The sequence below is a fragment of the Panicum hallii genome, chromosome 6, assembly GCF_002211085.1.
Source record: "Panicum hallii strain FIL2 chromosome 6, PHallii_v3.1, whole genome shotgun sequence".
Lineage (NCBI taxonomy): Eukaryota > Viridiplantae > Streptophyta > Magnoliopsida > Poales > Poaceae > Panicum > Panicum hallii.
Window position 1 is genome coordinate 21,104,002 of NC_038047.1, and position 144,179 is coordinate 21,248,180.

Sequence of the window (144,179 nt, forward strand, 5' to 3'; positions counted from 1 at the left end):
CGAGAGTTAATTGGGGCAGAGGATGTCTGCTGGTGGCTGCCCACGGAGACGCCGTGTGTTGCCGGAGCAAGAGACGAAGGCGGCAGTGGGAAGTGGATCGGGGGCTCGAGAATTGACAGAGGTTCTGGAGGAAAGGAACGTAGAGGTTAAGGCGATGCTGTTGCGCGCGAGAGACAGAAGATTTAAGCACCGTGCTGGGCCTTCTCGGCATCAATGCGGTGGCGGCCGGTGAGCACTCGGAGGAAGCCGTGGCGCGCACAAAAGGGGACAGCGAGGAGGAGCTACGGCGGCGGCCAGGAGTAGGGTGATGCGTGGGGAAGAGAGCAGGCCAGAGATGATCAGCGGCGAGGGTAGGGCAGGCAGCGGCTAGGGGAGCGGCACTGACGGCGGAGCAGAGAGGATAGGGGCGAAGCAGAGCAGAGCAGGCACTCGGGGAAGAAGAAGAGAGGGAAGGGGTCCAGGGACCTGTTTGCAAAACTCAAAAATTACAGGGACTCTATGGTAATCTAATTTCTCCCACTGATCTAGGGGTTTTCTGAGAAAAAGCCTAACATGAAAGTTGTAGAGTTTTTCAAGCTCTAAGCTTTAAGGCTCAAATCCAAAAACTCAAAGTTGGCAGTATAATTTGTTGAATTTTGAACAAGGTAAAATTTAAATTACCTTTGTCCTTACCAAACGAGATTTTAAACAAATTTTTGATACATTTACAAATATCCACGAAATGTCATGATGACAAATACCTTTACAAATAGGCCCTTAGGTAAAAATGAAAGTTACTTTTATCCCCTAGTTATTTGCATAAAAGACCCTATAGCTTAGGTTTATTTACAGATAGGCCCCTATCCTTACTTAAGGGCTTATTTTTTTCTTATGATCACACCAATTTAACACTTAACATTATATTTCCCCCTAGGTTCCAAAGCTACCTTCCAAATCACACACCTTGCACTTAAAGACCTAGATGTCATAGAAATTTACAAATACACCCCTAGCCCTTATTGCAACCCTTAACAACCATGTCTATTTTACACTAAAGTTTAGTTTTTATATCCCTTATTACCTGGATGTCACAGCTTGATCCCTAATGATACCGCCAAACGAAGCCCATGAAGCAAGGCTTCATACTCGGCTTCATTGTTGGAAACTGCCCACAGGATCTGAATGACATATTTCAATTGTTCACCTCGTGGAGAAATAAGCAGAACACCAGCGCCACCGCCGTTGAGCTTGAGGGACCCATCAAAGTACATGGTCCAGTGCTCTGGCTTGTCTACTAGAGTTGGGACTTGATTCTCCCTCCATTCAGCCATGAAGTCGACTAGAGCCTGTGACTTGATTGTTGTGCGTGGCTTGAAGTCGATTGATAGAGCCCCCAGTTCCACTGCCCACTTGGATATGCGCCCCGTGGCATCTTGATTATGAAGGATATCCGCCAGCAGAAAATCCGTGATCACAGTGATCTTGTATTCGTCGAAGTAATGGTGTAGCTTTCTTGATGTGATTAAGATTGCATATAAAAGCTTTTGAACAGCTAGATACCGTACCTTGGATTCGGAGAGAACCTCGCTGATGAAGTAGATAGGCCTCTGCACTCCAGACGGATGGCCTTCCTCGCCTCACTCGACTACGATAGCACTGCTGACAACATGAGTTGTTGCCGCGATGTAGAGTAGTAGATCCTCCCCTGGCAACGGTGCTGTAAGGATCGGAGGTGACTGAAGATGATGTTTCAGATCCTGCAGGGCCTGCTCGGCCTCCTCCGTCCATTGGAACTTATCTTGTCGTTTCAGGAGCTTGAAGAAGGGTAGTCCTCTCTCCCCGAGTCGGGAGATGAACCTGTTCAGGGCCGCCATACAACCTGTTAACTTCTGCACATCCTTGATTGTGGTCAGAGCCTCCATATCAGTGATGGCCGTGATCTTTACAGGGTTGGCTTCGATGCCCCGGTTGCTAACGATGAACCCGAGCAATTTTCCTGAAGGTACATCAAAAACGCACTTGGTAGGATTGAGTTTCCACCGAAATCTGCGTAGACTGCTAAATGTTTCCTCCAAATCTGCAATCAAGTCACTGGACTCCCTGGTCTTGATGACCACGTCGTCTACATAAGCTTCAACATTCCGGTGCAGCTGATCCGCGAAACACATCTGGATCGCACGCTGATAGGTTGCTCCTGCATTCTTCAGCCCGAAGGACATGGTTTTGTAGGCATAAGTCCCGTACGGGGTGATGAATGCAGTCTTGATTTGGTCCTCCTCCTTGAGCGCGATCTGATGATAACCTGAGTAACAATCAAGAAAACAGAGAAGGACACAACCAGCCATCGAATCGACAACTTGGTCAATGCGCGGCAGCCCAAAATGGTCCTTTGGGCAGTGCTTGTTGAGATCAGTGTAGTCGACACACATTCTCCGTTCATTGTTCTTTTTCTTTACAAGAACGGGATTCGCTACCCACTCTGGATGGATTACTTCTTTAATGAATCCAGCCGTGAGAAGTTTAGTGATCTCCCATTTAATGGCCTCATGCTTATCGTGGGCAAACCTTCGCGGGCGTTGCTTTTTAGGCATAGCCTTCGGGTGTACATTCAAAGCATGCTTGATCAACTCCCTGGGCACCCCTGGCATATCCGCTGGTTTCCACGCGAATATGTCTCGGTTAGCCCGAAGGAAGCTGACGAGCGTGAGTTCCTATTTGTCACCTAAGCCCGCGCCGATGACAGCGATCTTAGATGAATCTCCCTCGTGAAGCTGGATCGTCTTGAGGGCCACGTCATCAGTTAACTGGATGCTCGACTTGCTGGCCTTCTTGGAGGGAATCTCCAGCCCGGACTGGGAAAGCTGCTGCGCGGCCGCGAGTACTTCTCCCAAAGCATCTGACATGCGAGTAGTCGAAGCATACTGGATCGCCTCCTGATTGCAGTCGTATGACTTCTTCAAGTCGCCACGGAGGGTGAGTACTCCACTGAGTCCCGATGTCTTAAGAAGCAGATAAACGTAATGCGGCACTGCCATGAACTTGGCGAGTGCCGGACGACCCAATATTGCATGGTAAAAAGATTCGAAGTTAGCCACTTCGAATTTGATGAGCTCGGTACGATAGTTCTCCCGCGTGCCGAAGGTGACTGGGAGGACCACCGTACCAAGCGGGTGTGCCGCGTTACCTGGGATGATGCCGTAAAAGGGGGACTTGCTGGGAACCAGCATGTCCTTGAAATCCAGGCCCATTTTCTTCAGAGTGCTGATGAAGATGAGATTGAGCCCGTTCCCGTCATCGATGAGGACCTTGGTGAGCCTGACCTCCACCACCAGAGGATCCAGGACCAAGGGAAACTTAACAGGCTCCGAAAAGCTCATCCACTGGTCATCGTGAGAGAACGAGATGGGGACCTCCGACCAACGGAGTGGTCGTGGTACCGCCGGCTCGACGGACAAAATCTCCCGGAGAAGCAGCTTCTGGTCTCGCCGGGAACCAAAATCCTCATCTCCCCCGAAGATGACGTTGACGATCTTCGAGGCGTCTTGAAACTTCAGGTTACGCCCGTGGTCCTCTTGATCATCGTCCTCGGGTTCTTTATCCGCAGGCTTCTTGTTCTTCTTTCCACCACCGGCGTTGCTGAACGTTCTCCGGAGGTGGTAGCAGTCAATGGCGGCATGATTGGCACCTGGGTGCCACAGGCACTTCTTCTGCAGGAGCTTCTCAAACTCCTCCTGCATCATCGAATTCTTGCCCCGCGAAGGACAATAGATAGCCGCGATGATATCGTCTGGCTTTCATTTTCGGGGTGGACCCGAAAAGTCCCGCTGGCCTTTGTCATTGCAATTGTCGTTTGGGCGCCTCAGATTGCTATCTTGACACCGTGGGAACCGCTCCCACATCTTCTCCTCCTGTTCGGACCAATCGTGCATCATATCACGAAGGCCCGCAACAGTCTTCGGCCTGTTCCACCCGAAATCCCTGTAGATGCCCGGGTCGGTGATGCCGTTGTAGAAACAATCGATGATGTCATCCTCCGAGATGTTCGCGATGGTGGCGCGGACGTCGAAGAAGCGACGTGTGTAGGACCGCAGTAGCTCGTTATGTTCCTGCTTACACTGAGCAAGATCATGACGAGTACCTGCACGAGCAATTGCTCCCTGGAAGTTGTCGATGAAGACCTTCTTGAGACGCTCCCAGGAGTCGATCGAGTTGTTGCTGAGGCTCTCCAACCAAGTGAGAGGCGCAGGGTCCAAAGCCATCGGGAAGTAGACGACTTTGGTGATATTCGACCCCCCCTGCGACCTCAATGGCCGTGGAGTAGCAACGGAGCCACTGCTGAGGGGCTTGCTTGCCGTCGTACTTGGTGATGCCGATTGGTTTGAAGCCCTCCGGGTACTTGTAGCTGCTGAAACGTGCAGAAAAAGCAGGGAATCGGTCGCTACAGTCAGTACCTTCAGTTTTGACTTCTTCGTGGATGTTACGCCTGGAGGAGATCACGGTCCGCTCGTCGCGGCCTTCATTGATGTGCTGACGCAGGTCCTCTGGAGGAAGTCAATGATTGGCCTGTCGCGGATGACCCCCTTGCGGCGGCTGCTGCCTCCCGCCAGGGACCTGGCTCCCACGAGCATTGTCGTTGCTGAGCTGATGTCGAGGACGACCGCCAGCCGTTCGGCTGTGAGCCTGGCTCCGACTCTCACCCACGCGCTCCTCCTTGATGGTGGACGCTGGGTTATGCTGATCCAACTGGATCCAAGCCTTCTGCCCGTAAAGGAGTGCTTGACGCATGTTCGGATCATGGCTGCGCTCGAGGATGGCTGTCACCTTGGCGATGTTGGCCACCAGAGTCCTGAAACCCCGTTTGCTTACAGCGGCGAACTCAGGGTCAAGCTCGCGATGCATAGATTGCCTACGCTCGTTGGCCCTCCTCGTCGTCGGCGTTGGCCGTGATCTCATCTTCGGAGATCGCTTCAAAGTTGACGATAGGAAGATCCCCATTGTCCTCGCCTTCTTCCGCCATTAGCACCTGGCGGGAGGAAAGCTCATGAGAGCTTGCGTCGACTAGTTCAGTCGACCCCTCCGCCGCGGTAGCCAACGGCTTGCCCTCTTGAAAGGGCAAGGGCTTGAGGTGAGCCACAAGTCGACCCTCTGCCTCGGGTAGATCGGAGAGCACCATGCCCTTCCAATGCACGATGTGCCCCTCCGGCAAGAAGGTGATCACCAGATCACTGGCGCCAGAACAACCCGAAGCCCCCCGACACGCGGTGGCTTCAGGCTTTCCATCCTGGAGCAGAAAGTCCAGGTCCTTCTCTAACATGGAGAGGGACCTAGAGACGTTGGCCTCCTGAAGATCAGTGGCTGGTTTGCATGAACCGAGTTGGGATCGGCTATGCAGATCCCTAGATTGGAACGAGTCCAACTCAGGGGAGGTTGCCGCAACACTGGATGAAGTCGAGCCTGGAGCAGCTTCCGCCTCGATCTTTGTTGCGGAGGCATGGAGCAGCAAGTTTCAATCCCGTCGACAAACTTGTCGAGGTCGCTGCGAGGATCCGCAGCGAAGGTCTTTGGCCTCATGCCGACGAGAAATTGCCGAAAATTTCCCACACCATCCGCGATGCAGACCCACGAGCCAAAAACGAATGTCGTACCCTGGGAGGGAACTGACCTGATGAATTTGAAAGATGCCATCGAGCTCGCTGGCGGATCTTCGACGCGCTCCCCTACCTGGCGCGCCAGCTGTCGGTGTTTAACCGGCTGCCCACCGAGGGATATACCCAAGGTGGTAAGTTTTGGGTGAGGAGACGCCGAGATCAGGAACTCGAAGGTGCAAGGAACACAAAGCTTAGATAGGTTCGGGCCACAAGATGCGTAACACCCTATATCCTGTATGGTGGTTTGTATTGCCTTTGGTGTAGAATGACCTAGAGATCGTGTTTTGAGAGGGGTCCTTGACCTCCCTTATATATCCGAAAGGCCAGGGTTACAAAGATACTAACCAACACCAGCTGAGGAATCGTACCAGAACATATCTCGGGTAGATTCCCTCTGTATCGGTTAGCTCTATCTCCTATTTAAACGGGATAAATAAGAGATAAACGAGGTAAATAAGAGATAAGACGGACTTCATCTCTTAAACATCCTTAAACTACGTCATGTACCCAGTCCCGTGGCCCCGGGTCTGACACCAGTAGATATAGGAGAACATTAAGGATGAAAACCGACTACACAGCCGACCCACCAATCGGCTGAATACGCTAAGACATAGACCGTATGGATACATAGTTCGACTAGTCTACCAATGCACCATCGACTAGTTACTCGCACTAATGAACTAGCTATGCCGATACATCACTCGACTAGTTCTGTGACATTCAGGTAATAAGGGATATAGACTCTAAACTCTAGTGTGGAGTAGGCATGTTTGTTATGGGTAGTACTAAGGGCTAAGGGTATGTTTGTAATTTCTATATAATATAGGCCCTTAAGTGTATGATGGGAGGTTTGGCAAGTAGCCTTGAAATCTAGGATAAATATGATGTTAGGTGCAAAAAATTTATGCTATCACAAAGAGAATAAGCCCCTAAGTAAGTGTAAGGACCTATCTGTAAATAAACATAAGCTATAGGGTCTTTTATGCAAATAACTAGGGGATAAAAGCAACTTTCATGTTTACCTGAGGGCCTATTTGGAAAAGTATTTGTCATCATGACATTTCGTGGATATTTGCAAATGTATCAAAAATTTGATTAAAATCTCGTTTGGTAAGGACAAGGGTAATTTAGATTTTACCTTGTTCAAAATTCAACGAGTAATACTGCCAACTTTGAGTTTTTGGATTTGAGCCTTAAAGCTAAAATGTAGAGCTTGAAAAACTCTACAACTTTCATGTTGGGCTTTTTCTCAGAAAACCCCTAGACCAGTGGGAAGAATTAGATTACCGAAGAGTCCCTGTAATTCTTGAGTTTTGCAAACAGGTCCCTGGACCCCCTCCCCTCTCTTCTTCTTCCCCGAGCACCTGCTCTGCTCTGCTTCTCCCCTATCTTCTCTGCTCCGCCGTCAGTGCCGCTCCCCTGGCCACTGCCCTGCCCTCGCCGCCGTTTAGCTTCTGCCCACTTTCTCTCCACGCGTCCCCCCTACTCCTGCCGCCGCTGTAGCCCTTCCCCGGTGTCCTCCCGCGCGCACGCCACGGTGCTCCTGAGCGCTCGTTGGCCGCCACCTCGCCGTCGCCATTCTAGGCACAGCCGTGCCTATTCCTTCCCACTTTCTTTTCCTTCGCTTCTGTAGGCAAACGTAGTCACAAACCCGACCACACTCCCTCTCCCTCTCGCTGCATTGCCATATCGTCTTCCTCACGACATCGAGTCGCCGCCGTTGCTTCTCACCAGAATACTCCCCACTCGCGCCACCCCGCTCAAATTCACTTGACCAGTTGCTCCTCCACCTTCTTCCCCAGCTCCTCGACTTGATCTAGCCCAGTCCCCACCCTTCCTCCGCCGGATTTGCCTTCACCCCGAGCCGCCGCTCACCGGAGCCGCCCGAGCTCGACTCCGTCGTCGACAGCTCCCTCCACGGGGTCTCCAGCCCACTCAGGTATACAGATCGACTCCCCGTAGCACACCGATGCTCGTGCACGTGTTTGACTTCCGTGTTCACCGGCCCTTCTTTGGGAACGGCGATGCGCCGCCACGGCCGCCGCACCCTCTCATCGACGGCCAAGTTCCACTGCCACCCTTCAAGTGTACCCCTTTCCTGTGTACTCACCGAGTCCCGTAGGTCGTGCTTAGCCCATCCTCCTCGCCGGAAAGCTCGCCGCCGGCGAGAACCCTACCAAAGCCGACCGGCCGGCCGTCGCCAAGGTCGGGCAGGGACCCATCTGCAATTAAAGTTCTCATCGCAGGGACCCCAGTGCAAAGATACCGAAGACCCCCCCCCCTAGTGGTTTGTTATTTCATGTGATGCTGCTGCTGTCTTGTAAAATTCAGAACAAACTGTAGAAAACTCCAAAAATTACAAAACTAGTCTTACTAGAAACTAGACTTTAAATCCTACAACTTGTGTTAAATGAGTTTGGTTTGAATCTGAATATTTTTAAATCTATTTTAAATCTAAGACAAGGAAGTATAATGTCGATAGCTTCTACATGTTGACTTTGTTGATTGTGATTTTTGATATGCAATTTCTATAAATGATGTATGAATTGATGTAGAATTTCAAACCTAAATTTGTTTTATAACTTAAATTCTTTTAAGTTGATCAATTCAATCTGTTTTGAAATAGAATTAGCTAAGCATACCCTTTAAAACTTAACTAATTAGGTCTCTTGGTCATAATCTATTAGGTATGCAAGTGATTTATGATTAGATGTTCAAAACTTTATAACTCTATTTACCCAAAGTTTAAATTCAAATTTAAATTTGAATTTAAACTTAAAATATATTTTAATGCTTGTTTTTAGTTAATCCAATGATGTAGTCCTAAGTTAAACATAAATTATAAGTTTAGGCTAAAATTTCCTTTGTTTTGGCAGTTCTTGAGTGTTAACCTTTTAAAGTACAATTTTGATGTGAAATAAATGAAAGAGTGTACATTTCTTAATTTTATATTTTTGCATATCATGTAGAACCGTTTACCCTCGCCGACGGTGACTACGAGCTAATCTCGGATCAAGCCGTAGAAGTTTCCGAAGACCCCAGGGACACCGTCGAAGGTCTAACTGAAGCTCCGAACCAAGGTTCGGAAAACCTTGATCCTACTGCCCCCAACCCTACACAAGAAGGCAAGCCCCGGACATAACCCACTATTTTATTTACATTGCAATCTCTATCTATTTATCTCTATCTATCCATTACAAACCTTCATAAGTCTAGATACATGGCTAAGTATACCATGACCGGGTAAGCCTTGCTGAGTATTAGAATACTCAGCCTTGCCTTGTAACTTTTGTTCAGGTGATCCTCCGGACGACTCAGCTCTGCTTGTACCGTGGCCCTATCCTCTGCCCGATGGTTGGTCCGTGGAGTGGGACCCGTCCCCGGCCAACGCAGACTCTTCCGAGTGATGTTGTGCAAGGGCGAGCATGACATCTACACTAACGACGTGTACAATGCCGTACTTTAAATTCCGCTGCTTAACTTAAAACTTATGTTTGATCTGTAATAATTTCCCCGGTTGGAAAGGTTATGTTACTTTTAAACCCTCATGTAATATATCTGCCTGTGATGTAAAATGTGATGGCATTTTGTATCTCTGGACTCGCCTTCATGCGGGGTACCTTGTTTGATCCTGCTTTCGGTGGTTTATCGGGATGTTACCCGACAGGCCAAGGTATTATACCGTTTGAAGCACGCCGGAGCCTGCAGAAGTGGACTCGCGTACTTGAGCCGGTGTAATTCGAGTTGGTTCTGCCACAGCTGGTATCAGATCTAACAAGTGTACACTAGAGATGTGAAGTGTCATAAAAATACTTTCGGTATAAAATTGGGCCAACAAAGTATGTTGTAAAAATACGTTGGATTCGTTAAGGCTGTACTTAGTGCGTAAAGTCTTAGGGTAATGTTTAAGGGAAAATAGAGGTGGCTGTACTATATATATAATTCTAACTCCCAGCATTACTTTTTTGTTAAAACTTAAATTCGTGCACAACCTAATGTTACTTTTTGTAACGACATCTTCGATGGTAAGGTAAGAAGGTAAGGATCCTCAGTCAACTGAGGGAGCTTGGCCTTCCCGTCGGTGATGCGAACCGAACGCTGTTTCTCAAGCAGTGGCCTACTTGAGATGCTGCCAATGTACCAACTTCGGTTGACTACATTGGGAGTATATGGTTCGGCGCAGGGTATGGCGATCGCTGTTCATACCCCCGCATTTTTGCGGTACCCCCCGTGAATACATTGTTTCGACGACGTATGTTAACGTTATCTGTACGGCGGTAATGGTACAGATGCTGTTTCTATAGTGAACAGTAATGATTGGGGACGCTTTCATGACATGCTGGCATGAAAGGTTCATTGGATATATATATTGTGATCTTTTGCAGGTATACTAACCATGATTAAGAGGTTAGGATGAATAGGATCTATCGACTAGTTATTAAGGAGAGACGTATGTGTTATGCCACCAAAACTAATTGCGTAAGTCCGAAGATATTCGGCAGTTGTTTTTGGTTGAGAGGACGAATAGTACGTGCATGCATAATTCCTTGACAAACAAAAGAATATAATGTATGTTAAAGTTTGATAAGGATGAGTAGTATGTTGATTATCCTTAATATGGGTTAATGGGTTCATGTGGTAAGTTGGTCAAGAATCTTAAGTTCTTCATCTAGGCTCTGAATCTTGTTGTTGTCAATATCAGTCGTCTTGTTCCATTTGCCTTGTGATTTTCTAGCAAGGTAAACACATCTCCCCATTTGCATTCTTGGTGCAGATGGCAGCTCCTCCTAATGTCTTTTGGGATCCGGAAGGGCATCTCCATACCAATGCCCTTTATTGGGAAGGTTTCCCTCGTTTACTCTGGGAATCCTTAAAGTCTTTCCACTATACGGAACCTCCCCAATATGATGCTGTTGATTATTTGGAAGAAGGAATTCACAGAGCTCAAGTCAGGATGACCAATCCACAGCATCCTTTCCGCTCGCAATGGCAACCCATTGAAATCAACATGATGGGCTACTGAATAGTGGATACTATTGAAGGAGCAGCATTAGAAGCAATCTATCGTTTTTGCAATCAACATCCAAAAGAAGTTGCAGGAAAGCCCATCGGGTTATTTTCAACGACAAGTCCCGATGAGCCAGAATGGAATCTCAGAATTGTCCCTGAGAGTCATAGATTGGATGGTCCACCGGAAGAAGCGCTTCAAGGAATGATACGGTTTATGAATGTACAGTACCACTACCAACTGCTTCTACATCGTGAAATGGGTCGGGTGATCCATGTCGCGCGAAGTCACTACAGAGAGGCTGATAGACAAAATACTCAAGTGGATCAGCTTCGAGCTTTAGTGACTCAGAAGGATGAGATTATCGCAGCACGGGATGAAACCATCCATCACCGTGAAGATCAGATCAACGAGAGTGATCATATAATCACCCAGCGCAACACCATTATTGAGTTCCTTCAGGAACAAATCCATGATCTGATCCTTGCGGCTGATGATGCTCAGGCTCAACTTGAAGAACTGCAGCAGCCACCGATACCTCCTGTCGCACCTGCAGTACCTGAAGCTGAAGAACAAGATCCCGAGGAGATTGAGGGAGTCTCAGACAGAACTTGATTCTGAGCATGGTGACCCTGTTCTTAGCCCCCACCATTCTTCTTCTGGTAGTCAGTCTTCTGTAGGCAACTTCGACGATTTCTAGTTGTTAAATCGTCGACTTCCTTCTAGATGTAATCTGTGAGGAGTGAGGTGCTTTAGTTAATGTGTAGTTTGCTTAGACCTTGTGCCATTTGATGTAACATAGATGGCCGGTGTATGGAGCCTATGGTTGTGTAATGTGAAAAACCATCAACATCCCCGTTGTAATATAAGCTTCATGTTTTATCTCCTTGATCTTTATCTTGATGTTTTGAAATGAGATAATTGAATGGAACGTATGCAGGGTGTATACGAATGTTGTATTTTCTGAAATTGGGGAGTAAGGTTATATGTTTAATAACGGACATCTCCTTGATTTCAGATGGTGGGAGCCACGCGTGGAACCCCGGAAGGTTTCTGGGTAGAACAAGCCAGTGGTTCTCAACAACAGCCCTCGCCACCTCCTAACCTAGCTGAGGTGATGGCACGGCAAACGGAGCTTCTTAATCTACTGGTGCAAGCACAACAGAACCAGCAACGTCAACAATTCCGAGGAGGTCGTGACGACCTTCCCCCTCCAGTGGCCAGCTATCAGGACTTCCTTAGCACTCAACCCCCGTTCTTCAGTAAGGCTGAAGAACCTTTGGACGCTGATGCCTGGCTTCATATTATTGAGTCAAAGTTCACCCTCTTGACTATACCTTGTGCGGACTCAAGTAAGGCTTCTTTTGCTGCCCAGCAACTTCGTGGTGTTGCTCGTATCTGGTGGGATAATTTCTACGCCATGCAGTCCGCGGGACATATCATCTCCTGGGATGAGTTCTGGACTGCCTTCAGGGCACATTATATTCCTGAAGGATTACTGGAATGGAAGTTGAGTGAATTCTTGGCACTTACTTAGGGTTCCAATACGGTATTGCAGTATGCACAGACCTTTAGTCATCTGTGCCAATATGTTGGTTATCATGCAGACAATGATGCCAAGAAACAAGATCGTTTTCATCGTGGCCTTAATACCAAGCTCAAGGAGTGCCTAAATCTTGTTAGGGCTAATAATTTTAGCGAGCTGGTTAACATGGCCTTAACCCAGGAGGATTGTATCATGGCACATCATGCTGACAAGAAAAGAAAGACTCCTACGGGACCTTCGAATGCTTAATCACCACGGTATCGGGTTGTTCCCAACACTCAGATCAGAGCACCACAGAGGAATGCCCCGTTGGGCAGATTGGTTTTTAGGCCGCCCCAACAATAAGGAAGATATAGACCTCCCATACCTTTCCAGCAACTACAGCAGTTCGGCCCAAGGCCAAATGTGCGACAAGCTCCACCAAAAGGCAGCAATTATCGCTGTTTCAATTGCGGGAGTGCAAATCATTTCATCAGGGATTGTCCACGGCCTAAGAAACCTAACCAAGGGCAAAGTTCTAATAAAGGTAATCAGAACAAGGGTAAAAGGCCGCTGATGCAAGTCCGGCAGGGGCAAATTAACTTCACCACCCTTGTGGAACTCCCGGACGGAGCCCCTATCATGTCGGGTACGTTCTCTATCCATCACCAGCCAGTTGTTACATTATTTGATTCTGGAGCAACTCATAGTTTTATTAGTAACAACTGCGGTACCCGAATAAGATTTGATCCTTATCCCACCCAAGGATCATACATGATTTCCACCCCTGGAGGCAAGATTACCTCTAATCAAATGGTTAAAAGTGTGCCAATTCGACTAGGCAGCCCAGTGATTAAAACTGATTTGGTATTGCTAAACTTTGAGGGTATTGACGTTATACTCGGGACGAATTGGATGACTGAACATAGAGTACTGCTGGACATTTCTTCCCGAGTGTTATCGCCATATTTTGGACGGGCCAAAAGTGGGCCGAGGAGCAAGGTGGGCCTAGGAGATAATTACGGTAAGCTTGCGGATCGGATCCTGTACGGGTGTTTGGGGCCAGTAAGGCCGTGTAAACTCAGATTTAGGTAGTTAGGATTCGTGTTATGTTTGGTTAGGGTTAGTTAAAGAGAACAAGTCTACGAACTATAAATATGTACCATGAATAAACAAGAAAGAGAGAGCATTCATCAACAACTCACGGCGCATCGCCTCCCCTGTCACAGGGTTTTTCATCAGGTAAGTGCCATGCGGCCCCGATCACGCTCTGCGTGATCAGGGGCGTATTGCCCTTGCTTGTTTGTTTCATATGTTGCTCGTTCTGAAGCCTTGTAGATGGCGAGTAGCATTAGTTATCATGGCACGCATAGAGTAATGTTATTTTATTTGTATCGTGATTATGCTCTGTTCATTATTCTTGCGCGCTCCGCGATCATTGTGTCTGATCATGGATGCAATGGCCGGGCCTTGCTTTGTTTATATTGATAGATCTGATCTGTTATGGCTGGTTTCTATTTGTTAGGGACTTAGTTCAATATGTGCACGATTAGGCCTTGCAAACGGGTTGAAAGTTCCGGCAGTATGTTAGTATCGGATCTTAGCCTGAGTAGAGGTTTCCTTAGGAATCGGCTATTTAGCTGCTTTTAGGATCTCTGTTTAGGTTGTTTTTTTCGATGCTTTGCGTATTTGTTAGGCTCAATCACGTGTAGGATGTTCCGATCGTGTAGTGAGGGCTTAGCTATCGTAGATTGGATTAGATTGATATCTATAGAGCAAGTTTTATCTCATTATTATATACGTACGTTATCTGTCCCGAAGATCCGATCCGGTATTGATGCAATCGGCTCTTTATAGCCGATACCGGGGAGGAGCGATGAGCCGATCACGGCTCGGATTAATCTTTGCAAGTGTCTGTGCTTACAGGAATCTTACAAATCACACCTTCCTGATCGGGTGCAGGATCAGGTGGCACGCCTAGCAACTCCAAGCCAGGGTGTGCGCCAGATCGCTGGGCCGTTGACCGAGGGACCGGAGCCCACCAGCCGTCCCGGAAGCCTCCCGGCTCCTCGTGTTGCCTATCGTCGCTCGCCGGTGGGTTTCGATCGACAACACATTCTGGCACGCCCGGTGGGACCTTCTTCATCGACTTCGTCATCGGCGTTTACATCATCTTCATCGACTTCGTCATCTTCGTCGACTCTGTCAGTGGTGGTCAGCAGGATGTCAAGGGACGATCCGATCACTTATGAGGAACTTTCTGCTGAACATAAGCAGAGGTACGATGAAATCAAGACTCAGTTTGAAGCCAATCTCATCGGCTCTTTCGAAAGGACTCGCAGCCATGGTGTCAGGTGGAAGGGATTTTCACCTGAAGGTGCTCTTGATGGGGTAGATTTATCTATTCCATCTGAAGATCGTACTAGAGCGCTGCGTCAGGAAGTGAATTATGCAGTGGCTCATTCATTGCACCGACATTCGGAAAGTTTGGTTAATGCTTTCGAGCGTGTGGCTCTGCGTGTGGTCCAGGAGATTATGAAGCATCAACATTCCCCAACTGGACCTACCTTGGGGAGCTATAGAGGAGAATTGCCGTTCCAAACCAGACCACCGTTACCTTATACACTTGCAGCTGCAGAATCTCATGGTGCTCCAGCTTACGTAGTTTACAAAGAGGGTGGGGATCCCATGGATCACCAGTTTTTCAGTGAGCCACCCAAGGAGATCCCACATGGTTATGTGTGTGCATACATACCGGACAGCAACAACCCGGTACATTCTGTACAGAAAGCAATTGGAGGGGTTTCTGGAGCTGATGCGGACAAACAAGCATGGCTAGCAACTTATGCTACCGGGCCGAGCCATGACAGTATGCACTCGGCCCCTAGGTCACGAACAGCGGAGCAAATCAGCACTATCCTAAGGGATCAGTTCGGCATATTACCAAAGAGGAGAGCGATCGGCTATACTAAGCTGTATCCAGGTGATTATGATTTAATCCCATTACCACCCAAGTATCGGCTCCCCGAGTTTACCAAATTCAGTGGGGCAGAAGGTTCTAGCTCTATCGAGCATGTGAGCCGATATTTAGCACAGTTGGGTATAATTTCTGTATCAGATCCATTGCGAGTAAGGTTCTTCTCGCAGTCGCTTACAGGACCGGCCTTTGGATGGTATACGTCATTAGGTCCTGACTCCATCTGTACCTGGAAGCAGCTGGAAGAGCAATTCCATATTCAGTATCATTCAGAGGCTGCGGAAGCAGGAATTGCCGATCTAGCGCAGCTCCGACAGAAGCGTGGAGAGACCGTAGCAGAGTTTATTCGACGCTTCAGAGAAATGAAGAATAGGTGCTATTCAACATGGATTTCTGAAAAAGAAGCTGTCGAATTAGCATCAGTAGGATTATTAAAGCCGATCAGAGATCTGGCTTTTCAACTGGAATTCACCTCTTTGGCGCATCTGGTCCAGAAACTGTCAACATATGAGCAGCGTCATCCCGAGTTATACCAAGATAACTTTAAGCGTCAAGTAGCGGTAGCCGACACGGAAGAAGCCGATAACTCGGAAGAGGAATTAGAGGTATCGGTTGCTGAGTTGGCTCGTGGCGCAAATCCTATGCCTTGTAAATGGCTGAAGCAAACTGGTCCTGCAAAAGGGTTCGACTTTGATGTGAGTAAGGTCGAACAAATTTTCGACTTATTACTAAAAGAAAAGCAGTTGAAGTTTCCAGAGGGACATAAACTTCCCACGGCACAGGAGTTAAAAGGAAGATCGTATTGTAAATGGCATGACTCCTTTACTCACGGCACGAGTGATTGCAAGGAGCTCCGTCGGCAAATCCAATCGGCTATTGAACAGGGCCGATTGATCCTGGGCCAGACCGCCATGAAGATAGACACTCAGCCTTTTCCTGGTGTAAACATGGTGGAACATCATGACCGGTCTGCAAGGTGACAGTTGGACTTCGCGCTCGGCATTAACATGGCAGGGATGGCATCGCGACACCAGGCCAATAATAAAGAGGCTGATCCTAGCAATCGGCCCCAAAAGGAGAAAAAAGAATATATCACAGAAGAGCGAGTAAGGTATGTAAGGAATCAACGTCCAACTTCTTCTGACCTTCTCAGGAAATATGAGTATCAGTACCAGCAGCGCCTCCGGCGGGAATCTGAAGATGAGGAATATGAGCATCGCACCGGGAAGCGTCTGAGGAAGCATGAAGATACTCGTGATCATTGGCACTGCCCATTCTTCAGGTACTGTTGGGATTCCGGTATGAACCGACTGCCTACTGTCAGGGACTGCCCAGAAAGTGGATCTATGAAGACAGAGGCAAGGGAATCGGTTTTCGGGCGGTTAGGACCTGCGCCAACTCAGCAAGAGCGGGTTCGATCACCATGAAGGGAAGATGAAGAGGAGGATAGGTATCATCGCCCACGTTGGTGCCCGGATGGACTAAACCGTTCACAAAAGCGTAGGGTTCAGAGGCTACGGAGTTTGGAGGAAGCTGAGGCCAGATACCCGAGACATTGAAGAAAGCGCGACCGGATCTGGCAGAACAAGTTCATTATGAGCAGGAAAAGAAGCCGCACGCTTCAAGGAAAGAATGGCGGCCCAAGTCAACAAAAGCCGATAAGAAGGTATCGGCTGATACACACATGGTTTTCGTGCTTCCTGCAGAATTCCATGCTCGGACCTATGAAGAGCCATCGGTAGCCCAGCTTGATTTGGGACCACGGCCAGTGATATTCGAGAAGCCGCAAGCCAAGAATTACAAGCACTTGAAGGCATTGTGTCTTAAAGGGTATATCAATGGTCAGCCCGTTAATAAAATGCTGGTGGATACGGGAGCGGCAGTCAACATTATGCCATATTCAATTCTGCGCCGATTGAGGCGATCCACCGGAGACTTGATCAAGACTAATGTCACGTTAAGTGACTTTAACGGGCAGACTTCAGAAGCTCAGGGTGTCCTCAGTGTGGATCTCACCATTGGAAACAAGACTATCCCGACGTCGTTCTTCGTCATCAACAGTAAAAGCACCTACAATGTTTTACTTGGCAGAGACTGGATTCACACCAATTGTTGCATTCCCTCCACGATGCATCAATGTTTAATCCAGTGGGATGGAGATGAGGTGGAAGTGGTCCAGGCAGACGATTCGATCAAAATTTCGCATGCTGCCATGAGCATTTGGGATGCAGAGGATCAAGAGCCAATTTCGGGGATGAGTTTGGAAGGGTGTGATCGCATCGAGGCTACAAAAAACGGAGTAAGGCTGGTTTTATCCACTGGCCTTACAGAATAGAAAAGTTGCGTGAAGAAAGTCATAATAATGTACCTATTGAGGCCGATTCACGCAATCGGCCCCAAAAAAATGAATTTTTAGTAACAGGTGTTTTACATAGTTGTTATGGGATGGCCAGCGCTGATAGCCGGCCTGATTCTTTTCATAAAAACTTGGAAAGTAATGAAGTATGTGGATCGGCCGATACTAACGATCGGCTGGAAATCGTTTTGTTATCTTCTTTTCCTGTTAGCAGCATTGATCTAACGGAGGATGAGAAGTTAGGATACGGTTTCACATCGGCTGATGAACTTGAGGAAATAGATATTGGTCCTGGGGATAAGCCGCGGCCAACGTTCATTAGTAAGAAATTGCATCCGTCTTTGCGAGAGCCGATGATAACTCTATTAAAGGAATATGCCGATTGCTTTGCCTGAGATTATACAGAGATGCCTGGGCTCGATAGAAGCATAGTGGAGCATCGGCTCCCTCTCAAAAGTGGATTCCGACCGTTCCAACAGCGGATACGTCAGATGAAAGCCGATGTATTGGTCGAAGTAAAAAAGGAAATAGAGAAAATGATAGAAGCCGGGTTTATCAGGGCTTGCAGATATGCCGAATGGATTTCAAGTGTCGTACCCGTACAAAAAAAAGATGGCCGGTGGCGGGTCTGCGTGGATTTCAGAGATCTTAATAGGGCCACTCCGAAGGACGAATATCCAATGCCTGTTGCAGAAATATTAATCAATGCGGCTGCAGGCCACAAGATTTTGAGTTTCATGGATGGTAATGCTGGGTACAATCAGATTTTCATGGCCCCCGAAGATATACACAAAACGGCGTTCAGAGTACCCGGAGCGGTGGGACTGTTCGAGTACGTGGTTATGACCTTCGGATTGAAAAATGCCGATGCAACATATCAGCGTGCCATGAAACACATCTTCCATGACCTAATCGGCAGTCTGGTAGAAATCTACATCGATGATGTCGTGGTAAAGTCAGCATCGGTCGAAGGGCACCTGGATGATCTACGGCAAGTCCTGGAACGAACTAGAAAGTTCGGGCTCAGGATGAATCCGAAAAAATGCACCTTTGGTGTAACAGCTGGACAGTTTTTGGGTTTCCTGGTTCATGAAAGAGGGATAGAGATTGGCCTGAAAAGTCAGGAAGCCGTGCGTACTATGGTGCCGCCCACTACCAAGAGGGAACTCCAGCAACTTATTGGCAAGATTAACTTCGTCAGGAGGTTTATTTCTAACCTGTCTGGGCGGATCGAACCCTTTATGGAATTAGTGAAAATCAAAACCAATGAAGAGTTCCGCTGGGGGGCAGAACAACAACGGGCGTTCGAAGAAATCAAAGAATATTTGTCGAGGCCACCTGTGTTGATGCCGCCACAGCAAGACAGGCCATTTTACATATACCTATCGGTCGGTGATACCTCCATTGCTTCGATGGTAGTGCAATTATACGATGGCAAGGAGAGGGTGGTGTTTTATCTCAGCAGAAGGATGTTGGATGCCGAAACAAGGTACTCTGACATGGAAAAACTTTGCCTCTGTTTATTTTTCACGTGCACCAAGCTTCGCCATATCCTGCTATCGGCTGAGATAATCATCATCTGTAAATCGGATGTTATAAAGTATATGCTATCGGCTCCTGTGTTGAAAGGCCGATTGGAAAAATGGATGTTTGCGTTATCCGAGTTCGACATCCGATATCAACCCGCGAAGGCAGTTAAAGGGCAAGCATTGGCAGATCTCATTGCTGAGAGGGTTAATACCAATATAGCAGCACTTTCCGTGCGAGCCTGGGCTATGTACTTCGATGGATCTGTCTGTGGAGATTGATGTGGAATCGGCATCTTGCTGGTATCGCCTCGGGGGGCAACGTACTCTTTCTCGATCAGGTTACCTGCTACTTGTACCAATAACCTTGCAGAGTATGAGGCGGTGCGTAAAGGCATGGAATTGCTTCTGGAGGCCGGAGCGGAAGCTGTGGAGGTCTTCGGAGACTCAAAATTGGTAATCTCCCAACTCACAGAGGACTACAGGTGCGAAAGTGAGCTATTATTTCCGTTGTGGGTGCAATGCCAGGAACTGATGGCCCAGTTCAGGTATATAAATTTTTATTGGCTACCTAGAGCTCGGAATGCAGAGGCCAATGATCTCGCGCAGCTGGCTTCAGGATACAAAGCCGATGGGTCAGGACATCAGGTGTACTTCCTGGACCAGGGAGATTGGAGAGCCGATATCTTCAATTATTTGAAGGATTCGGCTCGGGGGGCACCCAGGAAGATACGATATAAAGCCATGAGTTACGTCCTGATAGGAGATGATATGTTTTACAGGACCTTGGAAGGGTTGTTGCTCAAATGTCTAGGGCCAACCGAGTCCAATCGGCTCCTGCATGAAGTGCACGAAGGAACGTGCGGGACCCATCAGTCAGCTCACAAGATGAAGTGGCTAATCAGGCGGTCAGGATACTACTGGCCCACTATGCTTGAAGATTGTTTTATGTATTATAAAGGATGTCAAGCATGCCAGAGGTTCGGAAAAATCCAGATGGTACCAGCGTCTGTAATGAACCCCATTATTAAACCATGGCCATTCAGAGGCTGGGGCATGGATATGATCGGCAAAATCAATCCTCCGTCTAGCAAGGGTCATCAGTTCATTTTAGCTATTACAGATTATTTCACCAAGTGGGTAGAGGCAATCCTGATGAAATCAGTAGCATCCAAAGATGTGATTCAGTTCGTCAAGGAACATGTCATTCACAGATTTGGGATCCCGCAGACTATAACGACAGATGGTGGCTCGGTTTTTATTTCAGAAGAATTCAAGAAGTTTATCGCCGATATGGGGATAGCTGATCAGGTCGTCTCCTTATTACGCCTAGGCGAATGGGCAAGCTGAAGCATCCAATCAGAGCCTTATCAAGTTGATTAAGAGGAAGATCGACGAATACCCCAGATGCTGGCACGAAGTCTTGTCAGAAGCATTATGGGCATACCGTTTATCTTGTCATGGGGTGACAAAAACTTCCCCTTATCATTTGGTCTACGGGCAGGAAGCCGTGTTACCGTGGGAAGTTACAGCCAGGTCCAGGCGCATAGAATTCCAGAATGACCTATCCGCTGAAGAATATGCTACTCTGATGAGTGATAATGTGGAGGATCTCACGGAACTCAGGCTATGGTCACTAGAGAAGATTAAGGAGAATAAGGCTAAAGTAGCCCGCGCATATAATAAAAAGGTTAAGCCAAAGGAATTTCAAGTAGGAGACTTGGTTTGGGAAGCAGTATTACCGTTGGGAGCCAAAGACGCAGCATATGGCAAGTGGTCCCCAAACTGGCACGGGCCGTACAGGGTTGACCAGGTCCTACCCGGGAACGCATACATGCTTGAAGAATTGGACGGCGTCAAATTTCCAGTAGCAGTCAACGGCCAACACCTTAAGAAATATTTCCCAAGTATGTGGGCTAACGAACAGTGAAGCCGATGGCACCCATCAGGCAAGAAGCCGATGCAACCAGCAAGCTAAGAAGGGGGGCAAAGGCTGAATCAACGATGTTGGCGTTGGCATGACAGGAAACGGGAAAAGGGCCGATGAGCGTTGATCGGCCCGTACGTTAATAGAAAGGATTAGAACAGCCGATGCGGTGCCATTGACTTTAGAAGTTTTGCTTATGGCAATCAAGCATCACAAATTAGCAAACAGCCGATGTGTCACCATCGACTCTAGGTTCACTACATGAAAACACAATAGGTTCACTACATAAAGATACAAAGTTTATCTTAGACAGGACTACTGAAGGAAAGCGTCAATAGCAGCGATAGCATCAAGGCGGATACGGTCAACCTCAGCAAGTACCGCTTCATCTTCTTCGTCCGCCCCTGGCACCACTTGTTTGCTCAAGCTGCTCAGCTCGGCCAAGTCCGTCTTTAGCTCGGCAGTCAAAGCTTCCACCTCCTGCTTGGAACCCGCAATGAGATCCTTCTCCTCCTGGATGCGCCGCTTGGTGACCCGGACTTTGGCTTCAAGATCTTCCAGTTCTTTCTCCAAGAGGCGAAGCCGATGGGCAGAAGCAGATGTGTCGACCTTTGCGTCGAGTGCGGCCTTCTTCTTGTTGATCGACTGACACATCTCAGCGATGATGGTCCTTAGGAGCGATTGGGAATGCCAAGTCTCGATCCTGCGGCGAGCTTCTGCCACTCTCGCTTGGAAGAAAGAAAGGTACCCGGCCGGCAAGAGCTTGGCCTGGAGGCTCACAGGGAGCTGGGAACTAACCTCGTCAAGAATCCATTTAACTGCACTGGAATCCTGAATCAGGGTGGAGATCGGACCCGATAGAAGATCCTTCACGCGGAGGAGCTGATCGGCAGTACTGGTCGGGCCCGAGGGAGAGTCATCAGCTTCCAATATGGTCGACCCAATCGTGGCAGGATCAAACGCAAGGAGCTCTGAAAGATCCAGGTTCTGGAGGAAAAGAGGGTAAGCAAGGCATCGCGGGAGAAGACCAAAGTAATTACGAAGAAAAAGCCATACCTATCCTGAAGAGGAAGTAGCGATGGCCAACGAAGGGACGATCGGCTCCCGGGGGTGCATCCTTTCCGAAGGATGAGCGATGGCGGCAGAGGCCGTATGAACCGCACCTCCGGAAGAAGAGACGACAGCCGACGGGGCAACAGTCGGCTCTGCGAGAATAACAGCCGATGAGATGGCGGTCGGCTCCGCGGGACGTGCCTCTCGTGCAGGGGAATCGGCAGTGGCTGAGGCGGTAGAGGGTTCTTCCAAACAGGGGCCAACAGGGGATGAAGTCACGACCGGCGCCTGCGGGCCTGGCGAAGCAGCTGGGACAACGGCTGATGCGGAAGGATCCTCCAAGATCGTTGCACCAGGATCACGGAGAGTAATCAAGGCCCTGATGGGCGCATCCACGTCCTCTGGCACCTCCGAAGATGAGCCCTTCTGGCATGGGGGCTCCTCCCCGCTGGAGACTTCTACAATGGCAGGCTACGAGAGAAGAGAACATCGTTAAAGGAGACGTGAACAAAAGTCCGATTGCAAAGCGGGAGGAGGGGCCAAACCTGGTTGGTGACTGGAGATGATGGAATAGGAGAAGACGGCGTAGCTTCCTTCCGGACCTTTCTGACAAGAATCTTCCTCGTCTTAGCGCGAGCCCGGGGGGCAACAGCTTCTGAAAGTCGTTTTCGCTTGGGGGTCAACTTAACGGTGCTCGGCTGAATCTGCATTATGCTTTTTGAAGGAGGAGGCGCATTCTTGCCGAAGAGGACCACAGGAGCAACCGCCAGGAAACAAAAGGGCGATCCATCATCGTTCACCGGCTCTGGGCCGTCTTCTTGCTGCAGAAACAAAAAATGGATTCAGGAGGGGTCTAGCAAAAGAGGAAAAGAAGAAACGTCAATCAAAAGGCGGTACCTCTCCTGCGGGAATGTCATACTCAGGATGGATCTGCTGCAGCATCGGGCCCAGAGCTCTTCGGAAAACGTGAGTTTTCCACATCGACCACCATCCCTCAAAGTCGACAGCCGAAGAAGTAAAGGAAAGATTGGCAGGAATAGATAAGGGAAGGTCTATAAACAGGCTGTAGCACCTTTGGGTGGTCAAGGCATCAGGGAGGTCTACCCTGTTCGATGTCAACAAGTGGAGAAGGAAGTGGGGAGGCACCTGCGTAAGACCAAATTGCCGGACTGCTACAACCGGCTGGTAAAACTCATAACCAGGTTTGAGGATACGATTAGAAGTACTCATGCCAACTGGGAGGAGGCAGGGCCGAACCATAATGGAGTAAAGGTGTCTAGTGTCGGCATCATAGGCAATATCGGCCAAACGAAAGGTAGCCGGGTTCTCGAAGAGTTCGGAATCGGCATAAGGAAGAAAGTTTGGATTGTCAAGGCCTTTATAGAAAACCTTGAACCAACGGGAAGCATCTTGAGGATTCAATTTCCCGCCAGGGAGACTGTACAAGGCCTGCCCAAAACTAGTGCACCTAATCTGTCTCCCACTCAGATCAGGGAAGGAATTGCCGACTAAGGAAGGGAAATTAGGGTCAGAACTTTGGAAATAAAGACGAGCCCACAACTGGATGAACCACCATGGGCCACCAGTCCTGATTTTCTTCTGAGAAAGAAGGCTAGAAGTCATCAGATGGAGATATCTGTAAAGTTCCCCAAGAAATAGTCTACCAAGGCCAACAAGTTTACCCCTGGCCAGCTCATAAGCCAAGGAGAGATAGTTCTTGGTCGGGGCGAGGGAAGGGCCACAGAAGAGGAAATGTTCGAGCCATAGGTTTAGAAAGGCCGTGTGCTCCTTCTCCGATACAGGGCCCTTGCTTTTCTGGTGTTGGCTCAGGTATGTGCTCCAGTTAGTGCATTCAGTTTTGGAAGACAGTTTGTAAGGGACTACAGAGAGGCTGTAAGCGGAAGGGTAGGTTGATGATATGTCTAAGCCGGTGATCATCACAACATCCAGCAGTGTTGGTGCTAACGGACTGTGCCCGAAGAGAAGACAATTCAAGGCGTCAGACCAGAAATAGCCGATGGTCTTCAGAAGGTTCTCATCTTTTTCAAGGGGGGAGAGGGACAGAGACAGAGCATCGGCTATCCTGATGGATTCCCATAAGGGTTGGTAGGCGTTCGCTACTCTGTTGTACCAGACTGTCCAGCCTTCAGGGGGATTTGGCCAAGCGCGGAGGCTATCCGACCAAGACTCTAAGTCTATATCCTGACTCACAAAGGGGATTCGATTGGTTTCACAAGAAATCAGATCTATGGGTTTCTCATAGGAACGAGGCCCGAGGCAAAAAGAATTGGGGGAAGAAGGGTGCGGCAAGAAGATATCGGAAGCCTGAAAAAACCCCAAGAAAAACAAGATTGCCGAGGGAAGAATTAATTAACCACGCAGTAAAATTTGCGGATGCCGTGTTAAATTAATGGGGGTCGGAGTTTACCTTCAGACCAAAGACGGCGGCGGCGGTGCGCGAAGACTCCGCCATCGGGAATCCTAAATCGAGACTCTGAAGAGCGGATCTAGGTTTGGCGGCTCAAGATCGGATGTATGTCTCAAGGACCCGGGAGGATCTTGCGGCTAGGGTTTGTGAGCAAAAGGGGATCGGAGTTGATCTGGATTCCAGAATCTTCAGAGGTTTGCGTTGGACTGAAAGGCCGGCGGAAGGGTAAAGTAAATAGAAGGGTTATTTCAGATCCGGATTAGTATATTCTAAGGCCGATGCGTTGCCATCGGCTCTTAAACCGATTATTGTGCACAAGAAGAGTTGCTGATACAAAAGCAGATTCTATTCACAGCGAGGTAGTAAATACAAAAGAGTAGCAAAATACTCCCAAAGGTGGCCTAGTGGGGATACTACGGTCTACCACAGTATACGCCAGAGGTCTTGCGGCGCTTGGACGGCGGAGCAATGCTAGTACCACTGCTACTACTATCGCTGCTGCCATCGTCATCGTCCCCGCTGCTGCCGCTGGTGAAGCTGTCATCGTCTTCGGCTCCTTCACTGCCGTCGGAAGTGTCGTCCGATGACCTGCCAAAAAGGAAGGTACCTGCCATCGGATCTTCTTCGGAAGAGATGGAATCGGCTCTTTCCCCCGAGGAAGAAAGGTTTTCTCCCCAGGATGCGTCGTCTTCGTCTTCCTCCAGCTCGGCCCCGAGGAGGAGTGCGAGATCCTCGCCGTCAGTCAGGGATTCATCATCCTCTGACTGGTAACGGAAGTCCCACTCCTCTGCGTCCCAATGCAGGGGGGCACGGACCTCGTAAGCGGCGATTGGATCATATTCCGGGGTTGGCTCTCGAGAGGATTCGGATTCATAAGAAATGGTGGAAGAAGCAGAAGAAGAAGAAGCCATGGTGAAAGAAGAAGAGGAGGAGTGTAATTGATAATGGTCGTGAGAAGAAGATGACTGGGGAAGTTGCCGTGGGTAAGTTTATAAAGGAAAATCAATGGGAAAGGTGAATCGGCATCGTGACAGTTCCCGAGGAGGCTAGTACAGGGCGGTCATATCGGTTGGAAGTCGAAAAGGCATATACGGATCGGAAGCCGAAGGGTCGAGGAGGCTTCAAAGTAAATGATTTCGGAATTACCATTACCGAAACCAGGGGGGCATGTGTTATCACCATATTTTGGACGGGCCAAAAGTGGGCCGAGGAGCAAGGTGGGCCTAGGAGATAATTACGGTAAGCTTGCGGATCGGATCCTGTACGGGTGTTTGGGGCCAGTAAGGCCGTGTAAACTCAGATTTAGGTAGTTAGGATTCGTGTTATGTTTGGTTAGGGTTAGTTAAAGAGAACAAGTCTACGGACTATAAATATGTACCATGAATAAACAAGAAAGAGAGAGCATTCATCAACAACTCACGGCGCATCGCCTCCCCTGTCACAGGGTTTTTCATCAGGTAAGTGCCATGCGGCCCCGATCACGCTCTGCGTGATCAGGGGCGTATTGCCCTTACTTGTTTGTTTCATATGTTGCTCGTTCTGAAGCCTTGTAGATGGCGAGTAGCATTAGTTATCATGGTGCGCATAGAGTAATGTTATTTTATTTGTATCGTGATTATGCTCTGTTCATTATTCTTGCGCGCTCCGCGATCATTGTGTCTGATCATGGATGCAATGGCCGGGCCTTGCTTTGTTTATATTGATAGATCCGATCTGTTATGGCTGGTTTCTATTTGTTAGGGACTTAGTTCAATATGTGCACGATTAGGCCTTGCAAACGGGATGAAAGTTCCGGCAGTATGTTAGTATCGGATCTTAGCCTGAGTAGAGGTTTCCTTAGGAATCGGCTATTTAGCTGCTTTTAGGATCTCTGTTTAGGTTGTTTTTTTCGATGCTTTGCGTATTCGTTAGGCTCAATCACGTGTAGGATGTTCCGATCGTGTAGTGAGGGCTTAGCTATCGTAGATTGGATTAGATTGATATCTATAGAGCAAGTTTTATCTCATTATTATATACGTACGTTATCTGTCCCGAAGATCCGATCCGGTATTGATGCAATCGGCTCTTTATAGCCGATACCGGGGAGGAGCGATGAGCCGATCACGGCTCGGATTAATCTTTGCAAGTGTCTGTGCTTACAGGAATCTTACGAATCACACCTTCCTGATCGGGTGCAGGATCAGGTGGCACGCCTAGCAACTCCAAGCCAGGGTGTGCGCCAGATCGCTGGGCTGTTGACGGAGGAACCGGGGCCCACCAGCCGTCCCGGAAGCCTCCCGGCTCCTCATGTTGCCTGTCGTCGCTTGCCGGTGGGTTTCGATCGACAACACCTAGTTATTGAAATTGATTCACCATATCATGGAGCTACTACCCTCTATCTGCCCAAGCAGGAATATCTGTATCCTTGCACTTATGCTATCACAGACATTAAGGTAAAAGATATTCCTATAGTCTGTGAGTACCCCGATGTCTTTCCAGACGACTTGCCTGGGATGCCACCGGACAGAGACATTGAGTTCATTATTGAACATCAACCTGGCATTGCTCCTATTTCCAAGAGACCATATCGTATGCCCTAAAATGAATTGGCCGAGTTAAAAATCCAACTTCAAGATCTTCTTGATAAAGGTTTCATACGCCCAAGTGCTTCAACTTGGGGTTGTCCCGCTCTCTTCGTTAAGAAGAAGGACAATAGCCTAAGGTTGTGTGTTGATTATCGTCCACTCAATGCGGTTACTATTAAAAACAAGTATCCTCTTCCCCGCGTTGATATCCTGTTCGATCAATTAGATGGAGCTAAGGTCTTCTCAAAAATTGACTTACGCTCTGGCTATCATCAGATCAAGATTAAGCCTTGTGATGTTCCAAAGATGGCTTTTTCGACCAGATATGGGTTATATGAATATCTGGTTATGTCCTTTGGACTTACTAACGCCCCGGCATATTTTATGTATCTCATGAATTCAGTTTTTATGCCGGAACTCGATAAGTTTGTCGTGGTCTTCATCGACGATATTCTAATATATTCCAAGAATAATGAAGACCATGCCAATCACCTACGTATCGTTCTTCAATGATTACGTGATCATCGCCTTTACGCCAAATTCTCAAAATATGAATTTTGGCTGGATAGTGTGAAATTTCTAGGACACACTATCTCTAGTAAAGGCATATCGGTTGATCCAACCAAAGTCCAGGAAGTTATGGACTGGAAGCCTCCAACTTCAGTCCATCAAATTTGAAGTTTCCTTTGATTGGCAGGATACTATCGCCGATTCATTCCAGATTTCTCCAAGATAGCCAAGCCTATGACTGAGCTACTTAAGAAAGAAGTTAAATATCGATGGGACGATAAGTGTGGCGAAGCATTCCATACCTTGAGAAAGCTTCTAACAACCACGCCCGTATTAGCCCAGCCAGATAATACCCAGCCTTTTGATGTCTACTGTGATGCTTTTGGAATTGGTCTTGGTTGTGTTTTAATGCAAAACGATCAAGTCATTGCCTATGCATCCAGAGCGCTCCGAAATCATGAGTAAAACTATCCTACTCATGACCTGGAATTGGCAGCAGTTGTTCACACTCTTAAACTTTGGAGACATCATCTTATGGGTGCTAAATGTAACATTTACACTGACCATAAGAGCCTCAAATATATCTTTACCCAAGCGGATTTGAATATGAGGCAAAGGTGATGGTTAGAATTGATCAAAGACTATGACCTTGAGGTATATTACCATCCTGGTAAAGCCAATATGGTTGCGGATGCACTTAGCCGCAAGGCACATTGTCACTGCTTATCTATAGCGGCTATTAGTGATACCCTCTGTAATCAGATGAGAAAACTCAATCTAGAAATCATTCCTCAAGGCAGTCTAAATCTTTTATCCATGGAGAATACCCTTCGAGATAAAATCATCATGTCACAGCTACATAATGAGGGTATCAGAATTATCAAATCGAAACTATCTCAAGGAGAAGCTAAATACAAGTGTTTCCATACTGATCCTCAAGGAGTCTTGTGGTTCAACAAACGCCTTGTTGTACCAAAAGATCATCAACTTCGAAAGCAAATCCTTGATGAAGCTCATCTATCCAAATTCTCTATTCATCCCGGTAGCACCAAAATGTATCAAGATAATGAGGACATGCCTAGCATTCACTCATCTTCAAATGAAACTCCACTTGATATAGCTGGTCCAATTACAAGGAGTAGAGCTAAACAATTGCAGAAGGAAATTCATTCTCAGGTGAACGCTAACCTTATGTTTAATAATCAGTCTATGTTGAATGAGCCTATGCTTTTGAGTTCTTGTTTCAATGTCCTTAGGAATGATGGAGTGTATGAACCAGCATGGGATCAAGATGGATTCAAGCCTCTGGACATCTGAACCAAGAAGCCTATGGTGTGCATGAATAAAATGGAGGTTCATCACCTTAGCATGGGAATGCAACCAGAAGCTAGATGACTGACACATGGTACGAATTTCAAGCATCACTGCGGACAGAATACAAGGAGTTAGACGGTGTTCAATAAGTGGATGGAAGCGTCTTCAAGTCTACTTTCCAGTCCATCAAACGGTTCATTATTTGGATATCCTAATAAGGAGTTATGCTCATTTTAGTAACTGCTGCCAGAAGCTGAAAGGACGCGCGAACCAGCCACAAAATCCACTAGAGCATGCGCATGCAGCCATTTACTCAAAGCTGAACGCCCCTATCTCTATATATATCTTGTACTAGACAATGAAAAGTCAAATCTTATTTTATTGAATTCAGAATACACAAACTCGTGGAGTTTTGTTTATGCGTGAGTCTTGAGAGGCTTGCAACATTTGTTCTTTCGATTCCTGAGGGAGTTGTAGAACGCCAAACTGCGGTTCACCCAGTTCGTGCCTTCACGTCTATAGGGCGTGATTGCGTGGGCTGTTACGTTGTTACGTGGAAGGGTGATTGTCTCGGTAGTTCGTCGCGTGGACAGCCTCGCGGTGCGCTGCCTCTTCACCAGGTCACGCAGCGACAATTTATCAAGTTCACAGATCCTACGAGAAGATCGGGCCACAACAAATTGCTACACGTGCTGCCTAGACGTGAGCATATCATCTGGTATCACAGCCTCCGTTTCCTCAGTAGGATTGTTCTTGTTTCTGGTAGGATAGATTTTATATACCTACTGTCCACTAATAGCCAAAAAGAAAACCTACAGCCCAAATTCATCCGTGCTACTGATTTTGTAGTTTGCTTTATCGAGTTTTAATCCTTTAAGATTTGTCTAGTTGCTGAATTTTTTCCCCTCATTGTTCTAGCTGTTATCTTTGTTCCATCCCATCCTTGATCTGATCGTCTTTGCTTGCTGCATATATATAACAAAAAAAATACCCACCCGTCCCACCCTTGTTTTCTACCCGCCACATATTCCCCTTCCGAGTTTCTTGTTTTTGTGCTGCACCATCCATCTTGGTTGATCCTTGTGCGCCCCTCAGTTGAAAGTTTTGCTGTGTTGTCACAAATCTTAAAAGAAAAGATGTATATTGGTCAAAAGAAGGACTGAAAACAACGAGTTCTTGTTAAAAAAAAAGGAAAGAAAAGAAATAAAAGAGAATTGTGTTCAGCACACCAAAAAGGGGTTTGGGCAGCAACAAGTTTCGTTTGGTGCAATTGGTGTTCATCTATCCACTTCCTACATCGTGTTCCTTTCTTTGTGCATCTTTTCCTTTATATTCAGCAACTTAGACTTGTGTTCTTGGATTATTATTCGGTTTTGCATAACTACATTTATCAGCGCATTCCACTTACATATTACCCCACCAAGCTCCACTTAAAACGCGTCGTGAGTTGTTGCACCATCGTTGCTGTTACAATCACTCTTCCACTACAAATTGCAGCCCCGGTTCTTGCTCTTTTCAGGGAGAGAAAGAACTTGTTTTGTAAGTGGTGAGGGAGTGATTCCACATATATTTTGTCCTATTACTCTCTCTCTTTGTTACTAACATGGCAGGAAATGAAGATTCCCCTTCTCACACTGTGTCTGCACAAGAAATTCAGGAAGTGCGTGCACAAATGCAACAATTGATGCAAGGGATGCAAGCGCTTCAACGATCACTACAGCAGCAACATGGGGAGCATCCACCTCATGATGATGAACACATTGAGGATGATGATCAACATGCCGGTGGCGGTGGTGGTGGTCGTGGCCGAGGATTCGCTGCTGGTTTTGATAACTTTGCAGGTGGCCGTGGCCGAGGATTTGCTGCTGGTTTTGATCGTGCACGACGTGTTCCTGTTGGGCATCCTCCTGATCTTGATGCTGAAACATTTTCAAATTATAGTGCTGAACATGGAGGTGATCCTTATGGTCGCCGTGGTGCATATGATGATCATGGTGGTGATAACTTTGGCCGTTTTGGAGCCCGTGGTCGTTATGGTGATCACCGTCGACGTCATCATGAACGACGTCACAATGATGATGGTTTGGGCAAGGTTAAAGTGTCCATTCCTCCATTCAGCGGCAAGGAGAATGCTGATGATTACTTTGAATGGGAAACCAAAGTGGAGCAACTATTTGATTTGTATGAATACCCTGCTGAAAAGAAGGCAAAGCTTGCAGCCATTGAGTTTAAAGGTTATGCCATAACTTGGTGGAATCAGGTCCGTACTGAATATCAAAGAGTTGGGCATGATCGTATAATTTGGGAAGACATGAAGAGGGAAATGAGACGTCGTTTTGTTCCTGCATATTATTCTCGTGATCTACATTTGAAACTGAAACGTCTTGTGCAAGGTACTCGCAGTGTTGATGAATATTTTCAGGAATTGGAAATGTGCTTACTTCGTACAGGGATAACTGAGGATGAGGAATCAACAATGGCTCGGTTTCTGGTTGGCCTCAATAAACCCATTGCTGATAAAGTGGATATGACAAATTACACTTGTCTCACTGAGTTGGTTCATTTTGCAAAGAGGGCTGAACGACAAGTTGCTACGTCTTACAAATACAATGCTTCATGGCGTCATTCCCAACAGCAAGGGGATGTCACTCCTCAATTCCAATAGCAAGGAGCTGCAACGCCTAAATCCTCATCTCGTGGAACAAATAGATCCATTCCACCTTCTTCCAAACAATTGGATACGAAAGGTAAAGCTGTGAGTTCAAATCAGCCCACTTCTTCTACTGCAGCCACCCAACGCAAGACAAGCAAGATTGAGTGTTTTAAGTGTGGTGGTCATGGGCATAAACAAGCTGAATGTCCCAATCGTCGTACTATTATTGCCCTTGCTGATGGTTCTTATGATTCAAAAAGTGAAGAGGAGGATGAGCTTACCAATGTATTTTCAGATTTTAATCTTGACACTTGTGAGTATTCAGCAGAGGATGGTACATTTGAGCTAGGTCTGAATTGTTTAGCAATTCAACCTATTCCAACTTTTGCTCACAATGACATGTTACAAGATGTTATTTCTCCATCTTCTGACGAGATTACTAGTGCTGATTTTGATGAGTTGCTTGCTGATTTTCCTGATTTCGAGCCTTCTACAATGAATACACCATCTCCTTCTTTGGTGGTTAGGAGAGTTCTTTCCACTCAGTTTGTTGCTGCTGAACAAGGACAACGCCATAATTTATTTCAGTCCCGATGCAAAGTACAAGGCCAAGTGTGCCGTTTCATCATAGATGGTGGGAGCTGCAATAATATTGTTAGTGCTTTGCTTGTTGAGAAGCTTGGTTTGCAGCCACGTCGCCATCCACATCCGTACCATATGCAATGGCTGAATAATTCCGGGACAGTTAAGGTTTCAGCCATGATTCGTTTGTCATTTTCCATTGGTGATTATCATGGAGAGGTGGATTGTGATATTGTCCCCATGCAAGCATGCCATTTGCTGCTTGGTCGGCCCTGGCAATTTGATGTGGACTCAGTGCATTTTGGACGGTCTAACAAATACACTTTCATTCACAATGACAAGAAGGTGGTTCTTGTTCCATTATCTCCAGAGGAGATACATACTTCAGATATGGCTCGCAAGAAAAGAGAGGAATCAGACAAAAGAAAATTGAGTGAGACCCCCAACCCAAGTAAGGGAGAGAGTTCTAACCCATCCAGCCACATAAAGCCTCATGCCAATCCTAAACAGCCACGCCACACTGAGTGTCTCTTTGTGAGCAAGAGTGATTTGAGAGAAGTGAGAAACACCACAACCCCATTCTTTGTGCTCTTGCACAAGGAGGTCCTACTTTCAACTCACGATTTACCTTCATCGCTGCCTAGTGTTGTTCTTGATCTCTTACAGGACTTCGAAGATGTTTTTCCTGATGAGATACCAGCTGGACTTCCTCCACTCCGTGGAATTGAGCATCAAATTGATTTGGTACCAGGTGCTTCGCTTCCAAATCATCCAGCCTACCGCACCAATCCTGAAGAAACAAAGGAAATTCAGCGACAGGTAAAAGAGCTTTTGGACAAAGGGTATGTTCGTGAATCCTTATCACCATGTGCAGTTCCCGTTCTTTTAGTCCCAAAGAAAGATGGCTCTTGGCGCATGTGTGTTGATTGTCGTGCTATCAATGCTATAACTGTTCGATATCGCCATCCCATTCCACGACTTGATGACATGTTAGATGAATTGAGTGGTTCTATCATTTTCACCAAAATAGATTTGCGTAGTGGTTATCATCAAATCCGCATGAAACTTGGTGATGAATGGAAAACAGCGTTTAAAACTAAATTTGGTCTCTATGAATGGCTTGTGATGCCATTTGGCTTGACAAATGCTCCTTCAACTTTTATGCGCTTAATGAATCATGTTTTACGAGCTTTCATTGGCAAGTTTGTTGTTGTTTATTTTGATGATATTCTGATCTATAGCAAATCATTTGATGAACATCTTGATCATATCCATCAAGTACTTGCTGTTTTGAGGGAAGAGAAATTGTATGGCAACATTGCTAAGTGCACCTTTTGCACAGACCGTGTTGTTTTCCTTGGCTTTGTTGTTTCCGCAGATGGTATTCAGGTTGATGAAGAGAAGGTTAAAGCAATAAAGGATTGGCCTACACCGGTAAATGTGAGCCAAGTTCGAAGCTTTCATGGTCTTGCAGGTTTTTACAGGCGTTTTGTTAAAGATTTCAGCATGATCACTGCACCCCTCAATAATTTGACAAAGAAGGATGTTCCATTCAAGTGGGGAGATGAACAAGACCAAGCCTTCAATGAGCTGAAAACAAAGCTTTGTGAAGCACCGCTGCTACAACTTCCTGATTTTGGTAAGACATTTGAGATCGAATGTGATGCAAGTGGTATTGGCATAGGAGGTGTACTGCTGCAAGAAGGTAAACCTGTTGCCTACTTTTCTGAAAAGCTAAATGGTCCACATCTGAATTACTCGGTTTATGACAAAGAGCTTTATGCCTTAGTTCGTGTTTTGGAAGTTTGGCAACATTACTTGTTACCTAAAGAATTTGTAATCCATTCTGATCATGAAGCTTTGAAATATCTTAAAAGTCAAGGCAAGCTGAACCGTCGACATGCTAAATGGATTGAGTTCATTGAAACGTTTCCCTATGTTGTCAAACATAAGCGTGGTAAAGATAACATTGTTGCCGATGCCTTGTCTAGAAGATGTGCGTTGATTACACAACTAGATACAAAAGTGCTTGGTTTGAAATCCATTAAAACACTTTATGCTGCTGATGCTGAATTTAAAGAGCCTTTCTCTCGTTGCATTGATGGAAAAGGTTGGGATAAATATTATGTGCATGATGGCTTCTTGTTTCGGACTAACAAAATATGCATTCCAGCTTGTTCGATTCGTCAAGTTCTTTTGCAAGAAGCACATGCAGGTGGACTAGCTGGTCATTTTGGTTTCAAAAAGACATTGGACATGCTCTCTGATCATTTCTTTTGGCCACATATGCGACGTGATGTCCAGCGGCATGTTGGGTGCTGCATCGTTTGCTTGAAAGCTAAGTCCCGCCTCAATCCCCATGGCTTATATACTCCATTACCTATTCCACATGTACCTTGGGAAGATATATCTATGGACTTTGTTCTGGGGTTACCTCGGTCTTAGAGGGGGAGGGATTCTATTTTTGTTGTTGTAGATCGCTTTTCTAAAATGGCACATTTTATCCCATGTCATAAGAGCGATGATGCTTCACACGTTGCTGATTTGTTTTTCAGGGAGATCGTTCGTTTACATGGAGTTCCAAAGACTATTGTTTCAGACCGGGATACAAAATTTCTCAGCTACTTTTGGAAGACATTGTGGGCTAAGCTTGGCACCAAGTTGTTATTTTCAACCACTTGTCATCCACAAACGGATGGGCAAACTGAAGTTGTCAACCGTACCTTGTCAACCATGTTGCGTGCTGTGTTGAAAAAGAATTTGAAGCTCTGGGAAGACTGCCTTCCACATGTCGAATTTGCTTATAACAGGGCAGTCCATTCTACAACAAACTCTTGTCCATTTGAAATTGTTTATGGGTTTAAACCGCATACTCCCATGGATCTTTTGCCTTTACCATTACAGGAACAAGTTAACTTGGATGCCACAAAAAGATCAGACTTTATCAAGCGGTTACATGCGGAGACAAGAAAGAATATTGAGAAGAAATCAGCACAATATGCAAAGCAAGCAAACAAAGGTAAGAAGAAGGTTACATTTCAGCCAGGAGATCTTGTATGGTTGCATCTACGAAAGGATCGCTTTCCCCAACAGCGTAAGAGTAAGTTATCTCCTCGGGGTGATGGTCCGTTCAAGGTTCTCCAAAAGATAAATGATAATGCTTACAAAATTGAGCTGCCACCTGAATATTCCAATGTGAGTACAACATTCAATGTCAAAGACTTGCTTCCATTTGTTGGTGAGCCTGAGTCGAGGATGACTCCTTCTCAAGAGGGGGAGGCTAATGAGGACATGCCTAGCATTCACTCATCTTCAAATGAAACTCCACTTGATATAGCTGGTCCAATTACAAGGAGTAGAGCTAAACAATTGCAGAAGGAAATTCATTCTCAGGTGAACGCTAACCTTATGTTTAATAATCAGTCTATGTTGAATGAGCCTATGCTTTTGAGTTCTTGTTTCAATGTCCTTAGGAATGATGGAGTGTATGAACCAGCATGGGATCAAGATGGATTCAAGCCTCTGGACATCTGAACCAAGAAGCCTATGGTGTGCATGAATAAAATGGAGGTTCATCACCTTAGCATGGGAATGCAACCAGAAGCTAGATGACTGACATATGGTACGAATTCCAAGCATCACTGCGGACAGAATACAAGGAGTTAGACGGTGTTCAATAAGTGGATGGAAGCGTCTTCAAGTCTACTTTCCAGTCCATCAAACGGTTCATTATTTGGATATCCTAATAAGGAGTTATGCTCATTTTAGTAACTGCTGCCAGAAGCTGAAAGGACGCGCGAACCAGCCACGAAATCCACTAGAGCATGCGCATGCAGCCATTTACTCAAAGCTGAACGCCCCTATCTCTATATATATCTTGTACTAGACAACGAAAAGTCAGATCTTATTTTATTGAATTCAGAATACACAAACTCGTGGAGTTTTGTTTATGCGTGAGTCTTGAGAGGCTTGCAACATTTGTTCTTTCGATTCCTGAGGGAGTTGTAGAACGCCGAACTGCGGTTCACCCAGTTCGTGCCTTCACGTCTATAGGGCGTGATTGCGTGGGCTGTTACGTTGTTACGTGGAAGGGTGATTGTCTCGGTAGTTCGTCGCGTGGACAGCCTCGCGGTGCGCTGCCTCTTCACCAGGTCACGCAGCGACAATTTATCAAGTTCACAGATCCTACGAGAAGATCGGGCCACAACAAATTGCTACACGTGCTGCCTAGACGTGAGCATATCACAAGATCTACGACAACATTTTTGGTGGACCAGGATGAAAAGAGAAATTGCCAAGTATGTATCTGAGTGTGATACATACCAGAGAGTCAAAGCTAGTCATCTTAAAGCATCCGGCGCGCTTCAACCATTACCCATTCCGTCATGGAAATGGGAAGACATTAGCATGGATTTCATTGTTGGTCTTCCCAATACCTCTCAAAAGCATGACTCCATATGGGTAATCATTGATAGACTTACTAAAACAGCCCATTTTCTTCCTGTGCATACCACTTACTTAGCTAAGAAGTATGCTAAAGTCTATCTGGATCAAATTGTCCGGTTACATGGTATCCCCAAGACCATCATTTCTGATCGAGGGGCACCATTTATTGCACGCTTCTGGGAGCAATTGCAAACCGCTCTTGGAACCAAACTAATTCAAAGCTTTGCATATCATCCTCAGACGGATGGACAAACTGAGCGGGTTCACCAAATTCTTGAAGACATGCTCCGAGCTTGTATCATTCACTATGGTACGAGTTGGGACAAATGTCTTGCCTTGGCCGAATTCTCTTACAATAACAGTTACCAATCCAGTCTTCAGATGTCACCATTTGAAGCATTATACGGTCGCAGATGTCGAACTCCTTTGAGTTGGTCTGAGACCGGTGAGCGCAAAATCTTCGGACCAGACCTAGTCGTCGAAGCCGAGGATAAGGTCAGAGTTATTCAAGCCAATCTTAAAACAGCCCAGTCTAGACAGAAGAGCTATGCGGATCGAAGAAGGAAACCTCTGCAGTTCCATGTAGGAGATTTTGTATATCTCCGAGTATCTCCTACCAAAGGTGTTCAACGTTTCGGTATAAAAGGAAAACTAGCACCTAGATATATCGGACCTTTTGAGATCCTTAAAGTTTGTGGCCCTATGGCTTACAAACTTTGCCTTCCATCTCAAATGGCTGCCATCCATGATGTTTTTCATATCTCCCAACTCAAAAAGTGTATTAAGGTACCTACGGAGATTATTGAAACCCCAGCTGTTGAGATTGATTCCGATCTATCCTATGTTGAACAACCTATCCAAATCTTGGATACCAAAGAAAGAGTCACCAGAAGGAAAAGGGTCAAGATGTATAAGATCTTATGGGATCACCATACCGAAGAGGAAGCAACTTGGGAAACAGAATCTTATCTTCAGCAGAATTTCCTAACTTTTCTCTCAACCAATTCCCAAATCTGATCGTTCAATCTTCTTCTGCTTCCGAATCTCGGGACGAGATTCTTTTTAGGGGGGAAGGCTGTGACATTCAGGTAATAAGGGATATAGACTCTAAACTCTAGTGTGGAGTAGGCATGTTTGTTATGGGTAGTACTAAGGGCTAAGGGTATGTTTGTAATTTCTATATAATATAGGCCCTTAAGTGTATGATGGGTGCTTTGGCAAGTAGCCTTGAAATCTAGGATAAATATAATGTTAGGTGCAAAAAAATTTATGCTATCACAAAGAGAATAAGCCCCTAAGTAAGTGTAAGGACCTATCTGTAAATAAACATAAGCTATAGGGTCTTTTATGCAAATAACTAGGGGATAAAAGCAACTTTCATGTTTACCTGAGGGCCTATTTGTAAAAGTATTTGTCATCATGACATTTCATGGATATTTGCAAATGTATCAAAAATTTGATTAAAATCTCGTTTGGTAAGGACAAGGGTAATTTAGATTTTACCTTGTTCAAAATTCAACGAGTAATACTGCCAACTTTGAGTTTTTGGATTTGAGCCTTAAAGCTAAAATGTAGAGCTTGAAAAACTCTACAACTTTCATGTTGGGCTTTTTCTCAGAAAACCCCTAGATCAGTGGGAAGAATTAGATTACCGAAGAGTCCCTGTAATTCTTGAGTTTTGCAAACAGGTCCCTGGACCCCCTGATAGAGTCGGAGTGCCCGATCTTTCGGTGAATGGAGATAATTTCGATCTGGTGGAAGATGACCCTTACGATCCGACTACGACGAGCGAGCCCGAAGCGCCAATGCAATCGCTGAGCCAACTTCCTGTGGTTACCGACCTTGTTGATGCAAGATCAGCCTGATCACGAAGATCGTTTCCTGCACGCAATCGAAGAACGAACAAGAAAAAGATGCGAGGAATCACAATATCACTCGAAGGTGGAGTTCTGAATCTCACGAGGACAGCGCGTATTTGCGCGTGTTCGAGAGTAGCTAAAGCTAGATGTAAAACAAAACTCCAGTCTGGAAAACAATGATGCTTCTATCTAAATAGAGGAAGAGAGGGGCGCAACCCTAGGAAAGGGGCGGCCAGGGAGGGGGCGCAGCCCCTAGTGGTGGTCAGCCCTAGGCGCCCACGCAAGGGCCTCAGTTGGGCCAGCATCTATTCTTCTGGGCCTTCGTTCTTCAGTAGCATGACGAAGTTCAGTTCTCTTGCACGGGCCCGAGTGATTGACCCAGAGGGAGGTGGCGCCTGGGGTGGAGGAGCATCTGGTGTCGCTGGAAAAGGTGCTGCTGGCGTAGACGTACTCGTGTTGTAGTTGATGTCCTCATCACCCCCTTCCCTCTCTTCTTCTTCCCCGAGCACCTGCTCTGCTCTGCTTCTCCCCTGTCTTCTCTGCTCCGCCGTTAGTGCCGCTCCCCTGGCCACTGCCCTGCCCTCGCCGCCGTTCAGCTTCTGCCCACTTTCTCTCCACGCGTCCCCCCTACTCCTGCCGCCGCTGTAGCCCTTCCCCGGTGTCCTCCCGCGCGCGCGCCACGGTGCTCCCGAGCGCTCGCCGGCTGCCACCTCGCCGCCGCCGTTCTGGGCACAGCCGTGCCCATTCCTTCCTACTTTCTTTTCCTTCGCTTCTATAGGCAAACATAGTCACAAACCCAACCACACTCCCTCTCCCTCTCGCTGCATTGCCATATCGTCTTCCTCACGACACCGAGTCGCCGCCGTTGCTTCTCACCGGAATACTCCCCACTCGCACCACCCCGCTCAAATTCACTTGACCAGTTGCTCCTCCACCTTCTTCCCCAGCTCCTCGACTTGATCTAGCCCAGTCCCCACCCTTCCTCCGCCGGATTTGCCTTCACCCCGAGCCGCCGCTCACCGGAGCCGCCCGAGCTCGACTCCATCATCGACAGCTCCCTCCACGGGGTCTCCAGCCCACTCAGGTATACAGATCGACTCCCTGTAGCACACCGATGCTCGTGCGCGTGTTTGACCTCCGTGTTCGCCGGCCCTTCGCCGGGAACGGCGATGCGCCGCCACGGCCGCCGCACCCTCTCGTCGACGGCCAAGTTCCACTGCCACCCTTCAAGCGTACCCCCTTCCTGTGTACTCACCGAGTCCCGTAGGTCGTGCTTAGCCCATCCTCCTCACCGGAAAGCTCGCCGTCGGCGAGAACCCTACCAAAGCCGACCGGCTGGCCGTCGCCAAGGTCGGGCAGGGACCCATCTGCAATTAAAGTTCTCATCGCAGGGACCCCAGTGCAAAGATACCGAAGAGCCCCCCCCCCCCCCAAGTGCTTTGTTATTTCATGTGATGCTGCTGCTGTCTTGTAAAAACTAGTTTTACTAGAAACTAGACTTTAAATCCTACAATTGTGTTAAATGAGTTTGGTTTGAATCTGAATATTTTTAAATCTATTTTAAATCTAAGACAAGGAAGTATAATGTCCATAGCTTCTACATGTTGACTTTGTTGATTGTGATTTTTGATATGCAATTTCTATAAATGATGTATGAATTGATGTAGAATTTTCAAACCTAAATTTGTTTTATAACTTAAATTCTTTTAAATTGATCAACTCAATCTGTTTTGAAATAGAATTAGCTAAGCATACCCTTTAAAACTTAACTAATTAGGTCTCTTGGTCATAATCGATTAGGTATGCAAGTGATTTATGATTAGATGTTCAAAAGTTTATAACTCTATTTACCCAAAGTTTAAATTTGAATTTAAACTTAAAATATATTTTAATGCTTGTTTTTAGTTAATCCAATGATGTAGTCTGTGACAGTTCATGTACTTGAAAGTTAGGCACATTAATTGTTAGTGTGAAGTATGTGCTTGTTAGCGTAGAGCTTGTGTATGTTTATGTGAAGCTTTTGAAAATTTACAGTGCAAGTAAAAAGGGTATTTTTGTAATTACAGAAAAACCTAGGGTTGTTTTTGCAAAATGTAGATGGATAGGAGTTAACTTCAAAATAAGTGAAAGGTGGTTTTGTAAACATGTTTTTCTTACTTTATCCCCTGTAAAAATATATATTTACCCAAAAATTTCATTTGAAATGTGTCTGTTGAATTGTATAAAAATTTGGGTTACGTTGTGAAAATAAGGGAATTTATGTAATTTTATAAAAGTACAAGTCCTTTTATGCAAGTATTTGATTTGCAAAAGTAACTTTCAAAGTTACTTAGGACTAAAGTGTAAAAGGTGCAAGTCATTAGAAGCCGGGTTTATCAGGGCTTGCAGATATGCCGAATGGATTTCAAGTGTCGTACCCGTACAAAAAAAAGATGGCCGGTGGCGGGTCTGCGTGGATTTCAGAGATCTTAATAGGGCCACTCCGAAGGACGAATATCCAATGCCTGTTGCAGAAATATTAATCAATGCGGCTGCAGGCCACAAGATTTTGAGTTTCATGGATGGTAATGCTGGGTACAATCAGATTTTCATGGCCCCCGAAGATATACACAAAACGGCGTTCAGAGTACCCGGAGCGGTGGGACTGTTCGAGTACGTGGTTATGACCTTCGGATTGAAAAATGCCGGTGCAACATATCAGCGTGCCATGAAACACATCTTCCATGACCTAATCGGCAGTCTGGTAGAAAACTACATCGATGATGTCGTGGTAAAGTCAGCATCGGTCGAAGGGCACCTGGATGATCTACGGCAAGTCCTGGAACGAACTAGAAAGTTCGGGCTCAGGATGAATCCGAAAAAATGCACCTTTGGTGTAACAGCTGGACAGTTTTTGGGTTTCCTGGTTCATGAAAGAGGGATAGAGATTGGCCTGAAAAGTCAGGAAGCCGTGCGTACTATGGTGCCGCCCACTACCAAGAGGGAACTCCAGCAACTTATTGGCAAGATTAACTTCGTCAGGAGGTTTATTTCTAACCTGTCTTCAGGGCACATTATATTCCTGAAGGATTACTGGAATGGAAGTTGAGTGAATTCTTGGCACTTACTTAGGGTTCCAATACGGTATTGCAGTATGCACAGACCTTTAGTCATCTGTGCCAATATGTTGGTTATCATGCAGACAATGATGCCAAGAAACAAGATCGTTTTCATCGTGGCCTTAATACCAAGCTCAAGGAGTGCCTAAATCTTGTTAGGGCTAATAATTTTAGCGACCTGGTTAACATGGCCTTAACCCAGGAGGATTGTATCATGGCACATCATGCTGACAAGAAAAGAAAGACTCCTACGGGACCTTCGAATGCTCAATCACCACGGTATCGTGTTGTTCCCAACACTCAGATCAGAGCGCCACAGAGGAATGCCCCGTTGGGCAGATTGGTTTTTAGGCCGCCCCAACAATAAGGAAGATATAGACCTCCCGTACCTTTCCAGCAACTACAGCAGTTCGGCCCAAGGCCAAATGTGCGACAAGCTCCACCAAAAGGCAGCAATTATCGCTGTTTCAATTGCGGGAGTGCAAATCATTTCATCAGGGATTGTCCACGGCCTAAGAAACCTAACCAAGGGCAAAGTTCTAATAAAGGTAATCAGAACAAGGGTAAAAGGCCGCTGATGCAAGTCCGGCAGGGGCAAATTAACTTCACCACCCTTATGGAACTCCCGGACGGAGCCCCTATCATGTCGGGTACGTTCTCTATCCATCACCAGCCAGTTGTTGCATTATTTGATTCTGGAGCAACTCATAGTTTTATTAGTAACAACTGCGGTACCCGAATAAGATTTGATCCTTGTCCCACCCAAGGATCATACATGATTTCCACCCCTGGAGGCAAGATTACCTCTAATCAAATGGTTAAAAGTGTGCCAATTCGACTAGGCAGCCCAGTGATTAAAACTGATTTGGTATTGCTAAACTTTGAGGGTATTGACGTTATACTCGGGACGAATTGGATGACTGAACATAGAGTACTGCTGGACATTTCTTCCCGAGTGTTATCGCCATATTTTGGACGGGCCAAAAGTGGGCCGAGGAGCAAGGTGGGCCTAGGAGATAATTACGGTAAGCTTGCGGATCGGATCCTGTACGGGTGTTTGGGGCCAGTAAGGCCGTGTAAACTCAGATTTAGGTAGTTAGGATTCGTGTTATGTTTGGTTAGGGTTAGTTAAAGAGAACAAGTCTACGAACTATAAATATGTACCATGAATAAACAAGAAAGAGAGAGCATTCATCAACAACTCACGGCGCATCGCCTCCCCTGTCACAGGGTTTTTCATCAGGTAAGTGCCATGCGGCCCCGATCACGCTCTGCGTGATCAGGGGCGTATTGCCCTTGCTTGTTTGTTTCATATGTTGCTCGTTCTGAAGCCTTGTAGATGGCGAGTAGCATTAGTTATCATGGCACGCATAGAGTAATGTTATTTTATTTGTATCGTGATTATGCTCTGTTCATTATTCTTGCGCGCTCCGCGATCATTGTGTCTGATCATGGATGCAATGGCCGGGCCTTGCTTTGTTTATATTGATAGATCCGATCTGTTATGGCTGGTTTCTATTTGTTAGGGACTTAGTTCAATATGTGCACGATTAGGCCTTGCAAACGGGTTGAAAGTTCCGGCAGTATGTTAGTATCGGATCTTAGCCTGAGTAGAGGTTTCCTTAGGAATCGGCTATTTAGCTGCTTTTAGGATCTCTGTTTAGGTTGTTTTTTTCAATGCTTTGCGTATTTGTTAGGCTCAATCACGTGTAGGATGTTCCGATCGTGTAGTGAGGGCTTAGCTATCGTAGATTGGATTAGATTGATATCTATAGAGCAAGTTTTATCTCATTATTATATACGTACGTTATCTGTCCCGAAGATCCGATCCGGTATTGATGCAATCGGCTCTTTATAGCCGATACCGGGGAGGAGCGATGAGCCGATCACGGCTCGGATTAATCTTTGCAAGTGTCTGTGCTTACAGGAATCTTACAAATCACACCTTCCTGATCGGGTGCAGGATCAGGTGGCACGCCTAGCAACTCCAAGCCAGGGTGTGCGCCAGATCGCTGGGCCGTTGACCGAGGGACCGGGGCCCACCAGCCGTCCCGTAAGCCTCCCGGCTCCTCGTGTTGCCTATCGTCGCTCGCCGGTGGGTTTCGATCGACAACACATTCTGGCACGCCCGGTGGGACCTTCTTCATCGACTTCGTCATCGGCGTTTACATCATCTTCATCGACTTCGTCATCTTCGTCGACTCTGTCAGTGGTGGTCAGCAGGATGTCAAGGGACGATCCGATCACTTACGAGGAACTTTCTGCTGAACATAAGCAGAGGTACGATGAAATCAAGACTTAGTTTGAAGCCGATCTCATCGGCTCTTTCGAAAGGACTCGCAGCCATGGTGTCAGGTGGAAGGGATTTTCACCTGAAGGTGCTCTTGATGGGGTAGATTTATCTATTCCATCTGAAGATCGTACTAGAGCGCTGCGTCAGGAAGTGAATTATGCAGTGGCTCATTCATTGCACCGACATTCGGAAAGTTTGGTTAATGCTTTCGAGCGTGTGGCTCTGCGTGTGGTCCAGGAGATTATGAAGCATCAACATTCCCCAACTGGACCTACCTTGGGGAGCTATAGAGGAGAATTGCCGTTCCAAACCAGACCACCGTTACCTTATACACTTGCAGCTGCAGAATCTCATGGTGCTCCAGCTTACGTAGTTTACAAAGAGGGTGGGGATCCCATGGATCACCAGTTTTTCAGTGAGCCACCCAAGGAGATCCCACATGGTTATGTGTGTGCATACATACCGGACAGCAACAACCCGGTACATTCTGTACAGAAAGCAATTGGAGGGGTTTTTGGAGCTGATGCGGACAAACAAGCATGGCTAGCAACTTATGCTACCGGGCCGAGCCATGACAGTATGCACTCGGCCCCTGGGTCACGAACAGCGGAGCAAATCAGCACTATCCTAAGGGATCAGTTCGGCATATTACCAAAGAGGAGAGCGATCGGCTATACTAAGCCGTATCCAGGTGATTATGATTTAATCCCATTACCACCCAAGTATCGGCTCCCCGAGTTTACCAAATTCAGTGGGGCAGAAGGTTCTAGCTCTATCGAGCATGTGAGCCGATATTTAGCACAGTTGGGTATAATTTCTGTATCAGATCCATTGCGAGTAAGGTTCTTCTCGCAGTCGCTTACAGGACCGGCCTTTGGATGGTATACGTCATTAGGTCCTGACTTCATCCGTACCTGGAAGCAGCTGGAAGAGCAATTCCATATTCAGTATCATTCAGAGGCTGCGGAAGCAGGAATTGCCGATCTAGCGCAGCTCCGACAGAAGCGTGGAGAGACCGTAGCAGAGTTTATTCGACGCTTCAGAGAAATGAAGAATAGGTGCTATTCAACACGGATTTCAGAAAAAGAAGCTGTCGAATTAGCATCAGTAGGATTATTAAAGCCGATCAGAGATCTGGCTTTTCAACTGGAATTCACCTCTTTGGCGCATCTGGTCCAGAAACTGTCAACATATGAGCAGCGTCATCCCGAGTTATACCAAGATAACTTTAAGCGTCAAGTAGCGGTAGCCGACACGGAAGAAGCCGATAACTCGGAAGAGGAATTAGAGGTATCAGTTGCTGAGTGGGCTCGTGGCGCAAATCCTATGCCTTGTAAATGGCTGAAGCAAACTGGTCCTGCAAAAGGGTTCGACTTTGATGTGAGTAAGGTCGAACAAATTTTCGACTTATTACTAAAAGAAAAGCAGTTGAAGTTTCCAGAGGGACATAAACTTCCCACGGCACAGGAGTTAAAAGGAAGATCGTATTGTAAATGGCATGACTCCTTTACTCACGGCACGAGTGATTGCAAGGAGCTCCGTCGGCAAATCCAATCGGCTATTGAACAGGGCCGATTGATCCTGGGCCAGACCGCCATGAAGATAGACACTCAGCCTTTTCCTGGTGTAAACATGGTGGAACATCATGACCGGTCTGCAAGGTGACAGTTGGACTTCGCGCTCGGCATTAACATGGTAGGGATGGCATCGCGACACCAGGCCAATAATAAAGAGGCTGATCCTAGCAATCGGCCCCAAAAGGAGAAAAAAGAATATATCACAGAAGAGCGAGTAAGGTATGTAAGGAATCAACGTCCAACTACTTCTGACCTTCTCAGGAAATATGAGTATCAGTACCAGCAGCGCCTCCGGCGGGAATCTGAAGATGAGGAATATGAGCATCGCACCGGGAAGTGTCTGAGGAAGCATGAAGATACTCGTGATCATTGTCACTGCCCATTCTTCAGGTACTGTTGGGATTCCGGTATGAACCGACTGCCTACTGTCAGGGACTGCCCAGAAAGTGGATCTATGAAGACAGAGGCAAGGGAATCAGTTTTCGGGCGGTTAGGACCTGCGCCAACTCAGCAAGAGCGGGTTCGATCACCATGAAGGGAAGATGAAGAGGAGGATAGGTATCATCGCCCACGTTGGTGCCCGGATGGACTAAACCGTTCACAAAAGCGTAGGGTTCAGAGGCTACGGAGTTTGGAGGAAGCTGAGGCCAGATACATCGAGACATTGAAGAAAGCGCGACCGGATCTGGCAGAACAAGTTCATTATGAGCAGGAAAAGAAGCCGCACGCTTCAAGGAAAGAATGGCGTCCCAAGTCAACAAAAGCCGATAAGAAGGTATCGGCTGATACACACATGGTTTTCGTGCTTCCTGCAGAATTCCATGTTCGGACCTATGAAGAGCCATCGGTAGCCCAGCTTGATTTGGGACCACGGCCAGTGATATTCGAGAAGCCGCAAGCCAAGAATTACAAGCACTTGAAGGCATTGTATCTTAAAGGGTATATCAATGGTCAGCCCGTTAATAAAATGCTGGTGGATACGGGAGCGGCAGTCAACATTATGCCATATTCAATTCTGCGCCGATTGGGGCGATCCACCAGAGACTTGATCAAGACTAATGTCACGTTAAGTGACTTTAACGGGCAGACTTCAGAAGCTCAGGGTGTCCTCAGTGTGGATCTTGTGGCAGAACCAACCTGAATTATACCGGCTCAAGTACGCGAGTCCACTCCAGAGGGCTCCAACGTGCTTCAAACGGTATAATCCCTTGGCCTGTCGGGTAACGTCCCGATAAACCACCGATACACAGGATCAAATAAGGTTACCTCACACGAAGGTGAGTCCAGAGATACATTCACCATCACATTTTACATCACAAGGAATTACATTACCAGGGTTTCCAAAAGAGGTATGAAGTTTCAGACTCAAGAAAAGATTACATACTATTAAAAACTATGGTTTTTAGCAGCGGAAAACATACGCGATGATTACAACTCGTCGATAAGATGCATGTCGTGCTAAGCCCGAGCACGACATCGCTCGATATCACCAGTGCTGGCCGGGGACGGATCCCATTCCACGGGCCAACCTTCTGAAAGAGCACAGGGCCAGGGCAAGGGAAGAGTAGGGTCTTCAAGACATTACCTGCAAAACATTTAACTAGCAAGGCTGAGTATACTAATACTCAGCAAGGCTTACCCGGAATTGGGTATACTTAGCCCATAACTAGACTTATGTAGGCTTATAATGGTTCTGGGTTTAATTTCAGCTAAAAAGCAACTAAGAATAGATCCTTATTTTCAACTTTTAGCTTTCAAGTTCTATGTGATTAACCATTCTAGATAAGCATTTATAACTAAGCAAGCAAGGTAGAGTTCTTTATCTCAACTATCAGTATTACTCATCATATAGTTACTCTTGTTACTCTGTGTGATAAAGGGATTAAGCAGTCTCAATCTTCGTGAGAGGCGGACGATTCTGAATCGAATTTAACCTTGCAAGGTAAACCTAACTCACACGCTTGGAACATCCAACATTTGCTCCGAAGCAACCGTTTGCCTTTCATTCCGACTCGTGGACAGGTCCACCACAAGCGACTGTAGGAACATACGCACATCACTCGTGCAGGACATACGTCTGTAGCGCGACTACAAAACCCGTATTCCTGGTTGCCCTTGCAACACGTATTTCCTCGGTCGAACATAAGTAACCAGAAGAAGCAATCGAGTGGTGGGAGGTATGTCCACTCCTCGGCTGATTGGTTACTAGGCTTACCGCTTACCATATTTCGCGGCATGTGGTTAGTACTTTCAAATGCTTAACCACCGCTAACACACCTTGCGGCCTTATCCAATTCAACAACACAGACGGGGTATCACCTCAACCATGATACCTCACAAAACTCCCGTCCGGCATCCTTATAGTGATAACAGGAATATAAACATTACAACTCCTATATCGCGCGAGTGACAGGGAATCACCCGACTTCTACCGGCCCTATTAGCATAGTAGCTAGTCGGACTCAAGTACTAGTATCCATCACATTGGTTCCTAGGAGAATGCAACTAGGGTTTCAAGCAATTCCTAAGAACTTAATGCATAGAATACGTAAATAGATATAGGTTGCAGTGTAATAAAAATAGTAGGTTATGTCCGGGGCTTGCCTTTACTGGCGGGGCTGGGGTTAGTCAAGTTAATAACGTCCAAACTTTGGTTCGGGCCTTCCGAGAATTCCCTGACGAAGTCCTTAGGGTCTTCAGAACAACCTCCTTCCGGTTCTAGGATTAGCTGGTAACTTCCATCAGCGAGGAAGAGATCGAGTCTACATGATATGCAAGATGGAGTTCAATGGATGCATACACTTTCATTTCAATTCACGATAAAGTTGCAATCCAAATAAAGGAACATTACATTATGACAAACAATCTAACTACCCTGTACTGGGCAGTCATTCATCGGGTATCAACCAAACTAACTAGTTACGTTAAGCAACAGGGTGGGTTACCCTAAACATCTATACTAATTTCATTAGGTAGCATGTTTGGTTATTTAATGGGTTGGTGTATAGGTCTTGGCCGTAACCGATGAGGATGCATCAGGTTTAGCCGATTGACGTGCTTTGGTCATGTCTAACAGAGGTGTGTCTACTGTGCGATCTTACTGATTCAAGGTTGTGTACTTTGGTCTGGGTAGCCGATTGACAGGTGCACTGGTTTTCTAATTGATGGATGAAAACATCGATCACTTTAGCAGAGGGATGCTTCTTAAAGCAGTTGTGTCTTAATTGAAATGTGCTTAAAGGTTATCCTAGGTAACTAGGTGTGGTTGCATCGGCTGGATTACGTCAACACAACAATTGAGTGCCGTACAGCCGATAGGGTTAGCTAAGTTAGACTTATTTCAAGAATTAGGTGTAACAGAACACTAATATTAAACTAGGTTGGTGAGACCACAAGTGCGAAACTAGTCTAACGAGAATGTGGCCGATAGGTGTATAGTTGATGGGTTGTACGTGACTGACTTCTTAGCCGACAAATCGGCAGGTGGAAGTGTGCCGGTAAAGATTGGAAAACTAAGAATTGATCGGACACAATTGACCTATATGGAAAACAACTAAAATCAGCTTGGATTAGCTGAAAGCAAGAATCTTAAGATCTAGTGTGAAACTCAGATAAATCGGCTATTTAACAAAGGTTCACACATAGCCGATTCACATTTTAATCTGACAGAGTACCTAACCGATAGGTATGTAGTCGTTAAGTGTATCCTAAAGTATGTGATCGATAAAGGCCGGGGTGTGCTGATTTTACAGAAAAGGTCCTAGCAAGATTAAAATCTACAAACAAATATTTCATCAACTACAACACAAAGGCACTTAAATTCCATAGCTAAAGAGCAGGAAAAGACTTGAAAATTTTTACACAAGGCTAAACAAGAAGGACACAAGCTATATTTCAAAGATTAGCTGCAATCCAATAGGTTAACACTTAAGAACTTATGGTACAAAAAGGGAACCTAAGCTCTGAATCATTTACATTCAATTCATGATTATAGCATTGATTTAATTGAAAACAGGAATTAAAATATTTCAAGTTTAAATTAAATTCAAAATTGAATGTGAACCTTAAATAATTAGAGTTATAAAGTTTTGAAAACTTAAACACAGCTTATTGTGTATTTAAAAGATTTTGATTAAAAGATCTAATTAGATAAGCTTCACTGAAAAGATTTAGTTAATTGTATTATAAACAAATTGAATTAATCCAAGATAAATATTAAAACATAAATTAGAGTTAAATTCAGATTTAGATTTGAATTTAAACTTTTTGAGTAAAGAATGTTATAAGATTTTGAATATTTAAAAATAGATTACTTCATAATTCATGATTAAGAGATCTAATTGATTAAAGTTTAAAAGGTATGCTTAGCAAATTTTTGCTCAAAATAATTTGAAATGGTTATCTTAAAAGAAATTAAATTATATCATGAATTTAGATTTGAAGATTTTATATCACTTAATATGTCATCTATGGAAATTTGTATGTCAAAAATCATGATCACAAAGTTAACCTGTAGGGTAAAAATTGGAATTACGGATTGGATATTACATTTCCATGTCTTAGATTCAACATTGATTCAAAACTATTTGGTTTCAAAACAAAGTTACTTAATAGAAGTTGTAGAGTTCGAAATCTAATTTCAAACAAAACTGGTTTTGCAATTTTTGGAATTTTCTACAATTTTCTATTGAATTTACAAGCCAAAAATACCACTCACATGAAATAATAAACATCCATTTACTTCTATTCTAAATACAGTACAAACTATCTATTTTCACAGCATGGCCATAAAACAAAAGTGATAGAATTTGAAATGAAGATTCAAGTACAACTAGTTTTATATTTTTTTGAATTTTCTACGATTTGCTAGGGATTTTCAAAGTTCAGCACATTGGAAAAGAAGAAAGGGCTGAAAACTTCTATTTGGACCCTTGGAAAGATTTGGGACTTCGCAATTGGGTCCCTCTGCCATGGATGGCCGGAGCAAGCTCGGGTTCATCCCGATTCCGGCGATGGAGTGGTGAATCCGCAAGGGGAGTAGGGTGGGGAGAGAGAGGGCATCCGGGCGCACCGTTTGGCACACTTGGGAGGAGGAAGAACGGCCGGAGGTGGGCCGCCGGCGTTGAGGCAGTAGGGCGGCGGCGGGCGGTACTGGGAGCAGAGCTCCGGCGAGGGGGAGGCGCAAGGGAGTGGGGGATTAGCTTCGGGAGGTCCTAGGGCCACTATTTATAGAGAGGAGGAGGTACGGGAGGGGCCGCAAAGGGCGAAGTCCACGGCGGCGGCTCGGGTGGGCGGCGCACATGGCTCGGCAGGCGGCGGCAGACGCGTGGGGGCGCGAGGAGAGGCCACGGGAGCGGGCTAGGGCGACGGGCAGGGCTAGGGCGGCGCCTGGGAGTGAGGGGAGCGAGGGGGGCTGCACTGCCGGCTTGGATCCTGGGAATTGCGGCGCCGGCACAGTAAAACAGGGGAGCAGAGGAAGCAGCCAGAGGTAGAAGAAGAGTGGGAGAGCGCCAAGGACCTGTCTGCAATTTGCAAAAACTTCAAGGGCCCGGAAGTAAAACTAAATTTCCCACTGCTACAAGGCTCTAATGAAGAAATGACCAAAATGAAAGTTGTATAACTTTTCAAGCTCTACAACTTTGCTTTAGGGTTTAAGTTCAAAAACTAAAAGCATGCAACTCTATTTTGAAATTTTGGACTAACTTTAAGTTTTCTAAAGATTTGTCCTTGTTACATATTTTACACACAACTTGGGCCTAAATGCAAGTTTTCAAAGCTATCATGATTACTTGCATTCTTATAATTTGGCCCCTAGTAACTTTTGAAAATTACTTTTGTAAATCAAATATTTGCGTAAAAGGACTTATACTTTTATAAAATTACATAAATACCCTTGTTTTTACCACTTAACCCAAAATTTTTACATACTTCAACATACACATTTCCAATAAAACTTTTGGATAAATAAATATATATTTTTACAAGGGTTAAAACAAGGAAAACATGTTTACAAAACCACTTTCACTTATTTTGAAATTACCCTAATCCAAATACATGTTGCAAAAACAACCCTATGTTTTTCTGTAATTACAAAAATACCCTTTTTACTTGTACTTTAAATTTTCAACAGTTTCACACAAACACACAAAAGTTTTACACTAACAAGCGTACACTTCACACTATCAAATTATAAGCCTAGCTTACAGATACATGAACTGTCACAGCCTTCCCCCCTAAAAAGAATCTCGTCCCGAGATTCGGATGTAAGGCTCTGAAGGGAAGAGAAGCAAATCACCCATTAAAAATGGCAAGAAGCAATCGCACTAGAGAAGATTGAAGTTGATGACGAGAGCATGGCGAGATGAGTATAACGAGAGTATGAAGAGATTGTACATAGGTGAGTTTGACAAGATAAAAGATTGTACATGAGGACGAAACTCATGGATAACAAATAAGGATGGTATAAAGGTTTGACAAAATGATGTTTGAAGTATTTTTGCTCAGAGTTTATTACTTAAATAATTTAGAGGATGTTGATTGTAAAACATGCCTATTTATACTGATGCAATCAAGGGATAATGATAAAATGCTCCAATTCAAAGTGTAATGCTGGATATATATACCCATGAGTGTGATGCACTGTTTAAGATGAGGATGCAATACGAGGATGAAGGATTCCATGCACGATCAAGATGGTGCATATGACACAATGCAATTTGATGCGAACCCGTTAGGGTTTGTTCCCAATCTTTCGGTGAGAGGGGATGGATAACTCGATTGGTGGATGGAGACGACGTTCACGGCCCGACTACAACCTTCCAAGGATGCTGCGCCTTAGCAACCGATACACCACCTCCAATGGCTGCTGCGATCTTGTGGAGCGCAACACCCGGCCACTAGGGCACTCGTCCTGCAAGCAATCGAAGAACAAGCAAGAACAAGTAGAACAAGCAACTCAATTGCAAATATGGAGATAAGAACCAATCTAAAATCACAAAGATGGGATTCTGAATCGAGTAGAACGGATGGTCTAGCCGACACATGCGTCTACAAGCAAGTAGCAATGGCTAAACTTTCAACAAAACAAAAACCCAATCTGTTCGTGGTGGCTATGGAGGTATATGAGAGGGTAGAGGATGACCAGGACGTGGTGGAGGTCATCCCTAAACCCTAGGATGCGCCCCTATTGGGCCCCAATTGATACACGCCCCATCAGGCCAAAATCAGGTGACGCAGCACCGTGGACAGAAAAGGTCTTTATAGTAAATCAACGATTGTGGCCGCCTCGGAGAAGATATGGACATGAGTTCGGATCCATATGAAAGTAGACTTTATAAGCTTTCCGTGAAGTCCAAGAACTCCCCAATTGGAGTCCGTATGAAGTCATGGCAGCCGTTACAATTTGGTTCTGTCCTCCAGTCCGAATCCAATATCCAAAACGTGTTGGATTTGGACTCTTCCTTTCCTTGCACCAAAAGTGACGTGGTGGCCTGGTGGAGAACATTGGGAAGACTTGGGCTTGGTCCCCAATCTATTTCTTTGGTCCTCCATGTTTTCCATGTAATTTCCACACACGGCTTTATCCAGTCAAGTAATTCTGAAAACGAGAATGCACAGAAATCATCATGCAGCATTAATTGTTCAAATGTATCAAATTTAATCTTGATATGGAGTTGATTCACCTTTGGACAAGAAGGCACTAATATGGTCGTATCCATGCTAGTGATGTCCTCATCACAATTATCATGATGTTGACCAAATGATGCATACACTATGATGCAAGGATGATGATACTTGCAATGTATGCACGTATAATATGCATGAAGTATGATGCATACTGCTATCATAAGTTGATGATGCACACGACTCGCACCCTGCAACCGTTCTCTCGTAACTAACACCTGGACAGTCCTATATCCTTAAACGAGGATCAAAAGTTAGGACACTAGTAAGGTTGCATAAGAAGAGGTTGTAGTGGGGTTACGTCACATATACCTAGTCACCAGTGCGCTCCTAATGGCTCAATTATGTGACTGCAGTGCACATGAGGCCTTAGGTTCCGACACGGCATCATGGTCATGTGATTAAACACCACCACAAAAGAGGAATAGCAACCCTATAGTGCCAACAGCAGCAAGAAAGACTTAGGAAACCCAAGACAACCCGATGTTATATTGGAAGCACATTCGTAAGTCAGTCTACGGATTGTCGATGATGATGCAACACCATGCATTGACCAAAATGGTATATGTTATGATGCATGACTTTTTGCCGGGAGAATTGTATGCAAAATGTAATTATTGTCATACATCTTTTTAATTTATCCAAAATCATCTGAGCAAAAATCGAAGGTGCAACTTTCAGATGTTGTAACCAGAAGAGACAATAAGATATGGTACAATATCGAGAGAGGACAGATGATTCACTAAATAATGGATCCAAGGGTTTGCTGACAATTATCAAGATTTAACCCTTAAGGAAAAGCAAGATCAAGGGTTTGATTTAGCTGTCAAGCTAAGATCGGTGATAGGGTTCAAACATAACCCATTCCACTTGATTCACAAAAGGCGTTCTCAACTCTAAGTTAGCCTAGCAGATTACGTTGGCTCTTACCACACAAAATCAAAACAGGCATTCAGATACAAGCACATATTTCAGTTCATCAACGTAACAACCAAGATAATCAGGTCAATCCAAGATAACATGATGCATGCACGTTCTATCGTCCTCACAAACAAAAATATCTGCCAAGTAGTCTTGGTCTTACGTGGTTAAGTACGGTGGCATAATAATACGTCTCTCCATATATATACTAGTCGTTCTTACGTTCAAGTTTACGTAACGAGGTTAGCGTACCTGCAGAAAATCACAATATATATATATATATGTTGAACCCTTCATGCCAGCATGTCATGAAAGCGTCCCCAATCATTACTGTTTACTATAGAAACAGCATCTGTACAATTACCGCCGTACAGACAACGTTAACATACGTCATCGAAACAACGTATTCACGGGGGGTACCGCAAAATGCGGGGGTGTTGCTGTTCATACCCCCTGACCTAACTATATACTCCCAATGTAGTCAACCGAAGTTGGTACATTGGCAGCATCTCAAGTAGGCCACTGCTTGAGAAACAGCGTTCGGTTCGCATCACCGACAGGAAGGCCAAGCTCCCTCAGTTGGCTGAGGATCCTTACCTTCTTACCTCCGTACGTAGATGTCGTTACAGAATATAAGATTAAGTTGTACATGAATTTAGGTTTTGACAGAAAAGTAATGCTGGTAGTTAGGGTTATACATATATATATATATATATAGCCACCTCTACTTCCCTCATAAACATTACCCTAGGGCTTTACGTTCTAAGCTCAATCCTTAACGAATCCAACGTAGTTTTGCCAAATACTTTGTTGGTCAAATTTTTATACTGAAATCATTTTTAAGGTAAAATGTATCTCCAGGGTAACCTTATAGCTCTGATACCAGCTGTGGCAGAACCAACCTGAATTATACCGGCTCAAGTACGCGAGTCCACTCCAGAGGGCTCCAACGTGCTTCAAACGGTATAATCCCTTGGCCTGTCGGGTAACGTCCCGATAAACCACCGATACACAGGATCAAATAAGGTTACCTCACACGAAGGTGAGTCCAGAGATACATTCACCATCACATTTTACATCACAAGGAATTACATTACCAGGGTTTCCAAAAGAGGTATGAAGTTTCAGACTCAAGAAAAGATTACATACTATTAAAAACTATGGTTTTTAGCAGCGGAAAACATACGCGATGATTACAACTCGTCGATAAGATGCATGTCGTGCTAAGCCCGAGCACGACATCGCTCGATATCACCAGTGCTGGCCGGGGACGGATCCCATTCCACGGGCCAACCTTCTGAAAGAGCACAGGGCCAGGGCAAGGGAAGAGTAGAGTCTTCAAGACATTACCTGCAAAACATTTAACTAGCAAGGCTGAGTATACTAATACTCAGCAAGGCTTACCCGGAATTGGGTATACTTAGCCCATAACTAGACTTATGTAGGCTTATAATGGTTCTGGGTTTAATTTCAGCTAAAAAGCAACTAAGAATAGATCCTTATTTTCAACTTTTAGCTTTCAAGTTCTATGTGATTAGCCATTCTAGATAAGCACTTATAACTAAGCAAGCAAGGTAGAGTTCTTTATCTCAACCATCAGTATTACTCATCATATAGTTACTCTTGTTACTCTGTGTGATAAAGGGATTAAGCAGTCTCAATCTTCGTGAGAGGCGGACGATTCTGAATCGAATTTAACCTTGCAAGGTAAACCTAACTCACACGCTTGGAACATCCAACATTTGCTCCGAAGCAACCGTTTGCCTTTCATTCCGACTCGTGGACAGGTCCACCACAAGCGACTGTAGGAACATACGCACATCACTCGTGCAGGACATACGTCTGTAGCGCGACTACAAAACCCATATTCCTGGTTGCCCTTGCAACACGTATTTCCTCGGTCGAACATAAGTAACCAGAAGAAGCAATCGAGTGGTGGGAGGTATGTCCACTCCTCGGCTGATTGGTTACTAGGCTTACCGCTTACCATATTTCGCGGCATGTGGTTAGAACTTTCAAATGCTTAACCACCGCTAACACACCTTGCGGCCTTATCCAATTCAACAACACAGACGGGGTATCACCTCAACCATGATACCTCACAAAACTCCCGTCCGGCATCCTTATAGTGATAACAGGAATATAAACATTACAACTCCTATATCGCGCGAGTGACAGGGAATCACCCGACTTCTACCGGCCCTATTAGCATAGCAGCTAGTCGGACTCAAGTACTAGTATCCATCACATTGGTTCCTAGGAGAATGCAACTAGGGTTTCAAGCAATTCCTAAGAACTTAATGCATAGAATACGTAAATAGATATAGGTTGCAGTGTAATAAAAATAGTAGGTTATGTCCGGGGCTTGCCTTTACTGGCGGGGCTGGGGTTAGTCAAGTTAATAACGTCCGAACTTTGGTTCGGGCCTTCCGAGAATTCCCTGACGAAGTCCTTAGGGTCTTCAGAACAACCTCCTTCCGGTTCCAGGATTAGCTGGTAACTTCCATCAGCGAGGAAGAGATCGAGTCTACATGATATGCAAGATGGAGTTCAATGGATGCATACACTTTCATTTCAATTCACGATAAAGTTGCAATCCAAATAAAGGAACATTACATTATGACAAACAATCTAACTACCCTGTACTGGGCAGTCATTCATCGGGTATCAACCAAACTAACTAGTTACGTTAAGCAACAGGGTGGGTTACCCTAAACATCTATACTAATTTCATTAGGTAGCATGTTTGGTTATTTAATGGGTTGGTGTATAGGTCTTGGCCGTAACCGATGAGGATGCATCAGGTTTAGCCGATTGACGTGCTTTGGTCATGTCTAACAGAGGTGTGTCTACTGTGCGATCTTACTGATTCAAGGTTGTGTACTTTGGTCTGGGTAGCCGATTGACAGGTGCACTGGTTTTCTAATTGATCGATAAAAACATCGATCACTTTAGCAGAGGGATGCTTCTTAAAGCAGTTGTGTCTTAATTGAAATGTGCTTAAAGGTTATCCTAGGTAACTAGGTGTGGTTGCATCGGCTGGATTACGTCAACACAACAATTGAGTGCCGTACAGCCGATAGGGTTAGCTAAGTTAGACTTATTTCAAGAATTAGGTGTAACAGAACACTAATATTAAACTAGGTTGGTGAGACCACAAGTGCGAAACTAGTCTAACGAGAATGTGGCCGATAGGTGTATAGTTGATGGGTTGTACGTGACTGACTTCTTAGCCGACAAATCGGCAGGTGGAAGTGTGCCGGTAAAGATTGGAAAACTAAGAATTGATCGGACACAATTGACCTATATGGAAAACAACTAAAATCAGCTTGGATTAGCTGAAAGCAAGAATCTTAAGATCTAGTGTGAAACTCAGATAAATCGGCTGTTTAACAAAGGTTCACACATAGCCGATTCACATTTTAATCTGACAGAGTACCTAACCGATAGGTATGTAGTCGTTAAGTGTATCCTAAAGTATGTGATCGATAAAGGCCGGGGTGTGCTGATTTTACAGAAAAGGTCCTAGCAAGATTAAAATCTACAAACAAATATTTCATCAACTACAACACAAAGGCACTTAAATTCCATAGCTAAAGAGCAGGAAAAGACTTGAAAATTTTTACACAAGGCTAAACAAGAAGGACACAAGCTATATTTCAAAGATTAGCTGCAATCCAATAGGTTAACACTTAAGAACTTATGGTACAAAAAGGGAACCTAAGCTCTGAATCATTTACATTCAATTCATGATTATAGCATTGATTTAATTGAAAACAGGAATTAAAATATTTCAAGTTTAAATTAAATTCAAAATTGAATGTGAACCTTAAATAATTAGAGTTATAAAGTTTTGAAAACTTAAACACAGCTTATTGTGTATTTAAAAGATTTTGATTAAAAGATCTAATTAGATAAGCTTCACTGAAAAGATTTAGTTAATTGTATTATAAACAAATTGAATTAATCCAAGATAAATATTAAAACATAAATTAGAGTTAAATTCAGATTTAGATTTGAATTTAAACTTTTTGAGTAAAGAATGTTATAAGATTTTGAATATTTAAAAATAGATTACTTCATAATTCATGATTAAGAGATCTAATTGATTAAAGTTTAAAAGGTATGCTTAGCAAATTTTTGCTCAAAATAATTTGAAATGGTTATCTTAAAAGAAATTAAATTATATCATGAATTTAGATTTGAAGATTTTATATCACTTAATATGTCATCTATGAAAATTTGTATATCAAAAATCATGATCACAAAGTTAACCTGTAGGGTAAAAATTGGAATTACGGATTGGATATTACATTTCCATGTCTTAGATTCAACATTGATTCAAAACTATTTGGTTTCAAAACAAAGTTACTTAATAGAAGTTGTAGAGTTCGAAATCTAATTTCAAACAAAACTGGTTTTGCAATTTTTGGAATTTTCTACAATTTTCTATTGAATTTACAAGCCAAAAATACCACTCACATGAAATAATAAACATCCATTTACTTCTATTCTAAATACAGTACAAACTATCTATTTTCACAGCATGGCCATAAAACAAAAGTGATAGAATTTGAAATGAAGATTCAAGTACAACTAGTTTTATATTTTTTTGAATTTTCTACGATTTGCTAGGGATTTTCAAAGTTCAGCACATTGGAAAAGAAGAAAGGGCTGAAAACTTCTATTTGGACCCTTGGAAAGATTTGGGACTTCGCAATTGGGTCCCTCTGCCATGGATGGCCGGAGCAAGCTCGGGTTCATCCCGATTCCGGCGATGGAGTGGTGAATCCGCAAGGGGAGTAGGGTGGGGAGAGAGAGGGCATCCGGGCGCACCGTTTGGCACACTTGGGAGGAGGAAGAACGGCCGGAGGTGGGCCGCCGGCGTTGAGGCAGTAGGGCGGCGGCGGGCGGTACTGGGAGCAGAGCTCCGGCGAGGGGGAGGCGCAAGGGAGTGGGGGATTAGCTTCGGGAGGTCCTAGGGCCACTATTTATAGAGAGGAGGAGGTACGGGAGGGGCCGCAAAGGGCGAAGTCCACGGCGGCGGCTCGGGTGGGCGGCGCACATGGCTCGGCAGGCGGCGGCAGACGCGTGGGGGCGCGAGGAGAGGCCACGGGAGCGGGCTAGGGCGACGGGCAGGGCTAGGGCGGCGCCTGGGAGTGAGGGGAGCGAGGGGGGCTGCACTGCCGGCTTGGATCCTGGGAATTGCGGCGCCGGCACAGTAAAACAGGGGAGCAGAGGAAGCAGCCAGAGGTAGAAGAAGAGTGGGAGAGCGCCAAGGACCTGTCTGCAATTTGCAAAAACTTCAAGGGCCCGGAAGTAAAACTAAATTTCCCACTGCTACAAGGCTCTAATGAAGAAATGACCAAAATGAAAGTTGTATAACTTTTCAAGCTCTACAACTTTGCTTTAGGGTTTAAGTTCAAAAACTAAAAGCATGCAACTCTATTTTGAAATTTTGGACTAACTTTAAGTTTTCTAAAGATTTGTCCTTGTTACATATTTTACACACAACTTGGGCCTAAATGCAAGTTTTCAAAGCTATCATGATTACTTGCATTCTTATAATTTGGCCCCTAGTAACTTTTGAAAATTACTTTTGTAAATCAAATATTTGCGTAAAAGGACTTATACTTTTATAAAATTACATAAATACCCTTGTTTTTACCACTTAACCCAAAATTTTTACATACTTCAACATACACATTTCCAATAAAACTTTTGGATAAATAAATATATATTTTTACAAGGGTTAAAACAAGGAAAACATGTTTACAAAACCACTTTCACTTATTTTGAAATTACCCTAATCCAAATACATGTTGCAAAAACAACCCTATGTTTTTCTGTAATTACAAAAATACCCTTTTTACTTGTACTTTAAATTTTCAACAGTTTCACACAAACACACAAAAGTTTAACACTAACAAGCGTACACTTCACACTATCAAATTATAAGCCTAGCTTACAGATACATGAACTGTCAAAGATCTCACCATTGGAAACAAGACTATCCCGACGTCGTTCTTCGTCATCAACAGTAAAAGCACCTACAATGTTTTACTTGGCAGAGACTGGATTCACACCAATTGTTGCATTCCCTCCACGATGCATCAATGTTTAATCCAGTGGGATGGAGATGAGGTGGAAGTGGTCCAGGCAGACGATTCGATCAAAATTTCGCATGCTGCCATGAGCATTTGGGATGCAGAGGATCAAGAGCCAATTTCGGGGATGAGTTTGGAAGGGTGTGATCGCATCGAGGCTACAAAAAATGGAGTAAGGCTGGTTTTATCCACTGGCCTTACAGAATAGAAAAGTTGCGTGAAGAAAGTCATAATAATGTACCTATTGAGGCCGATTCACGCAATCGGCCCCAAAAAAATGAATTTTTAGTAACAGGTGTTTTACATAGTTGTTATGGGATGGCCAGCGCTAATAGCCGGCCTGATTCTTTTCATAAAAACTTGGAAAGTAATGAAGTATGTGGATAGGCCGATACTAACGATCGGCTGGAAATCGTTTTGTTATCTTCTTTTCCTGTCAGCAGCATTGATCTAACGGAGGATGGGAAGTTAGGATACGGTTTCACATCGGCTGATGAACTTGAGGAAATAGATATTGGTCCTGGGGATAAGCCACGGCCAACGTTCATTAGTAAGAAATTGCATCCGTCTTTGCGAGAGCCGATGATAACTCTATTAAAGGAATATGCCGATTGCTTTGCCTGGGATTATACAGAGATGCCTGGGCTCGATAGAAGCATAGTGGAGCATCGGCTCCCTCTCAAAAGTGGATTCCGACCGTTCCAACAGCGGATACGTCAGATGAAAGCCGATGTATTGGTCGAAGTAAAAAAGGAAATAGAGAAAATGATAGAAGCCGGGTTTATCAGGGCTTGCAGATATGCCGAATGGATTTCAAGTGTCGTACCCGTACAAAAAAAAGATGGCCGGTGGCGGGTCTGCGTGGATTTCAGAGATCTTAATAGGGCCACTCCGAAGGACGAATATCCAATGCCTGTTGCAGAAATATTAATCAATGCGGCTGCAGGCCACAAGATTTTGAGTTTCATGGATGGTAATGCTGGGTACAATCAGATTTTCATGGCCCCCGAAGATATACACAAAACGGCGTTCAGAGTACCCGGAGCGGTGGGACTGTTCGAGTACGTGGTTATGACCTTCAGATTGAAAAATGCCGGTGCAACATATCAGCGTGCCATGAAACACATCTTCCATGACCTAATCGGCAGTCTGGTAGAAATCTACATCGATGATGTCGTGGTAAAGTCAGCATCAGTCGAAGGGCACCTGGATGATCTACGGCAAGTCCTGGAACGAACTAGAAAGTTCGGGCTCAGGATGAATCCGAAAAAATGCACCTTTGGTGTAACAGCTGGATAGTTTTTGGGTTTCCTGGTTCATGAAAGAGGGATAGAGATTGGCCTGAAAAGTCAGGAAGCCGTGCGTACTATGGTGCCGCCCACTACCAAGAGGGAACTCCAGCAACTTATTGGCAAGATTAACTTCGTCAGGAGGTTTATTTCTAACCTGTCTGGGCGGATCGAACCCTTTATGGAATTAGTGAAAATCAAAACCAATGAAGAGTTCCGCTGGGGGGCAGAACAACAACGGGCGTTCGAAGAAATCAAAGAATATTTGTCGAGGCCACCTGTGTTGATGCCGCCACAGCAAGACAGGCCATTTTACATATACCTATCGGTCGGTGATACCTCCATTGCTTCGATGGTAGTGCAATTATACGATGGCAAGGAGAGGGTGGTGTTTTATCTCAGCAGAAGGATGTTGGATGCCGAAACAAGGTACTCTGACATGGAAAAACTTTGCCTCTGTTTATTTTTCACGTGCACCAAGCTTCGCCATATCCTGCTATCGGCTGAGATAATCATCATCTGTAAATCGGATGTTATAAAGTATATGCTATCGGCTCCTGTGTTGAAAGGCCGATTGGAAAAATGGATGTTTGCGTTATCCGAGTTCGACATCCGATATCAACCCGCGAAGGCAGTTAAAGGGCAAGCATTGGCAGATCTCATTGCTGAGAGGGTTAATAGCAATATAGCAGCACTTTCCGTGCGAGCCTGGGCTATGTACTTCGATGGATCTGTCTGTGGAGATGGATGTGGAATCGGCATCTTGCTGGTATCGCCTCGGGGGGCAACGTACTCTTTCTCGATCAGGTTACCCGCTACTTGTACCAATAACCTTGCAGAGTATGAGGCGGTGCGTAAAGGCATGGAATTGCTTCTGGAGGCCGGAGCGGAAGCTGTGGAGGTCTTCGGAGACTCAAAATTGGTAATCTCCCAACTCACAGAGGACTACAGGTGCGAAAGTGAGCTATTATTTCCGTTGTGGGTGCAATGCCAGGAACTGATGGCCCAGTTCAGGTATATAAATTTTTATTGGCTACCTAGAGCTCGGAATGCAGAGGCCAATGATCTCGCGCAGCTGGCTTCAGGATACAAAGCCGATGGGTCAGGACATCAGGTGTACTTCCTGGACCAGGGAGACTGGAGAGCTGATATCTTCAATTATTTGAAGGATTCGGCTCGGGGGCACCCAGGAAGATACGATATAAAGCCATGAGTTACGTCCTGATAGGAGATGATATGTTTTACAGGACCTTGGAAGGGTTGTTGCTCAAATGTCTAGGGCCAACCGAGTCCAATCGGCTCCTGCATGAAGTGCACGAAGGAACGTGCGGGACCCATCAGTCAGCTCACAAGATGAAGTGGCTAATCAGGCGGTCAGGATACTACTGGCCCACTATGCTTGAAGATTGTTTTATGTATTATAAAGGATGTCAAGCATGCCAGAGGTTCAGAAAAATCCAGATGGTACCAGCGTCTGTAATGAACCCCATTATTAAACCATGGCCATTCAGAGGCTGGGGCATGGATATGATCGGCAAAATCAATCCTCCGTCTAGCAAGGGTCATCAGTTCATTTTAGCTATTACAGATTATTTCACCAAGTGGGTAGAGGCAATCCTGATGAAATCAGTAGCATCCAAAGATGTGATTCAGTTCGTCAAGGAACATGTCATTCACAGATTTGGGATCCCGCAGACTATAACGACAGATGGTGGCTCGGTTTTTATTTCAGAAGAATTCAAGAAGTTTACCGCCAATATGGGTATCAAGCTGATCAGGTCGTCTCCTTATTACGCCTAGGCGAATGGGCAAGCTGAAGCATCCAATCAGAGCCTTATCAAGTTGATTAAGAGGAAGATCGACGAATACCCCAGACGCTGGCACGAAGTCTTGTCAGAAGCATTATGGGCATACCGTTTATCTTGTCATGGGGCGACAAAAACTTCCCCTTATCATTTGGTCTACGGGCAGGAAGCCGTGTTACCGTGGGAAGTTACAGCCGGGTCTAGGCGCATAGAATTCCAGAATGACCTATCCGCTGAAGAATATGCTACTCTGATGAGTGATAATGTGGAGGATCTCACGGAACTCAGGCTATGGTCACTAGAGAAGATTAAGGAGAATAAGGCTAAAGTAGCCCGCGCATATAATAAAAAGGTTAAGCCAAAGGAATTTCAAGTAGGAGACTTGGTTTGGAAAGCAGTATTACCGTTGGGAGCCAAAGACGCAGCATATGGCAAGCGGTCCCCAAACTGGCACGGGCCGTATAGGGTTGACCAGGTCCTACCCGGGAACGCATACATGCTTGAAGAATTGGACGGCGTCAAATTTCCAGTAGCAGTCAACGGCCAACACCTTAAGAAATATTTCCCAAGTATGTGGGCTAACGAACAGTGAAGCCGATGGCACCCATCAGGCAAGAAGCCGATGCAACCAGCAAGCTAAGAAGGGGGGCAAAGGCTGAATCAACGACGTTGGCGTTGGCATGACAGGAAACGGGAAAAGGGCCGATGAGCGTTGATCGGCCCATACGTTAATAGAAAGGATTAGAACAGCCGATGCGGTGCCATCGACTTTAGAAGTTTTGCTTATGGCAATCAAGCATCACAAATTAGCAAACAGCCGATGTGTCACCATCGACTCTAGGTTCACTACATGAAAACACAATAGGTTCACTACATAAAGATACAAAGTTTATCTTAGACAGGACTACTGAAGGAAAGCGTCAATAGCAGCGATAGCATCAAGGCGGATACGGTCAACCTCAGCAAGTACCGCTTCATCTTCTTCGTCCGCCCCTGGCACCACTTGTTTGCTCAAGCTGCTCAGCTCGGCCAAGTCCGTCTTTAGCTCGGCAGTCAAAGCTTCCGCCTCCTGCTTGGAACCCGCAATGAGATCCTTCTCCTCCTGGATGCGCCGCTTGGTGACCCGGACTTTGGCTTCAAGATCTTCCTTTGCGTCGAGTGCGGCCTTCTTCTTGTTGATCGACTGACACATCTCAGCGATGATGGTCCTTAGGAGCGATTGGTAATGCCAAGTCTCGATCCTGCGGCGAGCTTCTGCCACTCTCGCTTGGAAGAAAGAAAGGTACCCGGCCGGCAAGAGCTTGGCCTGGAGGCTCACAGGGAGCTGGAAACTAACCTCGTCAAGAATCCATTTAACTGCACTGGAATCCTGAATCAGGGTGGAGATCGGACCCGATAGAAGATCCTTCACGCGGAGGAGCTGATCGGCAGTACTGGTCGGGCCCGAGGGAGAGTCATCAGCTTCCAATATGGTCGACCCAATCGTGGCAGGATCAAACGCAAGGAGCTCTGAAAGATCCAGGTTCTGGAGGAAAAGAGGGTAAGCAAGGCATCGCGGGAGAAGACCAAAGTAATTACGAAGAAAAAGCCATACCTATCCTGAAGAGGAAGTAGCGATGGCCAACGAAGGGATGATCGGCTCCCGGGGGTGCATCCTTTCCGAAGGATGAGCGATGGCGGCAGAGGCCGTACGAACCGCACCTCCGGAAGAAGAGATGACAGCCGACGGGGCAACAGTCGGCTCTGCGAGAATAACAGCCGATGAGATGGCGGTCGGCTCCGCGGGACGTGCCTCTCGTGCAGGGGAATCGGCAGTGGCTGAGGCGGTAGAGGGTTCTTCCAAACAGGGGCCAACAGGGGATGAAGTCACGACCGGCGCCTGCGGGCCTGGCGAAGCAGCTGGGACAACGGCCGATGCGGAAGGATCCTCCAAGATCGTTGCACCAGGATCACGGAGAGTAATCAAGGCCCTGATGGGCGCATCCACGTCCTCTGGCACCTCCGAAGATGAGCCCTTCTGGCATGGGGGCTCCTCCCCGCTGGAGACTTCTACAACGGCAGGCTACGAGAGAAGAGAACATCGTTAAAGGAGACGTGAACAAAAGTCCGATTGCAAAGCGGGAGGAGGGGCCAAACCTGGTTGGTGACTGGAGATGATGGAATAGGAGAAGACGGCGTAGCTTCCTTCCGGACCTTTCTGACAAGAATCTTCCTCGTCTTAGCGCGAGCCCGGGGGGCAACAGCTTCTGAAAGTCGTTTTCGCTTGGGGGTCAACTTAACGGTGCTCGGCTGAATCTGCATTATGCTTTTTGAAGGAGGAGGCGCATTCTTGCCGAAGAGGACCACAGGAGCAACCGCCAGGAAACAAAAGGGCGATCCATCATCGTTCACCGGCTCTGGGCCGTCTTCTTGCTGCAGAAACAAAAAATGGATTCAGGAGGGGTCTAGCAAAAGAGGAAAAGAAGAAACGTCAATCAAAAGGCGGTACCTCTCCTGCGGGAATGTCATACTCAGGATGGATCTGCTGCAGCATCGGGCCCAGAGCTCTTCGAAAAACGTGAGTTTTCCACATCGACCACCATCCCTCAAAGTCGACAGCCGAAGAAGTAAAGGAAAGATTGGCAGGAACAGATAAGGGAAGGTCTGTAAACAGGCTGTAGCACCTTTGGGTGGTCAAGGCATCAGGGAGGTCTACCCTGTTCGATGTCAACAAGTGGAGAAGGAAGTGGGGAGGCACCTGCGCAAGACCAAATTGCCGGACTGCTACAACCGGCTGGTAAAACTCATAACCAGGTTTGAGGATACGATTAGAAGTACTCATGCCAACTGGGAGGAGGCAGGGCCGAACCATAATGGAGTAAAGGTGTCTAGTGTCGGCATCATAGGCAATATCGGCCAAACGAAAGGTAGCCGGGTTCTCGAAGAGTTCGGAATCGGCATAAGGAAGAAAGTTTGGATTGTCAAGGCCTTTATAGAAAACCTTGAACCAACGGGAAGCATCTTGAGGATTCAATTTCCCGCCAGGGAGACTGTACAAGGCCTGCCCAAAACTAGTGCACCTAATCTGTCTCCCACTCAGATCAGGGAAGGAATTGCCGACTAAGGAAGGGAAATTAGGGTCAGAACTTTGGAAATAAAGACGAGCCCACAACTGGATGAACCACCATGGGCCACCAGTCCTGATTTTCTTCTGAGAAAGAAGGCTAGAAGTCATCAGATGGAGATATCTGTAAAGTTCCCCAAGAAATAGTCTGCCAAGGCCAACAGGTTTACCCCTGGCCAGCTCATAAGCCAAGGAGAGATAGTTCTTGGTCGGGGCGAGGGAAGGGCCACAGAAGAGGAAATGTTCAAGCCATAGGTTTAGAAAGGCCGTGTGCTCCTTCTCCGATACAGGGCCCTTGCTTTTCTGGTGTTGGCTCAGGTATGTGCTCCAGTTAGTGCATTCAGTTTTGGAAGACAGTTTGTAAGGGACTACAGAGAGGCTGTAAGCGGAAGGGCAGGTTGATGATATGTCTAAGCCGGTGATCATCACAACATCCAGCAGTGTTGGTGCTAACGGACTGTGCCCGAAGAGAAAACAATTCAAGGCGTCAGACCAGAAATAGCCGATGGTCTTCAGAAGGTTCTCATCTTTTTCAAGGGGGGAGAGGGACAGAGACAGAGCATCGGCTATCCTGATGGATTCCCATAAGGGTTGGTAGGCGTTCGCTACTCTGTTGTACCAGACTGTCCAGCCTTCAGGGGGATTTGGCCAAGCGCGGAGGCTATCCGACCAAGACTCTAAGTCTATATCCTGACTCACAAAGGGGATTCGATTGATTTCACAAGAAATCAGATCTATGGGTTTCTCATAGGAACGAGGCCCGAGGCAAAAAGAATTGGGGGAAGAAGGGTGCGGCAAGAAGATATCGGAAGCCTGAAAAAACCCCAAGAAAAACAAGATTGCCGAGGGAAGAATTAATTAACCACGCAGTAAAATTTGCGGATGCCGTGTTAAATTAATGGGGGTCGGAGTTTACCTTCAGACCGAAGACGGCGGCGGCGGTGCGCGAAGACTCCGCCATCGGGAATCCTAAATCGAGACTCTGAAGAGCGGATCTAGGTTTGGCGGCTCAAGATCGGATGTATGTCTCAAGGACCCGGGAGGATCTTGCGGCTAGGGTTTGTGAGCAAAAGGGGATCGGAGTTGATCTGGATTCCAGAATCTTCAGAGGTTTGCGTTGGACTGAAAGGCCGGCGGAAGGGTAAAGTAAATAGAAGGGTTATTTCAGATCCGGATTAGTATATTCTAAGGCCGATGCGTTGCCATCGGCTCTTAAACTGATTATTGTGCACAAGAAGAGTTGCTGATACAAAAGCAGATTCTATTCACAGCGAGGTAGTAAATACAAAAGAGTAGCAAAATACTCCCAAAGGTGGCCTAGTGGGGATACTACGGTCTACCACAGTATACGCCAGAGGTCTTGCGGCGCTTGGACGGCGGAGCAATGCTAGTACCACTGCTACTACTATCGCTGCTGCCATCGTCATCGTCCCCGCTGCCGACGCTGGTGAAGCTGTCATCGTCTTCGGCTCCTTCACTGCCGTCGGAAGTGTCGTCCGATGACCTGCCAAAAAGGAAGGTACCTGCCATCGGATCTTCTTCAGAAGAGATGGAATCGGCTCTTTCCCCCGAGGAAGAAAGGTTTTCTCCCCAGGATGCGTCGTCTTCATCTTCCTCCAGCTCGGCCCCGAGGAGGAGTGCGAGATCCTCGCCGTCAGTCAGGGATTCATCATCCTGTGACTGGTAACGGAAGTCCCACTCCTCTGCGTCCCAATGCAAGGGGGCACGGACCTCGTAAGCGGCGATTGGATCATATTCCGGGGTTGGCTCTCGAGAGGATTCGGATTCATAAGAAATGGTGGGAGAAGCAGAAGAAGAAGAAGCCATGGTGAAAGAAGAAGAGGAGTGTAATTGATAATGGTCGTGAGAAGAAGATGACTGGGGAAGTTGCCGTGGGTAAGTTTATAAAGGAAAATCAATGGGAAAGGTGAATCGGCATCGTGACAGTTCCCGAGGAGGCTAGTACAGGGCGGTCATATCGGTTGGAAGTCGAAAAGGCATATACGGATCGGAAGCCGAAGGGTCGAGGAGGCTTCAAAGTAAATGATTTCGGAATTACCATTACCGAAACCAGGGGGGCATGTGTTATCGCCATATTTTGGACGGGCCAAAAGTGGGCCGAGGAGCAAGGTGGGCCTAGGAGATAATTACGGTAAGCTTGCGGATCGGATCCTGTACGGGTGTTTGGGGCCAGTAAGGCCGTGTAAACTCAGATTTAGGTAGTTAGGATTCGTGTTATGTTTGGTTAGGGTTAGTTAAAGAGAACAAGTCTACGGACTATAAATATGTACCATGAATAAACAAGAAAGAGAGAGCATTCATCAACAACTCACGGCGCATCGCCTCCCCTGTCACAGGGTTTTTCATCAGGTAAGTGCCATGCGGCCCCGATCACGCTCTGCGTGATCAGGGGCGTATTGCCCTTACTTGTTTGTTTCATATGTTGCTCGTTCTGAAGCCTTGTAGATGGCGAGTAGCATTAGTTATCATGGTGCGCATAGAGTAATGTTATTTTATTTGTATCGTGATTATGCTCTGTTCATTATTCTTGCGCGCTCCGCGATCATTGTGTCTGATCATGGATGCAATGGCCGGGCCTTGCTTTGTTTATATTGATAGATCCGATCTGTTATGGCTGGTTTCTATTTGTTAGGGACTTAGTTCAATATGTGCACGATTAGGCCTTGCAAACGGGTTGAAAGTTCCGGCAGTATGTTAGTATCGGATCTTAGCCTGAGTAGAGGTTTCCTTAGGAATCGGCTATTTAGCTGCTTTTAGGATCTCTGTTTAGGTTGTTTTTTTCGATGCTTTGCGTATTCGTTAGGCTCAATCACGTGTAGGATGTTCCGATCGTGTAGTGAGGGCTTAGCTATCGTAGATTGGATTAGATTGATATCTATAGAGCAAGTTTTATCTCATTATTATATACGTACGTTATCTGTCCCGAAGATCCGATCCGGTATTGATGCAATCGGCTCTTTATAGCCGATACCGGGGAGGAGCGATGAGCCGATCACGGCTCGGATTAATCTTTGCAAGCGTCTGTGCTTACAGGAATCTAACGAATCACACCTTCCTGATCGGGTGCAGGATCAGGTGGCACGCCTAGCAACTCCAAGCCAGGGTGTGCGCCAGATCGCTGGGCCGTTGACGGAGGGACCGGGGCCCACCAGCCGTCCCGGAAGCCTCCCGGCTCCTCATGTTGCCTGTCGTCGCTTGCCGGTGGGTTTCGATCGACAACACCTAGTTATTGAAATTGATTCACCATATCATGGAGCTACTACCCTCTATCTGCCCAAGCAGGAATATCTGTATCCTTGCACTTATGCTATCACAGACATTAAGGTAAAAGATATTCCTATAGTCTGTGAGTACCCCGATATCTTCCCAGATGACTTGCCTGGGATGCCACCGGACAAAGACATTGAGTTCATTATTGAACATCAACCTGGCATTGCTCCTATTTCCAAGAGACCATATCGTATGCCCCCAAATGAATTGGCCGAGTTAAAAATCCAACTTCAAGATCTTCTTGATAAAGGTTTCATACGCCCAAGTGCTTCAACTTGGGGTTGTCCCGCTCTCTTCGTTAAGAAGAAGGACAATAGCCTAAGGTTGTGTGTTGATTATCGTCCACTCAATGCGGTTACTATTAAAAACAAGTATCCTCTTCCCCGCGTTGATATCCTGTTCGATCAATTAGATGGAGCTAAGGTCTTCTCAAAAATTGACTTACGCTCTGGCTATCATCAGATCAAGATTAAGCCTTGTGATGTTCCAAAGATGGCTTTTTCGACCAGATATGGGTTATATGAATATCTGGTTATGTCCTTTGGACTTACTAACGCCCCGGCATATTTCATGTATCTCATGAATTCAGTTTTTATGCCGGAACTCGATAAGTTTGTCGTGGTCTTCATCGACGATATTCTAATATATTCCAAGAATAATGAAGACCATGCCAATCACCTACGTATCGTTCTTCAATGATTACGTGATCATCGCCTTTACGCCAAATTCTCAAAATATGAATTTTGGCTGGATAGTGTGAAATTTCTAGGACACACTATCTCTAGTAAAGGCATATCGGTTGATCCAACCAAAGTCCAGGAAGTTATGGACTGGAAGCCTCCAACTTCAGTCCATCAAATTTGAAGTTTCCTTGGATTGGCAGGATACTATCGCCGATTCATTTCAGATTTCTCCAAGATAGCCAAGCCTATGACTGAGCTACTTAAGAAAGAAGTTAAATATCGATGGGACGATAAGTGTGGCGAAGCATTCCATACCTTGAGAAAGCTTCTAACAACCACGCCCGTATTAGCCCAGCCAGATAATACCCAGCCTTTTGATGTCTACTGTGATGCTTTTGGAATTGGTCTTGGTTGTGTTTTAATGCAAAACGATCGAGTCATTGCCTATGCATCCAGAGCGCTCCGAAATCATGAGTAAAACTATCCTACTCATGACCTGGAATTGGCAGCAGTTGTTCACACTCTTAAACTTTGGAGACATCATCTTATGGGTGCTAAATGTAACATTTACACTGACCATAAGAGCCTCAAATATATCTTTACCCAAGCGGATTTGAATATGAGGCAAAGGCGATGGTTAGAATTGATCAAAGACTATGACCTTGAGGTATATTACCATCCTGGTAAAGCCAATATGGTTGCGGATGCACTTAGCCGCAAGGCACATTGTCACTGCTTATCTATAGCGGCTATTAGTGATACCCTCTGTAATCAGATGAGAAAACTCAATCTAGAAATCATTCCTCAAGGCAGTCTAAATCTTTTATCCATGGAGAATACCCTTCGAGATAAAATCATCATGTCACAGCTACATAATGAGGGTATCAGAATTATCAAATCGAAACTATCTCAAGGAGAAGCTAAATACAAGTGTTTCCATACTGATCCTCAAGGAGTCTTGTGGTTCAACAAACGCCTTGTTGTACCAAAAGATCATCAACTTCGAAAGCAAATCCTTGATGAAGCTCATCTATCCAAATTCTCTATTCATCCCGGTAGCACCAAAATGTATCAAGATCTACGACAACATTTTTGGTGGACCAGGATGAAAAGAGAAATTGCCAAGTATGTATCTGAGTGTGATACATGCCAGAGAGTCAAAGCTAGTCATCTTAAAGCATCCGGCGCGCTTCAACCATTACCCATTCCGTCATGGAAATGGGAAGACATTAGCATGGATTTCATTGTTGGTCTTCCCAATACCTCTCAAAAGCATGACTCCATATGGGTAATCATTGATAGACTTACTAAAACAGCCCATTTTCTTCCTGTGCATACCACTTACTTAGCTAAGAAGTATGCTAAAGTCTATCTGGATCAAATTGTCCGGTTACATGGTATCCCCAAGACCATCATTTCTAATCGAGGGGCACCATTTATTGCACGCTTCTGGGAGCAATTGCAAACCGCTCTTGGAACCAAACTAATTCAAAGCTTTGCATATCATCCTCAGACGGATGGACAAACTGAGCGGGCTCACCAAATTCTTGAAGACATGCTCCGAGCTTGTATCATTCACTATGGTACGAGTTGGGACAAATGTCTTGCCTTGGCCGAATTCTCTTACAATAACAGTTACCAATCCAGTCTTCAGATGTCACCATTTGAAGCATTATACGGTCGAAGATGTCGAACTCCTTTGAGTTGGTCTGAGACCGGTGAGCGCAAAATCTTCGGACCAGACCTAGTCGTCGAAGCCGAGGATAAGGTCAGAGTTATTCAAGCCAATCTTAAAACAGCCCAGTCTAGACAGAAGAGCTATGCGGATCGAAGAAGGAAACCTCTGCAGTTCCATGTAGGAGATTTTGTATATCTCCGAGTATCTCCTACCAAAGGTGTTCAACGTTTCAGTATAAAAGGAAAACTATCACCTAGATATATCGGACCTTTTGAGATCCTTAAAGTTTGTGGCCCTATGGCTTACAAACTTTGCCTTCCATCTCAAATGGCTGCCATCCATGATGTTTTTCATATCTCCCAACTCAAAAAGTGTATTAAGGTACCTACGGAGATTATTGAAACCCCAGCTGTTGAGATTGATTCCGATCTATCCTATGTTGAACAACCTATCCAAATCTTGGATACCAAAGAAAGAGTCACCAGAAGGAAAAGGGTCAAGATGTATAAGATCTTATGGGATCACCATACCGAAGAGGAAGCAACTTGGGAAACAGAATCTTATCTTCAGCAGAATTTCCTAACTTTTCTCTCAACCAATTCCCAAATCTGATCGTTCAATCTTCTTCTGCTTCCGAATCTCGGGACGAGATTCTTTTTAGGGGGGAAGGCTGTGACATTCAGGTAATAAGGGATATAGACTCTAAACTCTAGTGTGGAGTAGGCATGTTTGTTATGGGTAGTACTAAGGGCTAAGGGTATGTTTGTAATTTCTATATAATATAGGCCCTTAAGTGTATGATGGGTGCTTTGGCAAGTAGCCTTGAAATCTAGGATAAATATAATGTTAGGTGCAAAAAAATTTATGCTATCACAAAGAGAATAAGCCCCTAAGTAAGTGTAAGGACCTATCTGTAAATAAACATAAGCTATAGGGTCTTTTATGCAAATAACTAGGGGATAAAAGCAACTTTCATGTTTACCTGAGGGCCTATTTGTAAAAGTATTTGTCATCATGACATTTCATGGATATTTGCAAATGTATCAAAAATTTGATTAAAATCTCGTTTGGTAAGGACAAGGGTAATTTAGATTTTACCTTGTTCAAAATTCAACGAGTAATACTGCCAACTTTGAGTTTTTGGATTTGAGCCTTAAAGCTAAAATGTAGAGCTTGAAAAACTCTACAACTTTCATGTTGGGCTTTTTCTCAGAAAACCCCTAGATCAGTGGGAAGAATTAGATTACCGAAGAGTCCCTGTAATTCTTGAGTTTTGCAAACAGGTCCCTGGACCCCCTGATAGAGTCGGAGTGCCCGATCTTTCGGTGAATGGAGATAATTTCGATCTGGTGGAAGATGACCCTTACGATCCGACTACGACGAGCGAGCCCGAAGCGCCAATGCAATCGCTGAGCCAACTTCCTGTGGTTACCGACCTTGTTGATGCAAGATCAGCCTGATCACGAAGATCGTTTCCTGCACGCAATCGAAGAACGAACAAGAAAAAGATGCGAGCAATCACAATATCACTCGAAGGTGGAGTTCTGAATCTCACGAGGACAGCGCGTATTTGCGCGTGTTCGAGAGTAGCTAAAGCTAGATGTAAAACAAAACTCCAGTCTGGAAAACAATGATGCTTCTATCTAAATAGAGGAAGAGAGGGGCGCAACCCTAGGAAAGGGGCGGCCAGGGAGGGGGCGCAGCCCCTAGTGGTGGTCAGCCCTAGGCGCCCACGCAAGGGCCTCAGTTGGGCCAGCATCTATTCTTCTGGGCCTTCGTTCTTCAGTAGCATGACGAAGTTCAGTTCTCTTGCATGGGCCCGAGTGATTGGCCCAGAGGGAGGTGGCGCCTGGGGTGGAGGAGCATCTGGTGTCGCTGGAAAAGGTGCTGCTGGCGTAGACGTACTCGTGTTGTAGTTGATGTCCTCATCACCCCCTTCCCTCTCTTCTTCTTCCCCGAGCACCTGCTCTGCTCTGCTTCTCCCCTGTCTTCTCTGCTCCGCCGTTAGTGCCGCTCCCCTGGCCACTGCCCTGCCCTCGCCGCCGTTCAGCTTCTGCCCACTTTCTCTCCACGCGTCCCCCCTACTCCTGCCGCCGCTGTAGCCCTTCCCCGGGCTCCTGCGCGCGCGCCACGGTGCTCCCGAGCGCTCGCCGGCTGCCACCTCGCCGCCGCCGTTCTGGGCACAGCCGTGCCCATTCCTTCCTACTTTCTTTTCCTTCGCTTCTATAGGCAAACATAGTCACAAACCCAACCACACTCCCTCTCCCTCTCGCTGCATTGCCATATCGTCTTCCTCACGACACCGAGTCGCCGCCGTTGCTTCTCACCGGAATACTCCCCACTCGCACCACCCCGCTCAAATTCACTTGACCAGTTGCTCCTCCACCTTCTTCCCCAGCTCCTCGACTTGATCTAGCCCAGTCCCCACCCTTCCTCCGCCGGATTTGCCTTCACCCCGAGCCGCCGCTCACCGGAGCCGCCCGAGCTCGACTCCATCATCGACAGCTCCCTCCACGGGGTCTCCAGCCCACTCAGGTATACAGATCGACTCCCTGTAGCACACCGATGCTCGTGCGCGTGTTTGACCTCCGTGTTCACCGGCCCTTCACCGGGAACGGCGATGCGCCGCCACGGCCGCCGCACCCTCTCGTCGACGGCCAAGTTCCACTGCCACCCTTCAAGCGTACCCCCTTCCTGTGTACTCACCGAGTCCTGTAGGTCGTGCTTAGCCCATCCTCCTCACCGGAAAGCTCGCCGTCGGCGAGAACCCTACCAAAACCGACCGGCTGGCCGTCGCCAAGGTCGGGCAGGGACCCATCTGCAATTAAAGTTCTCATCGCAGGGACCCCAGTGCAAAGATACCGAAGAGCCCCCCCCCCCAAGTGCTTTGTTATTTCATGTGATGCTGCTGCTGTCTTGTAAAAACCAGTTTTACTAGAAACTAGACTTTAAATCCTACAACTTGTGTTAAATGAGTTTGGTTTGAATCTGAATATTTTTAAATCTATTTTAAATCTAAGACAAGGAAGTATAATGTCCATAGCTTCTACATGTTGACTTTGTTGATTGTGATTTTTGATATGCAATTTCTATAAATGATGTATGAATTGATGTAGAATTTTCAAACCTAAATTTGTTTTATAACTTAAATTCTTTTAAATTGATCAATTCAATCTGTTTTGAAATAGAATTAGCTAAGCATACCCTTTAAAACTTAACTAATTAGGTCTCTTGGTCATAATCGATTAGGTATGCAAGTGATTTATGATTAGATGTTCAAAAGTTTATAACTCTATTTACCCAAAGTTTAAATTTGAATTTAAACTTAAAATATATTTTAATGCTTGTTTTTAGTTAATCCAATGATGTAGTCTGTGACAGTTCATGTACTTGAAAGTTAGGCACATTAATTGTTAGTGTGAAGTATGTGCTTGTTAGCGTAGAGCTTGTGTATGTTTATGTGAAGCTTTTGAAAATTTACAGTGCAAGTAAAAAGGGTATTTTTGTAATTACAGAAAAACCTAGGGTTGTTTTTGCAAAATGTAGATGGATAGGAGTTAACTTCAAAATAAGTGAAAGGTGGTTTTGTAAACATGTTTTTCTTACTTTATCCCCTATAAAAAATATATATTTACCCAAAAATTTCATTTGAAATGTGCGTGTTGAATTGTATAAAAATTTGGGTTACGTTGTGAAAATAAGGGTATTTATGTAATTTTATAAAAGTACAAGTCCTTTTATGCAAGTATTTGATTTGCAAAAGTAACTTTCAAAGTTACTTAGGACTAAAGTGTAAAAGGTGCAAGTCATTATGACATGTCTATCCAATCATTATGACGTGTCTATCCCGTCATCATGACATGTCATAAATTCTTGCATTTAGGTCCTAAATGTTATAAAATTTTACTCTTTAGGATAAAAGTAATTCAAATCCAACTTTTGTTCAAAATTTCACGTGTAAAAATGTAAGTTTTGAGTTTTTGAACTTGGGCCCTAAAGCAATGTTGTAGAGTTTGAAAAACTCTCCAACTTTCGTTTTGGGCATTTCTTCATTAGGGTTTTAAATCAATGGAAAATTTTACTTTACAGAAAGATCCCTGCAATTTTTCTAAATTGCGCACAAGTCCTTGTGAGAGTTCCATTTCTCCTTCTCTGCTCTCCCTTCCCCTGGCGCCCTGCCTTTTTCTCCCAACCAGCGTTATCCCTTTCTCTCTCTCCCTACTTTTTCCCCTCTCTCTCTCCTCTACCTGGCCCGAGCAAGCAGGCGTGCGCATGGCTGGAGGCAGCACGCGGGGCGCAGGTGCTCGAGCGGATCCAGGCGCGCAGGCAAGCGGGCGCTGGCGCGGCGGGCGGCTGCGGCTGCGGCGCAAGCGGAGGCGCGCGGCGCGGGCAAGTGGCTCGGACTTGCGCACGAGCTGGCGGCGCGCCGGCTCGGCTGGCGTGGCAGCCCGAGGCGGGTGGCGCCGAGCAAGCGGCGAGTAATGCAGGCGGCTCGGGGCTGGCGCGAGCGTGCGCGTGAGCGCGGCAGGTCGGGCGAGCGCGCGGGGCAAGCTGGAGCAGGCGCTGGGCGCTGGCGGCACGCAGCGCGGAAAAGCAGGCAGAGCAGAGCGGATCCAAGCAGCGGCCGCAGCAGGCGCCAGAGTGGGGCACGCGAGCGGCAGCAGGCGTGCGCGGCGGTGGCGCAGGCAGCGCGGGGCGTGAGCGCGCGCGGGAGCTGGAGTGCTGGCGCGGTGCAGATAGCCACGAGCGGCTGGTGGAGCATGCAGGAGCGCGCGGGCGCTGGCACGGAGCAGCGCGCGTAAGCCGAGCAGGCGGCAGGCGTTGGGACGCGGGCGCAAGCAGAGGCGAACTGGCGGCGTCGAGCAAACACATGAGTGGCACGCGAGCCAAGCGGCGCTGGAGCGAAGCTCGCGGCGTGGCAGCGCGTGAGCAGAAGAGAACCGGTGTGGCAGCGTGCGAGCAGAAGACGGGCGGTGTAACCAAGACGTCACGCGGGCCGAGAACGCACGCGGTTCGGGCGTGCGCGGAAGCGACGTGGCAAGACCGGAGTAAGCATGGATCCGACAACCGGAGAAGGAGGAGGAGCTATGCAGAGCACCGACGTGCCGGGCAACGACGTGCAGAACGGCGACGTGCAGAGCATGGCGGTGTCTCCGCCGGGCGAGCTCAGGCCGCGACTGAGTTGGTGTGCAGAAAGGTCGCGCGCGGTGCGGGAGGAGCTTGTGACACTCAGGTAAATAGCATGGTCACACCCTAAAGTTTTGATATGTTTTTATGTGTAAAGTTTGGCAAAGGTGTGCTTCATATGTGCAATGTTAAAGAAAAAGTGATACTTACGTAATTAATTTTAACTAGAGGTCCTTTATTGCAAAATGGGTGGAAATAGAGGGAAAAGTTTAAAAGTATGAGGGTTGTTTTGCAAAAGATGGAATCTGTGGTTAAATTGCAAAAAAATATGTGAAGTTACCCTTGGGTATATTTGTAAAAGTAATTTTATCCATAGGACTTACATAAAATTTGAAAATATTACTAAGTTTATAGTATCTTCAAAACTGTTGCTCAACTGTAGATGAACCTTAAAGAGAAGTTGTAGAGTTTGAAAAACTATGCACTTTTGCTTTTTGGACCATCTCCATTTGAGCACTGGTTTAAAAGTTGCAAGCTCTTTACAGTCAGGTCCTTATTTTTCTCTGATATTGCAAATCAGTCCTCAGCTCTATTCTTTCCCCCTTCTTCTTCCTGGCGCCTCTGCCCTCTGCTCTGCTCCCCTGGCACTTCTGCCGCCGGTGCAGCGCGTTACTCCCGGCCGCCGCCGGCCACCTCTTGCTCTCCCCCGCCCACGCGTCACTTCCCTACCCACCCACCGCTCTATTTTCCCCCTGTTGGCGCCTTGCCCGCGCGCCACGATGCCCGCGCGTTGCCAGCGCCGCCCGCCGGCGTCTCTGCCGCCGCCAAACTTCTGTAGTTCACCCCCCCCCCCCCCCCGTAGCGGCTCAAGGCCGAAGTTCAGCTCACTCTGGCTCCCCTCCTTCACCCCAAATTGCCTATAAAAGCTGCCCAGACCCGCCCGCGCGCGCCCTACTGCCGCCGCCTCCTCCATTAACGCCGCCAAGCTCAGTCCATAGTGGGACTCTCCCCTCCGCCCACTCCCTCCCCAAACCGACCGCACCATTAGCTTCCTCGTCCTCCACTACAGCTCCCCAGCCCGGCCTTTCCCTCCCCCTCACGCCGGAGCTCCACCGCCGCCGCTCACCTCCGGCCGCCGGCTCGGCCTCCCGTGGGCAGCGCTCCTCCGGTCACCTCGAGCCCCTCCAAGACCACCGGTGTGTAGCTCAGGGTTCCCTCATGCTCTCCCTCCCTTTGCCCCTCACCGCCGGCGAGCCCTATGGCCGGAATTGTGGCCGGACCCGAGCCCCCACCGCCGGCCATGGCCATTGGACTTGATTGCAGCGATTGAGTTCTTTCTAGGGGGTTATCTGTTAAATGTAGGGGCTGGTCTGTAAAAGAGTGGCTGTTATTTCATGTGTGTGCATGTTCTGTCTTGTAAAATTCATAGCAAATCACAGAAAATTCCAAAAATGGCAAAACTAGTTTTGTTAGAAACTAGACTTCAAACTCTATAACTTCTGTTAATGAAGTTTAATCTGAAACAAAATACTTTTACCTCTATTTTAAACCTAAGATTAAGGGGTAGTTTATGCTTAACCTTGATATTTCATACTTTGTTGCTTATGAAGTTTAGCATGAATGTTCTATAAGCTCTAGGTAACTTTGTGCAAAGTTTCAAACTCAAATTTGATTTAAACTTAACTTCTTTTAATTTGAACTTTCAAATTTGAAATATTAACTAAACCTGCTGTATAACCCTTTCTAATTAAAATCTATTGTCATTCTCTAATATGTTAATGATTAGTGTATAATTAAATTTCCAAAACTTTATGATCTTTTACTTAATAGTTTTGAAATTAAGTTTGGGTTTAAATTCAAATTCAAATTTAAATATTTCAGCTCTTGTTTGCAACAAATTCAGCAATATCTTTATGATTCCTTTATAACTAGTGTTTCAAACCTAAACCCTCTTTATTTTATAAGCTTTTGTGTGATAACTTGGTGAATTATAACATTTAAAATATAAAGATCTTAAATATAAATTTTACCTTACTTAATTTACTGCATCTCATATAGAGTCAACAACGCTCGACGATGGGGACTACGAATTGGTCTTAGGACAAGACCAAGGCTTTCCAGAAGACCCAACACAAGTCGTCGAGGGACTAACTGAAGCCCCGAACCCGAGTTCGAAAGCCTCTGACACTCCTGCCCCCAACCCCACTCAAGAAGGCAAGCCCCGGACATATCCCACTACTTTATTTACACTGCAATCTATGTTTATTTATCTATACTTATGCATTAAGTCTAGGAGTTGAGATGAAACCCTAGTTGCATAAGATCATAGGAATCCAATGTATTGTACCCGAGTCCTTATCGCTTAGATGCTCTGCTAAATAGGACCGGTAAAAGTCGAGTGATTTCCTGTCACTCGCGCGATATAGGAGTTGCATGTTTACAATTCTGCAATCACTATAAGGATGACGGACAGGGTCATGTGTTGTATCATGACCTGAAGGTTTACCCTGTCTGTTTTGTTAAAAATGGATAAGGTCGCAGCGTGTGGTAGTGGTGGCTAAGCTTTTGAAAGTACTAGCCACATGCCGCGAAATATGGTAAGCGGTAAGCCTAGTATCCGATTGGCCCGGCAAATGGACGCGCTTCCACCACTCGACTTTTATTTTATGTTTACACGCACCGACATGTGGGAGTACGTTCTGCATGTCAGACAGGAATACGGGTTTTGTAGTCGCGCTACAGACGTATGTCCTGCACGAGTGATGTGCGTACGGTCCTGCAGTCGCTTGTGGTGGCCCCGATCCATAACCCGGAATATGAGGGAAACGGTTGCTTCGGAACGCCCTGTTGGTATTCCAAGCGTGTGTGTTAGGTTTACCTTGCAAGGTTAAATTCGATTCGGATCGTCCGCCTCTCACGAGGATTGAGACTGCTTATTCCTTCTGCCACATTGAGTAAAAAGTGTAACTGTTGATGAGATAATCTTAGTGGATGATAATATCTATCTTGCTTGTTTAGTATAGGTGCTTACCTAGAATGGCTAATCAAGCTAGAATCGGAAAGCTAAAACTTGAAAGTAGTTTATACTCTCTGTTGCTTTTCAGCTGAAAATAAACCCAGAGCCTTTACAATGCCTTCATGAGTCTAGTTACGGGTTAAAATAAACCCAAACTCGGGTAAGCCTTGCTGAGTATTAGAATACTCAGCCTTGCTAATATCTGTTCCAGGTATGACCTTTGAGAACCCCACGGACAACCTTGTGTGGCCAATGTCCGTTCCTCATGGCTGGTCCGTGGAGTGGGACCCGTCCCCGACCGGCAGTGACCCTCCGGAGTGACACCAGGCCTAGGGCTAAGCTTGGTGTCCGCCTTCGCGACGTGTGTAGTCGCGTAAACTTTTCTTTCCGCTGTGAGTTTGGGCAAGCTGTTACGCTTGTCAGTTTGAACACCGTTTGTATAAATTTACTTATGTTTGAAACCGGTTTGTAATAATGTATGAATATCTGTAAATTAAATGTTGATGACCTATTCTGTGATGTGAACTCGCCTTCATGCGAGGTAAACCTGCTTCGATTCCGTTGAACCGTGGTTGTATCGGGCGGAGACCCGACAGACCAAAGGATTATTCCGTTTGACGTGCGTTGAGCTAATTGCAGTTGTACGGCGATCAATAGCGCACTTGAGCCGGAATAATTCGGGCGGTTCTGCCACAGCTGGTATCAGAGCTGTAGGTTTACCTATACATCTGGAAAGGCTCTTAAAAAGTGTTTTCTGGATAAAAGTTTGCCAACAAATGAGTTTACAAAAGTACGTTGGATTCGTTAAGGTTGAAGAATAGAACGTAAAGCCCTAGGGGTTTATATGGGGAAAGTATCAGGTGGCAATTAGAGTATATATATAATTCTGACTTGTAGCACTATTTTCCGTCAAAACTTAAATTCGTGCATAACCCAACCTTACTTTCTGTAACGACACCTACGAACGGAGGTAAGAAGGTAAGGATCCTCAGCCAACTGAGGGAGCTTGGCCTTCCTGTCGGTGATGCGAACCGAACGCTGTTTCTCAAGCAGTGGCCTACTTGAGATGCTGCCAATATACCAACTTAGATTGATTATATTGGGAGTATATGGTTCGGCGCAGGGTATGGCGATCGCTGTTCATACCCCCGCATTTTGTGGTACCCCCATGAATACGTTGTTTCGATAACGTATGTTAACGTTGTCTGTACGGCGGTAATTGTACAGATGCTGTTTCTATAGTGAGCAGTAATGTTTGAGGACGCTTTCATGTCGTGCTGCCATGAAAGGTTCATGATATATGTATATATATATATGTGTATTCTTCTGCAGGTACACTAACCACGCTTACGCTGTTAGGATGCGTAGGGTTTATCGATTAGTTATATATAGTGAGAGATGTATGGTTATGCCACCGGAATTAACTACGTAAGTCCGAATATATTCGGCAGTTGTCTTGGTTGTGAGGACGAGTAGTGCGTGCATGCATAATCCGTTAACAAAAGGATTTTTCATATATGTTTGAGGTGACTAAAGATGAAGAATATGTTTTTGTTTCTAGAATGGGCTAATGGAGTTCTAATGATAGTTTTAGGTTGGGTATCTTATATAAAATTCTTAAGTTTTTTCATCTGATTTTCAGCCCTTGCTGTTATCAGAATTGACTATCTTGTTCTGTTTATCTTGTACTCTCTCAACAAGATAAAAAGTTTCACCATTTGCATTCTTGTCGCAGATGGCAACACCTTCTAATGTCTTCTGGGATCCGGAAGGGCATCTTCATACTAATGCCCTCCATTGGGAAGGTTTCCCTCGTCTACTTTGGGAGTCCTTGCAGTCTTTTCACTACACGGAGCCTCCTCAGTATGATGCTGTCGAACATTTGGAAGAAGGAATTCATAGAGCTCATGTCAGGATGACTATTCCTCAGCATCCTTTTCGTTCACAATGGCAGCCTATTGAGATCAGCTGATAGGCTATAGAATTGTGGATACTATTGAAGCGATGGCACTAGAAGCCATTTATGCCTTTTGTAGTCAACATCCTGAGGAAGTCGTAGGACAACCCATTGGTTTATTTGCTACAACAGATCCTGGTGAGTCAGAATGGGACCTCAGGGTAATTCCTGAAAGTCATAGATTGGAAGGTTCACCAGAAGAAGTTCTACGAGGGATGAGGCGTTTCATGAGTGTGCAGTACCATTATCACTCATTGCTACGCCGGGAGATAGGCCATTTGATTTATGCTGCGCGGAGTCTCCATGGGGAAGCTGCTAGACATATCACCCAGATGGATCAACTTCAAGCTGTGGTGATTGAGAAGGATGGGATTATTGCCACTCAAAACGAGACCATCCACCATCGAGAAGATCAGATCAATGAGAGTGATCACATCATCACTCAGCGCGATACTGTTATTGAATTTTTACAGGCACAAGTCCAAGATCTGATCCTTGCGGTTGATGATGCTCAAGCTCAGATTGAAGAATTGCAGCAGCCCCCGATTCCTCCCGTTGCACCTGCAGCACCTGAGGCTGAAGAGGAAGACCCAAAGGAAATTGAAGGAGTCTCAGAACTTGATTCTGAGCATGGAGATCCTGTCATCAGTCCTCATCATTCCTCTTCTGGTAGTCAGTCATCAGTAGAAAACTTTGATGACTTTTAGTTGTGATTAAGTAAGTGATAGTCTAGTTATAACCAGTGTAAAAAAATGTGTGTAACATAGGTGGTGTGTAGTTTATTTAGTTATAGAGCCACTTGTTGTATGTGTGGCATGTGTTCTTAGGCAAAGGTTTGTAATAGCTTGAGTGTGTTGATATGAGATGTAAGGATATCAGTATCTGTATAGTAATCTAAATCCTGTGTTTGGTTATCTAATTCAATATCCTTGTTATAAGTGGATTGAATGGAGCATATGTATTACATTTCCGTTTGGTAATTGCATACTATCTGAAATTTGGAGTAAGATTACGGTTTATAATGGATGCCTCCTTTATTTCAGATGGTTGGAGCTACTCGAGGAACCCCGGAAGGATTCCGGGCAGGTCAGCCTGGTAGTTCTCAGCAACCACCACCGCCACCTCCCAACCTAGCCGAGGTTATGGCCCGGCAAACTGAGCTTCTCAATCAACTTGTACAAGCTCAAATGGGCCACTTTCAGCAGCAACCTCGAGGCCGAGGTGAACCCCTGTCAGCCAGTTATCAGGATTTCCTCAGCACTCAACCGCCATTATTCCATAAGGCCGATGAGCCTTTGGACGCAGATGCTTGGTTGCGAACTATCGAGTCCAAGTTCGCCTTATTACCAGCTCCATGTTCAGATGAGAACAAGGTGCTCTTTGCAGCCCAGCAACTTCGAAGCACTGCCCGTCTTTGGTGGGACCAGTTTCATGCTATGCAACCCGCCAATCACGTCGTCACCTGGGACGAGTTTCGAACTGCGTTCCGAGCACATCACATACCAGCGGGACTCATTGAGCTTCAGCTCAATGAATTTTTGAGTTTGACCCAAGGTACCCGCACTGTTACACAGTATGCACAGGTTTTCAATCACCTGTGCCAGTATGCGGGATCTCATGCGGACACTGATGCCCGCAAATGTGATCGCTTCCGCCGAGGCCTAAACACCAAACTTAAAGAATGGCTGAATTTAGTGAAGGCTGACAATTTCAATGAGTTGGTCAATATGGCCATTACCCAAGAGGATTGCATTGCCGCCCACAGAGCAGAAAAGAAACGGAAGGCACCTACAGGGCCTGCAACTTCACAGCCGCCAAGGTATCGGTTGGTCCCGAGTAACGCCCCTCGAGCTCCGCCTCGAGGCAATTTGCCTGGCAGATGGGTAGCCCGACCTCCCCAACAGGCACAATTCAACCGACCACCACTGCCACAAAATAAGCAACAACCACGACAAGGTCTGCGGCCGAGCTTTCCACCAGCTACTCCAGGAAACAACAATTACCGTTGTTTCAATTGTGGAAGCCCATCCCACTTCATCAAGGATTGCCCTCAACCTAGGAAATCTTTCCAAGGGCAAGCATCTAATCCAAACCACCTGGGAAAGGGTAAGAGGCAAGTGGTGCAGGTCCGTCAAGGGAGGGTGAATCTTACCACGCTCTCCGAACTTCCTGAAGGGACACCGATAATGACGGGTACATTTTCTATCAACCATTACCCCATTACTATTCTTTTTGATACCGGTGCCACCCATAGTTTTATCAGTACAAAGTTTGGAACTAAGATAGGTTTGGATATTTATCCTGTTAATGGGATATATGTGATAACAACTCCTGGTGGTAGTATCTCTTCAAATTACGTCTGTAGAGGCGTACCAATTCAAATGGGTAATAATCTGATGAAGACAGATTTATTACTGTTAGATCTAAAAGGAATGGATGTTCTCTTAGGAATGAATTGGATGACCCAGTACCATGTATCTATAGATATCCCTTCCCGAACCGTGGAGATAGGCTCACCGGAAAATGAGCCTACTCTTCTTTATCTTCCACCACCAAAGTCCTTCAATTCTTGCACCTATGCCACGTCTGGGGTCAAGCTAGTGGATATTCCAGTCGTCTGTGAATATCCGGATGTTTTCCCAGATGACTTACCTGGAATGCCCCCAGACAGGGATATCGAGTTCATCATAGAACTCCAACCTGGCACAGCCCCTATCTCTAAGAAATCTTATCGCATGCCTCCTAACGAGTTGGCTGAATTGAAAATCCAACTCCAGGACCTCTTGGATAAGGGTTTCATTCGTCCTAGTGCATCACCCTGGGGTTGTCCAGCCCTGTTTGTGAAAAAGAAAGACAATAGCTTAAGGTTGTGTGTTGATTACCGTCCTCTCAATGCGGTGACTATCAAAAATAAGTATCCCTTACCCCGCATTGACATTCTTTTCAATCAACTAGCCGGAGCCAAGGTGTTCTCCAAAATTGATCTTCGTTCCGGCTATCACCAAATTAAGATTCGGCCCAGTGATGTTCCAAAAACCGCTTTCTCCACCCGATATGGTCTATACGAGTATCTTGTCATGTCATTTGGTCTCACTAATGCTCCAGCCTATTTCATGTACCTCATAAATTCTGTCTTCATGCAAGAACTCGACAAGTTTGTTGTGGTCTTCATTGATGACATTTTGATCTACTCTAAAACTCTAGAAGATCATGCCAAGCATCTCCATGTTATCCTTCAGCGATTAAGAGACCACCACCTGTACGCCAAATTCTCCAAGTGTGAATTTTGGTTGGATACCGTAAAATTCTTGGGCCATACCATTTCTAGTGACGGAATATCCGTCGATCCCAGTAAAGTACAGGAAGTGATGGATTGGAAACCTCCGACCTCAGTCCATCAGATCCGTAGTTTTCTTGGTCTAGCCGGCTATTATCGTCGGTTTATTCCAGATTTCTCCAGAATAGCCAAACCTATGACCGAGCTATTAAAGAAAGGTGTCAAATTCTCTAGACACGGATTCAGACTTCTTTTTTCAAATAGCCCTTGGAGGGATCAAAAATGTGATGATGCCTTCCATGTTCTCAGAGATCGTCTTACCACTGCTCCAGTCTTGGCTCAACCCGATGTATCACAACCCTTTGACATCTATTGCGATGCCTCTGGAACTGGTCTTGGTTGTGTCCTTATGCAAAATCACCGAGTAATTGCGTATGCATCACGGGCACTTAGAGTTCATGAACAAAATTATTCTACCCATGACCTCGAACTAGCAGCTGTCATCCATGCCTTGAAAATTGTGACAGTTCGTGTATTTGTAATGCTAGGCATATATTTTGTTAGTGTGAAATATGTGTTTGTTTGTATAAAGCTCATGTGTGTTTATGTGAAGCTTTTGAAAATTTAAAGTGCAAGTAAAAAGGGTATTTTTGTAATTACAGAAAAACCTAGGGTTGTTTTTGCAAAATGTATTTGGATTAGGGTAATTTCAAAATAAGTGAAATAAATTTTTCTTACTTTATGTCTTGTAAAAATACATATTTAACCAAAAGTTTCATTTGAAATGTGTGTGGTGAAGTGTGTAAAAAGTTTGGGTAAAATGGTAAAAATAAGGGTGTTTATGTAATTTTATAAAAGTACAAGCCCTTTTATGCAAATGTTAGATTTACAAAAGTAACTTTCAAATTTACTTAGGGCTAAAGTGTAAAAGGTGCAAGTCATCATGACATGTCATAAATGCTTGCATCTAAATCCTGAATTTTATAAAATTACACTTTTAGGACAAAAGCAATTCAAATCCGACTTTTGTTCCAAAATTCACGTGTAAAAATGTAAATTTTGAGTTCTTGAACTTGAGCCCTAAAGCAATGTTGTAGAGTTTGAAAAACTCTCCAACTTTCATATTGGACATTTCTTCATTAGGGTTTTAAATCAACGGGAAATTTTTGCTTTACAAACAAATCCCTGCAGTTTTCTAAAATTACGCATAGGTCCTTGGGGAAATCCAATCCTCCTCCTTCTTCTTCTGTTACTCCTCTATTTGACTCTCTCTTCCTTTCACGGGCAAGACATTTCTCTCTCTCTCTCTCTCTCTCGGTTTTCTCTTCCACAGCAAGCAGCGCGCGGTTGGCGGCAGGCTCGGACGGAGGCCGGCGCGCAGCGGCAGCGGCCCCACACGGGCGAGCCTGAGGCAGCGGGGCGCGCAGCTGTGGCTCAGGAACGGCGGCCCCACGCGGGGCGCTGCGCGGCTCGGGCGGCCGGTCGCGGGAGGAGGCGCGGACATCCGGGCGAGCGCAGGCGGCGCCAGGCGCGCTGCGCAGGCGAGTGCGGCGGGCAGCGACAGCAGCGCAGGATCAAGGCCGGACGCGCTAACATGGACGGGCCCTGGAGCGGTTGCGGCGGGCCGCGGGAGCCCGAGGCGGTGGCGCGCAGGGGCGAGCGCAGGGCGGCTCAGGCGCGCGCCGGTGATTGGGGCGAGCAGAGGACTGGCGCGTGGGAGATGGCGCCGTGTGTAGGTGCTGGGCGGCGCGGGAGCAGATGTTGGAGCAGGCGTGTGCACGGAAGGGGCTGGATGCGCAGCGCAGCGCGCGGGAGTAGGCGGCCCGAGCAAGCGCACGGCGGCGTGCGGAGCAGAGAGAGCAGGAGCTGGGCGGCACAGGAGGAATGGGTGCGCGGGAGCAGAGCGCAGGAGCGACGACCGCAGCTGAGTTGACGCGAACGGCTCCGGCATGAGCTGATGCGGCGCGACGCAAGCGAACTGGCGTCGAGCGAGTACGGGAGCTGGAGCGGCATGGTTTCGGCGGTGCAGGAGCTCGTGTGCTGAAGAACCGGTGCAGGTGTTGGAGCGACAAGGACGTGAGCGACGCCGAGCGGGTGGCGCGAGCGTGCGCGTAGTGACGCGCAGAAGCTGGCAGGGTGTGCAGGTATTAGGCGGCCGGAGTAAGCACGGCACAGATGCAGGCGGCGTGGGCGTGTGAGTGCAGGAGCAGAACTTGAGCGGAGGTGAACGGCCCGGAGCGAGCAGTGATGTGCAGGGCGGTTTCAGACGCGTGAGCAGCAGCGTGATGCGGGCCAAGAACGCGCGCGGTTCGGGCGTGCGCGGGCGGAAATGAGGCGTGGCGGATTGGGACAGACCCACACGAAGGGCGAGGAGGTCGCGCACGACAGTACCTTGGCAAGGACGGTCGCGGAGGGACCTGCGACGTGGCAAGGCCGAGGTGAGTGCGGGCCTGACAACAGGAGAAAGAAGAATAATCATGCAGGGCGACGACGTGCAGAGCGATGATGTGTGGAGGTGGTGACCGGATGCGGTGAGCTCAGAGGAACCACGCACGGTGAGCTCCCTCAATCCTAGCGGAGGCAGAGAAGCGCTTATGGCACGGCAAGTCAGAAGGAGGAGTTGGCCTAGCGAATCAGTTCAGCTCCATCATCTCGTCCCAGAATCCACGGCCTCCAACAGTTCGCATCCCTCGTGGCTCACTCAACCACTATCACCACGAGTCACCTCGGAGATTACCCCTTCGACCATCTTCCACCCACGGCAACCCTTCCCGACAAACTTCTTCGTCAACCACGGAATCTCATCATCGTCGAGCTCATCTTATCGTCGCCAATCTTGTTCGCCACGGGAATTCACTTTCCGTCTGCTGTTCTCCACAACCAAGGTTTACCCTAATTCACTGAATCTCCTTAATACCGGTGATTCCTTTACCGAAATATCGTCGTTATCTTCCTGTTATCTGTTTTCCCCTACCAGCAACTTGATTGCTATGTTTTAGAAACTTCTAGGGTGTTCTTTGTAAAATTTCCAAAACTTTCTTTATTTCAAATCCGTGAACTTCTACATTTCATAGATTTTCGTAGGAAGTTCATAAAAATGTAAAATCAGTTTTGTTTGAAATCCTAAGTCAAACTCTACAAGTTTTATGTTGTGATCTTGAGTTAAAGTCTTTGATGTGTGGTCTAGGTCAAATGTTAGGGAATGAATGTTTTATTGTGCTTTATATTGTATGCTTGCGATATAGCTGAAAAGTAATCATAGGATGTATCTTTTAAATAGAGATGTGTGACAGTTAGTTAATCCTATCACCCGAGTGCTCGTATCTCTACCCTCAAGACATTGTCCTTGTCTTGATTGTCGTTTCCTTAAGGTCCTTTTCGTATAAGGATCCTTGTTAGTTCAGGTGTATTTGCTGCTTAGCTAATACATCTCTGTAGCTATGCTTCAGTGGCGGCTATTAGCTCAGCCGCTAAGCATCCGTTTCCTTGAGTCTATAATGTTTCTGTGTAACAGCTGTCAGTCGATACTTCTACCATCGGCTGGTTAGCTAATACGGTTGATACCTTTCTAGTATCGGCTACCGCCGATACCACTCTTTTGTTCTGTCCTACATCGGCTGCACATAGTCGATGCATCGAAGATGCACCCACAATCTTAGGGTTTTTGCCATCGGCCGACCCAAGCCGATTTTGGTTGCTTTTCCATATCGGTCAAACACGGTCGATCGATCCTTAGTTTCCCCATCCTTATCCACACACTTCTATCAGTCGATTTATCGACTGAGAGGTCGGCTTTATACTTATCGGTCACATACCCTTAACCACACTCCAATCGGCTGTACGTCACTCAATAGTTGTGCTGACATAATCGAGCCGATACAACCACACCTAGTTACCTAGAATAACACTTAAGCACATCTCAGTTAAGACAACTGCTTTAGAAATCACCCTTCTGCCAAAGTAATCGATACTTCCATCGATCATCTAGGAACCCGATGCACCTTTCCATCGGCTAAACCTCTGTTGTTTCCAATCTGCTCTGTTGTAATCTTCAACGAGTAGCCGATTCTAATTAGTTGTCCACCTACAGCTCTGTTTAAGTTTCACTTCAAATCTTTTTGGTTGATATGTGAATAGTGTATTATATGAGTGCTGGATTTCAACTGTATTGTGAAATAAGATAGTTTCATATGCACACTTTGAATGTAATGTCGCATTGCATGTAGATACGATTACTTCTGCGATGGTACCTACAAGTTTTCCCAGGAGTTTATGAAGGATATGTCTGAAGACCAAGTGAACGTCACCAAGGGATATCGCAAGCCCCGAACCAAAGTTCGGAAGATATTAACATTTCTAACTTCAGCCCCACCAGTAAAGGCAAGCCCCGGACATATCCCACTACTTTATTTACACTGCAATCTATGTCTATCCATATTATATCTTGCATTAAGTCTAGGAATTGAAGTGAAACCCTAGATGCATAAATCCTAGGAATCCAATGTAATGCTCCCGAGTCCTTATCGGATAGATGCTCCGCTAATAGGACCGGTAGAAGTCGGGTGATTTCCTGTCACTCGCGCGATATAGGAGTTACATGTTTATATTTCTGCAATCACTATAAGGATGACGGACAGGGTCATGTGTTGCATCATGACCTGAGTTTTACCTTGTCTGTTTTGATAAAAGTCTTAAGGTCGAAATGTGTGGTAGTGGTGGCTAAGCTTTTGAAAGTACTAGCCACATGCCGCGAAATATGGTAAGCGGTAAGCCTAGTACCCGATTGGCCCGGCAAATGGACGCGCTTCCACCACTCGACTTTTATTTTATGTTTACACGCACCGACGTGTGGGAGTACGATCTGCATGGCAGACAGGAATACGGGTTTTGTAGTCGCGCTACAGACGTATGTCCTGCACGAGTGATGTGCGTACGGTCCTGCAGTCGCTTGTGGTGGCCCTGATCCATAACCCGGAATATGAGGGAAACGGTTGCTTCGGAATGCCCTGTTGGTATTCCAAGCATGTGTGTTAGGTTTACCTTGCAAGGTTAAATTCGATTCGAATCGTCCGCCTCTCACGAGGATTGAGACTGCTTATTCCTTCTACCACATCGAGTAAAAAGTGTAAATGTTGATGGAATAATCTTAGTGGATGATAATCTCTATCTTGCTTATTTAGTGTAGGTGCTTACCTAGAATGGCTAATCAAGCTAGAATCTGGAAGCTAAAACTTGAAAGTAGGTTATATTCTTAGTTGCTTTCAGCTGAAAATAAACCCAGAACCATTTCCAGCTTTCATGAGTCTAGTTATGGGCTAAAGTATACCCAATCCCGGGTAAGCCTTGCTGAGTATTAGTATACTCAGCCTTGCTAGTTTTATGTTTTTCAGGTTAAGCTTTTGAAGACCCTACTCTTCCCTGGCCTTGGCCCTATGCTCTTCCAGATGATTGGTCCGTGGAATAGGATCCGTCCCCGGCCAACGCTGAGGATACCGAGTGATGTCGTGCCCGGGCTTAGCATGACATCCATCTTGACGGCGTGTTGTGAATCGTCGCGTATGTTTTCCGCTGCTAAAAACCATAACTTTAACAGTTTGTAATGTTTTCTCTAAATTTGAAACTTTGCACTAATGTTGGAAACTGTTGTAACGTAATTCTCTGTGATGTAAAATATGGTGGTGACTGTATCTCTGGACTCACCTTCGTGTGAGGTAATCTTATCTGATCCTGTGTATCGGTGGTTTATCGGGACGTTACCCGACAGGCCAAGGGATATACCGTTTGAAGCACGTTGGAGCCCTCTGGAGTGGACTCGCGTACTTGAGCCGGTATAATTCAGGTTGGTTCTGCCACAGCTGGTATCAGAGCTATAAGGTTACTCTGGAGATACATTTTACCTTAAAAATGCTTTCAGTATAAAAGTTTGACTAACCAAATGTTTGGCAAAACTACGTTGGTTTCGTTAAGGATTGAGCTTAGTACGTAAAGCCCTAGGATAATGTTTATGAGGGAATTAGAGGTGGCTATAGTATATATATATAATCCTAACTACCAGCATTACTTTTCTGTCAAAACTTAAATTCATGCACAACCCAATTTTACTTTCTGTAATGACATCTTCGATGATGAGGTAAGGAGGTAAGGATCCTCAGCCAACTGAGGGAGCTTAGCCTTCCTATCGGTGTTGCGAACCGAACGCTGTTTCTCAAGCAGTGGCCTACTTGAGATGCTGCCAATGTACCAACTTCGGTTGACTACATTGGGAGTATATAGTTAGGTAAGGGGGTATGAACAGCAATACCCCCGCATTTTGCGGTACCCCCGTGAATACGTTGTTTCGACAACGTATGTTAACGTTGTCTGTACGGCGGTAATTGTACAGATGCTATTTCTATAGTGAACAATAATGATTGAGGACGCTTTCATGACATGCTGGCATGAAAGGTTCAATATATACATATTGTGTTTTCTGCAGGAATGCTAACCACGATTCGATAGGTTTTGAACGGTTAGGATTATCGACTAGCTATTATAGGGAGAGACGTATTTATATTATGCCACCGTACTTAACCACGTAAGACCAAGATTACTTGGCAGCTATTTTTATTTGTGAGGACGTGTAGAACATGCATACATCATGTTATCTTGGATTGACCTGATTGCCTTGTTTGTTATGTGGTTGTACTGAAATATGTTGCTTGTATCTGAATGCCTGCCTAGACTTTGTGTTGCAAGAGCTAATGTAATATGCTAGGCTAACTTAGAGTTAAGACAGTCTTTTGTGAATCAAGTGGTTGGGTCATGTTTGAACCCTATCACCGATCTTAGCTTGACAGCTAAATCAAACCCTTGATCTTGCTTTTCCTTAAGGGTTAAATCTTGATAGTTGTCAGCAAACCCTTGGATTCATTATTTAGTGAATCATCTATCCTCTCTCGATGTTGTACCATATCTTGTTGTCTATTCTGGTTACAACATCTGAAAGTTGCACCTTCGATTTTTGCTCAGATGATTTTGGATAAATTAAAAAGATGTATGACAATAATTACTTTTTGCATACAATTCTCCCGGCAAAAGGTCATGTATCATAACATATACCATTTTGGTCAATGCATGGTGTTGCATCATCATCGAAAGCCCGTAGACTAACTAACGAGTGTGCCTCTTGTACAACTTTGGGTTGTCTTCGGTTTCCTAAGATCTATCTTGACGCTGTTGGCACTACCAGGTTGCTATTCCCCTTTTGTGGTGGTGTTTAAACACATGACCATGATGCCGTGTCGGAACCTAAGGCCTCATGTGCACTGCAGTCACATGATTGAGCCATTAGGAGCACACTGGTGACTAGGTATATGTGACGTAACCCCACTGCAATCTCTTCTTATGCAACCTTACTAGTGTCCTAACTTTTGATCTTCGCTCAAGGATATAGGACTACCTAGGTGTTAGTCACGAGAGAACGGTTGTAGAGTGCGAGTCATGTGCATCATCAACTCATGAGGGTATGCATCATACTTCATGCATTTCATACGTGCATACATTGCAAGCATCGTCATCCTTGCATCATGGTGTATGCATCATTTGGTCAGCATCATGGTAATTACATTGTGTCATATGCATCATCTCGGTCGTGCATGGGATCCCTCATCCTCATGATGCACCATCAATGCAATCATACATTTCAACAGTGCATCACATTCATGGTTATATATCGAGCATTGCACTCTGAGTAGAGCATTTTGTCATTATCCCTGGATTGCATCGGTTTAAATAGGCATGTTTTGCAATCAACATTATTTAAATCATTCAGATAATGAACTCTGAGCAAGAATGTTTCAAACATCACTTATCAATCTTTAATACTATTCTCACTTGCTATCCATAAATTTTATGATGAATGTCGCCGACATTTATCGTCCTCCTATTGTGATCGTAGCTCTATGAGAACTCGATCACCTTTTCCTCTCTTATCTTGTTAAACTCATCTATGTACAATCTCTTCATGCTCTCGTTATACTCATCTCGTCATGCTCTTGTCGCCAGCCTCAATCTTCTCTGGTGTGATTGCTTTTTGCCACTTTTGATGGATGATTTTCTTCTCTTCCCTTCAGAGTCTTTCGTCCGAATCTCGGGACGAGATTCTTTTTAGGGGGGGAGGCTGTGACAGTTCGTGTATTTGTAATGCTAGGCATATATTTTGTTAGTGTGAAATATGTGTTTGTTTGTATAAAGCTCATGTGTGTTTATGTGAAGCTTTTGAAAATTTAAAGTGCAAGTAAAAAGGGTATTTTTGTAATTATAGAAAAACCTAGGGTTGTTTTTGCAAAATGTATTTGGATTAGGGTAATTTCAAAATAAGTGAAATAAATTTTTCTTACTTTATTTCTTGTAAAAATATATATTTAACCAAAAGTTTCATTTGAAATGTGTGTGGTGCAGTGTGTAAAAAGTTTGGGTAAAATGGTAAAAATAAGGGTGTTTATGTAATTTTATAAAAGTACAAGCCCTTTTATGCAAATGTTTGATTTACAAAAGTAACTTTTAAATTTACTTAGGGCTAAAGTGTAAAAAGTGCAAGTCATCATGACATGTCATAAATGCTTGCATCTAAATCCTGAATTTTATAAAATTACACTTTTAGGACAAAAGCAATTCAAATCCGACTTTTGTTCACAAATTCACGTGTAAAAATGTAAATTTTGAGTTTTTGAACTTGAGCCCTAAAGCAATGTTGTAGAGTTTGAAAAACTCTCCAACTTTCATATTGGACATTTCTTCATTAGGGTTTTAAATCAACGGGAAATTTTTGCTTTACAAACAAATCCCTGCAGTTTTCTGAAATTGCGCATAGGTCCATGGGGAAATCCAATCCTCCTCCTTCTTCTTCTGTTCCTCTTCTATTTGACTCTCTCTTCCTTTCACGGGCAGGACATTTCTCTCTCTCTCTCGGTTTTCTCTTCCACAGCAAGCAGCGCGCGGCTGGCGGCAGGCTCGGACGGAGGCCGGCGCGCAGCGGCAGCGGCCCCACGCGGGCGAGCCCGAGGCAGCAGGGCGCACAGCTGTGGCTCAGGAACGGTGGCCCCACGCGGGGCGCTGCGCGGCTCAGGCGGCCGGCCGCGGGAGGAGGCACGGACATCCGGGCGAGCGCAGGCGGCGCCAGGCGCGCTGCGCAGGCGAGTGCGGCGGGCAGCGACAGCAGCGCAGGATCAAGGCCGGACGCGCTAACGCGGACGGGCCCTGGAGCGGTGGCGGCGGGCCGCGGGAGCCCGAGGCGGCGGCGCGCAGGGGCGAGCGCAGGGCGGCTCAGGCGCGCGCGGGTGATTGGGGTGAGCAGAGGACTGGCGCGTGGGAGATGGCGCCGTGTGTAGGTGCTGGGCGGCGCGGGAGCAGATGTTGGAGCAGGCGCGTGCACGGAAGGGGCTGGATGCGCAGCGTAGTGCGCGGGAGTAGGCGGCCCGAGCAAGCGCACGGCGGCGTGCGGAGCAGAGAGAGCAGGAGCTGGGCGGCACAGGAGGAATGGGTGCGCGGGAGCAGAGCGCACGAGCGACGACCGCAGCTGAGTTGACGCGAACGGCTCCGGCATGAGCTGATGCGGCGCGACGCAAGCGAACTGGCGTCGAGCGAGTACGGGAGCTGGAGCGGCATGGTTTCGGCAGTGCAGGAGCTCGTGTGCTGAAGAACCCGTGCAGGTGTTGGAGCGACAAGAACGTGAGCGACGCCGACCGGGTGGCGCGAGCGTGCGCGTAGTGACGCGCAGAAGCTGGCAGGGTGTGCAGGTATTAGGCGGCCGGAGTAAGCACGGCACAGATGCAGGCGGCGTGGGCGTGTGAGTGCAGGAGCAGAACTTGAGCGGAGGTGAACGGCCCGGAGCGAGCAGTGACGTGCAGGGCGGTTTCAGACGCGTGAGCAGCAGCGCGATGCGGGCCAAGAACGCGCGCGGTTCGGGCGTGCGCGGGCGGAAATGAGGCGTGGCGGATCGGGACAGACCCACACGAAGGGCGAGGAGGTCGCGCACGGCAGTACCTGGGCAAGGACGGTCGCGGAGGGACCTGCGACGCGGCAAGGCCGAGGTGAGTGCGGGCCTGACAACAGGAGGAAGAAGAATAATCATGCAGGGCGACGACGTGCAGAGCGATGATGTGTGGAGGTGGTGACCGGATGCGGTGAGCTCAGAGGAACCACGCACGGTGAGCTCCCTCAATCCTAGCGGAGGCGGAGAAGCGCTTATGGCGCGGCAAGTCAGAAGAAGGAGTTGGCCTAGCGAATCAGTTCGGCTCCATCGTCTCGTCCCAGAATCCACGACCTCCAACAGTTCGCATCCCTCGTGGCTCACTCAACCACTATCACCACGAGTCACCTCGGAGATTACCCCTTCGACCATCTTCCACCCACGGCAACCCTTCCCGACAAACTTCTTCGTCAACCACGGAATCTCGTCATCGTCGAGCTCATCTTATCGTCGCCAATCTTGTTCGCCACGGGAATTCACTTTCCGTCTGCTGTTCTCCACAACCAAGGTTTACCCTAATTCACTGAATCTCCTTAATACCGGTGATTCCTTTACCGAAATATCGTCGTTATCTTCCTGTTATCTGTTTTCCCCTACCAGCAACTTGATTGCTATGTTTTAGAAACTTCTAGGGTGTTCTTTGTAAAATTTCCAAAACTTTCTTTATTTCAAATCCGTGAACTTCTACATTTCATAGATTTTCGTAGGAAGTTCATAAAAATGTAAAATCAGTTTTGTTTGAAATCCTAAGTCAAACTCTACAAGTTTTATGTTGTGATCTTGAGTTAAAGTCTTTGATGTGTGGTCTAGGTCAAATGTTAGGGAATGAATGTTTTATTGTGCTTTATATTGTATGCTTGCGATATAGCTGAAAAGTAATCATAGGATGTATCTTTTAAATAGAGATGTGTGACAGTTAGTTAATCCTATCACCCGAGTGCTCGTATCTCTACCCTCAAGACATTGTCCTTGTCTTGATTGTCGTTTCCTTAAGGTCCTTTTCGTATAAGGATCCTTGTTAGTTCAGGTGTATTTGCTGCTTAGCTAATACATCTCTGTAGCTATGCTTCAGTGGCGGCTATTAGCTCAGCCGCTAAGCATCCGTTTCCTTGAGTCTATAATGTTTCTGTGTAACAGCTGTCAGTCGATACTTCTACCATCGGCTGGTTAGCTAATACGGTTGATACCTTTCTAGTATCGGCTACCGCCGATACCACTCTTTTGTTCTGTCCTACATCGGCTGCACATAGTCGATGCATCAAAGATGCACCCACAATCTTAGGGTTTTTGCCATCGGCCGACCCAAGCCGATTTTGGTTGCTTTTCCATATCGGTCAAACACGGTCGATCGATCCTTAGTTTCCCCATCCTTATCCACACACTTCTATCAGTCGATTTATCGACTGAGAGGTCGGCTTTATACTTATCGGTCACATACCCTTAACCACACTCCAATCGGCTGTACGTCACTCAATAGTTGTGCTGACATAATCGAGCCGATACAACCACACCTAGTTACCTAGAATAACACTTAAGCACATCTCAGTTAAGACAACTGCTTTAGAAATCACCCTTCTGCCAAAGTAATCGATACTTCCATCGATCATCTAGGAACCCGATGCACCTTTCCATCGGCTAAACCTCTGTTGTTTCCAATCTGCTCTGTTGTAATCTTCAACGAGTAGCCGATTCTAATTAGTTGTCCACCTACAGCTCTGTTTAAGTTTCACTTCAAATCTTTTTGGTTGATATGTGAATAGTGTATTATATGAGTGCTGGATTTCAACTGTATTGTGAAATAAGATAGTTTCATATGCACACTTTGAATGTAATGTCGCATTGCATGTAGATACGATTACTTCTGCGATGGTACCTACAAGTTTTCCCAGGAGTTTATGAAGGATATGTCTGAAGACCAAGTGAACGTCACCAAGGGATATCGCAAGCCCCGAACCAAAGTTCGGAAGATATTAACATTTCTAACTTCAGCCCCACCAGTAAAGGCAAGCCCCGGACATATCCCACTACTTTATTTACACTGCAATCTATGTCTATCCATATTATATCTTGCATTAAGTCTAGGAATTGAAGTGAAACCCTAGATGCATAAATCCTAGGAATCCAATGTAATGCTCCCGAGTCCTTATGATGCAAACCCGTTAGGGTTTGTTCCCAATCTTTCGGTGAGAGGGGATAGATAACTCGATTGGTGGATGGAGACGATGTTCACGGCCCGACTACAGCCTTCCAAGGATGCTGCGCCTTAGCAACCGATACACCACCTCCAATGGCTACTGCAATCTTGTGGAGCGCAACACCCGGCCACTAGGGCACTCGTCCTGCAAGCAATCGAAGAACAAGCAAGAACAAGTAGAACAAGCAACTCAATTGCAAATATGGAGATAAGAACCAATCTAAAATCACAAAAGTGGGATTCTGAATCGAGTAGAACGGATGGTCTAGCCGACACATGCGTCTACAAGCAAGTAGCAATGGCTAAACTTTCAACAAAACAAAAACCCAATCTGTTCGTGGTGGCTATGGAGGTATATGAGAGGGTAGAGGATGACCAGGACGTGGTGGAGGTCATCCCTAAACCCTAGGATGCGCCCCTATTGGGCCCCAATTTATACACGCCCCATCAGGCCAAAATCAGGTGACGCAGCACCGTGGACAGAAAAGGTCTTTATAGTAAATCAACGATTGTGGCCGCCTCGGAGAAGATATGGACATGAGTTCGGATCCATATGAAAGTAGACTTTATAAGCTTTCCGTGAAGTCCAAGAACTCCCCAATTGGAGTCCGTATGAAGTCATGGCAGCCGTTACAACTTGGTTCTGTCCTCCAGTCCGAATCCAATATCCAAAACGTGTTGGATTTGGACTCTTCCTTTCCTTGCACCAAAAGTGACGTGGTGGCCTGGTGGAGAACATTGGGAAGACTTGGACTTGGTCCCCAATCTATTTCTTTGGTCCTCCATGTTTTCCATGTAATTTCCACACACGGCTTTATCCAGTCAAGTAATTCTGAAAACGAGAATGCACAGAAATCATCATGCAGCATTAATTGTTCAAATGTATCAAATTTAATCTTGATATGGAGTTGATTCACCTTTGGACAAGAAGGCACTAATATGGTCGTATCCATGCTAGTGATGTCCTCATCATTCTCCCCTTCTTGGCTGCAAACCGTCCTCGGTTTGGCGTTACGAGCGTTGTTCAGTAATGGAGTCTTTTCAAGTTCTTTCAAATATAATCCTGAAACTTCCAATAAAATACAAGGCAGCAAGATTTGCTCCCCTTCTTGAAAATTGACCTGCAACATGTTATCAATAGCAAAGAAACTCGATATGGTATAAGTAGTTTCAATGCAAGTCATTTGCTGATCGCTTTGAGGCACTCTTAAAGGAGGTTTCAAATCTAAATAAATATACACCCGACGCACCATGTACTCTCCACGAGTGTTATATTTTCCAATTCCATAGAATGAACAATGATCAAAACATGGCGAAATGCAATTCTGAAATAATTTCTTCTCTAAACAATCTAGATTGCAAAGAATATCAAACTCAATGTAACCCAAAGTATTCAAACATGATATGAGTTTCAGCTCTTCGTTCTCATTATTAACGCAACGAACATGAGGAAAAGCAACATGTTCATCATTCAAATCAGATTGCACATGTCCATGTACTAGTTGTGTGGTAGATTTGAGTGAAGTATGATCAAACAACTCCTCTTTATCACAAGGATCAACAAACAAATCACCATGTAACAAAGGCAAATCAGCAATGATTTCCACTATTTGATGTTCTCTAGTAGCATGATAAGTGGACAATTGCATTTGATCTTGATGGCACTCACCTCTAGTATCTGAAACACTCCATACATTACCTATATGAGCCTCCTTAGGAAAGGATGGCAGAAGAAGCTTGTCTTCTTGATTATCTATTGATGCACATGGCAGCTCATCTCCCGAGTTGGAGATGGACCCAATTTCCTGCAAATTGTTAAAACCATACACAGGAACAAAAGGAATCTCCTCTGCTGAAAGCACTTCTTCATTGCAAGTATGCAAGGCTAACAAAATCTCATTTTCAGCAGTGCAAGCTAATTTTAACAATTGAGTCAAGAAAGTGTATGTTTCATGAACAAGAATATCATAGATTTCTTTGTTCAGCCCTCTCAAAAATCTATTTTCAATAGCATCTTCGCATTCTATCAAACCACATTGCAACATGAGAATCTGGAGATCTAAGTAGTATGTTTCAACGGTGTTACTACCTTGTTTCAAACTTTGTAGCTTAGCAAGCAAATGATTAGCATAATATTCAGGAACAAAGTACTCTCTCAAAATAGTTTTCAACGCATTCCATGTTTTAGGTACCTTATCATGTCTACACAAGCGTTTCCAAACAGCCAAAGCATAATCAATAAGAACTCCACCAGCAGCTAGAATTTTTTGCTCTTCTGACAAATCGTGTTTGCGAAATTCTAAATGTACTGCTAGTTCCCATTTAACATATCCTTTAGGATCAAACTTACCATCATATAGCGGCAAGTGTTGAATGACATCCTGAATCTGAAGGTGTAGTTCCGTTAGCTCAAAAATCACCGTATCACCTGCCATGATTAGTAGAAAACAAGAAACACAAAAATAATATGTATCCTCCTGTCAACTAATAGGATGTGTTGGTTGTAAAACTCTCAAACTCAACTTGTATAAAACAAGCTCTTACAAGTTCTTACCAAGCCAAAACAGGACAGGTCGGCAACCAACAAGTCAAGCACCTGGAAAGAAGTGTATCGGTGCTGCAGCAACAAAACCTATCAAGCCATAGTCGGATATGTGGAGCTGTAGGTGGGCTAAAAAAAACACAAGGAAATACTAGCACCACATTAGTCACAAAAGCAAGCTCAGTAATCGTTCAACGGCGGGAGTGTGCTGGTCCTAACCTAGACCGTGCTAGAGGCGCGAGCCTGGACACAAAGGAAAGTCACAACACACCTTCAGAATCAAAACAGAAACACAAAGAACAGCCCCTTTCTTTTTCCTTTTCTCTTCTTCTTTTTTTTTCTTTCGTTTCTTTTTCTTCTTTTGTTTTTTTCTTCTCTTTTCTTTTCAGGGGAATAAAATCTTTTGTTTGACAACCAAAACAAAAAGATTACTGCATACAACCTCTACCAACTCAGAATGACAAATCTTGTTTCAGACAGCCAGACGCACAAATCTCCAAGTCGATTCTTGAGTGCTGAGATGAAGTTTGTGACCAAGATCAGATCCGTTGGAAAGAGCATGAGTTGAGCTCTCTAGAGTGTCTTAAAACTCCCAAATCGGATACTGAACACAGAAACTATAGTAGTTTTCTTCCCGGGCTGAATTGAAACTCCGAAACAAAATTTGGTGACAAGAACTCGAAACTCTAAAGGACTACAACTAAGACCAGCAACTCGACATAACCGATGCAACCGAAAACTCAACAAGCCCTAACTAAGCAGTACCAGTAAAGGCTCAAAAGGGTCTATAGGATTGCGGTGGGGGAAAAACAATTCTACTATTTTTGGCTTTTTCTGGACTGTAGGAAAATAAAAATAGCGAAGGATTGGAAGTCTCTCACCGAACAACCTTGCTCTGATTACCAACTGATGCAAACCCGTTAGGGTTTGTTCCCAATCTTTCGGTGAGAGGGGATAGATAACTCGATTGGTGGATGGAGACGACATTCACGGCCCGACTACAGCCTTCCAAGGATGCTGCGCCTTAGCAACCGATACACCACCTCCAATGGCTACTGCAATCTTGTGGAGCGCAACACCCGGCCACTAGGGCACTCGTCCTGCAAGCAATCGAAGAACAAGCAAGAACAAGCAACTCAATTGCAAATATGGAGATAAGAACCAATCTAAAATCACAAAGGTGGGATTCTGAATCGAGTAGAACGGATGGTCTAGCCGACACATGCGTCTACAAGCAAGTAGCAATGGCTAAACTTTCAACAAAACAAAAACCCAATCTGTTCGTGGTGGCTATGGAGGTATATGAGAGGGTAGAGGATGACCAGGACGTGGTGGAGGTCATCCCTAAACCCTAGGATGCGCCCCTATTGGGCCCCAATTGATACACGCCCCATCAGGCCAAAATCAGGTGACGCAGCACCGTGGACAGAAAAGGTCTTTATAGTAAATCAACGATTGTGGCCGCCTCGGAGAAGATATGGACATGAGTTCGGATCCATATGAAAGTAGACTTTATAAGCTTTCCGTGAAGTCCAAGAACTCCCCAATTGGAGTCCGTATGAAGTCATGGCAGCCGTTACAACTTGGTTCTATCCTCCAGTCCGAATCCAATATCCAAAACGTGTTGGATTTGGACTCTTCCTTTCCTTGCACCAAAAGTGACGTGGTGGCCTGGTGGAGAACATTGGGAAGACTTGGGCTTGGTCCCCAATCTATTTCTTTGGTCCTCCATGTTTTCCATGTAATTTCCACACACGGCTTTATCCAGTCAAGTAATTCTGAAAACGAGAATGCACAGAAATCATCATGCAGCATTAATTGTTCAAATGTATCAAATTTAATCTTGATATGGAGTTGATTCACCTTTGGACAAGAAGGCACTAATATGGTCGTATCCATGCTAGTGATGTCCTCATCACCTTATCAGATAGATGCTCCGCTAATAGGACCGGTAGAAGTCGGGTGATTTCCTGTCACTCGCGCGATATAGGAGTTACATGTTTATATTTCTACAATCACTATAAGGATGACGAACAGGGTCATGTGTTGCATCATGACCTGAGTTTTACCCTGTCTATTTTGATAAAAGTCTTAAGGTCGAAATGTGTGGTAGTGGTGGCTAAGCTTTTGAAAGTACTAGCCACATGCCGCGAAATATGGTAAGCGGTAAGCCTAGTACCCGATTGGCCTGGCAAATGGACGCGCTTCCACCACTCGACTTTTATTTTATGTTTACACGCACCGACGTGTGGGAGTACGTTCTGCATGGCAGACAGGAATACGGGTTTTGTAGTCGCGCTACAGACGTATGTCCTGCACGAGTGATGTGCGTACGGTCCTGCAGTCGCTTGTGGTGGCCCTGATCTATAACCCGGAATATGAGGGAAACGGTTGCTTCAGAATGCCCTGTTGGTATTCCAAGCGCGTGTGTTAGGTTTACCTTGCAAGGTTAAATTCGATTCGAATCGTCTGCCTCTCACGAGGATTGAGACTGCTTATTCCTTCTACCACATCGAGTAAAAAGTGTAAATGTTGATGGAATAATCTTGATGGATGATAATCTCTATCTTGCTTGTTTAGTGTAGGTGCTTACCTAGAATGGCTAATCAAGTTAGAATCTGGAAGCTAAAACTTGAAAGTAGGTTATATTCTTAGTTGCTTTCAGCTAAAAATAAACCCAAAACCATTTCCAGCTTTCATGAGTCTAGTTATGGGCTAAAGTATACCCAATCCCGGGTAAGCCTTGCTGAGTATTAGTATACTCGGCCTTGCTAGTTTTATGTTTTTCAGGTTAAGCTTTTGAAGACCCTACTCTTCCCTGGCCTTGGCCCTGTGCTCTTCCAGATGATTGGTCCGTGGAATAGGATCCATCCCCGGCCAACGCTGAGGATACCGAGTGATGTCGTGCCCGGGCTTAGCATGACATCCATCTTGACGGCGTGTCGTGAATCGTCGCATATGTTTTCCACTGCTAAAAACCATAACTTTAACAGTTTTTAATGTTTTCTCTAAATTTGAAACTTTGCACTATTGTTGGAAACTGTTGTAACGTAATTCTCTGTGATGTAAAATATGGTGGTGACTGTATCTCTGGACTCACCTTCGTGTGAGGTAACCTTATCTGATCCTGTGTATCGGGACGTTACCCGACAGGCCAAGGGATTATACCGTTTGAAGCACGTTGGAGCCCTCTGGAGTGGACTCGCGTACTTGAGCCGGCATAATTCAGGTTGGTTCTGCCACATAAATTTGGAGACATCATCTAATGGGTGCAAAGTGTCATATCTATACTGATCATAAAAGCCTCAAATATATCTTTACCCAAGCAGATTTGAATATGAGGCAAAGACGCTGGCTAGAACTAATCAAGGATTATGATTTAGAGGTACACTATCATCCTGGCAAGGCTAATGTTGTTGCCGATGCCCTCAGTCGCAAGGCACATTGTTCCTGCCTATCTGTCGAAGCTTTCAACGAAACTCTTTGTTGGGAAATGGGAAAGCTTAATCTAGAAATCATTCCCCAAGGTGACTTAAACCATCTCTCGGTTGAAGCCACGCTTAGGGATGACATTGTCCTAGCTCAGCAGCATAGTGAGGGAGTTGGAATCATTAAGCAGAAGCTGATACAGGGAGAGAAAAAGTACAAATGTTTCCAGGTAGATTCCAAGGGAGTTTTGTGGTTCAGCAAACGTCTTGTGATACCTAAGGACCATAAACTCCGGAAACGAATCATGGATGAAGCCCACCTGTCCAAATTTTCTATACATCCGGGTAGTACCAAGATGTATCAGGATTTGAAACAGAACTTTTGGTGGACCCGTATGAGACGAGAAATTGCCAAGTATGTCTCAGAGTGTGATATCTGTCAAAGAGTCAAAGCCGGTCATCTGAAGACTGCTGGTACCCTCCAACCTTTAACCATTCGCTCTTGGAAATGGGAAGATATCAGTATGGATTTTATTATTGGACTACCTAATACTTCTCGGAGACATGACTCTATTTGGGTAATCGTTGATCGATTAACCAAAACGGCACATTTCCTTCCTGTACACACTACGTGTAATGCCAAGAAGTATGCTGAGATTTACTTGGATCAAATTGTTCGCCTTCATGGTATACCTAAGACGATCATTTCCGATGCGGAGCACAATTCGTTTCTCGGTTCTGGGAGCAACTCCAAAATGCTCTTGGAACTAAATTAGTCCGAAGCTCTGCATATCATCCCCAAACAGATGGGCAAACTGAACGAGTAAATCAGATTCTGGAAGACATGCTTAGAGCCTGTGTTCTTCAGTATGGCAAGAATTGGGACAAATGCTTGTCATTGGCAGAATTTTCTTATAATAACAGTTATCAGACCAGCATTAAGATGGCCCCATTTGAAGCATTATACGGTCGCCGATGCCGAACTCTTTTGAATTGGTCGCAAACCGGCGAGCGTAAAGTCTTTGGACCCGACCTTGTCAGTGAGGCAGAAGAGAAAATAAGAATTATACAGGCAAATCTCAAGACAGCACAATCTCGACAGAAAAGCTATGCTGATATACGAAGAAGTCCGTTACGATTTCAAGTTGGAGACTTCGTATATCTTCGAGTCTCTCCTATCCGAGGTATTCAAAGGTTCGGTGTAAAAGGAAAACTTGCTGCTCGATATATCGAGCCCTTTGAAGTCCTTGAAGTCTGTGGACCCGTAGCTTACCGTCTTCAGCTTCCTTCTCAGTTAGCAGCCGTCCATAACATCTTTCATGTATCCCAACTCAAGAAGTGTGTCAAGATCCCTACCGAAATCATCGAATTCCAAGCTATTGAAATTGAACCAGATCTGACCTATATCGAGCATCCGATCAGGATACTAGACATTAAAGAAAGAAGCACCAGAAGAAAGAACATCAAAATGTACAAGATTCAATGGGACCATCATACGGAAGAAGAAGCAACATGGGAAACCGAATCCTATCTTCAGCATAACTTCCCCGACTTCTTCCAAGCCAACCTCCGAGCTTGATCATTCCATTCCATTCTATTCCGGAATCTCGGGACGAGATTCTTTTTAGGGGGAAGGCTGTGACACTCAGGTAAATAGCATGGTCACACCCTAAAGTTTTGATATGTTTTTATGTGTAAAGTTTGGCAAAGGTGTGCTTCATATGTGCAATGTTAAGGAAAAAGTGATACTTATGTAATTAATTTTAACTAGAGGTCTTTTATTGCAAAATGGGTGGAAATAGAGGGAAAAGTTTAAAAGTATGAGGGTTGTTTTGCAAAAGATGGAATCTGTGGTTAAATTGCAAAAAAATATGTGAAATTACCCTTGGGTATATTTGTAAAAGTAATTTTATCCATAGGACTTACATAAAATTTGAAAATATTACTAAGTTTATAGTATCTTCAAAACTGTTGCTCAACTGCAGATGAACCTTAAAGAGAAGTTGTAGAGTTTGAAAAACTATGCACTTTTGCTTTTTGGACCATCTCCATTTGAGCACTAGTTTAAAAGTTGCAAGCTCTTTACAGTCAGATCCCTGTTTTTCTCTGATATTGCAAATCAGTCCTCGGCTCTATTCTTTCCCCCTTCTTCTTCCTGGCGCCTCTGCCCTCTGCTCTGCTCCCCTGGCACTTCTGCCGCCGGTGCAGCGCGTTACTCCCGGCCACCGCCGGCCACCTCCTGCTCTCCCCCGCCCACACGTCACTTCCCTGCCCACTCACCGCTCTATTTTCCCCCTGTTGGCGCCTTGCCCGCGTGCCACGACGCTCGCGCGTTGCCAGCGCCGCCCACTGGCATCTCTGCCGCCGCCAAACTTCTGTAGTTCACCCCCGCCCCCCCCCCCCCCCCGTAGTGTCTCAAGGCCGAAGTTTAGCTCACTCTGGCTCCCCTCCTTCACCCCAAATTGCCTATAAAAGCTGCCCAGACCCGCCCGCGCGCGCCCTACTGCCGCCGCCTCCTCCATTAACGCCGCCAAGCTCGGTCCATAGTGGGACTCTCCCCTCCGACCTCTCCCTCCCCAAACCGACCGCACCATTAGCTTCCTCGTCCTCCACTACAGCTCCCCAGCCCGGCCTTTCCCTCCCCCACACGCCGGAGCTCCACCGCCACCGCTCACCTCCGGCCGCCGGCTCGGCCTCCCGTGGGCACCGCTCCTCCGGTCACCTCGAGCCCCTCCAAGACCACCGGTGTGTAGCTCCGGGTTCCCTCATGCTCTCCCTCCCTTTGCCCCTCACCGCCGGCGAGCCCTATGGCCGGAATTGTGGCCGGACCCGAGCCCCCACCACCGGCCATGGCCATTGGACTTGATTGCAGCGATTGAGTTCTTTCCAGGGGGTTATCTGTTAAATGTAGGGGCTGGTCTGTAAAAGAGTGGCTGTTATTTCATGTGTGTGCATGTTCTGTCTTGTAAAATTCATAGCAAATCACAGAAAATTCCAAAAATGGCAAAACTAGTTTTGTTAGAAACTAGACTTCAAACTCTATAACTTCTGTTAAGGAAGTTTAATCTGAAACAAAATACTTTTACCTCTATTTTAACCCTAAGATTAAGGGGTAGTTTATGCTTAACCTTGATATTTCATGCTTTGTTGCTTATGAAGTTTAGCATGAATGTTCTATAAGCTCTAGGTAACTTTGTGCAAAGTTTCAAACTCAAATTTGATTTAAACTTAACTTCTTTTAATTTGAACTTTCAAATTTGAAATATTAACTAAACCTGCTGTATAACCCTTTCTAATTAAAATCTATTGTCATTCTCTAATATGTTAATGATTAGTATATAATTAAATTTCCAAAACTTTATGATCTTTTACTTAATAGTTTTGAAATTAAGTTCGGGTTTAAATTCAAATTCAAATTTAAATATTTCAGCTCTTGTTTGCAACAAATTCAGCAATATCTTTATGATTCCTTTATAACTAGTGTTTCAAACCTAAACCCTCTTTATTTTATAAGCTTTTGTGTGATAACTTGGTGAATTATAACATTTAAAATATAAAGATCTTAAATATAAATTTTACCTTACTTAATTTACTGCATCTCATATAGAGTCAACAACGCTCGACGACGGGGACTACGAATTGGTCTTAGGACAAGACCAAGGCTTTCCAGAAGACCCAACGCAAGTCGTCGAGGGACTAACTGAAGCCCCGAACCCGAGTTCGGAAGCCTCTGACACTTCTGCCCCCAACCCCACTCAAGAAGGCAAACCCCGGACATATCCCACTACTTTATTTACACTGCAATCTATGTTTATTTATCTATACTTATGCATTAAGTCTAGGAGTTGAGATGAAACCCAAGTTGCATAAGATCTTAGGAATCCAATGTATTGTACCCGAATCCTTATCGCTTAGATGCTCTGCTAAATAGGACCGGTAAAAGTCGAGTGATTTCCTGTCACTCGCGCGATATAGGAGTTGCATGTTTACAATTCTGCAATCACTATAAGGATGACGGACAGGGTCATGTGTTGTATCATGACCTGAAGGTTTACCCTGTCTGTTTTGTTAAAAATGGATAAGGTCGCAGCGTGTGGTAGTAGTGGCTAAGCTTTTGAAAGTACTAGCCACATGCCGCGAAATATGGTAAGCGGTAAGCCTAGTACCCGATTGGCCCGGCAAGTGGACACGCTTCCACCACTCGACTTTTATTTTATGTTTACACGCACCGACATGTGGGAGTACGTTCTGCATGGCAGATAGGAATACGGGTTTTGTAGTCGCGCTACAGACGTATGTCCTGCACGAGTGATGTGCGTACGGTCCTGCAGTCGCTTGTGGTGGCCCCGATCCATAACCTGGAATATGAGGGAAACGGTTGCTTCGGTATGCCCTGTTGGTATTCCAAGCGTGTGTGTTAGGTTTACCTTGCAAGGTTAAATTCGATTCGGATCGTCCGCCTCTCACGAGGATTGAGACTGCTTATTCCTTCTGCCACATTGAGTAAAAAGTGTAACTGTTGATGAGATGATCTTAGTGGATGATAATATCTATCTTGCTTGTTTAGTATAGGTGCTTACCTAGAATGGCTAATCAAGCTAGAATCGGAAAGCTAAAACTTGAAAGTAGTTTATACTCTCTGTTGCTTTTCAGCTGAAAATAAACCCAGAGCCTTTACAATGCCTTCATGAGTCTAGTTACGGGTTAAAATAAACCCAAACTCGGGTAAGCCTTGCTGAGTATTAGAATACTCAGCCTTGATAATATCTGTTTCAGGTATGACCTTTGAGAACCCCACGGACAACCTTGTGTGGCCATTGTCCGTTCCTCATGGCTGGTCCGTGGAGTGGGACCCGTCCCCGGCCGGCAGTGACCCTCCGGAGTGACACCAGGCCTAGGGCTAAGCTTGGTGTCCGCCTTCGCGACGTGTGTAGTCGCGTAAACTTTTCTTTCCGCTGTGAGTTTGGGCAAGCTGTTACGCTTGTCAGTTTGAACACCGTTTGTATAAATTTACTTATGTTTGAAACCGGTTTGTAATAATGTATGAATATCTGTAAATTAAATGTTGATGAGCTATTCTGTGATGTGAACTCGCCTTCGTGCGAGGTAAACCTGCTTCGATCCTGTTGAACCGTGGTTGTATCGGGCGGAGACCCGACAGACCAAAGGATTATTCCATTTGACGTGCGTTGAGCTGATTGCAGTTGTATGGTGATCAATAGCGCACTTGAGCTGGAATAATTCGGGCGGTTCTGCCACAGAGCTGTAGTGCGATGGTTGCGGGAGGATTCGCACGGGAACAGCAGGGCCGTGTATGGAGGACGTCGGAAGCCGTTGAGGGGAAGACAACGGAAGGCACGGCCCTGATGCAGGTAGACCTCGATCCTCGCGGAGGCGGAAGAACGTTATGGTGCGACGAGCTGGAAGGAAAAGCGGCGAAGCGGAGGTGGCGACCGGATGCAACGAACTCGAAGGAGCCACGCACGGCGAGCTCCCTTCATCCATACGGAGGTCGAGGCAGGAGCAACGCAGCACAGATTTGACGCGCAGCGCAAGACCGGCGGCAGTGGTAGGCCGGCCCTGATGGCGTCACAACAGATGGATAGGACGGCGGAGTTGCAGGACCCGGAGGTCCGAGCGGAATTGAACCGGCGCGTTCGCGAGTGCGAGCGGAAGAGTTTTGCCAGTGGCCGGCTCAGCTCGATTCCGCAGGCGAGTGCGCATGCAAGGCAACAGGTCACGCGCAAGCGGGTTAAGAGCCAGTGGTGCGAAAGCAGTACAGGAACAGTGTGCAGGAGATACGACCGGGCGCGGCGATCCTGCAGGAGGCTACGCGCGTGTGCCGACCGTGTTTTTTTCAGCACACGTGCGTGAGCAGTGGAGGTTTAGCCCGTAAGCAGGAAAACCCTGAGGTTCGCGAAGGAGTCGGCATAGCGAACCAATCCAGCCCTATCGGCTTCTTCCTTGAGTCTACGACATCCAGCAGCTCTTACCCTTCACCGATTGTCCGAGCAAGACCACGACACCTCGAGGAAGCTCATGAACCCTCTTATCGAGCCTCTTCGGATCCCTTGGCCAGAACATCGTTGCCGTGGCAAAGCCGACTACCGTCACCACGGATCACCGTGAGGAATATCCCTCCAGCCATCTTCCACCCACTACAACTTATTCCCCCGGCAAGCTTCTTCGTCACCCACGGAACCTTGCCATCGTCGAACACTTTTCACCGCCAATCCTACTCGCCACGGGAATTCACTTTCCACCCATTCTTCTCCACTACCAAGGCTACCCCAAGGTTTGCCCTGATTCACTAAATCTTCCTAATACCGGCGACCCCTTTTGCCGAAATATTGTCGTTATCTTCCTGTTCTCTGTTTTCCCCAACCAGGGACTTAATTGCTTCAATTTAGAAAGTTCTAGGGTGTTTTCTGTAAGATTTCCAGAGTCTTCTTTATTTCAAATCCATGAACTTCTACATTTCATAGAATTTTGTAAGAAGTTCATAAATATGCAAAATCAGTTTTGTTTGAATCCTTAGGTCAAAATCTACAAGTTTATGTTGTGATTTTGAGTTGAAAGTCTTTAATTTGTGATCTAGGTTAAATGTTAGAGAATGAATGCTTTATTTGTACCTTGTGTTATATGCATGTGATATAGCTGAAAAGTAATCATAGGATGTATGTTTTAAATAGAGATGTGTGACAGTTAGTTAATCCTATTACCCAAGTGCTCGTATCCCTGCCCTCAAGACATTGTCCTCGTCTTGATTATCGTTTCCTTAAGGTCCTTTTCGTATAAGGATCCTTGTTAGTTCATGTGTATCTGCTGCTTAGCTAATACATCTCTGCAGCTATGCTTCAGCGTCGGCTATCAGCCCCGTCGCTAAGCATCCGTTTCCTTTGAGTCTATGATGTTTCTGTGTAACAGCTGTCAGCCGATGCATTTCTTTTGATATGCTTCTACCCTCGGCTGGTTAGCTGATACGATTGTTATCTTTCTGATATCGGCTACTGCCGATACAATTCTTTTGTTCTGTCCTACATTGGCTGCACATACTCAATGCATCGAAGATGCACACACGATCTTAGAGTTCTTGCTATCAGCCAACCCAATCCGATTCTAGTTGTTTTCCATATCAATCAAATGTGGTCGATCAATCCTTAGTCTTCCTATCCTTATCCACACACTTCTATCGGCCGATTTATCGACTGAGAGATCGGCTGTATACCTATCGGTCACCTACCCTCAACCACACTCCAATTGGCTACTCATCTGTAGAACATATCCCATCGGCACAAACCCAACAACCACATCCTCTTCAGTCTAGTTCCGCACTTGTGGTTCCATCAACCTAGACCAAATGTAGTGTTCCGTTCCACTTAGTTTTTATAGCGAGTTTGGTTTAGATGACCCCATCAGCTGTACGTCAATTGATTATTGTACTGACGTAATCGAGCTGCTACAACCACACCTAGTTACCTAGAATAACACTTAAGCACATCTCAGTTAAGACACAACTGCTTTAGGAATCATCCCTTTGCCAAAGCGATCGATGTTTTCATCGATCAATCAGGAAACCAATACACCAACCAATTAGATAGACCAGAAACATGCTGATAATCCAATCGGCAAGATCCTCCCTTGATCTACCCTTGTAACACTGTACCTTTAATATTCCTATCTCTATCAGCCGTTTTAACCTTTGATAAAACCAAACCGGCTAATCTCTTCTGCTCATATACAGAAACTACTCATGCCGATTTCTCTTCTAAACAGAAATCAGCAGATTTCCTAAAACTGTATAGAGAACTCCCTTCTTTACCAAATCTATCAACTAAACCTCTGTTGTATCCAATCGACTCTGTTGTAATCTTCAAAAAGTAGCTAAATCTAAATAGTTGTCCACCTAAAGTTCTGTCTAAGTCTAGTTTCAGATCTTTTTGGTTGTTACGTGAGTAGTATAATAAATGAATGTTAGATTGCAACTTTATTGTGAAGTAAGATAGTTTTATGTGCACACTTGAATGTAATGTTGCAATGCATGTAGATACGACTACTTCTGCAACGGTAACTACAAGATCTTCCAAGAGTCTACAGAGGATACTCTTGAAGACCAAATGAACATCACCAAAGGATTAACTGAAGCACCGAACCAGAGTTCGGAAGATATTGACATTTCTGACTTCAGTCCCACCAATAAAGGCAAGCCCCGGACATAACCCACTATTTTACTTACACTGCAATCTGTATCTATCTATCTCTATCTATGCATTATGTTCATAGGAATAGTATGAGAAACCCTAGTTGCATTTCCCTAGGAACCAATGTATTGAATATTAGCACTTGAGTCCGACTAGCTGCTATGCTAATAGGACCGGTAGAAGTCGGGTGATTTCCTATCACTCGCGCGATATAGGAGTTGTAATGTTTACATTCCTGTTATCACTATAAGGATGACGGACGGGAGTTTTGTGAGGTATCATGGTTGAGATGATACCCCATCTGTGTTGTTGAATTTGATAAGGTCGCAGCGTGTGGTAGTGCGGGTTAAGCGTTTGAAAGTACTAACCACATGCCGCGAAATATGGTAAGCGGTAAGCCTAGTAACCAATCGGCCCGAGGAGTGGACATACCTCCCACCACTCATCTTGCTTCTTCTGGTTACTTAGTTCAACGTGTGGGAATACGTGTTGCAAGGGCAACCAGGAATACGGGTTTTGTAGTCGCACTACAGACGTATGTCCTGCACTTTGGAAGTGCGTATGGTCCTGCAGTCGCTTGTGGTGGACCTGTCCACGTGTCGGAATGAAAGGCAAACGGTTGCTTCAGAACAATCGTTGGATGTTCCAAGCGTGTGAGTTAGGTTTACCTTGCAAGGTTGAATTCGATTCAGAATCGTCCGCTTCTCACGCAGATTGAGACTGCTTAATCCCTTTACCACATTGAGTAATAAGAGCAATCACATGATTATCAAAAATGATGTTTGGTTAAAGATTTTACCATGCTTGAGTAGTTACCGGTGCTTACCTAGAATGGATAATCAATTAGAACCTGAAAGCTAAAAGTTGAAATTAAGGATCTACTCTTTATCGCTTTTCAGCTGAAAATAAACCCAGATCCATTACGAACCTTCATAAGTCTAGATACATGGCTAAGTATACCATGAGACGGGTAAGCCTTGCTGAGTATTAGTATACTCAGTCTTGCTAGTTATATATTTTTCAGGTAAAACCCTTGAAGACCCTACTCTTCCCCTGTCATGGCCTTGTGCTCTTCCAGAAGGTTGGTCCGTGGAATGGGATCCGTTCCCGACCAACATTGGTGATACTGAGTGATGTCGTGCCCGGGCTTAGCATGACATCTATCTTGCCGACGTGCTGTAATCATCGCGTATGTTTTTCCGCTGCTAAAAACCATAACTCTAACAGTTTGTAATGTTTTCTCTAAATTTGAAACTTCGTACTGCTTTTGGAAACTTTTGTAATGTAATTCCCTGTGATGTAAAATATGATGGCGACTGTATCTCTGGACTCACCTTCATGTGAGGTAACCTTATTTGATCCTGTGTATCGGTGGTTTATCGGGATGTTACCCGACAGGCCAAGGGATTATACCATTTGAAGCACGTTGGATCCCTCAGGAATGGACTCACGTACTTGAGCCGGTATAATTCAGGTTGGTTCTGCCACATAATCCTAAATTAAACATATGTTTAGGCTAAAATTTCCTTTGTTTTGGCAGTTCTTGAGTGTTAACCTTTTAAAGTACAATTTTGATGTGAAATAAATGAAAGAGTGTACATTCCTTAATTTTATATTTTTGCATATCATGTAGAACCGTTTACTCTCGCCGACGGTGACTACGAGCTAATCTCGGATCAAGCCGTAGAAGTTTTGATAGAGTCGGAGTGCCCGATCTTTCGGTGAGTGGAGATAATTTCGATCTGGTGGAAGATGACCCTCACGATCCGACTACGATGAGCGAGCCCGAAGCGCCAATGCAATCGCTGAACCAACTCCCTGTGGTTACCGACCTTGTTGATGCAAGATCAGCCTGATCATGAAGATCGTTTCCTGTACGCAATCGAAGAACGAACAAGAAAAAGATGCGAGCAATCACAATATCACTCGAAGGTGGAGTTCTGAATCACACGAGGACAACGCGTATTTGCACGTGTTCAAGAGTAGCTAAAGCTAGATGTAAAACAAAACTCAAGTCTGAAAATAAAAGAGGAGTCTATCTAAATAGGGGGCACAGCCCCTGGCGGCCAGGAGGGGCGGCGCGCTACAGTACCGCGGTACTGTTCATGCTTAGGGTTGCGAGGGTTGGGCCTCCTGTTGGGCTGACTGCTACTCTTCTGGGCCCTCGTTCTTCAATAGCATGATGTAGTTCAATTCCCTCGCACGGGCCCGAGTAATTGGCCCAGGTGGAGGGGATGGCGCCTGGGCTTGGAGTGGAGGCGCGCTTGGTGAGGATGGCGCCTGGACCTGGAGTGGAGGCGCCTGGGGTGCTTCTGGTGTTGCTGGTGTAGATGTGCTTGTATTGTAGTTGATGTCCTCATCATCCTCCCCTTCTTGAACCGAAGTCGTCCTCGACGGCAACTCCTCATCTGCTCCCGCATACGGTTTCAAATCTGCAACATTAAAACTAGTGGAAACACCAAACTCCGCAGGCAGGTCAAGGATATAAGCAGTATCATTAATCTTGGTTAGCACCTTAAAAGGACCAGCAGCACGAGGCATCAATTTAGAACGACGCAAAGTAGGAAAACGATCCTTTCTCAAATGCAACCAAACCATATCACCAGGTTCAAAAGTAACAAGTTTGCGACCTTTACTACCAGCAACCTGATATTTAGCATTAGTGGCAGCAATGTTTTGTTGAGTCTGTTCATGCAAATTAACCATTTGTTCAACATGTGCAACAGCATCTATGTGTGGGGCGTCCGCAGCATCAAGCGAGAACAAATCAATAGGCACCCGCGGAATGTAACCATAAATAATCTGAAAAGGACACATCTTTGTAGAAGAATGCGTTGCATGATTATAAGCAAACTCAACATGAGGCAAGCAATCCTCCCAACGTTTCAAATTTTTGTCTAAAACAGCCCTAAGCATGGTTGACAAAGTTCTATTAACCACCTCAGTTTGTCCATCAGTCTGAGGATGACAAGTGGTGCTAAAAAGCAATTTAGTTCCCAATTTATTCCAAAGAGATCTCCAAAAATGACTGAGGAACTTAGCATCACGATCAGAGACTATTGTATTTGGAACACCATGCAAACGAATAACCTCTCTAAAGAACAATTCAGCAACATTGCTAGCATCATCAGTCTTATGACAAGGTATAAAATGAGCCATTTTGGAGAATCGATCAACAACCACAAAAATGCTATCCCTCCCCTTCTTAGTTCTAGGCAATCCCAAAACAAAGTCCATAGAAATATCAAGCCAAGGGGAAGTAGGGACAGGCAATGGCATGTACAAACCATTGTTGTTCAATCGTGACTTAGCTTTCTGACATGTAGTGCAGCGTGCAACAAGGCGCTCGACATCACGGCGCATCCGGGGCCAAAAGAAGTGGGCGGCCAGCACCTCATGCGTCTTGTAGATGCCAAAGTGTCCCATGAGACCACCTCCATGTGCTTCCTGCAACAATAAAAGACAAACCAAACTTGCTGGAACACATAGCTTGTTAGCGCGAAACAGGAACCCATCCTGCATGTGAAATTTGCCTCAGGGTTTGCCATTCATACGCTGAACTAAGATATCTTTAAAATCAGCATCGTCGACATATTGATCCTTTACAGTTTGCAAGCCAAAGATTTTAAAATCTAACTGGGACAGCATGGTATATCGACGAGACAAAGCATCAGCAATGACATTTTCCTTCCCATTCTTGTGTTTAATGATGTAAGGGAAAGACTCAATGAATTCTACCCAATTAGCATGACGACGGTTCAGATTTGTTTGGGTACGAATATGTTTTAAAGCCTCATGATCAGAGTGGATTATAAACTCACGATGCCAAAGATAGTGCTGCCATGTTTGCAAAGTGCGCACTAAAGCATATAATTCTTTATCATAAGTAGAATATCTTAGACTAGCACCGCTTAATTTTTCACTAAAATAAGCAACCGGTTTTCCTTCTTGTAACAAAACAGCACCAAGCCCAATATCGCTGGCATCGCATTCGAGCTCAAATATTTTACCAAAATCAGGCAATTGCAAGAGAGGAGCATGTGTTAACTTATCTTTCAAAGTGTTGAATGCTACCTCCTGTGAATCACTCCAATTAAATGGCACACCTTTCTTTGTAAGCTCATGTAGAGGCACTGCAATGGAGCTAAAATGACAAACGAATCTGCAGTAGAAACCTGCAAGTCCAAGGAAGCTCTGAATCTGTGTGACCGTCGACGGCATAGGCCATTCTCGAATGGCATCAATCTTGCTGCTATCCACCTCAATGCCCTGTGGAGTAACAACATAGCCAAGAAACGAGACACGTTGCGTGCAAAAGATGCATTTTTCCATGTTACCAAACAAGTTAGCAGCACGCAAATGTTCTAAATGCTCTTCCATAGACTTGCTGTAAATAAGGATATCATCAAAATATACAACAACAAACAATCCTATGAAGGGCCTCAGAACTTCATTCATTAAGCGCATAAAAGTACTGGGAGCATTAGTCAATCCAAACGGCATAACCAACCATTCATATAACCCAAATTTTGTTTTAAAAGCCGTTTTCCATTCATCACCCAGTTTCATTCTAATCTGGTGGTAACCACTACGCAAATCAATCTTAGTGAAAATAATGGCACCATTAAGCTCATTTAGCATATCATCAAGGCGTGGTATAGGATATCGATAACGAATGGTAATGTTATTAATAGCACAACAGTCTACACACATACGCCATGACCCATCTTTCTTTGTAACAAGTAATACAGGAACGGAGCAAGGGCTAAGAGACTCACGAATGTAACCCTTATCAAGCAACGCCTGTACTTGTCGCTGAATCTCCTTCGTCTCATCCGGATTTGTACGGTACGGTGCGCGGTTCGGAAGCTGTGTGCCGGGGATGAGGTCAATCTGGTGCTCAATGCCACGAAGTGGTGGAAGACCCGGTGGCAAGTCTTTGGGAAAGACATCAGCGTACTCCTGCAAAAGGTTAGCAACCGCAGGGGAAATATCCAAAGATGGTGCATCATCAAGTGAAACAATCATACTAGAGCATACAAGTGCATAGCATGGCAAATGAGCATCGCGTAGATCATCAAAATCAGCACGTGTAGCAAGTAAAACAGGAGCATTCAACTTGATTTCAGATTTAACAGAGGTCGATGGCGATGGTTCAAGTTGTTTAGCAGTCTTAGCAGCGCGAGCAAGATCATCTTTAACAATTTGTTCAGGTGTCATAGGATGTATAATTATTTTCTGACCCTTAAACATGAAAGAATAATGATTCGAACGACCATGATGCAAGCTATCAGTATCATATTGCCAAGGTCGACCAAGTAACAAAGAGCACGCTTCCATGGGAATAACATCACAATCAACAAAATTAGAATAAGCACCCATGGAGAAAGGAACACGCACCGACCGTGTCACTCTAATTTTCCCACCATCATTAAGCCACTGAATGTGATATGGGTTCGGATGCTTACGAGTGGGTAAAGACAATTTTTCTACCAGCACGGTGCTCGCCAAATTGTTGCAACTGCCACTGTCGATGATGATGCAAATCGACCGCTCCTGCACAACACCTTTTGTATGGAACAAGGTGTGTCGCTGATTCTTCTCGGGTGGGGCGACCTGTGTACTAAGAACACGCTGCGCAACAAGATTTTCATACCTATCAGCGTCGCTCGGGTTGACATGCACCTCCGTCTTAGCTGCATGATCAGTGGCAAGCAGAGCATGTTGAGTTTCTTCAGAATCACTAGCGGAAGAATACTCACCAGTGTCACGAATGATCAAAATACACTTGTTCGGACAGTCCCGAAACATGTGGCCAAATCCTCTGCAACGATGACACTGAATGTCCCGTGTACGGCCTGTGGCGGAAGCTGCGCCTACGGGCTTGGGCGCCCTCTCGCGGGGTGCAGGAGTGGCCGTGGCTGGCGCAGGGGAAGCAGCCGCTGAGCTGGATGTCGAGCTGCGTCCTGCAAAAGAGTTAGTGTATGTCTTGGAGCGGCGTCTCTGCACTTCACGTTCAGCTTTGCAAGCATATTCAAATAATTTGGTCATATCAGCATACTCCTTATAATCAAGTATATCCTGAATTTCGCGGTTCAAACCACCACGAAAACATGCCATCGCAGCGTCGTCCACCTCAAACAAACCACAACGAATCATACCTTTTTGTAGTTCCTGGTAATATTCCTCAACAGATTGTTGACCTTGCTGAAATCGCTGCATTTTATTAAGCAAATTGCGTGCATAATATGAAGGTACAAATCGATATCGCATAGCAGCTTTTAATTGAGTCCAAGTGATGGGAGCGGTGGTGGGATGGTTTTGTTTATATTCACGTCACCAAATTAAAGCAAAATCAGTAAATTCACTAATAGCAGCTTTAACTTGAGAGCCAGCAGGAATATCATGACATGAAAATTTCTATTCGACCTCTAATTCCCAACCAAGATATGCAGCAGGATCATATTTGCCATTAAAAGAGGGAATTTTAAAATTAATCTTAGCAAAAGAATCATTAGCGGGGGGACGTATCACGTGGCGAGCACGGCCGCGGTGGTTGCCAGCATCTCCATCGTCCTGCTCAGTATCACCGCCATAATCCATCTTCAACTCCGTGATTGAGGTGTTCAATGCGTCGAGTCGTGCCATGATGGTGTCGAGCGTGTTCCGGGTGGCCGTCTGCGTGAGGTCGAGCTGATCGAACCGCTGGTTCGTCGAGGTGACCGTGGAGTACAGCCGTTCATGTATCGTCTTAATGTCCGCGGCAAGTCCATCAGCTTGTGTCCGCATGTCCTGCAGTGGTACATCCGTCTTGTCGTCGTCTCCTGCCATGGTTAGCGCAAACACAAAACAAAATCCTACGACTAGAAGGGTGTAATGCGCTCACAAAAGTGCTGTTATCAAATTCTTATCCGTTCTTACCACACACACAGGGGCGAACTGCAACCAACTGGTGGAACTCACGAAAGATTGGAGGAGCGATTGCCTGGAGAAACAAAAACTGCTCGTCATAGAAATATGTGGAGTTCTGGGTAGGCTGCACTCAAAGCAAGGATTAGCACAATCAAACAATAGATGCAAAGTTGAATTATAGTGCTAACACACGTACAAAAGCTGCTGGAAACAAGTGAAACCGAAAGGACAGATGCAAGGAATGTGGCAAAGATGGAGAAGGCACAACAAAAAGCTGTTTTTCGGTTTTTCTTTTTTTTTCTGTTCTCTCTTTTTTTTCTTTTTTTTTTGCCAGGAGTCCTCAAAACCGATAATATGAACACAGAGGATCTAAAACAGCAAGTTACGACACACACTTTTTCCGAAAGTACAGGGGTATTCCGGTAAAAAGAGAGATACGGATATGAAAAACTGGCACGGCGTGGGGAAGGGGGGGGGGAATGTGACCTGGGCAGGTGACCGAGTCGGTCACGGCGCGTTGTGGAAGTGGGGTGGGGGGAAGGGGCGATCGAGTCTGAATCGGTCCCGACGTGTGTAGGGGGATTTGCGGCCGTCCTGTGCCCGGACTCCTTTCCCGTTCCTCTTTTTTTTTACTTTCCTTTTTTTTATTGCTTTCTTTCCCTTTTTTTGACTTTCCTTTCACACAGGCATGCGGGAGGACGAATAGGGCCGGCGGCGCTACGGCACGTGTGACCAGGGCGTGATCAGGGAAAAAGGGTGCGACGTGTGTGGTAGAGTTGCGGCGTGCGTGGGGGCAAAAAGGAAGGCGAGCAGCAAGATGGAAGGGCGGCGCACTAGGGTGTGAAGAGACAGGAACAAGGCGATGAGAAAACAAAAACACAAGTAACCACCAACAATTGAAGTGTAAAGCACACAAATTCAACAAAGCAAAGTATTGAAAGAATGCGCGAGGCTAAAAAGGTTGCTGGGACAAGATCTAACCTGAAAATAAATTTTTGTTTTGGTTTTTGTGGACTGTAGGAAGGGAAAAAAACACTCGATAAACTCCACCGATCAACCTGGAGAGCTGATACCACTTGATAGATTCGGAGTGCCCGATCTTTCGGTGAGTGGAGATAATTTCGATCTTGTGGAAGATGACCCTCACGATCCGACTACGATGAGCGAGCCCGAAGCGCCAATGCAATCGCTGAACCAACTCCCTGTGGTTACCGACCTTGTTGATGCAAGATCAGCCTGATCATGAAGATCGTTTCCTGTACGCAATCGAAGAACGAACAAGAAAAAGATGCGAGCAATCACAATATCACTCGAAGGTGGAGTTCTGAATCACACGAGGACAGTGCGTATTTGCGCGTGTTCGAGAGTAGCTAAAGCTAGATGTAAAACAAAACTCAAGTCTGAAAATAAAAGAGGAGTCTATCTAAATAGGGGGCACAGCCCCTGGTGGCTAGGAGGGGCGGCGCACTACAGTACCGCGGTACTGTTCACGCCTAGGGTTGCGAGGGTTGGGCCTTCTGTTGGGCTGACTGCTACTCTTCTGGGCCCTCGTTCTTCAATAGCATGATGTAGTTCAATTCCCTCGCACGGGCCCGAGTAATTGGCCCAGGTGGAGGGGATGGCGCCTGGGCCTGGAGTGGAGGCGCGCCTGGTGAGGATGGCGCCTGGACCTGGAGTGGAGGCGCCTGGGGTGCTTCTGGTGCTGCTGGTGTAGATGTGCTTGTATTGTAGTTAATGTCCTCATCAAGTTTCCGAAGACCCCAGGGACACCGTCGAAGGTCTAACTGAAGCTCCGAACCAAAGTTCGGAAAACCATGATCCTAGTGCCCCCAACCCTACACAAGAAGGCTAGCCCCGGACATAACCCACTATTTTATTTACATTGCAATCTATATCTATTTATCTCTATCTATGCATTACGTTCATAGGAATTGTATGAGAAACCCTAGTTGCATTTCCCTAGGAACCAATGTATTGAATATTAGCACTTGAGTCCGAATAGCCGCTCTGCTAATAGGACCGGTAGAAGTCGGGTGATTTCCTATCACTCGCGCGATATAGGAGTTGTAATGTTTACATTCCTGTTATCACTATAAGGATGACGGACGGGAGTTTTGTGAGGTATCATGGTTGAGATGATGCCCCGTCTGTGTTGGTAAAATTTGATAAGGTCACAGCGTGTGGTAGTGCGGGTTAAGCGTTTGAAAGTACTAACCACATGCCGCGAAATATGGTAAGCGGTAAGCCTAGTAACCAATCGGCCCGAGGAGTGGACATACTTCCCACCACTCGTCTTGCTTCTTCTGGTTACTTAGTTCGACGTGTGGGAATACGTGTTGCAAGGGCAACCAGGAATACGGGTTTTGTAGTCACGCTACAGACGTATGTCCTGCACTTTGGAAGTGCGTATGGTCCTACAGTCGCTTGTGGTGGATCTGATCCACGAGTCGGAATGAAAGGCAAACGGTTGCTTCGGAACAACCCTTTGGTGTTCCGAGCGTGTGAGTTAGGTTTACCTTGCAAGGTTGAATTCGATTCAGAATCATCCACTTCTCACGATGGTTGAGACTGCTTGATCCCTTTACCACATTGAGTAACAAGAGCAATCATATTATTATCAAAAATGATGTCTGATCAAAGTTTATACCTTGCTTGCTTAGTTATAAGTGCTTATTTAGAATGGATAATCACCTAGAACCTGAAAGCTAAAATGCTGAAAATAAGGATCTACTTATGACAGTTCGAGTACTTGTAATGCTAGACATATAGTTTGTTAGTGTGAAGTATGTGCTTGTGAGTGTAAAGCTCATGTGTGTTTATGTGAAACTTTTAAAAATTTAAAGTGCGAGTAAAAAAAAGGGTATTTTTGTAATTACAAAAAAACCTAGGTTGTTTTGTAAAATGTATTTGGATTAGGGTAATTTCAAAATAAGTGAAAGGTGGATTTGTAAACATGTTTTTCTTATTTTATCCCTTGTAAAAAAATATATATATTTATCCAAAAGTTTCATTTGAAATGTGTGTGTTGAAATATGTAAAAAATTTGGGTAAAATGGTGAAAATAAGGGTATTTATGTATTATAAAAGTACAAGTCCTTTTATGCAAATATTCGATTTACAAAAGTAACTTTCAAAATTACTCAGGACTAAAGTGTAAAGATGTAAGTCATCATGACATGTCTATCCAATCATTATGACGTGTCTATCTCGTCATCATGACATGTCATTAATGCTTGCATTTAGGTCCTGAATTTTATAAAGTTACACTCTTTAGGACAAAAGTAATTCAAATCCGACTTTTGTTCAAAAATTCACGTGTAAAAACATAAATTTTGAGTTTTTGAACTTGAGCCCTAAAGCAATGTTGTAGAGTTTGAAAAACTCTCCAACTTTCATTTTAGGCATTTCTTCATTTGAGTTTTAGATTGATGGGAAATTTTGCTTTACAAATAGGTCCCTGCAGTTTTCTGAAATTGCGCATAAGTCCTTGAGGAAATCTATTCCTCCTTCTCCTTTGTTTCTTTTCTCCCAGGCATCTCTATCTTTTTCTCTTCCACCGGCGGCAGCTCCATCCTCATCTCCTCTCTCTCTCCTCCATACGGCACCCGGCTGCGGCAGCAGGCGGAGCAGGCTCGGGCGGTCGTGGCTCGGGCGCGCGAGCGGGGCCGGCGCAGGCGCTGGGCGGCTGGCGGCGTTGGCTCGGCCGGCGCGGGCTCAGGCGCGGGCGAGCCCGAGGCAGGGCGGCGCCAGCGCGGGAGCCGGAGCGGCGGGCGCTCGGTGCGGCTCGGGTCGACGTGGAGCTGCGGCAGCGCTGGCGCGGGGCACGCGCGGTGCAAGCGCAGCGCGGTGCGGGCCACGGCGCGTGGGAGGAGCGGCGCGCTGGGCGAGCGGCCCGAGCGGAGGCGCGCTAGATGCGGGCGAGCGGGGGCGCGCGGCTTGGGAGGCGCGCGTGAGCGGGCGAGCGCAGGAGCAGAACTGGCGCGGCGCAAGCACGCGGTGCAGGAGGAGCAGAGCGGATCCAGGCAACGCTGCGCAGGTGCTGGGAGCAAGTGGGCGCTGGAGCGCAGGCTCGTGGGGCGGCGCAGGCCGGCAAGCGGCAGTACAACTGCGCACAAGGAGGAAGGGGAAAAGGGTGCTGCGGTGATGGTTTCAGCTCGCGAACAGCTCAAACGGATCCTTGGATGCCCAAAGAAGCGGGTGGTGCCAGGAATTGGACGATGCCTAGTCGGCGGCGGAGTGGCGCAAGCGCATGGTGGTGCGGCAGACGTGGAGCTGAGGTGCACACGGCTCGAGCATGTGCAGATGCGACGCGGCAAGGCCGAAGCAAACGCGGGACTGGCAACAGGAGAAGGAGAAGCTGTGCAGGACGCCGTCGGGTGGATGTTGCGATGGTGTGTAGAGCAACGGTGCGCAGGTGCGGCGCGACAAGGCCGAGGCGAACGCGGGTCCAGTAGATGAGGAGGAAGAGGAGTAGCGAGGAGCGGACGTGTGTACGGCAGAAGCACACGCAAGGGAGCAGAGGAGCAACAGAGGCGGGTTCGGCAACAGCTTGCCTGCAAACAGCATGGCGTCCAAGGTTCGATCACATTGAGTGCTTGGCGTGGGGCGGCGGAGGCCACAGATAGTGATGCGGCTATGCTTTTGGCGAGGCGAGCCGGAAGGAGAAGCGGCAAAGCGAAGGTGGCGGTTATAGCGCGGCGAATTCGGAAGGAGCAGCTGCGCGGGTGTGCCGGCCATGCTTTAGTGGCACACGTGCATGAGCAGAGAAGGCTTAGCCATGAGCAGGAAAACCCTGAGGTTCGCAAAGGAGTCGGCATAGCGAACCAATCTGGCCCTATCGGCTTCTTCCTTGAGTCTACGACATCCAGCAGCTCTTACCCTTCACCGATCATCCGAGCAAGACCACAACACCTCAACAAAGCTCGTTAACCCTCTTATCAAGCCTCTTCGATCCTTGTTTACCGGAACATCATCGCCGTGGCAACATCGGCTATCGTCGCCACGGATCACCGTGAGGAATACCTTTCCGGTCATTCTTCACCCACTACAATCCCCTGGCAAGTTTCTTCATCACCCACGGAATCTCGTCACCGTCGAGCATTTCTCATCGCCGATCCTGTTCACCGTGGGAATTCACTTTCCGCTTGTTCTTCTCCACAACCAAGGCTACCCCAAGGTTTGCCCTGATTCACTAAATCTTCCTAATACCGGCGACCCCTTTGCCGGAATATCATCGTTATCTTCCTGTTCTCTGTTTTCCCTGACCAGGGACTTAATTGCTCCGTTTTAGAAAGTTCTAGGGTGTTTTCTGTAAGATTTCCAAAACCTTCTTTATTTCAAATCAGTGAACATTTACAAGTTTTATGTTGTGCTCTTGAATTGAAATTCTTGATTCGTGATCTAGGTTAAATATTAGGAAATGAGTGCTTTATTGAACCTTATATTGTATGCATGTGATATAGCTGAAAAGTAATCATAGGATGTATGTTTTAAATAGAGATGTGTGACAGTTAGTTAATTCTATCACCCGAGTGCTCATATCCCTGCCCTCAAGACATTGTCCTTGTCTTGATTGTCGTTTCCTTAAGGTCCTTTTTGTATAAGGATCCTTGTTAGTTCATGTATATCTACTGCTTAGCTAATACATCTCTGCAGCTATGTTTCAGCGTCGGCTATCAGCTCAGTCGCTAAGCATCCGTTTCCTTTGAATCTAAGGTGTTTCTGTGTAACAGCTGTCAGCCGATGCGTTTCTTTGATGTGCTTCTACCATCGGCTGGTTAGCTGATACGGTTGATAACTTTCTAATATCGGCTGCTGCCAATACAATTCTTTTGTTCTGTCCTACATCGGCTGCACATAGTCGATGTATCGGAGATGCACACACGATCTTAAGATTCTTGTTATCGGCCGATCCAAGCCGATTCTAGTTGTTTTCCAAATCGGTCAAATATGGCCGATCAATCCTTAATTTTCCCATCCTATTCCACACCCTTCTATCAGCTGATTTATCAGCTAGGAAATCGGCTATATATCTATCGGTCACATACCCTCAACCACGTTCCAATCGGCTGTACGTCACTCAATTATTGTACTGACGTAATCAAGCTGATACAACCACACCTAGTTACCTAGAATAACACTTAAGCACATCTCAGTTAAGACAACAGCTTTAGGAATCACCCCTCTGCTGGAGTAATCGATGCTTTCATCGATCATCTAGGAACCCGATGCACTCATCAATCGGCTAAACCTCTGTTGTTTCTAATCGGCTCTGTCATGCTCTTTAACCAGTAGCCGATTCCAATGAGTTGCCCTCCTAAAGCTCTGTCTAAGTTTAGTTTAGATCTTTTTGATTGTTATATGAGTAGTACGTTAAATAGGTGTTAGATTACAACTTTATTGTGAAGTAAGATAGTTTTATATGCACACTTTGAATGTAATGTTGCATTGCATGTAGATACGACTACTTCTGCAAACAGTACCTACGAGATCTCCCAGAAGTCTACAGAGGATGTTTCTGAAGACCAAATGAACATCACCGAGGGATATCGTAAGCCCCGAACCAAAGTTCGGAAGATTTTGGCATTTTTGACTTCAGTCCCACCAGTAAAGGCAAGCTCCGGACATAAACCCTACTTTATTTACACTGCAACCTATGTTATTTATATCTATCTCTGCATTAAGTTCTTAGGAATTATATGAAAAACCCTAGTTGCATTTTCCTAGGAACCAATGTATTGAGTGTTAGCACTTGAGTCCGACTGGCTGCTATGCTAATAGGACCGGTAGAAGTCGGGTGATTCCCTGTCACTCGCACGATATAGGAGTTGTAACGATTACATTCTTGTTATCACTATAAGGATGACGGACGAGAGTTTTTGTGAGGTATCATGGTTGAGATGATACCCCGTCTGTGTTGTTGAAATTTGTTAAGGTCGCAGTGTGTGGTAGTGCGGGTTAAGCGTTTCAAAGTACTAACCACATGCCGTGAAATATGGTAAGCAGTAAGCCTAGTAACCAATCGGCCCGAGGAGTGGACATACCTCCCACCACTCGTCTTGCTTCTTCTGGTTACTTATGTTTGACGTGTGGGAATACGTGTTGCAAGAGCAACCAGGAGTACGGTTTTTGTAGTCGCGCTACAGACATACGTCCTGCACTTTGGAAGTGCGTATGGTCCTGCAGTCACTTGTGGTGGATCTGATCCACGAGTCGGAATGAAAGGTAAACGGTTGCTTTGGAATGACCCTTTGGTGCTCTAAGCGTGTGAGTTAGGTTTACCTTGCAAGGTTAAATTCGATTAAGAATCGTCCGCTTCTCACGATGGTTGAGACTGCTTGATCCCTTTACCACATTGAGTAACAAGAGCAATTATATAGTTATCAAAGATGATGTTTGACCAAAGATTTTACCATGCTTGAATAGCTATAGGTGCTCATCTAGATTGAATAATCACATAGAATTTGAAAGCTAAAAGTTAACATTAAGGACCTACCCTTTATCGCTTTTCAGCTGAAATTAAACCCAGAACCATTTCAAGCTTTCATGAGTCTAGTTATGGGCTAATGTATACCCAATCCTAGGTAAGCCTTGCTGAGTATTAGTATACTCAGTCTTGCTAGTTTTATGTTTTTCAGGTAAAGCCTTTGAAGATCCTACTCTTCCCCTGTCTTGGCCCTGTGCTCTTCCAGATGGTTGGTCCGTGGAATGGGATCCGTCCCCGACCAATGCTGATGATGCCGAGTGATGTCGTGCCCGGGCTTAGCACGACATCCGTCTTGACGACGTGTTGTAAATCATCGCGTATGTTTTTCCGCTGCCAAAAATCATAACTTTAACAATTTGTAATGTTTTCTCTAAGTTTGAAACTTCGTACTGCTTTAAGAAACTCTTGTATTGTAAATTCCTGTGATGTAAAATATGATGGTGACTGTATCTCTGGACTCACCTTCGTGTGAGGTAACCTTATTTGATCCTGTGTATCGGTGGTTTATCGGGATGTTACCCGACAGGCCAAGGGATTATACTGTTTGAAGCACGTTGGAGCCCTCGGGAGTGGACTCGCGTACTTGAGCCGGTATAATTCAGGTTGGTTCTGCCACACTACTCTTTATCGCTTCTCAGCTGACAACTAAACTCGGATCCATTACAAACCTTCATAAGTCTAGATACATGGCTAAGTATACCATGACCGGGTAAGCCTTGCTGAGTATTAGAATACTCAGCCTTGCCTTGTAATTTTTGTTCAGGTGATCCTCCGGATGACTCAGCTCTGCCTGTACCATGGCCCTATTCTCTGCCCGATGGTTGGTCCGTGGAGTGGGACCCGTCCCCGGCCAACGCAGACTCTTCCGAGTGATGTCGTGCAAGGGCGAGCATGACATCTACACTAACGACGTGTACAATGCCGTACTTTAAATTCCGCTGCTTAATTAAAACTTATGTTTGATCTGTAATAATTTCCCCGGTTGGAAAGGTTATGTTACTTTTAAACCCTCATGTGATATATCTGCCTGTGATGTAAAAGGTGATGGCATTTTGTATCTTTGGACTCACCTTCGTGCGGGGTACCTTGTTTGATCCTGCTTTCGGTGGTTTATCGGGACGTTACCCGACAGGCCAAGGTATTATACCGTTTGAAGCACGCAGGAGCCCGCAGAAGTGGACTCGCGTACTTGAGCCGGTGTAATTCGAGTTGGTTCTGCCACAAGTTCTACCCGATGTGTAAATCGGCTAATGTGCCGATGCACTAAATCGACTAGTATGCCGATTCACAGATCGACTAGTACACATACACAAATCGGCTCAGCTGATGTTCACTAATTAACTAGTTTTGCTAAAGCATGGATCGACTATGCCGATATGCACGCGATCGGCTAGATACGCTGATACTCACATAGATCAGTTAAGCCACAACTGCTTTAGGAAACACCCCTCTGCTAAAATAATCGATACCTTTATCGATCAGTTAGGAAGTCGATGCACCTATCAATCGGCTACACAGGCCAAAGTACACAACCCTAGATCAGTAAGATAGCACAGTCAACACGCCTCTATTAGGCACAACCAAGGCACATCAATCAGCTAAACCTAATGCACCCTCATCGACTAAGGCAAGCCAATACACCAACCAATCAGCTAAACAAAAACATGCTGATAACTAGATCCAATCAGCAAGATCCTTCCTTGTTCTATCCTTGAAGCACTATACCTTTAGTGTTCCTATCCATATCAGCCAATTTGACATCAGGTGAACTCAAATCGGCTAATCTCTTCTGCTCATATACAGAGACCGCTCCTGCCGATTTCTCCTCCAAACAGAAATCAACAGATTTCCTAAAACTGTGTAGATAGCTCCCTCCTTTACCAATTCTATCAGCTGAACCAATGTTGTTTCCAATCGGCTCTGTTGTAATCTTCAACAAATAGCCGATTTTAATTAGTTGTCCACCTAAAGCTTTATCTAAGTTTAGTTTCAGATCTTTTTGGTTGTTATATGAGTAATATGTTAAATGAGTGTTGGATTGCAACTTTATCGTGAAGTAAAATAGTTTTATGTGCACACTTTGAATGTAATGTTGCATTGCATGTAGATATGACTACTTCCGCAGATGGTACCTACGAGATCTCCCAGGAGTTTGCAGAGGATGTTTCTGAAGACCAAGTGAACGTCACCAAGGGATTAACTGAAGCCCCGAACCAAAGTTCAGGAGATATTGACATCTCTGACCCTAGCCCTACCCACAAAGGCAAGCCCCGGTGCATAATCCAGTATTTCAAATTACTACATTTATGCAATCCTATATGTATATACTATATCTTGCATTAAGTCTAGGAGTTGAAATGGAACCCTAGATGTATTGAGACTAGGAACCTATGTATTGTGCCTGAGTCCTTATCGGATAGATGCTTTGCTAATAGGACCGGCATAAGTTGGGTGATTTCCTGTCACTCACGCGATATAGGAGTTGCAATGTTTACATTCCTGCAACCACTATAAGGATGACGGACGGGGTTGTGATTATGATTCATGACCTGGGTAAGAACCCTGTCTGTGTTGATGAAAATTTGATAAGGACGCAGTGTGTGGTAGCGGTGGTTAAGCGTTTGAAAGTACTAGCCACATGCCGCGAATATGGTAAGCGGTAAGCCTAGTAACCAATCGGCCCGAGGAGTGGACATACCTCCCACCACTCATAATTTGGTTTTTCGCACACGCACCAACGTGCAGGAGTACGTTCCATAGTGGATGTGAGTACATCCTACAGTCACACACACTGTAGGCGTACGTTTCGCACAGGCGGATAGGAGTACGATCATGTAGTCGCGCTACAGACGTACGTCCTGCACATTGGATGTGCGTATGGTCCTACAGTCGCTTGTGGTGGATCTGATCCACGAGTCGGAATGAAAGGCAAACGGTTGCTTCGGAATGATCATTGGATGTTCCAAGCGTGTGAGTTAGGTTTACCCTTGCAAGGTTGAAATTCGATTCAGGAATCGTCCGTTTCTCGCGGAGATTGAGACTGCTTGATCCCTTTGCCACATAGAGTAATAAGAGCAACTTAATGATGATGAAAGATGATGTTTGTTGAGAAAGTTCTACCATGATTGAGTAGCTATAGTTGCTTACTTAGAATGAATAATCAACTAGAACCTGAAAGCTAAAATTTGAAATTAAGGATCTACTCTTTGTTGCTTTTCAGCTGAAATTAACCCAGAACTATTATAAGCCTTCATAAGTATAGTTACATGGCTAAGTATACCATAAAACGGGTAAGCCTTGCTGAGTATTAGTATACTCAGCCTTGCATTGTGACTTTTGTTCCAGGTAATCCCCCTGAGGACTCTAGTCTGCTTGTGCCTTGGCCCTATGCTCTGTTCGATGGTTGGTCCGTGGAATGGGACCCGTCCCAGGCCAACACTGATCATACCAAGTGATGTCATGCCAGAGCTTAGCATGATGTCCGTATTGGCGACGTGTATAGTTGTCATATTTTAAATTCCGCTACCATGAACTTGAAACTTTAAACTAGTTTGTAATAATTTCTATCAGTTTGGAACTTATGCTACTTTTGGAAACTCTTGTAATATAAATGCCTATGATGTAAAATATGATGGCGAATGTATCTCTGGACTCGCCTTCATGCGAGGTACCTTGTTTGATCCTGCATTCGGTGGTTTATCGGGACGTTATCCGACAGGCCAAGGGGTTACACCATTTGAAGTACGTTGGAGCCCTTGAGAGAGAACTTGCATACTTGAGCCGGTGTAATTCAGGTTGGTTCTGCCACAGTAAAGCCCTAAGGTGATGTTTATTAAGGGAATTAGAGGTGGCTATATATATATATATATAACTCTAACTTCCAGCATTACTTCTCTGTCAAAACTTAAATTCATGCACAACCAAACTTTATATTCTGTAACAACACCTTCGATGGTAAGGTAAGAAGGTAAGGATCCTCAGCTAACTGGGGAGTTTGCCTTCCTGTCGGTGATGCGAACCGAACGTTGTTTCTCAAGCAGTGGCCTACTTGAGATGCTGCCAATATATCAACTTAGGTTGATTATATTGGGAGTATATGGTTAGGCGCAGGGTATGACGATTGCTGTTCATACCCCCGCATTTTTGCGGTACCCTGTGAATACGTTATTTCGATAACGTATGTTAACGTTGTCTGTACGGCGGTAATTGTACATATGCTGTTTTTATAGTAAACAGTAATGTTTGGAAACGCTTTCATGACATGCTAGCATGAAAGGGCCCTCAGGTAAACATGAAAGTCACTCCACACATCAACTATTTTATATGAAAGACCTTGGGACTTATGTTATATTTACACTTAGGTCCCTATTTTTACTCAAAGGCTATCTTTCTTAGGAATTTAATCTACCTTTTACATTTCCTTCCTTATAAAAACATAACTTTCAACATCTAGCATAACTTCCCCCTGAGGTTTTAATGCTATCTTCCACTTCACCCTATTTCCATTCAAGGAACCTTAATATATATAAATTACAGATACACCCCTAATCTTATGTAATACCCACATTTACCATAGTAAGCATGATACTAAACCTAGTGTCCATATTTTCTGGTTACCTGAATGTCACAGTCTCCTTCGTATGTCAGTGTAGCTTTTCTGTCGAGATTGGGCTGCTTTTAGATTATTTTGAATAGTCTTCACCTTTTCCTCTGCTTCAGTGATAAGGTTGGGTCCAAAGATTTTACGCTCGCCGGTTTGTGACCAACTCAAAGGAGTTCAGCATCGGCGATCGTATAATGCTTCAAATGGAGCCATCTTGATACTTGTTTGATAACTGTTGTTGTAGGAAAATTCTGCCAGTGACAAGCATTTGTCCCAATTTTTGTCATATTGAAGTACACAGGTGTTGTCGGTCAAAACCCACTGGCGAGCAGCAACAGGCAACACGAGGAGCCGGGAGACTCCCGGGACTGCTGGTAGGTCCCGGTCCCTTGGTCAACGGCCCAGAAGTCCGGCACACGCCCTAGCTTGGTGAAGTGCTAGGCGTGCCACCTGACCTATACCTGATCAGGAAGGTGTAGAAGTCGTTATCAGTTATTTTCCTGCATGCACAGCCACATCAAACATTAGTCCGAGCCACGACCGGCTCTTAGAATGACTCCCAAGATCGGCTAGAAGAGCCGATGGAGCCTCTGCACTGGGTCGGACGTGTCTTTATACCAGGTTGGACCTTCGGGTAACTTTCAGAATCGGCTAAAAGAAGCCGATTACCCCGTTTAATAGATCAGATCTACTAATATTCGAATGTCTTGTACGAATCCGATAGAAAAGATAAAAGCATGCTCTGCAATTACCAAGCTAATCCAATCTACGACAGTAAAGGTTTTCACCGTGTAACCGGAACATCCTATGCGTGGTTAAGCCAAACGAGCATGAAAGATAGCAGGACGCTAACCTAAAAAGAGGCCTAAAAACCAACTAATAAGCCGATTCCTGGAACAATCCCTCCTTAGATTACCATAAAGCACCAGACATGCAGCCGGAACATTCAACCCATTTGAAGGGCCTAATCATATGGATATTAAACCAATTCCTTGTAGTACAAAGAACTACCATAACAGATTAGATCTACTAAGTAAGAACAGAGCAAGGCGCTGCCCTTGCACCTGGGATCACGTACAAGGGCAGCTAAACAATTACGAACAGCAAGCAGAGCATGAATATATTATTAAGAACTAATGTAGTATCATAATCGTTTGAGATAACTAGTGTTACTCGTCATCAACAACGCTTCAGCACGAGAAACACAAAGATAAGTAGATAAATGCGATGCTGCCCCGACCATGCAGAGCATGATCGGAGCAGCATGTCAGTTACCTGGAGAAACCCTTGGGAGAAGGGATGGCGATGCGTCGAGAGTTTGTTGTGAATGTTGGATTGTTATCTTTATTGAATCTCACGATACATATTTATAGTCCGGAGACTTGATCTTCTTAACTAACTGAAAGGACCTCAAGATGCCTAGAGGGGGGTGAATAGGCTAATCTGAAACTTAAAAACACTTCGAACATGGTTAGTAACACAGATGTCCGGATACTCCGGATATCGAGTCCGGAGTTTCCGGAGATAATGTCCGGACTATCCGGGTATGAAACAAGCTACACAAAAACAAAGATAATGATGCTGTAAATTAGATCCAGTAAATTTAGAGAGACTAGTGGTACCCTTGGAGTGTTTCTCACCAGTTGTCTTACTCCAGAGATTTGTGTAATAGTAGATCGTCCTCAAACCCTAGAAAGTTAGTCTCACAAGCAAATAACCACAAAGACAAGCTAGAATTGCAAGAGTGAGACAGAATTTATTTCCCGAAGTTCACTCCCAAAGGAGCTATTCTCCATTGAGGAAGGATTCAAGAGACAGTGCTCAAGAACCCCTATGCTCCTCTCCCAAGGGTGAGACCAACGCTCAAACCCAAGGTCACTTACTATGAATTCCTTGGAGAGGAATGATGATTACAAACTTGCTGTGATGCTCACAACTCAATTTCGCATTCACAAGCGATGCCTAGCCATCTAGAAGCTTGAAGCTCCAAGAGTAACAAACTAGAATGCACCAGCTTGACTTGGATGATGTGCTCAAGAGATGGAATCGAGGCTTACTTGCACAAATCTTAGCTCTTGCAACAATCTCACTTGAATCCCCTAAGAAAATCACTCAAGAATGAAGTAAATGGGAAGTGAGAGGGCTCTCTTTTGCTTGTAGGAAGTTCTGGTCGAAATGAGCAAGAGAGACAGTGAGAGAGGGGAGTATGGGGTATTTATACCTCTCTCACAGAAAAACTAGCCGTTGGTAAAGGGTACACGGATATTCCGGGTATATGTCTGGATACTCCGGACATAGGGGTCCGGAGACTCCGGACCAGAGAGTTTTGCGGATAGGTAACAGTAATTCGGAGACTCCGGGTATACGTCCGGATACTCCGGACTCACTGTCCGGACATTCCGGACTGGAACCCGAACACTCCGGGTTAGACAGTGAATTTCATAGGAAGTCCCTTTTTAATGGTAGGATTGTTTCTCATGGTTTTTTTAGGTTCTCTTGAGCACAACTACCACGTCTAAGCTTGTGGATCAAAGTTCCTCTTGATAGTACGGCGTTCCTATAATCAATTTTAAAAATAAAATCTAGTCTTTTAGTACACTTGAGAACACCGCTTTTCATATCCTTTTTGAGGGTTCATGCTTCGTTATATGCTTTGCTCAGTCACTCTTAGCACCTGCACACATGCTTAATAACACAATTAAATATACATGTGCTTTGTCATCTATCACCAAAACCCACTAAGGGGCCTAGATATCTTTCAATCTCCCCCTTTTTGGTGATTGATGACAACCCACATGTATCTCATTTGATAACCATAAAGATGTAATCTTAAGCATGTAAAGAGCTCCCCCTTAATGTATGCCATGAATTTGAATTTCAAATTGACTTCTCAAAAGTCAAAGTTGGCACATTAGTAGAAGATATGAAAGTTCTTTATACACTCTACAATGGGGTGAGCAAGTGTGTGCTGAGATAGTGTGTAATGCAAATGTCATGTTATTCAATCAAGAAAAACTTGTGTTGTCAACAGAACCCAGAGACTCCAGTTATATGTCCGGAGACTGCGGATCACATGTCCGGAGTATCCGGAAGTATTTCCGGAGTATCCGGACCATCAGCACAAAACCCAAAATGATACTGCATCACAATTTAAATAAGAGTCACACTATCACTTCAGCCAAAAAAACAAACTTCAAACTGACAAACAACATAGAGTAGTACACATTACAAGTTTCCTCACACCACATAGTCCTTACACGAAGATTGTTCAAGCGAAATGATAAGACAACATTAAGTTTGATACAAAGCCCAAATGAGTACATAAATGATCATTTTCACTCCCCCTTTGTCATCAAGTGCCAAAACGGGAATGAAAAAGAGCAAGGAAGTCTTCTACTCATCATCATCTTGGGCGACCTCATCGGAGGTATCCTCATCCGAGTCGGGGATCTCGTGGTAGTTGTGGGGTTCTTCTTCTTCGGTCTCTTCCTCTTCATCAAAGATCTCTTGGCCACGAGGAGGAGAGTGACGAGAGCGAGTAGGAGCATGGGTGCATCGATGTGGGCGAGGAAGTGGAGCATGAGCAGCAGCAATGGCGGCCTCATCCGCAGCATCCCACTCAGCAAATGGGTCATCAAACTCGGGCAACTCATGGTAGGGATCCGCCGGAAGCCCCAAGTGACTCTTGATCTCAATAATGTCACGGCGGTTTTCATTAATTTCTTGAGTGGCTGTTTTGCACATGCAGAAAATGCTCTTCAGTGCCCTCTTGATGAACGAGTCATGGTGACCACGGCGGGAAGATGATGGACCCGAATAAGGGTCAAACCTCGGGTTTCTTGTGGCGCCGGCATGAAGAGGAGGTGCCCGTGGTGCATCGCCGGAGCGCGGACGAATGCGAAGAGGCTCATGCTTGCAGTCCTTAGGAAAGGTGATCTTGGTGACCCTCTCAATCATATACATAATATAAGGAGCTAAGGGCAGAAACTTCTTGGGATCATTCATGGTTCTCCACAGCTCATTCCAAATAAGTCCATGATGCAAAATGGTTTTCCTCCGAGCATAGTACGAGCAAGGAGATTACAAGCAAATTATCTAAGTGCAGTAGCATCACCATCCTTAGCATCAATGGTGGCATGAAAGAATTGATTCATCATGTAGTAGAAGGGTTGGAGGGTGCTTGCATTACCAGCTTCGGCTAGGATAGGATTGTAGAAAAGAGCCGGTAATTGACTTGGCTTCAATTGATGCTCAACGTGAATTGGATTCCTCTTCTCATCCTGTGAGCCAAGTCCAAGAATCCTAGAGAAGGTCATGTAATCTACCCCATACTTAACTCCTTCTATGGTCCAAAAGAAGGCCACCTTGCTTGCATCATAGTAGAGAGAAGAATGAAATTGAGCAAGAATCTCTTCATTCCAGTCATACCGAAAACCCATGATATCATAAAGACCAAATTCTCAGCATTTTGCAATTGCTTCATTGAAGAATGGGTCATCGAGTTTCTCAAAGTAAGCCCAATCTACAAATTTGCAGGGGACAATTGGTGCCTTGCCCTTGCACAAAACCACAGAGGAATAGAAATCTTGATGCAACTGACACCAAAATCTTCTTTCCAGGTTTTCAGCCTTCTCATACCTATATACTGCTTCGGTTCGAGCACTTGTCAGGGCCACAGCCTTCTTGAAATAATTTCTCCCCAAGGAAACAGTAAACTCAGGCAAAATTTGAGGTAAGCTTGGGACAGACCGGATACCGAGTCTGATCAGCAGAGAAAGTAACCTCCAGGCGGGGAGGAGTCCGTGGGCAAACGTCCGCTGCGATGCCTCGTCTGGAAGGGTTAGCCCTGGCCGGAGGATTTGGCATGCTTGTCATCATGTATGGGGCTTGACGGGGTGGTTGGGCTTGTGAGCTGCTGCCTGCGGGCTCTTTGCCAGGACGATGATGTGGTCGCAGTTCCCTTGGAGGAGGACTCGGAGGTGAAACTTCCTCCTCTTGAATTTGTGGATCATGTTGGCGTTTTTGCCGTCTTTGCCCAGTAGAAGCATGTGCACGGTCTCTTCCCATAGCCTAGACATAGGATTGAGTGATTAGGATCAATCTAGAAACAATAGAGAAGAAACGTGCTGGCTGGAATTCAGAGAATCCGGAGAGTCCGGGTATATGTCCGAATTGTGGCAGAACCGCCTGAATTATTCCGGCTCAAGTGCGCTAGCCATCGCTCTACAGCCGATACTAACTCAACGCACTTCAAACGGAACAACCCATTGGTCTGTCGGGTCTCCGCCTGATACAACCACGGTTCAACAGGATCGAAGCAGGTTTATCTCGCACGAAGGCGAGTATACAATCACATCACAGCTCACCAACTTTTAATTTACAGAAGCTTAAACATTATTACAAACTATTTCAAACTTTAAGTAAACTTATACAAACATTGTTTAAAACGATAAGTTAAACAGCTTGTCCAGGTTCACAGTGGAAGAAAAATTAACAAGCGACTACACACATCGCGAAGGTTGACACCACACTCAGCCCGAAGTATGGCGTCATTCCGGAGGGTCACTGCTGTGACATCCAGGTAATAAGGGATATAGATTCTGAACTCTAGAGAGGAGTAGGTATGTTTGTTATGGGTAGTACTAAGGGCTAAGGGTGTATTTGTAATTTCTATGCAATATAGGTCTTTAAGTGCAAGGTGTGTGGATTGGAAGGTAGCTTTGAAACCTAGGGGAAATATAATATTAGGTGTTAAATTTATGTTAGCATAAGGAAAAATAAGCCCTTAAATAAAAATAGGGGCCTATTTGTAAATAAACATAAGCCATAGGGTCTTTTATGCAAAATGACTGTAGAATAAAAGTTCATGTTTACCTGAGGGCTTACTTGTAAAAAGTACTTGTCATCATGACATTTCATGAATGTTTGCAAATATGTCAAAAATTTGATCAAAACTTTGTTTGGTAAGGACAGGGGTAATTTAAATTCTACCTTGTTCAAAATTCAACATGTAATGTTGCAAACTTTGGGTTTTTGAATTTGAGTCCTAAAGCAAGTTTGTAGAGCTTGAAAAACTCTACAACTTTCATTTTGGACTTTTTTTCATTTGATCTTTAGATCAGTGAGAATTTTTAGCTTACTGAGAGACCCCTGAACTTTCAAAGTTTTCCAAATCAGCCCTTGGACTTCCCCCCCTTCTTCTACCTCTGCACACCCTCTGCTCCCTCTGCTTCTGCTCTGCTGCCGGCGTAGACCCTTCCCCCTCGCCGCTGCTCTGCCTCGCCGCCGCTCATCTCTGGCCTGCTCTCTTCCACACGCGTCACCCTACTCCTGGCCGCCGTCGTAGCCCCTCCCCGCTGTCCTCTTCTGTGCGTGCCACGACTGCCCCGAACGCCCGACGGCCGCCACCGCATCGCCGCCGTGGAGAACCCCCGGGCAAGCCCTGGAGCTCTTAGCTTTCGCGCGCACTAACACCGTCAGCATCTCAACATCCTGTTTCCCCGATTTCCTTGGCATTTCCTAAGCCCCCGACCCACATTCCACTGCCGCCCTTCTTCTCCTGCTCCGGCAACACACGGCATCCCCGTGGGCAGCCACCACCAGGCATCCTCCGCCCCAATCAACCCTCATGCAAGCTTCCCCGTTGCTCACTCGTACTCGTCGACCCCCTGCTGCCCTCCAATTGCGGCCGAAGCTTCATCTCCGACAAGCGCCGCCGTCGCCGCCTTCGGCCTCATCATGGGCAGCCCAATCTGAGCATCCCCACACCCCCACGACTCCCTAGCCAGCACCACATCATCACCTCGGAGCTCTACGACCACTTCGTGGAGTCCCTAGTGCCCTACTTTAACCTCCCGACGATCGCCAGCATCCCTCCTCGCCGCCGCCGCCACTGTCCTCGTCGATTACCTCTGACCTGACGCATACACTCCCAATGGTTTGCGTCAACAGCTTCCTCATGACCTACTGAAGCTAGTGCGCTACCCCTCTACCGACGCCGGTCACCGAAGCCTCGCCGTCGACGGTGCTCCTCCACCGCCACCTCGGGTTCTCGTCGGAATCCACCCTTCCGACCACTACAGTCCTCGACACGTGGTGCGTTCAAACCGTCGTGAGCTCCTAAGTTTTTCCCCTCCCCTCGGACCTCGCCGCCGGTGACCTCCTAGCCGGAACACGGCCGTTCCCCTCTCTGTCCTTCTCTTGTTTCCAGGCAAGGACCTCGGGTTAGAAGAATGGAAAACCCAAGGGGTTTTCTGCAAGGCCCGAGACTCAGAGAAATAGTGATGTTAAGGACCTCTGCGTAAATGCTTTTGTTATTTTATGTGATCCATGCAGTTAACTTGTAAAATTGATAGAAAATTGTAGGAAATTCTAAAAATTGCAAAACAAGTTTTGTTAGAAACTAGATTTTAAACTCTACAACTTTTGTTGAATGAGTTTAGTTTGAAACTGAGTATTTTTGAGTCTATTTTAAATCTAAGATAAGGGAGTATAATGTCCATAGCTCCTACATAATTAACTTTGTTGATCATGATTTTTGGTATACAATTTCTATAGATTATGTATGAATTGCTGTGGAATTTTCAAACCTAATTTTATCTTGTAACTTAAATTCTTTTAAGTTGAGCAAATTCAATTTGTTTTATAATAAAATTAGCTAAACATACCTATTAAAGCTTAACTAATTAGATCTCTTGGTCATAATCTTTAGAGTATGCAGTTGATCTATGTTTAAATTTTCAAAGTTTTATAACTTTACTTACCCAAGGTTTACATTCAAATTTGAATTTGAATCTAAACTTGAAATATTTTAATTCTTGTTTTCAATTAAATCAATGCTATAGTCATAAGTTGAATGTAAATGATAATTCAAAACTTAGATCCCTTTTTGTACCATAAGTTCTTGAGTGTTAGCCTTTTGGATTGCAGCTGATCATGAAATAAAGTAAAAAGAGTATGCATTCCTTAATTTTATATCTTGCATATCATGTAGACCCGACTACTCTTGCCGACGGTGATTACGAGCTGATCGCGGACCCAGCTGAGGAAATTCCTGCAAACTCCGGATACGCCGTCGAAGGTCTAACTGAAGCTCCGAACCAAAGTTCGGAAGACCTTGACCCTACTGCCCCCAACCCTACACAAGAAGGCAAGCCCCGGACATAAACCCTACTTTATTTACACTGCAACCTATGTTATTTATATCTATCTCTGCATTACGTTCTTAGGAATTGCTTGAGAATACTAGTTGCATTTTCCTAGGAACCAATGTATTGAATATTAGGACTTGAGTCCGGATAGCTGCTATGCTAATAGGACCGGTAGAAGTCGGGTGATATCCTGTCACTCGCGCGATATAGGAGTTGTAATGTTTACATTCCTGTAATCACTATAAGGACGACGGACGGGAGTTTTGTGAGGTATCATGGTTGAGATGATACCCCGTCTGTGTTGTTGAATTTAATAAGGTCGCAGTGTGTGGTAGCGGTGGTTAAGCGTTTGAAAGTACTAACCACATGCTGCGAAATATGGTAAGCGGTAAACCTAGTAACCAATCAGCCCGAGGAGTGGACATACCTCCCACCACTCGTATTTTGCTTCTTCTGGTTACTTGATTCGACGTGTGGGAATACGTGTTGCTGGGCAACCAGGAGTACGGACATGTAGTCGCGCTATAGGCGTACGTCCTGCACTTTGAAAATGCATATGGTCCTGCAGTCGCTTGTGGTGGATCTAATCCACGAGTCGGAATGAAAGGCAAACGGTTGCTTCGGAACAACCCTTTGGTGTTCCAAGCGTGTGAGTTAGGTTTATCCTTGCAAGGTTGAATTCGATTCAGAATCGTCTGCTTCTCACGAAGATTAAGACTGCTTGATCCCTTTACCACATAGAGTAACAAGAGTAACTTTGTGATTATCAAAGATAATGTTTGGCTAAAGATTCTATCATGCTTGAATAGCTATAGTCGCTCACCTAGAATGGATAATCAACTGGAACCTGAAAGCTAAAAGTTGAAAGTAAAGATCTATTCTTCGTCGCTTTTCCGCTGAAAACTAAACCCAGACCCTTTACAAGCCTTCATAAGTCTAGTTACATGGCTATGTATACCAGGAACGGGTAAGCCTTGCTGAGTATTAGAATACTCAGCCTTGCCTTGTGACTTTTGTTCAGATAATCCTCCTGACGACTCAGCTCTGCCTGTACCGTGGCCTTATCCTCTGCCTGATGGTTGGTCCGTGGAGTGGGACCCATCCCCGGTGTGACAGTTCGTGTACTTGCAATGCTAGGCAAATATTTTGTTATGTGAAATATGTGTTTGTTTGTGTAAAGCTTGTGTGTATATGTGAAACTTTTGAAAATTTAAAGTGCAAGTGAAAAGGGGTATTTTTGTAATTACAGAAAAATCTAGGGTTGTTTTTGCAAAAAGTATTGGGATTAGGGTAATTTCAAAATAAGTGAAAGGTGGTTTTGGTAAATATGTTTTTCTTATGTTATCCCTTGTAAAATGTATGTTTATTTGAAAGTTTCATTTGAAATATGTGTGTTGAAGTGTGTAAAAATTTTGGGTAAAGTGGTGAAAATAAGGGTATTTATGTAATTTTATAAAAGTACAAGTCCTTTTATGCAAATGTTTGATTTACAAAAGTAACTTTCAAATTTACTCAGGACTAAAGTGTAAAAAGTGCAAGTCATCATGACATGTCTATCCAACCATTATGACGAGTCTATCCCATCATGTCATAAATATTTGCATTTAGGTCCTGAATTTTATAAAGTTACGCTCCTTAGGACAAAAGAAACTCAAATCCAACTTTTGTTCAAAAATTCACGTGTAAAAATACAAATTTTGAGTTTTTGAACTTGGGCCCTAAAGCAATGTTGTATAGTTTGAAAAACTCTCCAACTTTCGTTTTGGCCATTTCTACATTCGGGTTTTAAATCAGTGGGAAATTTTGTTTTACAAACAAGTCCCTGCAGTTTTCTATAATTGCGTATAAGCCCTTGGGAAAGTCCATCTATCTTTCTTCTCTCTTCTTCCTTATCCTGACGTCTCTGTTCTTTTTCCTTCCCCATCGGCACATGCTCTGTCCAATTCCGTTTTTTCCTCCCTCTCTCCTCCAACCAGGCAGCAGCAGGCGACGGCGGTGGCCCAAGGCGGGCAGGGCAGCTGCGGGGGCTCGCGGCGCGCGGGCTGTGGTAGCAGCGGGGCTGGGCGAGTGGCTCGGGCGCAGGCGCACATGCGGCAGCAGGCGGGGCGGCGCCTGAGCGAGCGGGCGACTCGGCTCTGGGCGAGCGCGGCCCTAGGCGGCGCTGGTGAGGCTCGGGCGGGCCCCATGCAGAGCGGGCAGAGCGGGCAAGCTGGTGGCTGGCAAGCGGCGGAGTGCTGGCGGCTCAGGCGCGCGCGGGCGCTCGGGGCTCGACGGGCGTTGGAGCACAGGGAATGCTTCAGGCGAAGGGCGTCGCGGTGGTCTTCGCGTGGGTGTGGAGCGACGAGGCGCAGCTGCGGGCGCTGAGGGCGGTCGGCGGCTACAGCCCCAAGCGACGGTGTGGATCCAGGGGCTGGGCGGCCAGAGCCCAGGTGGCGTGCGCGAGCGGTGCAGACACGCGGCAGGCGGGCGCGCGCGGCAGCTCGCGGTGGGCAGCACCGAGCGGGCGAGCCCGGGGCAGCGGCGGCGTGACTGGCAGACGCATGAGCCGGGCGGAGGCGAGCGGCGGGCTGGCGCAGGTGGAGTGCAGGTGCGCGGCAGCTACGGCGGCGAGCGGGCGGCTGTGGCCAGCACGGGGGCGAGTGGACGCTGGTTGTGGCTCGGCTTGGCGCAGGCAGCGCGGCTGCGGCACGTTGAAGTGAGGGGCCAGAGGCGGAGGCTGATGGCCTCGGCGTGAGCGCAAACGTAGGGAGCGGGCGCGATTCGGGAGCAGGCGCAGGTGCGGGCGAACGGCGGCCGCAGCAGGCGCGCGCGCGGAAGGAGAGGCACTAGCGCATGCATGAGCGGCACATGGGCGGTGCGTGCAGGGGCTGTGCGCCAGGAGGGGTGGCCGGGCAGGACGACGACGTGCCGAGCGATGTTGTGTGGAGGTGACGACCGGATGCGGTGAGCTCAGAGGAGCCACGCACGGCGAGCTCCCTCGATCCTCGCGGAGGCGGAGAAGCGCTTATAGCGCGACAAATCGGAAGAAGTTGTGAAGCGAAGGCGACAGTCAAGCGTGACGAGCTCAAAGGAGCCTCGATGCAACCAAGCATGGCAGTCCTGCAGGATGCTACGCGGGTGTGTCGGCCGTGTTTCAGTGGCACACGTGCGTGAGCAAAAGAGGTTTAGCCCGTAAGCAGGAAAACCCTGAGGTTCGCGGAAAAGTCGGTATAGCGAACCCGTTCGACTCCATCATCTCGTCCCAGGGGTCCACGACGTTCAGCAGTTCCTACCCTCGTGGATCGCTCAACCGCTACCACCACGAATCACCGCGAAGACTACTTCTTCGGCCATTCTCTAACCACTACAATCTCCGGCGAGCTTCTTCGTCACTCATGGAATCTCGTCATCGTCGAGCTCTTCTCGTCGCCAATCCTGTTCACCGCGGGAATTCACTTTCCGCGTATTCTCCTTCATAACCAAGGCTACCCCAAGGTTTGCCCTGATTCACTGAATTTTCTTAATGCCGGCGACTCCTTTGCCGGAATATCGTCGTTAACTCCCTGTTATTTGTTTTCCCGGACCAGGGACTTGATTGCTATGTTTTAGAAAGTTCTAGGGTGTCCTTTGTAAAATTTCCAAAGCTTTCTTTATTTCAAATCAGTGAACTTCTACATTTCATAGATTTTCGTAGGAAGTTCATAAAAATGTAAAATCAGTTTTGTTTGAAACCCTAAGTCGAACTCTACAAGTTTTATGTGGTGATCTTGAGTTGAAGTCTTTGATGTGTGGTCTAGGTCAGATGTTACGGAATGAATGTTTTATTGTGCTTTATATTGTATGCTTGTTATTTGTTTTCCCGGACCAGGGACTTGATTGCTATGTTTTAGAAAGTTCTAGGGTGTCCTTTGTAAAATTTCCAAAGCTTTCTTTATTTCAAATCAGTGAACTTCTACATTTCATAGATTTTCGTAGGAAGTTCATAAAAATGTAAAATCAGTTTTGTTTGAAACCCTAAGTCGAACTCTACAAGTTTTATGTGGTGATCTTGAGTTGAAGTCTTTGATGTGTGGTCTAGGTCAGATGTTATGGAATGAATGTTTTATTGTGCTTTATATTGTATGCTTGTGTTATAACGGAAAAGTAAGTCATAAAATATATGTCTTAAATAGAGAGGTGTGATATCTAGTTAATCCTATCATCCTGGTGCTCATCCCCTTGCTGTCAAGATGTTATCCTTGTCTTGATTGCCGTTTCCATAGAATTCTCTTCGTATAAAGATCTTTGTTAATTCATGTGTATCTGTTGCTTAGCTTATACATCTCTGCAGCTGCATTTCAACATCAGCTTTTGGTTCAACCGCTAAGCATCCGTTTCCTTAAGCTATGATGTTCCTATGTAACAGCTGTCAGTCGATACTTCTACCATCGGCTGGTTAGCTGATACGATTGTTACCTTTCTAGTATCGGCTACTGCCGATACAGTTCTTGTGTCCTGTCCTACATCGACTGCATATAGTCGATATATCAAGGTATATACACAATCTTAGGGTTCTTGCCATCGATCTATCCAAGCCAATTCTAGCTGTCTTTCATAACAATCTAATATGGCCGATCAATCCTTAGTTTTCCCATCCTTATCCACACACTTCTATCAGCCGATTTATCGACTGAGAGATTGGCTATATATTTATCGGTCACATACCCTTAACCACACTCCATTCGGCTATACGTCACTCAATTGTTGTGCTGACGTAATCGAGTCGATATAACCACACTTAGTTACCTAGAATAACACTTAAGCACATCTCAGTTAAGATAACTGCTTTAGGAATTATCCTTCTGCCAAAGTAATCGATGCTTTCATCGATCAATTAGAAACCCGATGCACCTTTCAATCAGCTACCCAGACCAAAGTACACAACCCTAGATCCATAAGCTAACAAAACAGACACGCCTCTGTTAGGCACGACCTAAGCACATCTATCAGCTAAACCCCTATTGTTCCAATCGGCTCTGTTGTAACCCTCAACAAGTAGCTGTTTCTAATTGGTTGTTCCCCTAAAGCTCTGTCTAGGTTTAGTTCAGATCTTTTTGGTTGTTATGTGAATAGTGTGTTATATGAGTGCCGGATTGCAGCTTTGCTGTGAAATAAAATAGTTTTGTGTGCACACTTTGAATGAAATGTTGCATTGCATATAGATACGATTACTTCGACAACAGTACCTACGAGATCTCCCCAGAGTCTACGGAGGATGTTCCTGAAGATCAAGTGAACGTCATCAAGGATTATCTGAAGCCCCGAACCAAAGTTCGGAAGATATTGACATTTCTGACTTCAGTCCCACCAGTAAAGGCAAGCCCCGGACATATCCTACTATTTTTATTACACTGCAATCTATATCTATTTACGTAT